Below are 144,179 nucleotides of genomic sequence, written 5' to 3' on the forward strand. Positions count from 1 at the left end.
TACCGTAGTATCATGAAATAAATATGAGTTAGAGATAATGTGTCATAGTAAATGGACACTAGATAGAGTATGTGTCCCAAAGAGTAGAGATTTAGAAATAACGGGGACAAAAAGAGGGACATAAAAAGATAGATGAAGAAATGTAGAGAGAAAGAATGACAATAAAGAGGGACATAAAGATGTAGAGATAGAAATGGGGATAGAAAAAGTAAAAAGAGTAAGAGGACTGGTATATCCCACAGAAAGAAAAGAAAGATTGAGCGAGTTTATCTTAGAATGAGCTAAAGAGTAAAGAAGTATACTAATGAGTACTAGAGTAGAGTGGTATTGCTTGAGAGCAGTGACCATGTAGAGAAGAAAGTTCATTGCTATTTAGGCAATGTATAAGTTGTGTAGAGTAAAGCTTGCACCATGTTGTTGATGTTATAGAGATAACACTGACCAAAGACATATATGTAGAGAATGAGATAGTGGTGCAACAAGTGTCATGATTGACACTTAAGGGAAAGAGAAAGATAGAGAGAATGTCCCAAGGTTGTTGGGTTAAAAACTAAGGAACATAAGAAGATGGGTCAAGACTTCTGAGGAAGTAAGAGATAGTGTACGCAGAGTAAGAGGACACTTTGTTAGTGTACCTATAAAGGAGAAATAAGAAGAGGTGTATCTCCTAACGTGAGAAAAGATGGACCCGTAAGAGTATGTATGTATATATATATATATATATATATATATATATATGTTATGTAACAGTTTACTTGTGAGTAACTGTTAGAAAAAAATGAAAGATTAAAATTATGTGTAATAAGGGGAAATTATAGAAATATTGTAAAGTTAGATAGAGAAGTGTGAAGATAGTGGAGTCATGATAAGAGTCTAAGGCTAGGTGTAGAAGCCCAATATAGAATGATATGACTAGGTGTCATCAAGAAATGAGAAGTTACAAACATTGGGAGTGTGTGACTTCCCAATGTAAGAAAAGAGTAAGTTAGTGAAAATACATCCTCTTAATGTATCAAGTGTAGAGTAAGTAAGAAGAAATGAGAAAGTCATAACAACTAGCTTACGAGCAACCGAGGACCAAGGAAAGTGAGTACCCAAGAAATTTCATGTTGAAAATTTGGGTTATGAGAAAAGAGATAGAATATATGCGAATCGGGTAATGAAGTGTGTTGGGTTTGATATTGTTGTGTCAAATGTATGTGCTAGTATAGTCTTATTTATACCGGTTTGGGCCTGTCCATTCACGGCTGTAGTTTCTAGGCTTAGCCTAGTTATATTGCATGCATGTATCAAATAGGGTTAAGGTTTTGGTCGCCCTACCTAGCTCTCACAGAGAAGTTCTTCTTTGAACTCTTCTAGAGATATTCAATCAAAGCATTCGACACTATTTTGATCTTTGTTCTTGTCATTTAATTCTCGTTATTTATTATAGAATCTATCGATCTTATTTATTGTTCTCACAATTGGTATCAGAGCAGGAGATAGTGTAATTAATTCGCTATTCTTCTGTCGAGTTTTTGCTAGGGTTTGTCGTTTCTCTTGGATATGTTCTTGGTGTCTTAATTGCCTCAAACGTTTGTAGGCTCCACATCTAGATCTCTATTTTATCCCTAGAACTCGATTCATGTTTTACACATCTGGTTTTATATTTGTTTTTTTGAGAATTCTTGATAAGACGAATCACGAAGATCCACACTCTCTTTCGTTCAACCTCTCCAGTTGTATTGGATCCACGACAAGGATTCCTATACTCTTTCCTCAAGATTATGAAGTGTGGGCATTACACTTTGAATATTATGTTCTCAGTGTTGAAGAACATGGTTCCATAATATGGCAAGCGATGATGCAGGAGACGTTCACGCACACGGAAACCAGGAGAGTAATCTAAACTCAGGCTAATTTCAATGCACTTATTGTTTGACATATTAATGTTCCTCAGGATGAAAAAGATAAGCTGATGTGCAACGTAAAGGCGATGAGAATTATAAGGTTTGCTCTTCCTCCAGACGCTTTTCGTCTTGTGAGTGCATGTGAAACTGCGAAGAAAATATGGGATAGATTGAAGGAGCTTTATTCAAGTGACGCTGATTTGGAACATTCTGTGCAAACATTGCTTTTATCAGAGTTTGGAGCTTTTGTACAAAAGTCAGATGAAAAAATAGATCAGACGTTTAATCGATTTAATCATCTTTCACGTTCATGAATGGACGGAGATCCGAATGGAAAGCTGTTGTGTCCACTGTGAAGGAACACAAACAGTTCAAAAGCTACTCATTGGCCATGCTTGTGGGAATTCTAAGATCCCATGAAGACGAAGTTACAAAGGATGTGAAGCTTGTTTCTAGTCTTGGTTCTTTGGCTTTAGTTGCGAAAGGCAAGAAAGCAGCAGAAGAAGATTCTGAATCAGATCTTCCGAAAAGCGGAATCTCAAAAGAAGCCAAAGCTCTTCTGGTGTCCAATCCCAAGAAGTTATATAAAAAGAATTTCTCCAGTAATAGAAACAAGTTCAGGCAGGGAAATTCTAGTTTAGAACAGACTAGAAATGATATTTATAAGAACTCTGGGAACGACGATGATATGAAGGAAAAGAAGCTGTTGGGTGATTCAGGTTATGATTGCAATTACTGTTATGGAAAGAATCACTTTGCCAAGGAATGCATGCTTAGGAGAATGAATGAGAAGAAAGAAACTAAGAAGGATAAAGCCTACTATCTTCAGAAGATAGAGGAACTCAGGAAAAGGAGTGCATCAACTGCAAAGACTACATTGATCGTTTAGGAAGGAAGTGATGAAGATGGAAGAGTTGAAGTGTGGTCAACAGACTCTGAAGATGATGAGGTCAGGAAACCCACACATGGTGGGTGCTTTGTGGTAAATTTAGAAAAGCAGGTTTATGAGAGCAGGTGCCTGATGGTTCAGAACAACATTTCAGAACAAAGAGGTTATGCTACTAATGGCGGCCGGGTTTCTGAAAACTATTTGCTGCGAAGCCTGTTTCAGAACAAGTAAAAGAATGTGAAAAGGTCATCGATAAGGTACACTCTATACTAAAATCTCTTAACATTCCTATGTCTCGTTATGATTCAGACGTAGACGATTTAAATTATACTATTTCTAATTTTAGTGATAGTTTAAAAAAAACTCGTCTTAGTAATTTTAATCTGAATGATCAACTCAATAGGGTAACGTTTAAAAGTGAAGTGAGGTGATTAAGGATAGAGAAGTTGGAAGTAGAGCTCACTAGATCTAAAGATGACATTATTTATCTTAAAAGAGACAGTCTTGCTTTGTTAAAACAGAGGAATATATTTTGTTTAATTGCTAAGCGTTTATGTTTCAATATTACTCAATTGCACTTGGATTGTGATATAGGAAAAGGATTGAACAAAATGATTGTGCCCTTTCTTGAATTGAAAGAGGATGAAATCGATGCAGATTGTTAGAAGTGCGAATCTATTGTTTCTTCTGATGAAGTTTCTGATTCATACATAATTGGACTTGAGAAAATAGAAGCATACATTAAGTCCAAAGAACACAAAACTATGATGAAAAAAATGTTAAATGATAAGGATAAAGAAAAAATCAAATCTAGTACTATGCAAAAATTTGACTCGTTATGCAAGAAAGTAAATTCAGAAAATACTTTTGATATCGAAACCATTTCTGAATTTTATGAAAGCGATATGAGTAAAAGTTATGTAGAGGACGAAATTGATTGCTTTGCTTTTGTTCAAAATGTTGATGATCCTAAGAAAAATTTGATTTCTGAAAATTCAATCGAATTCGTTTGTATTGCAGAAAATAAAGGTTCAGGTGTTTTAAATGTAAAAGCAATAGTTTTTTCGAAAGTACAAACGGCTCCGAACCAAGTTTTTGTAAAAACAAGACTAAACAAAAATGATACTTCAGAACTAGCGTCCCTCGTTGATAGTGATACTGCGAAAGGCTGCGAAGAATTCTTCTGGTCAAGACCAATCGACAATGCAAATGAAATAAAAGGTCTATCCGAAATGACCTCATGGAAAACAAGGGAAAATACGTTTCAGAACCATTGAATCGTGTTAACCTTTGTTACGATAAGGCTGGTCCTAGTGGCACTAAAGGTGTTCCAAGTGAAACCTCTTCAGAACAGACTGATAAGCCAATCCGAAAGGAAAAACCAAAGTCTAACATTCACAAATCATTGAAAAGAAAAGGTAGTTGAATGCTAGATATAGGAAGAATTTGAAAGAAAGGAAACTTTTTCGGAAAAATAAGAATTCTAATCAAAATTCTGTTAATTCAGAAAGATCTGCGACTCAAAATTCGAATTCTTCTCCGATTTCGCAACCAAAATCAAAATCCTTTTCAAAACCATAGGTCTCAAAATCACAAGTTTCAAAACCAATTGAAAACCCAAAATCTAATTGTTCTCCAAAAATACAGTTTTCAAAACCTGTCAACACATCAAAAGATGTTAAGGGCAAAAGTAAAGTTGTTTCGGAACCAGAGATTTCTCTCAAGGAATACGAAGAAAATTTGAAAAAGGAGGAAAATGCATTTGCGAAAAAGATGGCTCAGAAACATAAAGAATTTATTTAACGAAAAACGGTTCCTGTTGAAATAAATCTTTGTGATCACAAAATGGAAGTTTTCAAAATCGAAAAAGGGAAGAATCATGTTTTGAAAAGAAAATCTTTTTGGGTGGATAAAACTAAAATCTTTCCTGTTCAAAATAAATCCTCACAAGGACCCAAGATGGTTTGGGTTCCTAAATCTCACTAAATCTTGCAGGTGATGCGTGATGAACAGTATGATTCCGAATGGTATATCGACAGTGGCTGTTCTCGTCACTTGACTGGAAGGAGGGAAGAACTAAGAGAATTCAAATCGTTAAAGGATGGTGGTCGAGTGAAGTTTGGTAACAATGCTACTGGAGAAATAAAAGGCTATGGAATTATCAAAAATGGTGAATTCTCTATTCAGAAGGTAGCTTATGTAGAAGGCCTGCAACATAATCTAATAAGTGTTTTGCAATTGGTTGTAGGTACTGGGCTGAAGGTGTCATTTGATGACGAGGGTTCAAAAATTATTGAGAAGAAATCTAAATCAGTGCTTCTGAAGTCTAAAAGAAAAGGAGAAATGTATCCTATGAATTTGAAACCTATCAAAGGGAAGCCATTCATTTTCCTTCTTACGAAAGCATCTTCGGATGATAGTTACCTATGGAACCGAAGGCTCTCCCATATGAATTTCAAGGATATAAACAAACTCGTACTGGGTGATCTTGTACGTGGTCTACCTCTTTTGAAGTTCTAGAAGGAACATCTGTGTGTTGCTTGTGAGCTTGGAAAGAAAAGTAGGAAGAGTCACTCAACCATCATCAATACCAAAATAATCGAGCCACTGGAACTATTACACATTGATCTCTGTGGTCCATCTGCCATTGAAAGTATTGGTGGTAATAAATATATTTTGGTTGTTATTGCTAATTTTTCTATATTTACCTGGGTGTTCTTTCTTAGACAGAAATCAGATACCACTCCGAAGCTGAAAGATTTCATCAAGCATATTGAGCTTCAATAACGAAAGCTTGTTCGGAAAGTTCACAAGGACAACGGTTTAGAATTCAAAAACCAAGCGTTTGGAGAATTCATAACTGACAAAGGGACAACTCACAACTTCTCTGCTCCTTACACTCCACAGTAGAACAACGTCGTTGAAAGACGAAACAACTATCTTTGCAAGACAGCAAGGATGATGTTATCATTTGCAAATCTTCCACTCTACTTCCGAGCTGATGCTATCGCCACTGCTTGTTTTACACAAAACCGTTATTTAATAAACAAAAGATTTTTGATTACACCTTATGAGATTCTGAACAATAGGAAACCTAACGTAAAATTCTTTCATGTGTTTGTGTGACAACCCGAATCTTTTCCGTTATCCTTACTAAATTTCCGTTAATCAAATTTGGATTCTTATCTAATTCCGTCAAATTTGATAGTTTGGGAAGGACTTTACGTTTAAATAAATCATTTCAAATTTATTTCCGTTCACGTTAGTATAATTTTTGGTCTAACGGAATATTCTAAACTCAGTTCGATCGACTTTCATATTTGAAAATGAAGTTTTCTAAGTCGAAACATAGCATTCGGGCCAAATGACTCTTCAAAAGGAGTTTACGGCCGCAAACCCGGTTTACGACCGTAAACTCTGTTTACGGCCGTAAACGCTGTTTACGACCGTAAACCCTCCCCCCACCTCCTGACCGTAAACTCACCCCTATATAAGGGATGAGTGGCCTCCATTTCTCACTTTACACACTCCAGAAGGCTTTCTCTCTCTACTCTCTCTCTACAAACTTCGATTTTTCTCAAAGATCCTCAAGAATGTAAGTGATTCTTCACCTTGATTATGTTTCTATCTCATTTCTAGTGGCAAATCCATGTTCTTAGCTCATAAATCTCATCATTTTTCTAGATTTTCTCTCTCACCAAGAACACCAAGAACACACACTAGTGTTTTTGGGACTCTAACCACCCTTTCAAGCTTCTATTTCGTAAGTACTCTACCCTTAGCTTGTTGGATACAAGAATCACTTGTTAAACATCTAGAAATCATGACCAGAAGGGTGTTTACGGTCAAGGCAATCTCCCTTGACCGTAAACTATATTTAAGTGGCACAAAGTTGCCACAACACCCTCCTAAACATAGAAACTAAGCTTAGAACACTTCTAGAAGACTAGAAAGGGCCTTGAAACACCGAAAATCGCACTTCTCGTCGAAGTGTTTACGGCCGTAAACAATTGGACCGTAAACACCTTTTACGACCGTAAACACCTGGACCGTAAACCCAGGGAGCGTAAACACCTTTTGCGACCGTAAACCCCTTTTACGACCGTAAACTCATGGACCGTAAGCCCATGAACCGTAAACTCCTTTTTCGACCGTAAACTCCCCATTTTCAATCACATGTGATTCTAACACTTAGTTTTAAGTGTTTCCTAGTCCCTAAGGTGGTTTCCTTCCATAACGAATAGTGTTATGTCCTCACCTAATGTATATATATGAACTTCTTCATGCTAAATAGGATCCGTTTGTGTCCAAGGCTTTTATTGACACTCAAAAATTCCTAACAACTTACACTCGGATCCCACGTCAATCTGTGAGTTCATAGCCCCATACTTTTCCGAGTTTTTCATGTTTTCAGGGGGGAATACAAGCAAAAGTACAAGGAAAACTTTTGCTCAAATATATTATTTTGTTTAAAATAATTATATGTTCAGTATGCTTTTAACACAGAAAACCATTTTACCACTCGATTAAGAAATCAACTCGTAGAAACAGTTTTCAAATCTAAAGCAAGGAACTTATGAATCTTATCATAATATGTATTGTATCATAAAGGATTAATGCAAATCATAAACAGGATTTTCGTACTATTACTTGTAAATTCGTTATGCTAAGTTTGAGACATGTCCTTGGTAACACTCCCCCAGATTCGTGAGTGGAGGACTACGACTTATAACCAGAATCTCTTGGAAGGAGAGCGTGACTATTGTGTATAGATCTGTACGAGACTGACTATCCCGCACCCTCGCTACTAGCTATAGCGGAACCGTTAGGTTCAGGGGTGACAAAGTCTTAAAAAGATACTGGCCCCCGTTCGTGCCTTATTCAGTCGAAGTACGGTTATGGCACTCACAAATTAGGTAGCGAGAATTTACTTTTGTAATGAAGAACCAAGTGAACTAACCTCAAAGTAATAACCAATTTGATTACTAGAGGGTATTGATAATACCCTTAGGATCTAGTTCACTACCTATTTTATTAGTTTTATTTATGTAATAAGGCTAATACGTCTCTTAACGAGCAATCAAGGTTTTAGAAAGGAAACTACATCAAACGATACGAGTATTGTAGATACTTGTACATCTCATTCAGAATCGATAATCAAATGTCTTTCATAAGGAAAAATATAGGATTTTCCTGGGATAATTCAACCTTACATGAACAGGCTGTTAATCAAATAATAAATGGATAATCAAATACCTTTCATAAGAAAATATGGGATTTTTCTTGGTAAACACTTTTCAAAGGATCAAAGAAACATTTCCTTCATCAGAATTAAACGCTTATGAACTCACCAGCTTTATGCTGATATTTTAAAACTGCTTGTATTCTCAGGACATCGATAGACAGGTACTCTTGCCAACTTTTGGAGAAGACGGAACATCCTAAAGTCACATCTTTTACTTTTGCTATATATACTGATATGTATAAACCATGTTTTTGAACAATGTAAATATTCTTATTATAATGTAATGGTTGTGTTTACTATGCTTACTATGATACAACTGTTGTGATACTACGCATGACGTCCTCCGTCCCGTAACGTTTCCGCCATTGGTTTCGGGGTGTGACAGATTGGTATCAGAGCTATTGTTTATAGTGAACTAAGTATACCGAACCTTACATGGTATATAACTATAAACACAAAGGGGCTGAAGTGCTCTGAACTAAAAGTATACTTTCAAAAATATAAGTATTTTTATAACAAAGTATACAAGTATACCCGTATTCCAGAAACAGTATCCCGAGTAGAACAAAAACAAAAGTATTTTGGATGTTGAACACTGCTGTTAAACCTGGGCCGTTATGTAATCATGTCTAGGGTCAATATAGCCTGATCAACTATATTTATTTGAGACATGACCAACATGTGCTTGGGAGTGACTTTGGTGTTGCAATAGGCCTAAAACTTACTCATTATCTATACAACTTAAAATACTATAGGAGTATTTTAGTCAGAACCGAATACGTTGTAGAAATTCCTTCCTAGTGTTACTACCTATTTGTTTCTTAGCGATAACTTACTTACATTAGTAACCTTTCTTTGCTTGTCGTCTGGTAGAACACTTTATTATCAGGATGAGATATATTTTGTTTCATATATCTTGAGGACTTACCATCCTCTTCTTCCTGACTGTTTTTTAGAACAAGATGCCTCCTCGAAAAAGACCCATCAGAAGAAATGATGACGCTCCACCACCACCACCGCCCCCTCAGTTCGATCCAGTTATGTTCCAAGCAGCTGTTACTGCTGCTGTGGCAGCCGCGATGTCACAAATGAATCCTGGCGGATCTGGTGGACAGGGAGGTGGTACGCATCCCCAAAATCATGAAGGTGGTCAGGGACACCAGAAGGAGTGTTCCTATAAGGACTTCATGAACGCGAAACCCACATTTTTCGACGACAAAGGAGGTGTTATTGCCTTGACTCAATGGTTCGAAAAGATCGAGTCCATTTTCGAAATCTGTTCCTGTTCTGAGGTGAATAAAGTAAAATTCGTCGCTTGCACCTTCGCCAACAGGGCACTGACCTGGTGGAATGGTCGGGTCAAATCCCTAACCCTACCAGTGGCAAATGCTATGGGTTGGGACAGCTTAAAAGAACTTATGATAGCTGAATACTGCCCACAGGGCGAGATGCAGAAACTAGAGCACGAACTCTGGAACTTAAGGATGAAGGAATCCGACATTGATGCCTACACTTCTAGGTTTGAAGACCTAGCGCTTCTTTGTCCGGGAATGGTCACCCCGGAAAGAAAAAAGATTGAAAGATACGTATGGGGACTGACACAACCCACCAAAGGTAATGTCTTGGCTGCTAGGCCAAACACCTTTGACAACGCTAAGTGTCTGGCGCAAACTCTCATAGATCACGGAGTTGATCTTGATAAAGTGTCAACCGCTCCTGAGCCAGCTAAAGGGAGTGGTGAGAAAAGAAAGTTCTGGAAGCAGAGGAAGGGCCAGTCTTCACAGGAGCCCTCAAAGAAACAGCAAACGGTGGCAGTCCACGCTGCTACTACTCCTGCAACTCAAGCACCTACCAATAGATATACTGGCACTCTCCCTTGGTGCAGTAAATGCAGTTATCATCATCGCATCCCTGGACCATGTTGTGAAATGCTCTGCAACAACTGTGGCAAGAAGGGTCACCTGACTCGAGACTGCATAACACCAGTCCGATCAACCGATCAGGCCTCGGGAGCAAGCGTTGGTCAAGCCTGTTACGGCTGTGGAGAGGTCGGGCACTACAAGAGAAACTGCCCCAAGGCAGCAACAACTGGCAACACCGGGAGAGTTCTATCTATGGGTCAAGAAGAGGCAGTTGCAGACCCTACTGTTGTGACGGGTACGTTCCTCCTCGAAAATTCTTATGCATGCATTCTTTTCGATTCTGGTGCGGAGAGAAGTTTTGTTAGCCATGCATTCAAACATCTTCTTAGGCATAAACCTCAACCATTAACTGAAACATTTACCGTTGAGATGGCTAACGGTGAGAAAGAGAACGCTAATGAGATATGCGTAGGCTGTACTCTTACCTTAAACGATCATTCTTTTCCTATCGACCTTATGCCAGTTTCCATAAAAAGCTTCGATGTCATCATCGGCATGGATTGGTTGAGCCCCAATCATGCTGATATCCTTTGTTACGAAAAAGCTATCCGTATTAACCTTTTCTACGATGAAACTCTCGTAATTTACGACGATAAACTCAGTTCGAACCTTCGTATCATTTCGTGCATCCAAGCCCAGAAACTCCTGCGAAAGGAGTGTTATGCATTTCTAGCCCATGTCATTAACGAGAAGCAGGAAGTTAAAGACCTCGAGAGCATCCCCGAAGTCTGTGATTTTCCCGATGTTTTCCCCGAAGACCTCCCGGGAATCCCTCCCGAACGCCAAGTCGAGTTTTGCATCGACTAAGTCCCCTGAGCTACCCCCGTAGCTAAATCCCCATACTGATTAGCACCGGCAGAAATACAGGAGTTATCTAGTCAGCTCAATGAACTGCTCAACAAAGGATTCATCAGACCGAGTTCCTCACCCTGGGGAGCCCCGATCTTATTTGTGAAAAAGAAGGATGGATCCTTTCGGATGTGCATTGACTATCGAGAGCTGAACAAGCTCACAGTCAAAAACCGTTACCCTCTTCCTCGAATCGACGACCTCTTCGATCAACTTCAAGGAGCCAGTTACTTCTCCAAAATAGACCTAAGATCAGGGTACCATCAGCTGCGAGTCCATGAGAATGATGTTCCTAAGACAGCCTTTCGGACTCGATATGGTCACTACGAGTTCGCAGTGATGCCCTTCGGTCTAACCAACGCACCAGCAGTCTTCATGGACCTGATGAACCGGGTGTGCCGTCCTTTCCTGGACAAGTTCGTCATCGTGTTCATCGACGATATACTTGTCTATTCCAGAAGCGAGGAAGATCACAGACAACACTTGAAATCGGTGTTGGAAACCCTAAGGAAGGAGAAGTTGTATGCGAAATTCTCCAAATACGAATTTTGGATTCGAAAAGTAACCTTCTTAGGTCACATGGTAAGTGAGGAAGGCATACACGTGGACCCTCCCAAAATCAAAGCGATAGAGAATTGGTCAGTACCGAAGACGCCCACAGAAATCCGTCAATTCTTGGGTCTCGCTGGCTACTATCGCAGATTTATCCAGAATTTCTCCAAAATTGCCAAACCCTTAACCAATCTGACTCAGAAAGGCGTACCCTTTTGTTGGAGTGAAAAACAAGACACTGCATTCCAAACATTGAAGCAGGCCCTGTGCAACGCACCCATCTTGTCTCTGCCCGAAGGGACGGAAAACTTCGTTGTCTACTGCGATGCATCCAATCAGGGCTTAGGATGTGTGCTCATGCAGCGAGGAAAAGTTATTGCTTATGCCTCGAGACAACTGAAAGCACACGAAGTCAACTACACGACGCATGATCTGGAGTTGGGAGCAGTGGTCTTCGCACTAAAGATATGGAGACATTATCTCTACGGAACCAAGTGCACCATTTTCACTGATCATAAAAGTCTGTAGCATATTTTCGATCAGAAGGAGCTGAACATGAGACAACGACGATGGGTTGAGCTATTCAGGGATTACGAGTGCGAAATCCGCTACCATCCCGGCAAAGCCAATGTGGTAGCAGATTCCCTCAGCCAAAAGGAGTACTCAGGTCGTAGAGTGAAAGCACTGACCATGACTATCCATTCCCACTTATCCGCGCAAATCAGAGAGGCTCAGTTGGAAGCCTTAAAACCAGAGAACATGCCGGGTGAAGCCTTGAGAGGAATGGAAAAGAAACTAGAGATCAAGGGAGACGAAGTCTTTTATTTCATGGACCGGATCTGGACCCCAAAGTTCGGTGGGTACAGAGAGGTTGTAATGAATGAAGCTCACAAGACTAAATACTCAGTTCACCCAGGTTCGGACAAGATGTACCTCGATCTCAAGAAACTGTATTGGTGGCCGAACATGAAAGGAGAGATCGCTACCTTCGTGGGCAAGTGCCTGACTTGCGCCAAGGTGAAGGTCAAATATCAGAAACCCTCAGGTTTACTTCACCAGCCGGAGATACCTAAATGGAAGTGGGAGAGAATTACTATGGATTTTATCACCAAATTACCCAAGTCTCCGAGTGGGCACGACGCCATCTGGGTAATTGTCGACCGTCTGACTAAATCCGCCCACTTCCTACCGATCAAGGAAAGCTTCAAAATGGAGAGGCTCACGCGAATCTACATCCAAGAGATAGTTCGACTGCATGGTGTGCCTGTGTCCATTATCTCCGATTGAGATAGCAGGTTCACTTCGAGGTTCTGGCAGTCACTTTAGAAAGCTCTTGGAACTAAGCTGGATATGAGCACAACTTACCATCCTCAGACTGATGGACAGAGTGAGAGAACAATTCAGACATTGGAAGATATGTTGAGAGCCTGCGTCATCGATTTCGGCGCGTCATGGGACACTCGTCTTCCTTTGGTTGAATTTTCCTACAACAACAGCTACCATACCAGCATTAAGGATGCACCTTTCGAAGCCCTCTACGGTCGCAAGTGCAGATCCCCTCTGTGCTGGGCTGAGGTGGGCGACACGCAGCTAGCTAAGGGACTAGTCCCTGACAGCACTCTCACAGGTCCATAAATAATCCGTGAAACCACCGAAAAGATCGTGCAAATCCGAGAACGACTTAAGGCCTCACGAGATAGACAGAAGAGCTACGCCGAGAAACGACGAAAACCCTTGGAGTTCCAGGTTGGAGACCGTGTCCTACTAAAAGTCTCGCCCTGGAAAGGCATGATACGCTTCGGAAAGCGTGGAAAGCTAAACCCGAGGTACATAGGACCATTCGAGATCCTCGCTAGGATCGGTCCCGTAGCCTACAAACTTCGTTTACCGCATGAACTTAGCAACATTCATCATGTATTCCATGTTTCGAATCTTAAGAAATGCGTATCTGACGAAACCTTTACGATTCCTCTCGATGAGATTGAAATCAACGAGAACCTGAACTTCATGGAAGAACTAGTCGAAATCATGGATAGAGAGATCAAACGAACGAAACAAAGTCGCATCCCGATAGTGAAGGTTTGCTGGAATGCCAAGTGGGGACCTGAATTCACTTGGGAACGCGAAGATCAGATGAAACAGAAGTATCCACATCTCTTTTCAAATCCATGATTTGTATTCTATGTTCGAATTTCGGGACGAAATTCCCTTTAACGGGGGGATAATGTGACAACCCGAAACTTTTCCGTTATCCTTACTAAATTTCCGTTAATCAAATTTGGATTCTTATCTAATTCCGTCAAATTTGATAGTTTGGGAAGGACTTTACGTTTAAATAAATCATTTCAAATTTATTTCCGTTCACGTTAGTATAATTTTTGGTCTAACAGAATATTCTAAACTCAGTTCGATCGACTTCCATATTTGAAAACGAAGTTTTCTAAGTCGAAACATAGCATTCGGGCCAAATGACTCTTCAAAAGGAGTTTACGGCCGCAAACCCGGTTTACGACCGTAAACTCTGTTTACGGCCGTAAACGCTGTTTACGACCGTAAACCCTCCCCCCACCTCCTGACCGTAAACTCACCCCTATATAAGGGATGAGTGGCCTCCATTTCTCACTTTACACACTCCAGAAGGCTTTCTCTCTCTACTCTCTCTCTACAAACTTCGATTTTTCTCAAAGATCCTCAAGAATGTAAGTGATTCTTCACCTTGATTATGTTTCTATCTCATTTCTAGTGGCAAATCCATGTTCTTAGCTCACAAATCTCATCATTTTTCTAGATTTTCTCTCTCACCAAGAACACCAAGAACACACACTAGTGTTTTTGGGACTCTAACCACCCTTTCAAGCTTCTATTTCGTAAGTACTCTACCCTTAGCTTGTTGGATACAAGAATCACTTGTTCAACATCTAGAAATCATGACCAGAAGGGTGTTTACGGTCAAGGCAATCTCCCTTGACCGTAAACTATATTTAAGTGGCACAAAGTTGCCACAACACCCTCCTAAACATAGAAACTAAGCTTAGAACACTTCTAGAAGACTAGAAAGGGCCTTGAAACACCGAAAATCGCACTTCTCGTCGAAGTGTTTACGGCCGTAAACAATTGGACCGTAAACACCTTTTACGACCGTAAACACCTGGACCGTAAACCCAGGGACCGTAAACACCTTTTGCGACCGTAAACCCCTTTTACGACCGTAAACTCATGGACCGTAAGCCCATGAACCGTAAACTCCTTTTTCGACCGTAAACTCCCCATTTTCAATCACATGTGATTCTAACACTTAGTTTTAAGTGTTTCCTAGTCCCTAAGGTGGTTTCCTTCCTTAACAAATAGTGTTATGCCCTCACCTAATGTATATATATGAACTTCTTCATGCTAAATAGGATCCGTTTGTGTCCAAGGCTTTTATTGACACTCAAAAATTCCTAACAACTTACACTCGGATCCCACGTCAATCTGTGAGTTCATACCCCTATACTTTTCCTAGTTTTTAATGTTTTTCAGGGGGGGAATACAAGCAAAAGTACAAGGAAAACTTGTGCTCAAATATATTATTTTGTTTAAAATAATTATATGTTTAGTATGCTTTTAACACAGAAAACCGTTTTACCACTCGATTAAGAAATCAACTCGTAGAAACAGTTTTCAAATCTAAAGCAAGGAACTTGTGAATCTTATCATAATATGTATTGTCTCATAAAGGATTCATGCAAATCATAAACAGGATTTTCTTACTATTACTTGTAAATTCATTAGGCTAAGTTTGAGACATGTCCTTGGTAACACTCCCCCGGATTCGTGAGTGGAGGACTACGACTTATAACCAGAATCTCTTGGAAGGAGAGCGTGACTATTGTGTATAGATCTGTACGAGACTGACTATCCCGCACCCTCGCTACTAGCTATAGCGGAACCGTTAGGTTCAGGAGTGACAATGTCTTAAAAAGATACTGGCCCCCGTTCGTGCCTTATTCAGTCGAAGTACGGTTATGGCACTCACAAATTAGGTAGCGAGAATTTACTTTTGTAATGAAGAACCAAGTGAACTAACCTCAAAGTAATAACCGATTTGATTACTAGAGGGTATTGATAATACCCTTAGGATCTAGTTCACTACCTATTTTATTAGTTTTATTTATGTAATAAGACTAATACGTCTCTTAACGAGCAATCATGGTTTTAGAAAGGAAACTACATCAAACGATACGAGTATTGTAGATACTTGTACATCTCATTCAGAATCGATAATCAAATGTCTTTCATAAGGAAAAATATAGGATTTTCCTGGGATAATTCAACCTTACATGAACAGGCTGTTAATCAAATAACAAATGGATAATCAAATACCTTTCATAAGAAAATATGGGATTTTTCTTGGTAAACACTTTTCAAAGGATCAAAGAAACATTTCCTTCATCAGAATTAAACGCTTATGAACTCACCAGCTTTATGCTGATATTTTAAAACTGCTTGTATTCTCGGGACATCGATAGACAGGTACTCTTGCCAACTTTTGGAGAAGATGGAACATCCTGAAGTCACATCTTTTACTTTTGCTATCTATACTGATATGTATAAACCATGTTTTTGAACAATGTAAATATTCTTTTTATAATGTAATGGTTGTGTTTACTATGCTTACTATGATACAACTGTTGTGATACTACGCATGACGTCCTCCGCCCCGTAACGTTTCCGCCATTGGTTTCGGGGTGTGACAGTTTGGTTCCAGATGCTTTATATTCAATTCTAAAGAACAAAGGACCAAATTTGATGCGAAAGCTGATGATGGCTTTTTTTTGGGTTATTCGTTAACTTCGGAAGCATATAGAGTTCTGAACAAGAAATAAAAAAAGATTGAAGAAACCTATTATGTCACCTTTGATGATAACTATTTGAAGAAGTATCAGAAAGCAGATTGTCAGTATGAGGAAATATTTCCGTCAACGAATCCAATGACTATTCCTCTCTCTGATCTACTGTTAATTGGGGTTCAAAAATCTTTTGTATCCTTTGTATATTAAGTTTCTTCCGATTGGTTCCGAGCTTTGGAATTGTTCGGAAGTTACTGTTCATGATCTGAATTTATTTAACTTTAATTTTTTTTTCTTTTTTTTTCTGTTTTTTCATTTGTTTTCAGAAAACCAAAAATCACAAAAATATTTTTCTTTATTTATGATTTATCTTTTTCAATAAAAATCTAAAATACCAAAAACATTTTACTTTTCAGATATAATTGTTCTCTTCTCAGGTACATATTCTTCATTATCTCAATTCAGAACGATGGGGCAGGTATAATTCCGAATCTATGTACTAGCTAAGTGTCCCTAGAAGCATGCTGCTGCATGTTGTCCCAAGCCTCTGAGACTCTATGTTTGAAGCCTTAATGAAACTTTCATTCTGATCATTTCTTCCCAATCAGGCTGATAATTCACATAAATCATCGAGCTACCTTACTCTTCTCATATTGAGTTAAGAGTTGACTGCTTTGTCATTAATATTTAGCAGAGGTACACTTTTTCCTTCGGAACCACCCTCAAATTTCTCCATCAACTTCGCATTCATAAAACGTAACCCTTGAGACTCTCATCAATTACCACCGAGGTTTATGGTTACACAACATCTGTGTTGATGATCTTGAAATCGTTATCACCATGATTTTGAGTAAAACCTAATCTGAAACCCAATTTTGAATTGACGGTGAACAATTACATGTTCTAGATATTTTCACCAATGAATTGATGAATAATACCTTTTTTGGTTTGTAACATTATCGTGTGAAATCTCATTTTTCTAGTGATCTTAATGAAATGTTCTCGACCTAAGACGTTTCTTCCCAGAAGATCCAGATTTTTATTTTTCTTGAGATTTCCATAATATCCAGTCATTTAAAGAATATCCAAATCATACTTGTTCTTATGGCTACACTGGTCAAACAAGTACTTCTTCCAGATCTTTGGACTTATGTTGAGTTTAGAATTTGGTTGAAGCTTAAGCCACCCTTGCAGCCTACTTAAAAGAATCCTTTCACTATTTTTTAACAAATAGATGATCGTAATTCAACGGGATACCACACAAGCACTTCAAAGTCTCTCTTGACTCAGAAGGAAGAGATCGTTGCCCGAGATCCATCTGAGTTTCATGTCAATTTTATTTGACATCACAGAATCCCATATATATAATTTGATTTATTTCTTTTTCTTTGGCACACTCTTGCACAAAAATCTTTATGATTTTTCAAAGTCTGGTTCTAATTCCGATTGATTACTTTTAATTTAGAGAACAAGTCTTCATGGATTGGTTGTTAATTTCGAATGAATCGAAACTGAAATGACGGTTTATTGGAGATAAGGATTTAAATCAGGCGTGTCTTTTTCAAATCCCTGACATCACGCATGTCAATTACACGGCGTCTGACTTATGATGAGGTGTCATCCTATCCCAGACTACTTTGATAGGATATGGAACGTCAAATGGCGTTTTCTCTCACCACACATAACGTGACGTATATAAGGGTTTTCGACGGTTTGTGTTCTCTCACCGCTCACATAATTTTCAAAACCCTCCAAGCAAAAACCCTTTTTCTCTCTATTGTTCATCATCTTCCTCAAAGCTACAAAGACAGGATCATCTGAAACTACTTCATTCGCCGCTCAATCAACATCTGTCGTCATGCTGAACATCAAGCCAAGTCAAAATATCATACTCGATCTTGACTCTTATCGCTACCAAGAAGTCCCAAGGCCGATGATTGAATGCTTAAGATTCTCACCACTGGCTCAACCTCTAACCATGCCATAATCTATTCCTCTGGTCCATTTTTCCAAAGCGTATCCTTCTGCTACCTACATTCAAGCTGATGGAGTCATTACTTTCGAGGTAGCTTCACACAAGACCTCGATCACCATCGCCCGTTTCTGTAGAATTTTAAGGCTTGCTACATCTGAAGGACTCGTGGATCTAGAATCTATTTCCACTACTACACTCATCGAGATGTTTCACCAGATGGGATACATTGGTGATATATCCCTCTTGTTAAAGTTTAGGAATCCCTTTCTTCCTCCAATGTGGAATAGACTCTTACTCTCCTGTTCAAGAGCTTTTCAAAAAGAGTTGATGGGTCTGACAACGCGAGTAAGTTGTTCTACACTATTATCTATGGCCTCTACCATGGAGTAAATCTCGATTATGGATCAATTCTATGGACTCAACTTATTCAGAGTACCGCTTCCACCACTCGTAATATCGAGATCTCATGTGCTCGATTTTGGTCCTTAGTGGTCAAATGAGCCCTAAACCACTACAAGGTTCAACTGATGACTGATTCTATTGTAGCTGCCATTCCGATTCTTCAGACTTCAACCTTTATGATGTCTGACCCAAGCAAGTTTAGTTTTGTGGGTTCAATTCTGGGAGCAATGTTGGGAAAAGTTCCTTCTAATAATGCCATTGTGAACAAGTATCACAAGCAGCCTACATCTGGTGTTCGCCCCATGTGAAATGAACTACGAAAGGCTATCGAGCAAGGTAAAAAAGCAAAAAGGGGAGGAAAGAGAAAAGCGAAAGCTGCCTCTTCTGAAGTGGTGAAAACTCCTAAGAAGGTTAAAAAGCAGGAAAGGAATCCGAGATCACCATCTTCGGTTGTTCAGGAGGCTTCAGAATCCAGAACTCATACTGATATTCAAGAGGATGCTACTATTCAGAACGAGGTAGAAGACACATCGGCAATTTCAGAACCACTACCAACTGAATCAATTCCGAAAGTATCAACTCTACCTACTTTTTGTAGTCCCTTTTCAGATTTATTTCAGATGAACACTCCACCAACCTCTCTTATCACTACTACCATTCGGATCTCCATTCCTCCACTACCACCAAAGATTTTTGTGGGCTTTTCTCTTCCAAAGATCTCTGTCTTTCTTTCTATACCTATCTTTACCGATTCAACTGCTACAATAACTTCTACAGTCACCAGTACACCAGAAGTCACTGTAACCAAGTCCGTTTCGAGGTGGTACATACTTCAGGCATTCATGTCAACATATATGATACAGGGGAAGATTCCAACATTGGTGTGTCTCAGAAACAGGCTACATCTACAACTCCTCCCACCTTCGATTCCGGTCCTAATATTATCTTTGGGGATGATCAAGAATATTTCACAGATTTTGTTTTCAGTCCGTTCTGTTAGGGTCAAATATGTTGTAATGTGTCGAATTTATTTGAGTCAGTTTTGAAATTTATTTTATCTATTTACTAAGGCATATTAGTTTCGAAGTCTTGATGTTTAGCCCTTAGTATTTTTTGTATACTTTCTTATTCTCCTATAAATAAGTGTTGTACTCAGAGTTAGATAGAACTTTCCAAGACATTCTGTCTAGATTCTCTCTGTACACAAAAGTATAATTGAGCTATAAACCAGATCTTATTTACTCTTGTTGTTCAAACTGCTTTGTTTACTCTGATTACATTCATAATCGATTAAATCGCTACTACCTTTGGTATCAGAGCAGGAATCATACTGCAATGATCTGATTTTCATTCTGTATCAATCGTTTTTTGAGTCGCATCTTTGATTCAAAAACTTCTGCATCATTGATATTAAAAATCATCCTTGATCTTCAGTTGTGATTCGATTCTGCAACGAGTTTCTTTAATCGAGTGTTCTTCTTGTTCTTTCTGTTCAATTCATCCTTAAAGTCTCAAAGTTTCTGAAGTTTTTCTGAAAATTCATCCGTACATCCATGGCGAATTTTAACATGAACACAATGACATCGTATTCTCATCTCCTTAGATCGTCTACAAAGATTCCAATGCTGATTGTAGAGTATTACGATCAGTGGGCTGATCAGATGGAGGATTACTTGAATGACATAGATGAAGAGCTATGGAAATGCATTACTAATGATGTAATTCCACCTTCTTCTGTTGAAAGCTTGGGTACTTCTTCATCAACTCCAAGTGTAACTGAACAAAATGATAGGTTGAAGAATTATGAGAAGAGATGCATGAGAGAGCTTCGCGGTGCTCTTCCTCCTATGGTGTATAATCATGTTCGCACTTGCAAAACTTCAAAAGTGCTTTGGAATACGTTGAAGGAAAACTACCAGGGGAGCGAGAAGACCAAGATCAACTCTGTTAAACAATGTCTGATTGAATTAAGAGAATTCAAGCAGAAAGATGGAGAAACGATTGAAATGTATTACGATCGTCTGAATGAGCTCATCTACAAGTGCACAAGGTATGAAATCAAAAGGACTAACAATGAATACAACATTACTTTTGTTATGGGTCTTCGTAAAGAATGGAGGAGTGTAAGTTTGATGATTAAGAAGAGTCAAGGATCAGTCTGGGAGGTCTTTTAGCTCTAGTTTCGAAGGTCAGTGGTAGAGAAAGTGAGAAGGAAGTTGCTGAGAATGATGGTTCTGATGAAGAAGGTCTTATTGTCAACTCAGACGATGAAGTTGTTGCATTTTACTCCAACAACAAGGTGAAGAATTTCTACAAGAAGCCATTTAATGCAAAGATGAAGTCTGGTGAAACAAAGGGAAGTTATTCTAGGAAGGTTAATGAGGAGAAAAGGATTGAGAAGAAAGAGGTAAAGGCTGAGGATTCCAAACAAGAGAAGAAGCTAAAGGGTGATTCAAGGATAGATTGTCATTACTGTCATGGAGAAAACCACATTGCTAATGACTGTATGCTCAGAAAGAAAGAAGAAAAGAAGAATAAAGTGAAGGATGAGGCTTATTACTCTGAGAAGCTGGAGGAAGTCAAGAAAAAGACGAAAAATCTTTCACTTGTGGCTAGAGGAGAAGATGAAGATGATGGAAAGTATTAGATATGGTCATCGGGGTCTGATGACGAAGAAATGAGGAATCTGACCCATGGGGCCATGTATGCAAGGTATGAGGATGTCGAAGAGGAAAAAGTGAAAAGAAGATGCTTTGTTTCGAAGTCTGGAGATACTGCACCAATGACTGCAAAGGTACGTTCTCTACTTTAATCTTTTAGCATTCCTTCATCTGCATACGATTCTATATTAACTGATTTTGATGCTTCTGTTACTTATGTGAATAATCTTGTTATTTCTGCTTGCAATGAAGCTAAGAAAGCTAGTACCTAGTTACTAGAAACTCAAAGAATATTGGAAACAAAGAAGACTAAGATAGATTGTTTAGAGTTGCAGATAACAAATATTTTGATAGATAGAGATAATCTTAGCACTGATAATAAGATCATGTTGAAACAGAGGAACATATATTGTAATTATGCTAAGAGACTCTATGGAAAATTAACTGAAGTACATCATTCGTGTGAAATTAGTAAAGAACAACATAGGAAGCTTCTACCTTTTTTAGCTTTCGAAAGAGAGAAAGTAGATGAGAATTCTTATGATTGTGAGAAGAATATTTCCGATTTTGACAAAGTTCCAGATAATAAATATAAATATTGAATTGTGAAAATTGATGAATGTTTGAATTCTGATGAATTAGTTGACATTGTGAATGACACCTTAACCAAAAACGAACAATTTAAAATTTTGAAAAGAACTGAGAATTTGAAATCCGACAATCAAACTAATTTTGCTGATATTGAGGATAATTCTGATAATTTTATCGAAATTAGTGAAATTGAAGATGTCGATTGTTTTCAGTTGTCTGTCATTAATGTCACATCTTTTAGTAAAGGTAAAGAAAAATGTAATGATTCGTTTGTTAAGACTGATACTGATCACGCCTCCACTTCGAAATAGTGTGATTTTGAGAATGTGAGTGTTAGAGAAAGCGACACTGACAGTAGTGATGATGAGAAGGACTATGAAGAAATTTCGAAAAATAAAACCTCCAAAACTAATGATTCGAAAGAAAATAAAATCCCAAGAGTCGTTGTCAATCAAATGTATGGTGAAACAGAAAATTTCGACAAAGTGTTCAAAGAAAAGGGTGCTCATTATCTCGAAACAAATATGGTTGTTTATCCAAATTTCATGTGTTCTGATGACGTCATCTTTCCAAATCAAGTATTTGTTACTACTGGAAATGTTGATAACATCAAGTCTGAATTTAACAAAATGGTGGAAGAAGATAATAAGCAAACTTCGAAAGAAGGATTTTTCTCTAATCAAAGCACTATTGAAGATAATCTAACAAAGAATTGATATTCTTTTCAAAGAAAAAAATCTCAACGAATTTGGGTTGAAAAATCAAAAATTTCAAAAGAAGTTGAACCAGAAGTAGAAGTTGAATCACAAAGAGTGAAAATAAATTCAAAAGAATTCAAAGATCAAATTGACAATTTTTCGAAAGAAAATGGAATTTCAAAGAGACAAGCACAAAAGAAAATCTTTTGGCAAATTGTTGATTCACGAAAGAAACCAAATGATTTGAAAAAGAAAACAACTGAAAAGACAATGTCTGAAAAGGTTAAGACAAAGTCTTCAACAAGTTCAGTAAAAAAGAAAAATCCCGCTCTGTCTGAAAAGCATTTGTCTAAATCAACTTCAAACAAAGACTTTTCGAAAATCAAAAATCAAGATACAAAGTTTTTGTCACGAAATCATAGTAACACAACTAATAAAAAGCCATTTTTAAATTCGTCAAATTCACCATATTTGAAGAAGTCAAATTTTAATAATCAAACAAGGTTTTCAAATAATGGTTTTTCAAAATCATTCCCATCTAAAAGCAGTTCATCATCTTTTCAACATAGAAATTTTGCTCAACAAAGGTCTGAGTCAAAAGTTGAAAATCAAAAGTTTGCACAAGTTCATTCCCAACGAAATGTCAGGTTCACACCAAAAAAACCAAATTTTCCCAATCCACTAGCAAAACAAGCTTTCAAAGTTTCGTATGTCAAGGGCAGATCAAATGTGCAAAATATCGATCATTGGCTTGAAGGCAAAGGGAAGTCGTACCAAGCAGGAAAATACTCTCAACAACAAATTAAAACTGCTTATGAAAAGTATTTGAATGAAATGTCGAATGTCAGTTCATCATCGAAAGACTCAAAATCTTCAGTTAAGGCATGGCGCCCTGTTTCGAAAGAAAAAGCAACAGTAACACAATCTGAGAAGAAAAAGGCGAAAGTCAGTGAAAGTCCTAAACTTTCGAAAAGTTATATTTCTGAGCCTTTACCAAATGAAGTGGACTTAATTGATAGTGTAAAAACTAAAGTTCGTAATTGGATTTTAGGTTCTTCATTTCATAATGTGTTTCAAACTAATCACGAAGGACCCAAATAGCCTTGGGTACCTAAAATTTTCAACTGATTGCAGGTTTTATATGACGAGCAATATGATGAAAAATGGTATATCGATAGTGGTTGCTCGCGTCACATGATTGGAAGGAAAGAGAATTTGCGTGATTATCGAAGTTTGAAAAATGTTGGTGTTGTGAAGTTTGGGAGCAATCAAAAGTGTCAAGTCAAGGGATATGGTAAAGTCACAAATGGGAAATTTACTGTAAACCGTGTTTCTTATCTCGAAGGTCTTCAACATAATTTGATAAGTGTCTCGCAACTTGTTGTGGGCACTGGAAATCAAGTGGTGTTTAATGAAGAAGGAAGCATTATTTAGAATGTCAATACAAACGAAGTCTTGCTCAAATCAAAAAGAAAGGGAGATATGTTCATTCTCGACATAAAGCCAATTGTTGGAGTTCCCTCTGTATGTTTACTTTCGAAAGCTTCATCTGATGTTAGCTGGCTTTGGCATCGACGTCTATCTCACTTGAACTTTCGAAATATCAATAAATTGGTGGTAAATGATCTTGTTCGAGGCTTACCTATTTTAAAATTTGATAATGATACTTTATGTGTTGCGAACAAGGGAAACAATATCGTCAAGGACATCCAATTGTAATCGATTCAAAAATTATCGAACCATTGGAACTTCTTCATATTGATATTTGTGGACTATCAATTGTTGAAACTCTCAACAAGAAACGATACATTTTAGTCATTGTTGATGATTTTTCTCGATTTACTTGGGTTTATTTTCTCAGGTTAAAATCAGAAGTAACTCAAATAATGATTGATTTATCAAGAAGATGGAAACAAGTGTGAAGAAGAAAGTCGGAAAATCAAAAGTGACAATGGTGCTGAATTTAAGAACAATTTTCTTGATTTGTATTTGATAGAACAAGGCATTTCACATAATATTTCTTCACCCTATACCCCTCATCATAATGGGGTGGTTGAAAGGCGAAATCGTTCTCTTTGTGAAGCAGCAAGAACGATGCTCACATATATGAATCTTCCTCAATACCTTTGGGCAGAGGCAGTATCAACTGCATGTTTTACACAAAATAGATCGTTCATTCATCGACGATTCAACATTAATCCTTATGAAATAATCAATAACCGAAAGCCTAATGTCAATTTCTTTAATGTTTTTGGTTGCAGGTGTTTTATCATGAATCTCAAGGATAATCTTTCGAAATTTCAGTCCAAATCTGATGAAGGAATTTTCTTGGGTTATTCTCATAATTCGGTTGCATATCGAGTGTTGGATAGACGAACAAGGAAAATTGAAGAAACATTTAATCTTACGTTTGATGATTATTATATCAAACAAGTTGAAAAGTATTTCGAACAAAAACCAATCCTTAAAGAATCAACAGATGAATCTAAAAGTTTTAATTCGTCTGATTTTGATTATGATTTAATTTTTGGTGTTCCAGATAGGGCTGCTGATGCTGAAATCAATGCTCCGGATAATCAACTTCTGAAATCATCAAAGCATTCTGATTATTCGACACTTATTCAAGATGTTGTTGATGAAAACTCAACATCACCTTCTCCTAGAAATAGTGAAAGTATGACAAATGATCCAATGGAGGGGGATCACTTGGATTCGACTTCTCGTGTTGAGGGGGAGCATTCTTTCGAGGGGAAGAATAGGAGAATGAATGATGATGTTGAGGGGGAGCAACCAGAAAACGAAATTGTCGAGGGGGAGCAACCTGAAAATGAAATTGTTGAGGGGGAGCTGAATGTGTCGAATAATGAACAATATGATATCTTTCATGATTTAAATGATAATAATTCCGTTGCAGGTTCAGAATATGAAGAAATGTTCGAAGATGCGCCATTGGATTTTGATCCAGCATATCCACCATTGGAGAAATGGACAAGAGCTCAACTTCGTGCAAAGAATGAGGTACTTAATGCTCATCAGGAGTTTTGCATGTTTAATGTCTTTATTTCGAAAATTGAACTAAAATCAGTGAAGGCTGCAATGGAACACTCAGATTGGGTTGTTGCAATGCAATCTGAATTGTATGAATTCGAAAGAAACAGGGTTTGGAGATTAATTCCTAAACCAAAAGATGTTTCGATTGTTGGATTAAAATGGATTTTCAAAAATGAAACAGACAAAGATGGTAATATTGTTCGAAATAAGGTTAGGCTTGTAGTTAAAGGCTATTCGCAACAAGAAGGTATTGACTATGAGGAAACCTTTTCCCTTGTCGCAAGACTCGAGGCTGTTCGAATATTTTTGGCCTATGCAACACACAAAGATTTTGATGTCTATCAGATAGATGTCAAATGTGCTTTTCTCAATGGAGAACATGAAGAAACAGTTTAAGTTGAACAACCTCTAGGTTTTGTTAATGAAGAATTTCCTAATCATTGTTATATCTTAGATAAAGCTGTATATGGGTTAAAGCAAGCACCAAGAGCATGGTATGCAACTGTTACCTCTTTTTTAAAACAATCGAAATTTAAACAAGGATCAGTTGATCCCACACTCTTTCGAAAGAAAGTTGGAAATCATCTTATGCTTGTTCAAATATATGTCGATGATATAATATTTCGCTCGACTGACCCTGCTTTGTCTAGAGATTTCGAAAATCTGATGAAAAGTCAATTTGAGATGAGCATGATGGGAAAAATAAACAACTTTCTGGGATTGAATATTCGTCAAAGCGGAGAAGGAATCTTTATTAATCAAGAAAAATACACAAAAAATCTACTTGAAAATTTTGGTTTGACGAATAGCACGAAATTACGAGTACCAATGGCGGTTGGAACAAGGCTCTCACTTTCGTTAGATGAACCTGCTGTTGATATTACTTTATACAGAATCATGATAGGTTTGTTACTTTACCTTACGACAAGTTGACATGACATTATGTTTTCTGGCTATAATTGTGCTAGATATCAGTCGAATCCTAGAGAACCACATTTAACAGCTGTGAAGAACATTTTTCGATATCTCAAAGGCTCAATTTCGTTAGGATTATGGTATCCTTCAAAAATGGGATTTTTCAAACAAGCATTTTCAGATGCTGATTTAGGAGGTTGCAATCTTAAGAAAAAGCACAAGTGGCGGATGTCAATTACTGGATGGGAAGTTAGTAAGCTGGCAATCGAAAAAGCAAACATGTGTTTCGATTTCCACAACAGAAGCAGAGTATGTTGCTGCTGCAGCTTGCACTTCACAAATTATATGGATTCAAAGCCAACTGCGTGATTATGCAATCACCATGAAAAAATTCCATTGTATTGTGATTCACAAAGTGCCATATGCATTTCTCACAATCCTATGCAACATTCAAAAACCAAGCATATTGCTCTTCGCTATCACTTTATAAAAGATCATGTTGAGTATGGTAATATCGAAGTTCACTTTGTGAAAACCACTGATCAACTTGCGGATATTTTCACAAAGACATTCAATGAAAAATCATTCGTGAGAATCTTGGGAGGTCTAGGAATGATTGAAGGCAATTAAGTTCCCGGATTAATTTCGAAAGAATAACAAAAGACAGGTGCATGAGTGTCGATTCAGAGGTGTTGAATGGTCGTATAAAGAAAATAGCCTGACATTCAGAGGTTACTGTTCACGTTCAGCGCTTCGACACGCTTCGATTTCGATATTATGTGCACGCCGCTTAATCACAAATCTTCGTGAGTTTTGTACAAAATTTTATTGTTACTTTATTTTCGAAAAATCAAAAAGCACAAAAAGATTTTATGTTTGTTTTGTCTTTCCATTTTCGAAAAATCAAAAAGAACAAAAAGATTTTATGTTTGTTTTGTCTTTTCAATTTTCGAAAAATCAAAAAGATCAAAAAGATTTTACTTTTGTTTTATCTTTTCAATTTCGAAAAATCAAAAACTACAAAAAGATTTTCTTGTTTTTTGGTGTTTGTATTCAATTTTATAAATGCAGCTTTTGGCAAAGATCATCCATGGTTCATGCTTGCAATTCTAGGGTCAGGTATATTTTTCGAAAAACTTTGCACTAGTTAGGTTGTCCCTAGAAGCATGCTGCAGCATGTTGACCTAAGCCTCTTTTGATTCAATGTGTGTTTTCAAAGCCTTAATAAAGTTTTCATCATTGAAATTTCTTCCTAATCAGGCTATCTTCACATTAGTCCATGAGCTACCTTACTCTTCTCAAATGAGTAAAGAGTTTACTGCAAGGTCAAATCAATGCAGAGGCACACTTGTTTCTTTTAGCCAATCTTTTTCATCCCAAAATTGTTATACATTCACACACAATGACATATGTCCAAGACATTTCTGGTAAAAACCAATCAGGATCTAGACATATAAAAAATCTGTGTTTATGATCTAACATCATGAGACCGTGATGGATGTGAAACCCTAAATGTCGAAACATTTTAAAAGAATTGACGGGGAACTTTGTTCCAGAACTCATGAAACCTTTGTTTCAGTACCTTTATTCGATACTCAAAATCATATATTTTTCTTGAATAGTAATCTTGATCAAATGTTCGAAACCCACGATATTTGTTTCCCAACAAGATTTAGGTCTTATTTTGGTTTCAAGAATATGATTTCCGTTTGAGTATCTTTCTCAACCTTCGCTACTTAATAATTTTTTCACAGCTTGTCACTGACTACACTGGTCAAACAGGTAGTTTCGTTTACAACTTGTCATACTTATCTTGAGTATGCTTTGTAACGAAATGTTCAACCACGTTGGAAGCCTTAATAAAAGAAGCCCTTCGATACTTCTCCATAAGTATTCGATTGTAATTCACAGGAAACCACGCAAGCTGTGGATCATCTCTCTTGATCATTCGCGAAGCAATCTTTGCCCGAGATTTATCTGCTTTTATGTCGAAATTATATTTTTGACATCACAGATCCATATTTTTCTTACTTTGCTTCTAATCTTTTTCTCTGGCACACTGCACTCACAAAATCCTTCAGGTGCTGGGTATTACCAACTTAGGCTGATGATTTCGACAGTCTGGTACATGACTTCGTTTTTAAACCCAAAAACGAAAGAGCCTAACCTCTATTCCGAAGGTTTTGTGCTTATCCACAAGTACTCATGAAGAGACTTTTGATGTGACGGTTTGGTTACTATTCGTCTTTATCGAAGATCGTGTCCCATACTTTTTCTGACATGACGTATATGATGGCTACTGGTGGAACTTTCAAGGGCCACGTGTCACGATCATTAATGGTAACCGTTTGAAATTCAAAAAGGGGATACATATAAAAGGGGCAATTGGGTCGTCATTCCAAGTTTACGCGTACTAAAAATTCTCAACACGATCCGTGCTCTCTTTATCTCTTTGTTCTTCATCATTTTCAAACAAACCCTAATCATGGCCGCTCCTCAATCCAACACAACTGACGATGCATCTTCTCAACCCATCATGAAGATTCAAAGTAACAATTATCAAGTGGATGGTGATGTTACAGTGTACCCTGAAGAACTCAAGATGCTCACCGTTGCTTTGAAACATTCTATTTTATCGACTGCGATGTTCAGTGCATTTGAAATACTAATGTCTTGGTTGTCCATGGCTAGTTCTACTACTTCATACAGCAAGACGATGGATACTGTGACCTTCAATTTGATCAATGATAAGAAGTTTCGTCTTACCAAGAAGTTGTTTGTCAAGATCCTTGAAATCCCTAATTCTCCACCATTCTACAAGGTTACTAATGAACAAGTTATTCACATGTTCAATAAGATGGGTTATTAACCCTCTCTAACCAAGATAAGCGATTTCAAGAAGTCTGGTGTTCCAAGTTTGTGGAATTTTCTTTTTGGGATTTATCTTCGATGCCTCACAGGTCGAAGTGTTGATTTAGACAAAGGACGCATGGAGGTGTATGCTATGGTCGCGGGCATTTACTATGATATACCTGTTGACAACACGAATGCAATAGATGGGATTTCATGGGCAAGGTATTGGAGTCTAATTCTTTAATATGCTTATGAAAAAGTACGTATTTTGGTGCCTGCTGATGAGCCTAAAGCAGAATTCTTGAAGTATCATTATCCAAAGACGATTAAAGATGATATGAGTATTTTTCCTACAGTTGCTAGGATGCCTCATGTGATGCTCAAGAAGGTTGATCCTTCGAATCCAGTGTTGGAGGCTTATTTGCTCACTATGAACACAAATGATGGTATTGGTGTGCTGTTGGCAAAACGTGATGAAGGTTCTTCGAAGAAATCTCGGAAGCCAAAGAGTGTTGATGAATCCACTCCTGAGAAACATGTTCAAGAGAAAACTGTCTCTAAGTCACCAAAGAAAAAGCCTATCGAGGTTGCCAAAGTTTCGAAGAAGTTCGCACAACATAATGAGACTGAACAAATTGCTCCTTCCAAGCAGATTGTTCCTATGAAGTCTGGTGTGTTAAAGCGTCTCAAAAAGATGTCTCATCAATCAAGAAAATCTCCTGAGAGGTCATCCAGTTTCTCACCTTCAATGATTCGTAAGCCCCATGTATCTAGGAAAGGAGTTGTACTTCGTGAAATTCTTGTACCAGTTTCACCATCCTCGAAGAAGCGAAGGGCTGAGGATGTTGCAATGCATATATCAAAGAAGACGAAAAAGCGAAAGTTGATCCTTCAGGTAGATGAAGACGACGAAATAGTTTCGGATTCTCTAATAGGTGATGTTTCCCATTAGAAGAAATATCCTGTCAAGTCGAATACCGAGGAGATAGGGATTTCCAGTAGCTCTGTGAAAACTTCTATAGTGGACACATCTACTATTTTTGGTGAATCTATAAAAGTGTCGACTCCTGAGCAGATTCTGATCACAACACCTGAGGTTTCGTTAACTGAATCATCTTATGAGGAGGTTCGTACCTCATGCATTTCCACACACTTATCTAATACGGATGTGAATGTCAACATGGGTGAAGGAGTCTCAAACAATGAAACTCCAGTTTCTAATCCAGGTATTCTTGAAACTTCCATCATCATCACCATTACTTCGTTACCACCAATTGTTACCACTGTACTTACAACCACACATTCCCCAACTTTTGATTTAGTCATAAATCAACCCATTACTTCTCTCTTTTCGTCTCAATCTATTGACCCACCCAAACCAATTAATGATGATGATACTGATGATGGAGGGTTTAGTGGATCATTTGCTAATTTGAAATTTGATTCTGAAGAAGAAAACATTCCAGACCATATGCTTATGTCGGGGAAACAGTTCAAGATTCTCAACAGGAATCTTAACTCATTGTTTCAATCAGAAGCCGATGCAGGGGGTAGGAATTATGTTTCTGGTATGGAAGTTGATGTTATGGTCAAAGCACAAGAGCTTCGTCTTCTGAATAAATTGAATATGTTGATCCAAGATTCAGAATCTCGAATTCAAGAAAAGCTTGATGTTTTGGATAAAAATAATGCGTTGAGAGTGAAGTCTACGTCTTCGACTTTTAATGATGCGCTCAAAGAGTTGAAACGTGTTGACAAGGAACGTCATGTTCTTTTTGTGCAAGATGTGAAAACAGTTCGGGAAAATGTGAATCGAAAGCTTGAAGAGATGAAAGTTAGTGTGACCACCGAACTAAGTGAGTTGGATAAAAAGTATTCTTCTCTCCTTGAGAAAGTTGATATAATTGCTGCTGGTGTTACTACGTTTTTCCAAACACATCAATATTTTGTTCTAAAGTTTGATGTGAAAGCAACTGCTGATGTCACTAGTTTCGGTAAACTTAATACCATGCTTGTTGAATTGAAAGAGCTTATTTCGAAGTATGACTCTTCCTCTCTCTTAACTCCTGAGTTTATATATTAGAAGTTTCGCTCATTCGAGACTGCGATTTAAAATTTTGACAACCCGAAAATCTTTGCCTTGTAAGTTCAGCCATTCAATTCAACCGTGTGTCAGACTCGTTTCTGCTATCTTTTAGCCCTATTAAGGGTCTATTGGGGTGTTTTAAGCCTAGTACCCTAAATTCTAAAGTGTTAGGAAGTATCTGCTTGAGTTCACTGTACATCATTCAAGCCATAAACTCCATCTCAAGGAGTTTATGGCCGCAAACAAGTAGTTTACGGCCGTAAACTCTTGCCAGCCGTAAACTCATGCCCATAAGTGTCATATTCCCTCAATTTTCTTCATTTCTTACACTTTCACCTCAAGAACACTTGGATTCTCTCTTAAGTATCATCAAGAATTACTCCATTTCTCGTTCAAATCGTAAGTGATTCTTCCTTTTATTCCTTGATATCCTTCTCAATCTAGTACACCCCTATGATTTCATCCATAAAATCCTCTCTTTTGGTTAGATCTTCAAAATCATCAACTTTCACCAAGAACACCAAGAACACACACTTGTTCTTGGTGGCCGTGAACTCCATAAAGCCTCCCAAAAGGTGAGTATTCCTTCCATACACTTGCTATCTAGTAGAATCTCCTGATTTACATCCTTGAAATCAACGAATTTCCAAGATCAATGAGAGTTTACGGCAAGGAGCATCTCCCTTGGCCGTAAACCCTTGTTAAGGCTACTAGTTTGGCCATAAACTCTTCTTAAGGCTAGGAATTGGTCTAGAACACTTCCTTGATGCTTGAAAGACATTAAAAACACCCTTTGGCACAAGACCTCATGAGTTTACGGTCGTAAATACATAGGGCCGTAAACCCTATCGCCGTGAACTCATACCTTTGGCCGTAAACACCCCTTTTATGAATCACATGTAATTCTAACACCTGGTGCAAGTGTTTCCTAGTCCCTAAAGGTGTTTCCTTGTATGTGGTTGCTTCTAAACACTATATGCATGCCGATATATGTCATTTAGGACTTGTTTGTGTCTCGGGAGTTCATTCGTGGAACTTCTCATCCTTACGCGCATATTCGTTTGAATCACCCACATAAGGTGAGTTCATACCCCTATAATCAATCTTTTAAACTGTTTTAAATGCTTTTAAGGGGGGGGGGAATACAAGTTGAAAACAATGAAAATTGTGTAAATGTTTGTTATAAACATCTTTCAAAAGATTACTTATGTCTTTTATAAGTGATCAAAACATTTCAAAAACTCTTTTTAAGTTATGTTACTTTATAGTTTATAAAACTCCGTTTTGAAAGTACAATCATAACTTAGTAGACAAATGAGTCTTTTCAATAACAGTTCAAGTAAACATACTAGTAAACTATAGTAGGTATAGTTTAGGGGTTCAATTCATACTAGATGCTAGAACATACTATAAAGAGAAACAGGGAGGTAGATACAATACACGATAACATAGAGAACATTCTATAAAGAGAAACAGGGAGGAAGATACAATACAACAGAGAGACATAATATACACTATAACAAAGAGAACATACTAAGATACTATAATAGAACGAACATACTAAACTATAGCAGAAGAACACTACATGATCTAATTATACCAATAATCACTAACTCATTGTTCTAAACAAAAGGTGATAGTAAATTAGGTATACATGATCATATAACTTTAATGTGAATTTAGACGGCCTAGCAATTTGTTTGTGGAAGTTGCGTTTGGTCCCCAGAATCTCTTGCAGGGAGAGCGTATAATATGGGTACTACTCATCACATTATGACCTTAATAAAACAAACATGTTTTAAAGGTAATCAGTACTTCAGTGTGTCAATTCAAAAGACAACTGTGTACTTACATTTTCCCATTACTTTCAGATTGTGACAGTTCCACTTGAAAGTTAATGCAAACTATTTTCGAGTTAAGATAGTTATAAACTAGGGAAAACTTACATCTTTTCAAACTACAAACTGAACAGTAGAGTCTAGTACATTCTGTAGAATGGGGCCTATAATGCTAACTTTATGATTCCTTAGTTTATACATCAGGAATATATATTAATCGGATCCGACAGGTCGTAGGATGTGTGCTTTCCGCTTCATTTCCTGTTCCTTGTTTGGTTGTGGTCTTAGAGCAGATTCACCCAGCCTACTATCTATCCGATCTTAGATATATATATATGTTCCGTATATACAAAGAAATCATAAGGGTTACTAGGTATGGGCCAGGTCATATGACACTAATTCAATGCACCGTTTTCTAGTACAAAACATACTTTTCAAATAGAAAATTAGGTATTCAAAACTAGAAACTTATCAATAAAGGGTTTCATCCATTTTATTAACCAGTATAAACTTAAAGGACCTTAGGTGGTAAATTCTATAATCCCTTGGTTTATACATCAGAGTTATATATAATTAATACCCGACAGGTAGTTGGATGTGTGCTTTCCGCCTCATTTCCTGTTCCTTGTTTGGTTGTGGGCTTAGGGCAGATTCACACAATTAACTATCTGTTCTATATTAGATTATATATAGCTAGTATAAACTAAGTGATTATAGAAGGAACCACTATGGTTACCATTTTTACTAAAAGAAATAAGGGTTTTCTTAAAGAATCTTTTCATCAAATATAAAGGAACTATTACAGTTAACTCCGTAAGTACCAAGTGAATACGCCAGGGTTATATACAACAAGGATCTAACAACCAATGGGATGTGTGCCTTCCACCTCATTTCCAGTTCCTTGTTTCGTTGTGGGCTTTGGGCAGATACACACAACCGATTGTTTGTTTACTCTGGGTTTTATATAACTTGTATCCATTTAGTACTCATAGAAAGGATTGTAGAGTCATTTTTACTTATCTTTCATCAAAGCAGGAAATATAGGATTTTCTGGAGGAACATGCGAACTTTTCTAAAAACTTACAACTTACTTACAACTTACTACAACTTTCTTGCAACTTACATTACATCACTAAAATCTTATGAACTCACCAGCTTAAATGCTGATCTACGCTTTCAAAATAACTTGTATTCTCAGGAGACCAGTAGACAGGTACGCGCTCTGGGAATTCAGAAGATGGAGCAGTATAGCTTCAAGTCTTGTTTTGTTATTTACTTTGTATTGTATGTTATGTGAACCACATACTTTGTAAACACTTTCTTTCTAATGAAATGGTTGTTTATTACTTTGATTACTATGATGCCTCTCTTGTGATACTAAACATGACGTCCTCCACCCCAAAACGTTTCTGCCGTTCCGATTTTGGGGTGTGACAGATTGGTATCAGAGCATTGTTTATAGTGAACTAAGTATATCAACCGATAAAAGATATACAACTATAAATACAATGGGGCCGAAGTGCTCTGGATAATAATATATTTTATATATATAACGATACCTTATAAAAGTATACATACGTGCTTATACATATATACATACTAGAACAAGTATCACAAGAAGAACATAACATAAGTATTTAAAGGTTGAACACTGCGGTCAAACCTGGACAGTTATGTAATCATAGCTAGGATCAATATAGCCTGATCAACTATATTCATCCGAGATGTGACCGACATGTGTTTGGGAGTGATGTGGTGTTGCAACAGTCTTAAAACTTACCTAACTCTATTCAAGGGAATTCTAGATCAGAACATAAAGATAAGATACTATGAGAGTATTTTATGATACTATAACACGATAACAAGTTTAAAACATAGCAAGTACATTACATTAAAATACTATAGGAGTATTTTAGGCACTCTAAATAACTTATGTGATAATTTAAAAGACCCTTACGGATAGGTCTATAATCTTGCAATGTATACTCCCAAGGTTTTATATAATTGAGATTTTATAGACCTAGAATTTGTGATCTACGCTTCACTACCTGTTCCTTGTTTGGTTGTGGTTTTGGAGTAGGATCACTTATTCGAAGGTCTATTTAATCTTGAATTATATACAACTTGTATACATTGTGCAATTATAGGAGGACTCTGTAAGGATCACCCCATAATGTTTCACTTAATCTCATAGATTCTTTAGACACGTCCATTCTTGCACGACAAACCCAGATAGGTGTAACCACTTCCTCATAGCGGTCAACAGAAGAGTCAAAGAGGAACAAGAGCAAGTTCATGAGAAGCTTTCAAAGAAGGATCAACCGAAGTAACCAAAACGTCTTATGCTTCACACTAATAAATAATAATCTTGTATAACTTAATGAGTTAGTGGAGACACTGCTCACATTATGTGTTAGGATTATTTTCTTTCGTGCAACTGGTAACAATTATTCAGGTTACAGATATTCATTCGAGGATAGCCATTTCTAATTCATAAAGTTTATTAGGTATAGACTCTTTTATGAATTGTTTCCATAACCCTGTGAAAGTCAGGACCCGATACGCTCAGAACTAGGATAACCTTGTCTTTCAGCTTTCGGCTTATATCCACTGCTATAGACTTACTCCATCTCATCTTTGTATTCTTTTAGCAAAGATGCCTCCTCGCTGATCAAACAGACGCACTACTCCGATAACTCCAACTCCAACGCCACAATTTGATCCTGCTGCTCTCCAAGCAGCGATATCCTCCGCAGTGACATCTGCTCTAGCTCATTTCGGCGAAAGTGGTACCTTCGGATCTGGTAGCGGTACCCACTTAAAAAACCCCGGAGTTACTCACGGACACCCAAGGGAGTGTTTGTATAAGGACTTCATGAACTGCAAACCCAATTCCTTTAATGGAAATGGTGGAGTCATCGCTCTGATGAGATGGTTCGAGAAAACAGATTCGGTCTTTGAAATCTGTTCGTGCCCAGAAGGGAGCAAAGTAAAGTTTGCTACCTGCACCTTCTCAGACAGAGCCATGACATGGTGGAACAGCTATGTTAAGTCACTGACCCTACCAGTGGCTAACTCAATAGGTTGGGAAAACCTAAAAGAGTTAATGCTTGAAGAATACTGCCCGAGGGGCGAAGTTCAAAAGCTAGAACAAGAACTGTGGGAGCACACTATGGTCGGCTCAGACATAGTGGCTTACACTGAAAGGTTCAGCGACCTAGCAGTACTATGCCCCGAGATGGTTACCCCAGAGAGCAAGAAGATATAAAGATACATCTGGGGTCTATCTGCCCCGATTCAAGGAGATGTACTGTCTTCTAACCCAACCACATTCGATAGTGCCAAACGCCTGGCCCATCGACTCATTGACCAAGGAGTCCGCCATGGCATAGTAGTCCCCATTCCCGAGCCATCAAAGGGAGAGGACTATAAACGGAAGTCGTGGAACAAGAGGAAGAAGAAGCGAACAACACAAGAAACCCTGCAGGAGCAACAAACGAGTACTATGTACGCCGCCACAACACTTGCTACACCAGCACCTACCAGTCGATATGCTGGAACTCTCCCGAAGTGTGGAAAGTGCAACTATCACCACACCGGAGTATGTCGGGAAATGCAGTGCCTGAACTGCCACAGAAAGGGACACACAGTCCGTTTCTGCAGGGCACCGGTTCAACCGATCTCCCAAGTCCCTGGAGTTAAAGAAAACCAAGCCTGCTATGGTTGTGGTGAGACTGGACACTACCAGAGGGACTGCCCGATAACAAAGAACTCAGGAGCGGATGGACGAATTCTGATGATCACCGTAGGAGAATCAACACTGGAGTCGCCAGCGAGCAGCGGTACGTTTTCGAATTAAAATAGTAATTACTTTAAAAATTAATTTATATTTATATAAGATTAAAACTTGGGGAAACACTTAAAAGTAATTATAATAACTCACTTTTAGAAATAAGTCACAGTATTCAAAAGAACTAAAAAGATCCGTTCAGAGAAGCTATGATGGCTGAGTATGTACATCAGGGTTGTGAATAGCTGAGATTTTGCAGACCTAGAATGAGTGATTCCGCCCTAATTCCTGTTCCTTGTTTGGTTGTGGATTTGGGGCAGAGTTACTCAGTCGACCGTCTTATTCATCTTAACTATTCATAACTTGTATATGACAGGCGATCATAGTGATACCAAGGAGGATCGTAGTATAAAGTATCGATACTAGTTATCAAAGCACTTTCATAGTATGTACTGGCTCATCGTGGTACGATACGTAGAAGTGTTAACATCAAGGGGAAAACAGAAAGCACTAGAACGTTACAAAGAGTACATTTTCGAGCACACTAGGAGTACATCATCGTATAACATACGTTTCTTTCAAATTGGCCAAACTTTTGTTCAGTAAAGAGTCCGTTTCTATCATTGGTCATGAGTTGGTGTGGTCCCCACCATACTAAGTTCATATGTTTCTATCGCCTTGACCGTCAAATTCACGAAACCTTCGTCATTCGTAACGACAGTCCAACCTAGACCTCAGTTTTGTCCTTCGTATTAAACCCCGAAGTACTCATGTGAAGAGTACATTTCCCTACGAAGCCTTGCTGCCGTATGTTCAGCAGACCTTCCCAAAATACCACTCATCCAGCAGACCAAGTTCGAGCACAGAGGCTAAGGACGAATACAACCCACCTATCACTATTCAGTGCATACGCTAGGGTGGTATATGATCATGATTACGTAGATTTAGCATGTGTGCTTCCGCCATATCTCCTGTTCCTTGTTTGGTTGTGGACCTGGGGCAGAGTCGCACATCCGACCGTCTTACTAATCCAAATTATATACGACTTGTATACACGAGGTAATGATAGATAGACCAAGTATGAATCCAATCATGAACAGTAGGGCAAAGTTGCCAGGTCTACGAGTGGGTATTCTGCAAATCAGAGGAGCGAAACCCCAGTAGTACTGCTAAGAAAGCTAATTTCGGGACGAAATTCCATCTAACGGGGGGATGATGTGACAACCTGAAAATCTTTGCCTTGTAAGTTCAGCCATTCAATTCAACCGTGTGTCAGACTCGTTTCTGCTATCTTTTAGCCCTATTAAGGGTCTGTTGGGGTGTTTTAAGCCTAGTACCTTAAAGGATAAAGTGTTAGGAAGTATCTTCTTGACTTTACTGTACATCATTCACGCCATAAACTCCATCTCAAAGAGTTTACGGCCGCAAACAAGGAGTTTACGGCCGTAAACTCTTGCCAGCCATAAACTCATGCCCATAAGTGTCATATTCCCTCACTTTTCTTCATTTCTTACACTTTCACCTCAAGAACACTTGGATTCTCTCTCAAGTATCATCAAGAATTACTCCATTTCTCGTCCAAATCGTAAGTGATTCTTCCTTTTATTCCTTGATATCCTTCTCAATCTAGTACAATCCTATGATTTCATCCATAAAATCCTCTCTTTTGGTTAGATCTTCAAAATCATCAACTTTCACCAAGAACACCAAGAACACACACTTGTTCTTGGTGGCCGTGAACTCCATCAAGCCTCCCAAAAGGTGAGTATTCCTTCCATACACTTGCTATCTAGTAGAATCTCCTGATTTACATCCTTGAAATCAACCAATTTCCAAGATCAATGAGAGTTTACGGCCAGGAGAATCTCCCTTGGCCGTAAACCCTTGTTAAGGCTACTAGTTTGGCCATAAACTCTTCTTAAGGCTAGGAATGGGTTTAGAACACTTCCTTGATGCTTGAAAGACATTAAAAACACCCTTTGGCACAAGACCTCATGAGTTTACGGTCGTAAATACATAGGGCCGTAAACCCTATGGCCGTAAACACATAGGGCCGTGAACACCTTGGCCGTGAACTCAGCCCTTTGGCCGTAAACACCCCTTTGATGAATCACATGTGATTCTAACACTTGGTCCAAGTGTTTCCTAGTCCCTAAAGGTGTTTCCTTGCATGTGGTTGCTTCTAAACACTATATTCATGCCGATATATGTCATTTAGGACTCGTTTGTGTCTCGGGACTTCATTCATGGAACTTCTCATCCTTACGAGCATATTCGTTTGAATCACCCACATAAGGTGAGTTTATACCCCTATAATCAATCTTTTAAACTGTTTTAAATGCTTTTAAGGGGGCGGAATACAAGTTGAACACAATGAAAATTGTGTAAATGTTTGTTATAAACATCTTTCAAAAGCTTACTTATGTCTTTTATAAGTGATCAAAACATTTCAAAAACTATTTTTAAGTTATGTTACTTTATAGTTTATAAAACTCCGTTTTGAAAGTACAATTATAACTTAGTAGACAAATGAGTCTTTTCAATAACAGTTCAAGTAAACATACTAGTAAACTATAGTAGGTATAGTTTAGGGGTTCAATTCATACTAGATGCTAGAACATACTATAAAGAGAAACAGGGAGGTAGATACAATACACGATAACATAGAGAACATTCTATAAAGAGAAACAGGGAGGAAGATACAATACAACAGAGAGACATACTATACACTATAACAAAGAGAACATACTAAGATACTATAACAGAACGAACATACTAAATGCTATAGCAGAAGAACACTACAGGATCTAATTATACCAATATTCACTAACTCATTGTTCTAAACAAAAGCTGATAGTAAATTGGGTATACATGATCATATAACTTTAATGTGAATTTACACGTCCTAGCAATTTGTTTGCGGAAGTCACGTTTGGGCCCCAGAATCTCTTGCAGGGAGAGCGTATAATATGGGTACTACTCATCACATTATGACGTTAATAAAATAAACATGTTTTAAAGGTAATCAGTACTTCAGTGTGTCAATTCAAAAGACAACTGTGTACTTACATTTCCCCATTACTTTCAGATTGTGACAGTTCCACTTGAAAGTTAATGCAAACTATTTTCGAGTTAAGATAGTTATAAACTAGGGAAAACTTACATCTTTTCAAACTACAAACTGAACAGTAGAGTCTAGTACATTTCGTAGAAAGAGGCCTATAATGCTAACTTTATGATTCCTTAGTTTATACATCAGGAATATATATTAATCGGATCCGACAGGTAGTAGGATGTGTGCTTTCCACTTCATTTCCCGTTCCTTGTTTTGGTTGTGGTCTTAGAGCAGATTCACCCAACCTACTATCTATGCGATCTTAGCTATATATATGTTCCGTATATACAAAGAAATCATAAGGGGTACTAGGTATGGGCCAGGTCATAGGACACTAATTAAGTGCACCGTTTTCTAGTACAAAACATACTTTTCAAATAGAACATTAGGTATTCAAAACTAGAAACTTATCAGTAAAGGGTTTAATCCATTTTATTAAACCAGTATAAACTTAAAGGACCTTAGGTGGTAAATTCTATAATCCCTTAGTTTATACATCGGATTTATATATAATTAATACCCGGCAGGTAGTTGGATGTGTGCTTTCCGCCTCATTTCTTGTTCCTTGTTTGGTTGTGGGCTTAGGGCAGATTCACACAATTAACTATCTGTTCTATATTAGATTATATATAGCTAGTATAAACTAAGTTATTATAGAAGGAACCACTGTGGTTACCATTTTTACTAAAAGAAATAAGGGTTTTCTTAAAGAATATTTTCATCAAATATAAAGGAACTATTACAGTTAACTCCGTAAGTACCAAGTGAATACGCCAGGCTTATATACAACAAGGATCTAACAACCAATGGGATGTGTGCCTTCCGCCTCATTTCCTGTTCCTAGTTTGGTTGTGGGCTTAGGGCGGATACACACAACCGATTGTTTGTTTACTCTGGGTTTTATATAACTTGTATCCATTTAGTACTCATAGAAAGGATTGTAGAGTCATTTTTACTTATCTTTCATCAAAGCAGGAAATATAGGATTTTCTGGAGGAACAGTCGAACTTTTCTAAAAACTTACAACTTACTTAAAACTTACTACAATTTCTTACAACTTACATTATGTAATGCCCGTGTTTCTAGGCTAGGCATTAGTATTGATGTGATAGTCTAGGTTAACCTTTGTAACTCATTTTAAAGAAATGAAATGGAATTATGTGAATATTATGTGAATTATGTGTTTTATGCTTAATTACTAGGATTTAATTAATTAAGAATTAAAATAAGCGTCAAAAATAAATATTAGATAAAGCCGATATCTATTAAGAAAGTTGTAGTGGCCGTGACAAGGATTACAGATATATAAAGAATACCGAAATCCGAGTTATAACGAAGAAGTTATGACCTGTCAAAGTTTCGCGACAAAACCGGCACGGTGCCGAATGACGTAAAAAGTGAGTTTTTGATAAACTACTTTTTAGCCTTAGTGATCTAAACGAAAGTCGTAGTGTTCGTTAAACCGAGAGTATGTATAAAAAGAACGTCCAAATCTGACTTCGTATGAGGAAGTTATGATTTTTCTAAGTTTCAGCTTAGCAGTAGACAGCTAAAAACTCGAATTTTTGATCGAGTGATATTTAGCCGACACCACCTAAACGAGAATCGAAGGTCTCGTCAATAGTAGTACAACAGTAAAAAGACAGACGAAAACGGACGTCGGATGAAGAAGTTATGAATTTTTAACGGATTTCCTGTCCCGGTCTGTTAAAAATAATAATATAAAATTTAAATTTAAAATTAGCCGACGAAGTCTAAACGAAAGTTTTAGAGCGTAATTTTACCTACGCGTTCATAGAAAGAACGTAAAAAACGGAGCTCGTATGCGAAAGTTATGGATTTTAGAAGTTTTTGCAAAAAAATCGAGAAAATTCGCATAGTCATGCTTCAGGCACGTCACCTTCGCTCCATGCGTGCCACGTGTCCGAAATTTGCTGAGTCATCCAAAGTCATGGCGCATCCGAGGAGTGACGCGTGTGTAGCATCGTCCGAGCCTCGCACCACCTGCCGTGTGTCCGACCTTCGTACCACTTGTCTCCCTTCCCTCTTGCTTCGGATCCGAACCTCGAACCTCGCACGTGCGACCCATGTGACTCCTCTTTGGATCTGCTTCCACCTGGAAGCCTCTCAACCGTCTGATCAGAAGCCTCGCCCCTATAAATAGAAGGGTGCGAGACCTCCCGGGTATATTTTGGAAACTTGTCATTTTTGACCCCTCTTTCAATATTTATTTCATTCCAACTACCCCCAAAGCCCCGGTATCATACCAAACACCCGAAACACGTCCCGAAGTGCCCGAGAAGCCCGATAAATTTATCTTTTCGGTTTTGAAGCCCAACCCTCACAGAGCCCGGTTTCTCAATAAAACTCCCGGTTTTATTAGAAACGATCATTTTAGGAAACGAAGTGCTGCCCGATTATCAGTAAATCATGTGAGTGTGTAGTCACTTTCGTCTTACACCTAGATATGAAGTATTTTCTATAAAATACGTGCTATGTGTAATTATATTAATTGTTTAATTGAGGTGACTATTGAATAAATGTTTTATACAAGTTTTAAAATGTATATGTATTTTATCTACAAATATGTTGGGTAGAACATGGGTAGACGAAATAGTCGATGTGTGTTAAAATGGTGAGAGGCCTCGATGTTGTTGTTGTTGTTGTTGTTGTAGTCGTCTAGCGAAGTATAGATGACGACCAATGACCTTTCTATACAGTCCAGTGGAACACTAGCAGGTTCGCAACTTGTAGGTGTTGGTGAACTAAATGTTCATTGGCATACTCCATCCCCCTCATGGTTGCCTTTAGGACATGTATGGCTGAGGAGTCCCCCTAGCAGTAGTGTCCATCCCGATGATATTCCTTAGGCTAGGTCCCTTGTGATAGGTGTTTAGGGACGTAAACTGAGGATAACGGGAATGGGTAATCAGGGTTATTGTTGATTGGTGAGCTTAATAAGTTTATTATTATTGTGGGTTGAAAACCCTATATGCTCACCAGGCTCCCAAGCCTGACCCACTCAGCTTTTTATGTTACAGGTAGTGGACCCCGAGCATAGTCGGAGGATGATGAGAGATTTTTGGATTATAGGCCAGTAGTTGTAAATAACTGTTGAAAGGCTTATAATGTCTTGTTTATGCTTTTGATCTGTATCGGAACATGACATCCCGAGGTTTTGATATGAAATGTAATTATATATTTCTTAAAGAAAGGTTTTGACAAACTTTTATCATGTTTTGTTTTGGGGACCAATTCCGCAACATCTTTTAAAAGGATTTCTCCGACTTTATTTTAAAATGCATAAATTAAATCGGTCTGTTCTGGCCGAGAAATTAGGGGATGTCACAGTTGGTATCAGAGCATTAGTTTAAGCGAACTAAGAAATTTGTAGGATTTCTAGACTTAAACTTAGAATGCTAAGTGATGATTGTGAGATGAGTGGCTACCATATTTTAGACACGAGCAGTAGTTTATTTTAGGAAAGATGCCTAAAATGCTTTTATGTGCTAAATGTTATATGTTTGCCATATATGCCATTATTTGTTCGGATCTATGGTCTGTTGCCGACCGGATCTGGACACCTTATGTGTGTAGGATTCTAAGCGTACGATTACGAGATTAGAACTAACATGTAAACGTTTCGGAGTGATAAGGGAATTGAAATATCTATCAAGGATAAAGACCTAAATTCGCCTTATTCAATATATAGATTATAATGGCAAGAACTCGAAGTGGAGCGGGAAATGCAAACAGAAACCAACAACCTCAACCCCAAGTGGTGGAACAGGTGCCTATAGTAGGAGCTGCACCAGAACCCATCACCATGGCTGGAGTACAAACTATGATTCAGACCGTGATGGCTGAACAAAGGGAGGAATTGAGGCAAATGTTGCTCAACAACAGGGATGAACCTTCAGTTCCTGTTAAACAACCTGAATTAAATGACGATCAATCTGAAGAAGGAAACAACAGTAGATCTGTTGGTCATAGTGAACCGCTTGTGGTTGGGAGAAATAACCACGAAGACAGAGTGGAGAGAAATGGGTGCAAGTATAAGGACTTTATGAATTGCAAGCCATTGACCTTCACTGGAAAAGAAGATCCTGTCGGAGTAATGGATTGGATCTCGGAAATGGAATTGGCTTTCATGACTTGTGGTTGCCAAGGCAAGTTACAAACCACATTTGCAGTGCGTCAGTTCAGGGGTAGTGCTGCTCGTTGGTGGAACACTTTAGGGAAAACCCTAAGCCCTAATGAGCCACTGCAACCGACTTAGGCAAAGTTCTTGGTGCACTTCAAGCGCAAGTACTGCTCGGCCCAAAACGTGCTTGAGCTAGAAAACCAATTTCTAACGTTGAACAAGGGGAGTATGACCGTTGATGAATATACGAATAACTTCACACACAAAATGGAGTTTGCTTTGCGTATTGTCCCAGATGAGCTGGCAAAAATTGACAGGTACGCAAAGGGACTTCCATGGGAGTATGCGGTGCCAGTACGTCAGGCACTTACATTGGAGGCAGCTATCTGGGCTGCCAAGTCTGTTGAAGATATGATTAAGGGGAGAGCCGCCAACAAGGTTGAAGTTGGCGAAAAGAGAAAGTTTGAAGGAACTTTAGGTTCTAATAAAAAGAACAAGTTCTTGAAGACTGGTTCGAGAAAATTCGGAGGAGGAGCCGAAGCCAAGTGGTGTGACAAGTGTAAGAAGAAACATGCTGGGAAATGCAGCGTGGAAATCACTTGTTACAAACGTAGAAAGCCACGGCATTATGCCAATGAATGCACCTTCGATAAGAACGTCTGTTTTGGGTGCCATGAAGAAGGGCATATTTTGAGGGATTGCCCGAAGAAGAAGGATGCAGCAAAGCCAATCTTCCACCAAAACCGAAGGCGAGAGCCCTTCAGATGACACTTGAAGCTGCGAAAGAAGAAGCTGATGTCACTTCAGGTACCTTTCTTGTAACCGAATTGCCTGCCCAAATTTTGTTTGATTCTGGAGCCAATTACTCCTTTATTTCACATGGATTTTTAGAAAACTAGCTTTGCCTGTAGATAGACTAGTTAATGATATAATAGTCGAGATTGCTAGTGGCAAGTTTGTACCTGTTAGCCATCGTATGAAAAACATCCTCATTGACTTGAATGAGAATAAGCTCCACAAGGAATTATTACCTATCGAGTTAAATGGTTTCGACATAGTTTTAGGAATGGATTGGCTTAGCGCCAATGATGCCGAAATATTGTGTAGGAAGAAGATAGTAAAAGTAAACCCACCAGGGAAAGAGTCGTTTATGGTGTATGGAGACAAACGCAGAGTAAACTCTGGAATCATTTCGCTAATGAAAGCCAGGAAGTGTTTGGCCAAGGGATGTACATCGTACCTAACGTTCGTGATCGATTCTAAGAAGGAAAAGAAGGAGGTGCAGAATATTCCGGTGGTGTGTGACTATCCGGAAGTCTTTCCCGAAGATCTTCCCGGATTGCCCCCTGATCGACAAGTAGAATTTTGTATCGACTTGTTACCAGGAACGACGACGATAGCAAAAGTACCGTATCGATTAGCACCAACAGAGATGAAAGAACTTATGACACAACTTCAGGAGTTATTGGACAAAGGTTTTATTCGACCTAGTTCATCACCCTAGGGAGCCTCGGTGTTATTTGTAAAGAAGAAAGACGGGAGCATGAGAATGTGCATCGATTACAGGGAGCTGAACAAAGCGACAATAAAGAACAAGTACCCGTTGCCGAGGATCGATGACCTGTTCGATCAGTTGCAAGGTTCGAGCTATTTCTCGAAGATCGATCTTAGGTCAGGATATCATCAACTAAAGGTGAGAGAGCAGGATATCGAAAAGTCTGCGTTCAGAACAAGATATGGACACTATGAATTTTTGGTTATGTCGTTCAGACTAACCAATGCTCCAACAGCTTTCATGGATTTGATGAACAGGGTTTGTAAACCATACCTTGATAAATCCGTGATAGTATTCATAGATGATATCTTGATATATTCAAAAAGCAAGCAGGAGCATGACAAGCATCTGTGTGAAGTGCTAGAAATTTTGAAAAAGGAGAAGCTGTATGCAAAGTTCTCCAAATGTGAATTTTGAATTCAAGAAGTCCAATTTTTAGGTCATGTGGTTAACCAAGAAGGAATAATGGTTGACCCATCAAAGATTGAAGCTGTGATGAAGTGGGAACAACCAAAAAGTCCTACGGAGATTCGAAGCTTTTTAGGATTAGCCTGATATTATCGCCGATTTATCCAAGGCTTTTCTTCTATTGCTACTCCATTAACAGCTTTGACCCACAAATGAGCTACTTATACTTGGAATGAGAAGCATAAGGAAGCCTTTGAGAAGTTAAAGAAGAGATTGTGTGAAGCACCGATTCTTTCGTTACCTGAAGGAGTTGATGACTTCGCAGTTTACAGTGATGCCTCTGGAGTTGGGTTAGGTTGTGTTCTGTCCCAAAGGGATAAAGTGATCGCGTATGCATCGAGGAAATTGAAAGAGCATGAAAAGAACTACCCCACTCATGATCTGGAGTTGGCAGCGGTAGTATTCGCCTTAAAGATATGGAGGCACTATCTTTATGGTACTAAATGTAAACTTTTCACTGATCATAAGAGTCTTCAATATCTCTTTAATCAGAAGGAATTGAACATGAGGCAACGGCGCTGGCTAGAATTACTCAGGACTACGACCGTGAGATACTTTACCACCCTGGTAAAGCAAATGTTGTTGCTGATGCTCTCAGTCAGAAGGTAAATCTTGAAAAGAAAAGGCCAAGAGCGTTGAGAATTGAAGTTGTCTATACAATTGTGGAAAGTATAAAGAAAGCTCAAGAGGAAGCTTTAGAGAAAAATGACCGAAAGGAGGAACGTTTGGGTAAAACGTTGGTGTTTGATACAAACGGTCAAGGACTGAAGGTATTCAAAGATAGGATTTGGGTACCTAAGACGGAAAGGAGTAAGAGATCTTCTGGGAAGAAGCTCACAAGACCATGTACTCAATTCATCCCGGCAGTACAAAAATGTATAGGGATCTAAAACCCTATTACTGGTGGCCGAAGATGAAGCTCGATGTTGCTAAATATGTGGCCGAGTGTGTAACTTGTGCTAGGGTTAAGGCACAACATCAGAAACCGTATGGGAGTTTAGAACCTTTACCTGTACCCATGGGTAAATGGGAAGACATCACCATGGATTTCGTGACTAAACTGCCCAGAACAAGGAACGGTCACGACATGATTTGGGTGGTCGTTGATCGCTTCACTAAGAGTGCGTATTTCATAGCAGCCAACGAGAAATGGTCTATGGATAAACTTGCGAATTCTTACATGAAGGAAATTGTGAGGCTTCACGGTGTCCCGTTAACGATTGTATCCGATCGTGATAGCCGTTTTACCTCAAGATTTTGGAGGAGTCTACAAGAGGAATTGGGTACCAAGTTGTGTTTGAGTACAGCTTACCATCCGCAAACTGATGGTCAAAGCGAATGAACAATTCAAACATTGGAGGATATGCTGAGAGCATGTACCCTGGAATTCCAAGGTAACTGGGATGAACACTTACCTCTAGTAGAATTTTCCTATAATAATAGTTTCCACTCAAGCATCAAGATGGCACCTTATCACGCTTTGTATGGAGAAAAGTGTCGAACGCCGTCATGTTGGCTGGAAGCTGGGGAAAAGCAGTTTATGGGACCTGAAATAGTCCATCAGACTGCTGAAAAGTTGAAAGTGATTAGGGAAAGGATGTTAGCAGCTCAAGATCGACAAAAGAGCTATGCTGACAAGAAAAGACAACCGATATCATTCGAAGTTGGAGATTTGGTTTTACTTAAAGTCGTGGAAGGGACTTATAAGATTTGGTAAAAGGGGAAAATTTAGTCCAAGGTTTATTGGACCGTTTAAAGTTCTTCAGAGGATCGGGAATCAAGCTTACAAGCTAGAATTACAGGAAGAACTGGAGGGTATTCATAACACCTTTCATGTGTGTTATTTGAGAAAGTTCACGGGAGATGTGCCCGACATAATTCCCATTTCTGAATTAAGGTTGGATGAAAACAATAGGTTGATTGAAGAACCTGAGGCAATCGTTGAACGTAAGACTAAGAAGTTGCAACGCAAGATGGTCGATTTAGTGCTTGCGCGTTGGAAACATACGAATGGGCCAAATCTCACATGGGAAACGGAGAGTGACATGATGAGTCGCTACCCGTAGTTGTTTGTTGATGTGTGATTCCGGGGACGGAATCATCCTAAGGGGGAGAGAATTGTAATGCCCGTGTTTCTAGGCTAGGTATTAATATTGATGTGATAGTCTAGGTTAACCTTTGTAACTCATTTTAAAGAAACGAAAAGGAATTATGTGAATATTATGTGAATTATGTGTTTTATGCTTAATTACTAGGATTTAATTAATTAAGAATAAAAATAAGCGTCAAAAATAAATATTAGATAAAGTCGATATCTATTAAGAAAGTTGTAGTGGTCATGAGATGGATTACGGATATATAAAGAATATCGAAATCCGAGTTATAACGAAGAAGTTATGACCTGTCGAAGTTTCTCGACAAAACCGGCACGGTGCCGAATGACGTAAAAAGTGAGTTTTTTATAAACTACTTTTTAGCCTTAGTGATCTAAACGAAAGTCGTAGTGTTCGTTAAACCGAGAGTATATATAAAAAGAACGTCCAAATCTGACTTCGTATGAGGAAGTTATGATTTTTCTAAGTTTCAGCTTAGTAGTAGACAACTAAAAACTCGAATTTTAGATCGACTGATTTTTAGCCAACACAACCTAAACGAGAATCGAAGGTCTCGTCAATAGTAGCACAACGGTAAAAAGATAGACGAAAACGGACGTCAGATGAAGAAATTATGAATTTTTAACGGATTTCCTGTCCCGATCTGTTAAAAATAATAATATAAAATTTAAATTCAAAATTAGCCAACGAAGTCTAAACAAAAATTGTAGAGCGTAGTTTTACCTACGCGTGCATATAAAGAACGTAAAAAACGGAGCTCGTATGCGAAAGTTATGGATTTTAGAAGTTTTTGCACAAAAATCGAGAAAATTCGCATAGTCATGCTTCGGCCACATCACCTTCGCTCTATGCGTGCCACGTGTCCGAAATTTGCTGAGTCATCCGAAGCCGTGGCGCATACGAGGAGTGACGCGTGTTCAGCCTCGTCCTAGCCTCGCACCACCTGCCGCGTGTCCAACCTTCGCACCACCTGTCTCCCTTCCCTCTTGCTTCGGATCCGAACCTCGGACCTAGACTTCGGTCCAATCAGAAGCCTACAACAGGACCCTCGCACGTGCGACCCATGTGACTCCTCTTCGGATCTGCTGCCACCTGGAAGCCTCTCAGCAGTCCGATCAGAAGCCTCGCCCCTATAAATAGAAGGTTGCGAGACCTCCCGGGTATATTTTGGAAACTTGTCATTTTTAACCCCTCTTTCAATATATCTTTCATTCCAACTTCCCCCAAAGCCCCGGTATCATACCAAACACCCGAAACACGTCCCGAAGTGCCCGAGAAGCCCGAGAAATTTATCTTTTCGGTTTTGAAGCCCAGCCCTCACAGAGCCCGGTTTCTCAATAAAACTCCCGGTTTTATTAAAAGCGATCGTTTTAGGAAACGAAGTGCTGCCCGATTATCAGTAAATCATGTGAGTGTGTAGTCACTTTCGTCTTACACCTAGATATGAAGTATTTTCTATAAAATACATGCTATGTGTAATTATATTAATTGTTTAATTGAGGTGACTGTTGAATAAATGTTTTATACAAGTTTTAAAATGTATATGTATTTTATCTACAAATATGTTGGGTAGAACATGGGTATACGAAATAGTCGATGTGTGTTAAAATGGTGAGAGGCCTCGATGTTGTTGTTGTTGTTGTTGTTTTTGTAGTCGTCTAGCGGAGTATAGATGACGACCATGAACCTTTCTAGACAGTCTAGTGGAACACTAGCAGGTTCGCAACTTGTAGGTGTTGGTGAACTAAATGTTCATTGGCGTACTCCATCCCCCTCATGGTTGCCTTTAGGACATGTATGGCTGAGGAGTCCCCTTATCAGTAGTGTCCATCCCGATGATATTCCTTAGGCTAGGTCCCTTGTGATAGGTGTTTAGGGACGTAAAGTGAGGATAACGGGAATGGGTAATCAGGGTTATTGTTGATTGGTGAACTTAATAAGTTTATTATTATTGTGGGTTGAAAACCCTATATGCTCACCAGGCTCCCAAGCCTGACCCAATCAGCTTTTTATGTTACAGGTAGTGGACCCCGAGCATAGTTGGAGGATGATGAGAGATTTTTGGATTATAGGCCAGTAGTTGTAAATAACTGTTGAAAGGCTTATAATGTCTTGTTTATGCTTTTGATCTGTATCGGAACATGACATCCCGAGGTTTTGATATGAAATGTAATTATATATTTCTTAAAGAAAGGTTTTGACAAACTTTTATCATTTTATGTTTTGGGGACCAATTCCGCAACATTTTTTAAAAGGATTTCTCTGACTTTATTTTAAAAAGCATAAATTAAATCGGTCTTTTCTGGCCGAGAAATTAGGGGATGTCACACATTACATCACTAAAATATTATGAATTCACCAGCTTAAATGTTGATCTACGCTTTCAAAATAACTTGTATTCTCAGGAGACCAGTAGACAGGTACGCGCTCTGGGAATTCAGACGATGGAGCAATATAGCTTCAAGTCTTGTTTTGTTATTTAATTTGTATTCTATGTTATGTGAACCACATACTTTGTAAACACTTTCTTTCTAATGAAATGGTTGTTTATTACTTTGATTACTATGATGCATGTCTTGTGATACTAAACATGACGTCCTCCACCCTAGAACGTTTCCGCCATTCCGGTTTTGGGGTGTGACAAAAATGTGTTGGCCCCTTTGTCAAAGTTTGTCACTATTTTACCAACGAATGCCCCGCCTGTTGTCACAGGGGTGCAAGGGGGAGAAAAGAAAGGTGTTAGTAAAGGAGAAAATGTTTCTGAGAAAACGAATGAAGAAAAAAAGGTTGTTGGAAAAGTTTTCAAGACTCAAATTCCTACAACAAAACCAATATTTTCGAAGGCTGAACTAGTGATGGCAACTACAGTTACTACAAGGCCAATTGCTAAAGGCATTGTAATTGAGTCTACTGGTGGAGGGAGTTCTTTGAAACCCAAACAAAATGAAGCTGATAAAGGAAAAGGAAAAAGAGTTATTATAGAAAAGTCTAAGAAAGAAAGAAAAGCTGAAATTGAAGCAGAGATGGAGAAGCAGCTGTAAGTCCCTAATCTGCTTGTGTATCAATCAGATCCGTTTGATGGTGCGGAATCCCAATCAAACGAATGATGTCAGATCAAATAGAAGAGAAGGAGAAGAACAATAATATGAATATTGTATATATTGATATGAATGAAGATCCAGATACAAGATTCACACACACTAACACACACTCTCTTTTCTCTCTCTCTAGAACACCTTCAAAATACACACACTTAAGCTCATCTATTCTATGTGTTCATTACTCTACTCCTCACCCCTTACACCTATATTTATACATAAGAAACATGGGCTTGGTGAACATGGGCCGTAAATGGGTTTACGGCCGTAAACACAACCGTAAACACGTATACGACCGTAAACACCAAGCTGTTTACGGTCCAAGACACAAAAATACATTTTCCAAGAAAAGCAAAGTATAAACCATATTTTTGACCCAACAATCTCCCCCTTGGTTTATATCTTTCTTTTCTTTTCTTAAATGACCCAACAAGCTCCCCCTAAAAAGTAGCTGGCTTTTCTTGTTAATCTTCATTGGGAGCTTTGGCTTCAGCTTTAATCTTCGATATCTTCATGACTTCAAGATGAACATATGAATCTTCAATGAATGACTTCATCTTGAGAAGTTGGGCTTTTCTTCAGAATTTGACATTGAACGCACATTGGGTGAGGAGGCTTTTTGTACTGATTCTTGAAAGATAATGTTTTCAGTTTGAGAATCTTCAGAGAGAACATCAGAGAGAACAAATCTTCTGGATCACTTCAGCAGGTTCAAGATAGCAGCAAACTGATTGAGGAGGCTTCAATGCAATCCGTCACATAATCTTCAATTTCAGCTTCACCTTGCTTCTGGGGTTGAAAGATTGAATGTCGAAAGAATAATCTTCATTTCTTGCTCCTTCGAATGAGAATTCTTCAATGATCACGGATGAAGCCTTGGCTCAGAAATCTTCGACATAAACTCCATGAGTTTCATCTTCACCTGAAATCACTTTTCAAAACAAAACAAAACTAAAAGAAAATTTAGCACACAATATTTTTGGGTTTTTTCATATTTTCTAAAAAAGAAATAAAACAGAAATAACACTATTTTTGGATTTTTAATTTTCTGATTTTTGTTTGGTTTTTAAAATTTTTAATTCTCCCCTAATAATTAAATTAGAAGAAACTATGAACAAATTTAACAAAAATAAAATGATATCTAACTTTAAGAGTGATTTGGGATTAAAGTTTTTAAACAGCCTTTATCCGTTTATCAGTACTTCTCCCTTCATGAATAGATCTGGTCAATCGCCGGTATTGTGGTCCACTTAAACACGAGAGAATGTGACAAAATTAGGACATACTATAAGTGACAAGACAATGTGATCCTAAGTTCCTAGATAATATTCCTTAAGGACCATTCAGCTGACGACGACCAAAGATATTGTTGTCCACCTAAATTGAGCAGCGAGATCTACAGACAACCTAGTGATTGTTCAATTTTAAATGTACTAGAACATGTTTCCCGCTTCCTGACATACCCCAATAATCATTAACTTCCAAAGTACTCCTTACTTTAGGTGAGCAGACAATTATTATGAGAGAAGTCAGATTTAGAATGCATATGCTATACACCCAGGTCGGATCTCTTCCAATCTCGCAAAGGGTGAAACATATGACTAACTGAAGTTTTAGAGGGATTGACAAGAAGAATGGTGCATATATTGTGTACCAGGTCGGATGTATTTCAATCACACAAAGGAGACAACATATGGCTAACAGGCAGGAAGAATTGCATAGATAGAAGATGCATAGAAATAGAGTTGCATATGTTGCAGTCCAGGTCGGATGTATTTCAATCACGCAGAGGAGGCAACATATGACTAACAGAAAGAAAGTAAGAAAATAATTTTCTACAGACCTACTTTATCGGAATTCCTCAGTCGCCCCATCAATACCGGAATTAAGGACAAAGTCCGTACATCGAGGAAGAGTTAAACCACAGTTCTAGATACGTATTACTTTAATGTGACCGGTGGATTATCATGTATATCTCCCTGCTCAACCTATCCGAGCGTCGTATTGTCAGGCTAAATGGATCTATCTAGGTCAAGATTTTTCAAGTCTCTAGATTCCTTAAGTTCACCAAGCCTAGTCAAGTCCATTTTAATCTCTCGTGCCTACCAGCGCATCGAACACAGAGCCTAAACAATTTAGATTCAGTCCCTTACACAGATTCAGATTGCCTGTTATCACATGATTATATCACTTCCCAAAACATCTCCCTCAAGCACATTCGATAACCAACATATTTTTTTTGATTTTCTGATTTTCTAATGTTTTTGGATTTTTTTTTAAAATTTTAAAATTTTTGTTTTGTTTTTATTTCTCCCCCTAAATTTGTGCATAGGAGAGAAACGAAAGTAAATGCACAAATTTAAACTATCCTAAAACAAAAATTAGTCTTTAAAGCGAATTAGCTTAAGAAAAACTCAGGAGTATAGAGAAGAAAACTCAAACCGTAAGTCACCGATTGAATTTGCATCCAGAAGGTCTGAGAATTGCACGCGTAATCTCAGAACAGATCCAAAAATTCTTCACATCGTTAAGCACTAACCCCGTTTGTGATCTCTTCCTTTCTTCCTTTCCCGCAAAGGACACATACTCCCAAACAATGTTCTGAGTGTTGTACAGTTGAGAGATGTCTCCTATCATGTGCCAGGAACAGCCACTACCAACAAACCGAAGTTTGATGATATACCTCCATAGCTGCTCCGACACGAAGCAGGATCAGTTGGTCTTTGGAACCCAGTCCATTTTGAAACTGGGTCGACCTTTGTCATCCTTGCACGGTACTCTCTCCCATGACATATCCTGTTTATCACAAACAGAAGATGAAGAAATATTAGAGTCATTAGTTGATTTGGGAGAGTGAGCCTTTGGAACCCATTTGTAGTTGGGTTTAACCCATTTCTTTTTAGATCTGATGGGTGGCTCAGTACTTGCTTTTGATCTTGATGTCGGCCGTTGAGATGGCTTTGATTTTGGCTTCACGGGAGCATCTCGGATTTGGCTTTTTGGCCGACATTCCCTTCTTGCCCTTGGGAGTTGGATTCTTGGCCTTGTAGGTTTGATTCTTGGCCTTCTGCGTGTTCTAGTCACCATGGTCTGAACGTGACCTTGAGGGGTTTCTTTTGAAGTATCTCCCTCTTGGCGCGTTCTGCCAGCCTTGTGCATAGTACGGAACATATGCGCGATTAGGACAATTTCGGGCAATGTGTCCAGGTGTTCCATAGTGAAAACATGTCTTTTTCTTCACTGTGAAGTTTTTTCTTCCTGCCCCTGGTGGCGTATCTTTGCCTTGTTTCTTGCTTTTCCCACACACACAGTTTCAACAAGCCGTCGGTTGTTTCACTTGATTTGGTGGCCTGTATTTCTCAACAGCCGGTTGATCAGAAGCAACTGAGTTCGAAGCAACAGATTCAGAGTTCAAGGAGATGTTGGTTTGTTCAATGGTGTTCACCTTGTTCTCATCCTCTGCTACTTTACCTGCACATGAAGTAGAAGCATTAGAATTTTCAACCTGAATACCTCCTGAAACAAAACCAGCTGGTTTGCCATATTGAAGATGTGCCTCCCTGTCAATTTCTTCCTGTGTCGTAGGGATGGATGTGTAGTTATGATTGAAAGGTGGAGGAACACTATCATACCCTAGACCCTTGTTTTGATTATCTTTGAATTTTAATTGGGTTTCAAATAAGGACTCGACTGTCTTACTTGACGCAGTATAATTTTTGAAACTAACGTCTGTTTTTCCAACACTTAATTTTCAAAGCGTCAAGTTCTTCAGTTATAGCATCAAGTTGTCTCTTAATATAGTCATAATTTTCACACTTGTTGCTGAATTCTTCCTGAAGTCTCCTAAAATCCTTTATTTTTGTTTCTAACTGGGCCTTCAGGGGTTTCTGTCCTTTCCTGAGTTGATATCCTTCATATCTCAGGTCCTCAACTTCTCTTTTTAATAAATCATTATGTTCACGAAGAACTTTAATCGTAGCTTCACATGATTGAGAACATGAAACTTCACATGATTGAGAACATGAAACTTCATTGACCGGAAGGTTTGCGGAACTCATTGTTTTTCCATACTTCAAAGCGTCAATTTCTTCAATTATATCAGCAACACTAAGATGATTAAGATCTTTTGTCTTCTTGATGACAGCCACGTTCTTATCCCACGATTTCGGAAGTGAATTCAACAGCTTTTTGTTTATCTCAGATTTAGTCAAGAAAATCCCAACTATATTCATCTCAGTAGTAAGTGTAGTAAATCGCTGCAACTGAGCTTCCAGGGTTTCTCCAGGGATATAATCGAACATGTTGAAATTTTGTCTTAACATATCCTGATGACTCTCTTTCATGTCTTCAATTCCCTTGTAGACCTCAAAAACCATTAAAAGTCAAATTTAAAGAGTCAAGCTTAAAAATCAAACTTAAATTTAAAAATGTCCTTTGACTATAAACCTCAAAAGTCAACCTTAAAAGTCAAATTTAAAAAGTCAAACTCAAAAGTTAAACTTGAAAAGTCAAACTTAAAAGTCAAACCGAAAAGCTAAATTTGAAAATTTGAAAGTTAAACGAGAAAATCAAAGTTTAAAGTCAAACGTCAAACTTTAAAAGTCAAAGTCAAAATTTTAAGTAAAAAATCAAAAATAAAAGTCAAACTTTAAAACTAAAATTTATTATTATTATTATTATTATTATTATTATTATTATTATTATTATTATTATTGTTTTTTTATATATATTTTGAATGAAAAAGGAATTTAAAACTAAAATAAATTGAGTTTTTGGGTTAAAAGTGTCAAATTTCGAAAGATGGAACCGAGAAGGACGCCTTTTGAATTAAAAAACGAAGGGATGTATCAACAGGTAGCCTAGCTGAGTTGGTAAGGCGCTGAGCTGATGAATCAGAGGTCCCGTGTTCGATCCCCGGTGAACCCCCAAATCCGTTTCCCTTTTTATTGAAGCGCTGATGTGAAGCTGCTTGCGAAGATAGCTGCGAAGCGAGGACGAGGCGCGTGTGCGAAGCTGCTGTGCGAGGCGAAGAAGTGCGAGGCGAAGATTGCTGCTGTTGAGCCGGCTACCCTAGCCGTTCACCGAGCCGAATTCCGAGCCGAGGCCGCAAACTCCGGCGACCGTAAACACGTTTACGGCCGTAAACTCCGGACCGTAAACCGCCGACCGTAAACTCCGGCGACCGTAAACACGTTTACGGCCGTAAACTCCGGACCGTAAACCGCCGACCGTAAACTCCGGCGACCGTAAACACGTTTACGGTCGTAAACTCCGGACCGTAAACTGTTTCCGGCCGTAAACTCCGGGAAACCCTAGCCGCCGCCACCGCCGACCGTAAACCCTTCAAAGACTGTAAACTCTTCGCAGATTACGTGAAAAACAGCGTTTTTCACCTCTTTTTGCTGCAAAACTCGATCAAAAACTCGTTTTTATCAAAAACGCGAAGAACAAACCCCCCTAATTTTCAGAGATCTATCCAAAAACGCAGGAATTTTTCAAAAATAAGATCAAATATGCTCCAGATCTGACAAAAATGACTGATACAATCCAAGCTCTGATACCAATTGTAAGTCCCTAATCTGCTTGTGTATCAATCAGATCCGTTTGATGGTGCGGAATCCCAATCAAACGGATGATGTCAGATCAAATAGAAGAGAAGGAGAAGAAGAATAATATGAATCTTGTATATATTTATATGAATGAAGATCCAGATACAAGATTCACACACACTAACACACACTCTCTTTTCTCTCTCTCTAGAACACCTTCAAAATGCACACACTTAAGCTCATCTATTCTATGTGTTCATTACTCTACTCCTCACCCCTTACACCTATATTTATACATAAGAAACATGGGCTTGGTGAACATGGGCCGTAAATGGGTTTACGGCCGTAAACCTGTTTACGGCCGTAAACACAACCGTAAACACGTATACGACCGTAAACACCAAGATGTTTACGGTCCAAGACACAAAAATACATTTTCCAAGAAAAGCAAAGTATAAACCATATTTTTCACCCAACAGCAGCGTCAAATTCAGAGTATTTTGATGCTTCGTAAAAATGATCCTCCTGCAATGGACAAAGGTGATCTAACGAAGTTACACAGTTATGAAAATATTGAAGCAAGAGTGTCATATAATGAAATGTATGCATTTGAGAAGAAGCCAAGGAAGAGCTATGCGATAAAGAACACAAATATGAATCAACTTGATTTCCCAATCAATGAAATGATGTTCATCACAGCACAATACAAAATTATTGAGAAGTTCAAGAATAAAGATGACTTTCTTCATATGAAGCTGAGGTTTCATGATGTGTTGGGAAAGAATCAGGAAGAGGTTTGGTCCCTTATCAAGATTGTGCGTGTGATAAGTGTGACTAAGGATGTGTTGTTTGAAAACATGATTCAGAATTTTCGATTTCATGTTGTAAGGGCAAACAATGTGGTGTGTGATTTCTCAGTTGTTGACTTTCCAGTGATGAACTTGAATGATCTTATTCAAGTTGCATTGATTCTCAAAGATATGGACGCTTCGAAACTTCAAGGGACATGCAAATAGATTTTGAGGCTTGGTCTTGGTCACATCAAAATCTTTATAGATAATTACTATGATTGTCTAGCCTTAACTGATATTGAGCTGTGTACGGCAATGGGAAAGGAAATAAAAGTAGCTCAAGAAACTGCGAAGAGTTAAGAACAACTGAAGAAGTTTGCTGATGGGGAAATCTGTTTCAAGCCTATGGGATTGGTTTTTTCAGGAAAAGACAAGAAAGGAAAAACCAAGAGGTTCTTTTTCCAAGATTCAGAAGTGGAATGGTATACAACTGCTCAATATACAAACTTTATTGTTCGTATGAATAATTGCAAGAAAAACAACGAAGGAGATAAGGCTGAGCTGAAGAAGGTTATGAGCCGGTATACTGAGATTCGAAGATTGATGCATATGGTTGTTCAAATTCTCACAAACTGAGTTCGACACTGCTGCTCTGATCTCTATCCTTGGTTTAACTGAAGCTTGTAAAGCTAACACCGCTGCTGATCAGAAATGTTTCTCAGACATGATCAAGTGGTACCTTGTTGTCAGAAACACCCTTCTGAATTTGATGCCAAGATTATTCAAGGTGCAGAAAAGGAAACAATAAAGACACTCCTTCAGCATTTGACACAAAGGGGGATATTGTTGGGTTTGATATTGTTGTGTCAAATGTATGTGCTAGTTGATGGGTTTTGAGCAAAACAACAATCCTATGGTGCACATGCAAACCCTAAAGCTTTGGATCTAGTTTTTCTAATTGTACATGCAATAGTCATCCAAAGCTTGCAAACCCTAATCTATCATATAGAAATCGAAATTAACATAATGAAACAAGTAAGAATGTTCCCTTTCAATTGTAGCTTAAATATCCTCGCCTTTGAGAGCTTAGTATCACAAATGTAATACCTCTAATCGATCACAAACACCACAAGCAATTGGAGAATGTTGGAGAGAGAGAGAGAAGGCTCAAAATCGGCTCTAAGATCCTTCTAGGGTTTCTGGTAGCCAATTTGGGGTGCCCAATGGGTCCTTTATATGTGTGAGGAATTAGAGTTTTAGTCAAAGACCTAATCCGGTTGCTTAGGCTCTAAGCAACCTATAGGAATCTTCCAGAATACCTAGCCTTGGACGAAATTCTTATGGGCTTCCATAAGATTTCATCCACCTCTTATCCAAGAGATCCTCAACCCATTTTGAAATTATCTTGTAATTACAATATCAGTCCCCTTAATTCAATTAACCTCTTTGACCACAAAACTAATTCTAAATTAATTCTTGACCAATGTTAATTAAATAATATGATTTCTCTTTTAATATATTATTCACATAATATATTAATAAATCATCTAGTCAAGTTGCTTTGGTGAAGGCAAACCAAAAGGACCATGCTACTACCGGGTCAAGTACATACCAAATATAGTTATGGGCTTAGACACCTAATACAACAGTCTCCCACTTGGATAACTCTAATAACTATAACTGTAAGTACGACTTCAAAATCCGATTAGCAATCGTATCTCTCAAAAGTTGCTGTCGAACTCTGACACGTCCTATAGATAAGGGATCATGTAGTCCTCCGTTCTCAAGATATCATGCAGACAAATACATGGAACATAGTCATACTTATTGTCCATTAGTTTGTTTCCCGATTTTTGATTTGTCTGACATAGAACTTAACTGAACACATCAACTTAGTCCTGACCGGGCCCGACACATAAGTCAAAACAAAATCATCGAGGGGCCCAATATATCGCTTTTAACCTCGTAGGATAAAAGGACCAGATAAACTTTGACTTATATGCTTGTACTATTTACTTATTAAATCGTACACAGTAATACGTTTTATAACATCAAGTTACCAATGCGTTTACGCATTATCAATGTACAACCAACTTGTAAACAACAACTCATATATCTCGGTTCAAAGACTATACAATATTATCGTCTGACAATCACTCGTGATTAATTCCATGAAGTGATTCATGTGAGCGCGGGTTTAATCCAATACTCAAATCTTATTTCAGGAGCACTCATGAACGTTGCAACAAACTTTTTCTATCTCTAAACGCTTAGATAATCTACAATCCAATTCATGATAGTCTTGATTCATACTTACTTCCAACATATGATCAACTGTGGATAGTTTAAATAATCTTATTATTTAGGAAGTCAAAACATGCAAAGTGAAACAATAGTAAATAAATAACACAAGACAGTAACATTACTTATAAATAATACCCCTTTATTTAATCATCAAATGCTCATTACAATTTATCTATTACAAGTTTCTAAAAGCTATCTAATCACTAAAACTAATATCGTCCTTCAGCCTAATGCTCCTAGCATGCTGCAAGTGTCTAACCCTACTCAGTCCCTTCGTAAGGGGATCTGTTGGGTTATCTTCTGACGATACCCTCTTCATTACGAGGAGTCCCTCTTCTACCCGATGTCTAATGAAATGATATTTACTATCGATGCGCATGGATCTGCCATGATCCCTCGGTTCCTTGGTTAAGGCAACCGCACCTTCGTTATCGCAGAAAATCTTCATAAGCTCCTATATGGAAGGTACAACTCCAAGGTCTCCAATGAAGTTCTTTAGCCATATTGCCTCCTTCGGCGCTTCGCTTGCTGCTATGTACTATGATTCGCACGATCAGCTACGGTCTCCGGCTTGGAACTCTTCCAGGTTACTGCTCCTCCATTTAGGGTAAAGACCCAGCCCGACTGAGAGCGGAAATTATCTCGGTCGGTCTGAAAACTGGCGTCACTATACACTATCACTCTCAAGTCACCACTCCCACCGAGGATAAGAAACCAGTCATTAGTCCTTCGCAGGTACTTGAGAATGTTCTATACCGCAGTCCAGTGAGCTCTACCAGGGTTCCCTTGATATCTTCTGACCATGCTCAAAGGGAAGGCCACATCAGGGTGAGTACACGTCATAGCTTACATGATTAAGCCAACTGCGGAAGCATAAGGTACTCGACTCATCTCTACTATCTCAACATCGGCACTCGGACTCTAAATCTTACTCAGTTTGGTATTGCTTTGGATTGGTAACTCGCCTTTCTTGGAATTCTCCATTCTAAAACGTTTTAACACTTTATCCAAGTAAGTACTTTGACAAAGTCCTATTAGTCTCTTACTCGTGTTTCTCAATATCCTTATCCCTAGGATATAGACAGCTTCTCCGAGGTCCTACATGGCGAAGAACTTCCCAAGCTAGGACTTAACCTCCTGCAAGGTTGGGACGTCGTTCCCTATGAGTAGTATGTCATCCACATATAAAACGAGAAAGCTAACTATACACCCAATAGCTTTGAAATATACACAGGACTCATCCTCGCTTCTTGAAAAACCAAACTCTTTGACTTTCTCATCGAAACAAAGATTTCATCTGCGAGACGCTTCTTTTAATCCATAGATGGATTTGTCAAGCTTACACACTCTATTAGGGTGTTTCACATCAACAAAACCCTCTGGCTGACTCATGTAAACATCTTCAACCAATTTCCCATTTAGGAAAGCGGTTTTGACATCCATCTGCCACATTTCATAATCATGAGAAGGTATCGTCATAGTCAACTCCAGAAGTTTGAGTAAAGCCCTTCGCAACCAATCGCGCCTTGTATGTGTGCACCTTCCCATCCATGTCGGTCTTCTTCTTGAAGATCCATTTGCACCAAACCGTCTTACGACCTGGTACATTATCAACCAAGTTCCAAACTTGATTTTCATACATGGACTGAATCTCGTTGTCCGTAGCCTCTTTCCATTTCGCAGACTCCGGGCCCACCATGGCTTCCTTGTAGTTGTTAGGTTCATCCAAATTTATTAGTGTACTATCACTAATAAACGTATCACCTTCAGTTGTTATATGGAAACCATATAACACAGGTGGAATACTAACCCTACTGGAACGTCTAAGAGGTAAGGAATCGTCAATGGGTTCAACAAGAGTTTCCTCCTCGAGTTGATCGCTAGTGTTAGAGGTTCCTTCATAATTTGATTCTTGAAGCTCTTCAAAATCAATTTTCCTCCCACTGTCCTCTTCGTATATGAGTTCTCTCTCGCAAAAGACCCCTCTCCTCATAACGAAGACAACATTGTCACTCGATATATAGAAGAGATACCCAAAGGAATTATGTGGGTAACCGATGAAAATACACCACTCACTACGAGGTTCGAGCTTGTCGTGAGTCTCTCGTCTTACGAAATCCTCGCAACCCCAAACCTTGATATGTGCCAACGAGAGAATTTTCCCTGTCCACATCTCGTGAGGTATTTTGGCAACCTTCTTAGTTGGGACTAGATTAAGGATATGGGCGACAGTCTCTAAGGCATACCCCCAGAATGAGATAGGTAACGAAGCACGACTCATCATGGAACGAACCATGTCCAACAAGGTTCGATTGCGCCTCTCAGCCACACCATTCAACTGTGGTGTCCTGGGCGGCGTCAATTGTGAAACAATTCCACATTCCTTAAGATAACCGTGGAACTCGATACTAAGATACTCACCACCTCGATCAGATCGGAGCATCTTTATCTTCCTGCCCACCTGATTCTCCACTTCTTTTTTAAACTCCTTGAACTTTTCAAAGGTTTTTCACTTGTGCTTGATTAAGTAGATATACCCATATATGCTATAATCATCGTTAAAAGTCACATAGAAGCGGTCCGCATCCCTTATGGTAGATCTAAAGGGTCCACATACATCCGTATGTATGAGATCCAATAAACCCTCACCCCTTTCACAAGTACCAGTGAAGGGTGACTTGGTCATCTTTCCAAGTAAACAAGATTCGCACATGTCATACGACTTGAGGTTGAATGACTCCAACACTCCATCCTTTTGGAGTTGGGCTATGCGCTTCTTGTTGACATGTCCAAGATGACAATGACTCAAGCATGCTTTGTCCAAACCATTGGACGAATCGATGTGCAACAAATTATTTCCTAAGTTATCTACAACATTCATAGTTTCATATACTCCATTACAAGCAAATGCTTCAAAATAGAAAGTACCATTCAATAAAGCATTAATATAACCAATTTCATTATTAAAAGAAAATCTAAAACCTTTTCTGTACAAACCATGAAAAGAAATAATGTTTCTCGCCATTTCTGAAAAGTAGCAACAATCATTTAAATCTAAACCTAACCTACTACTAAGCACTAAAGAGTAAACTCCAATCTTGGTGACAGACGACACTTTCCTATTCCCTATGATCAGGTTCATCTTCCCATGCTCCACATCCCTACTTCTTCTTAGACCCTACAAATCATAACAAATGTGAAAACCACATCCTGTATCAAGGACCCAAGAAATAGCATGTGATGAGTTGTTAGATTGAATAGTATAAATACCTACGAAGGAGGGCTTTATCTTCCCATCCTTGATGTCCTGCAGATACTTCAGGCAGCTTCGTTTCTAATGCCCTTTGTCGTGACAGTAGAAGCACTCTACTTCTTTTGGATTGGAAGAAGGAGTAGCAGTACCAAATTTGGTCCCGCTAGAAGAGGATCCATCATGGGGTTTACCCTTGTGGCTCTTAGAAGGAGCCTTCCTCTTCTTCCCTTTCCCTTGTCCAATTGCCAAGACAGGGGAAGCAGTAGTAGTAGTAGATGCATGAGATTTGCCTTTCAGACTACTCTCAGCAGTCCTTAGTAGGCCCTGAAGCTTGCTTAGAGTGACCTCCTCCTTGTTCATATGATAGGTCATACGAAACTGGTTGTAACAAGGAGGCAGAGAGTATAGAATGATAACTATGGCCAACTCCTCATCGAAGTTCACATTCAACTTTAGCAAGTGGTCCACAAACCTTTGCATTTGCTGTAAGTGGGCCGTGATGGACTCTCCATCCTTCATTTTGGTAGTGATCATTGAGGCGATCATCTCATACCTCTCCTGCCTAGCACTTTGATGGTACCTTTCCATCAAATCTTGGCGCATCTCGTATGGATAGTAGTCCTCGTAGGACTTTTGGAGTTCAGCAGTCATTGTAGAGAGCATGATGCAATGCACCTTTGCCGTGTCTCTTTCATGAGTTTCGTACACAACAATTTCCTCGGGAGTAGCAGTGTTCGCGTTAACCTCCTTCAGCTCTTTATCGAGAATATACTCTTTGTCCTCGTAGCGGGTGACCATGCAAATGTTGCGGATCCAATCATTAAAATTGGTTCCATCAAATATCACCCTCCCACACAAGTTCATGAGTGATAATGAACCAGAAGGGGTCGAGGCAGAAGCGTTGTTGTTTTGAGTAGACATCTGAAAAAGAAGAGAAAGAAAGTTTAGATTAGATAAGAATCCCCAATTAAACACCCAAATGAGAAATTAGGGCTAGGACCCAACATAATTATTTACAATTCAGAAGAGGGATGTCGTAATCTATTTGCAAATAATATGAAGGTAGGTAAATGACGATTTACCAATTTCTACCATGAAAAACGAAAAGGATTTTAAGTTTTAAATGAATTGAAATTCCTAGATTCTTTTGAGATTCATTGAACTTTTCAATTCCATGAACATGTGCTTGGTACTCTCGATGTCATTTATCACCTAATCAATGTGCCGGTTAGCCATACATGTGTTGGGTTTTGGTATAATACAACATCCTATGGTGCACATACAACCCTAAATACCTTGGATCTATGTTTTCACTAATTATACATGCAAATGGTTTCCAAGGTATTAAACCTATAGCTAGCATGCAATTGTCATACAAACTACATAAAATACTAGATAGAGTAACATACCTTTTGTGTGGCTGGAAGTCTTGATGTATTTGGCCTTAAGAACTTAGCCCCAATAGTATGGAAGCCTCAAATGAAGTCACAACACATCAAGGACAAAGGTAGGACTTGAGAGAAAATCTCCATGGACTCTAAAACCTTCATGAACACCAAGAACATGCACACACACTAGTGGTTCGGTTTTTAGGTCATAACATATGTATTTATATGTGTTGAATTCTAAGAGTCATGGGTATAACCCAAACCCATACCCATGGGTTTTATGATCCATGCTTCATGTGGTCTAACTCTTTATGTATCCATACATAAACTTGGTCCAACATGGATCATAAGCCCAACACATATAAATATAACTAATTACCATAATTAGTCCCCATAGTTTTAATTAGTCTCTTTTGATCACTAAATTAATTCCAAATTAATTCTTGACCAATACTAATTAAAACATATGATTTCATATTAATATATTAGAACTTATAATATATTAATAAATCATATATATACTCTTCTCTCAAAAGTCCATCCTAACAAATTGTCCTGATGATATGCAACCCAAATGGACCATGCTACTCTCGGGTCGAATACATACCAATAATAGTTATGGGCTTAGACACCTAATCCAACAGTCTCCCACTTGGATAAGTCTAAAACTATTATTGCGTATGACTCCAAAACCCGACTAGCAATCGTAGCTCTTAAAGCCGCTGTCGAACTCTGAACAAATCAATGACGCGTACATTAGATAAGAGATCATATATTCCTCCATTCTAGATATCATATGGACTGATACATGGATTATAATCATTCTCTCTGTCCACCTGTTGTTTCCCGATTTCCGATTTATGACGACTGACTAATTGAGCAAATCAAATCAGTCCAGGCCCGGCCGAGCACTTACGTTTGTCATTAGTAAATCATCGAGGGGCCCACAAATATCGCTTTTATCCCTCTAAGGGTAAAAGGAATGGATAAACTTCGACTCATATGCTTGTACTAACTACTTGTTGAATCATACACAAAGGCACGTTTTATAACATCAAGTTACTGATGCGTTTTCGTACAATCAATGTACAACCAACTCATAGTCAACAACTCATATCTCTAGGTTTGAAGAATATAAGATATTATCGTCTCACGTTCACTCGCGATAAAATCCATGAAGTGATACAAGTGAGCATGGGTTTAATCCAATACTTGAATCTCATTCCAGGAGCACTCATGAATGTTGCAACAACTTTTGCTATGTCCAGCACCTTAGACATCTACAAACCCAATTCATGACAGTCTTGCCTTAATACCTACTTCCAACGTATTATCGACTGTGGATGGTTTGAATAACTTAGTCATTCGGGAAGAATAACCTAGCTATTCTGGAAGTCAGAACATGCAAAGTGAAACACAAGAATAATCGAATCCAATATGGTCTCAGAACTTATGAATATAAATAAAACACCTTTTATTTCTCACCATATTGATTACACATTATTCATTGCATAATGTTTCAAATAATCAACTTTATACTTGAATTAAAACAATAGTCATGCCATGCTCCAAGCATGCACACTATGTTTATCCAAACATTAGTTATGCCATACACCAAGTATGCACACTAAGTTTGTCTATGATCTTTTACTTTGTGAAATAGATCGATTGATCATAATTCCAATGATTCTCATTTCACAATCCCAAATCCTTATTGTAAATGTAAGAATTCCAAATTCCTGCCATTTACCGAAATCTGTTAGATTCTAAACTTATATGCATTGATCCTCTCGTAATGATTATGCACAAAGTCACAAAGACTTGTCAACAGACATTACAAAGTATTCCACTGGAGATCAATTCCATGGAAACAAAGTCTAAAATTCAAAGTACATTACTTTGAACATCCTTCTTGCATTAAGCTTTCTAATCTTACACAGATTTGAAGAACAACTTCCACCTATGGAAACCTTTCCAGATTCCCATTTTGTTGGATTAGGTGTCTAAGCCCATAACTATAATTGGTATGTACTTGAATTGATAGCAGCACAGTCCTTTTTGGGTTGCCCTCAACCTAGCAACTGGACAAGGAATTTATGAAAGGAGAGATATTAATTTATAAGATTAATAAATTAATATATATATAAATGATTTATTAATATGTTAATGGATTAATATATTAATTAGAAATCATTATGTTTAATTAATTGTTAGCCAGAAATTAATCAGAATTGATTTTGGGGTTAAAAGAATTAATTATAAGGTGCAGGGACTAGTTTGCAATTATCTAATAGTTGAGTGGAAGGCTCTAGAACCCCCTTGGAAGAGGGTGGACGAAATCTTTAGGGGAAACCCTAATAATTTCGTCCATAGGGGCTTGGATAAGGCCCTTGGGTTTGCTTAGGCCCTAAGCAAAGGATAACTAGGGTTTCCCTTAAACCCTAGATCCCTCAGCTATATAAGGAGCCTCCTGGTTCATGTTTTTGGTCACTCTTTCTTTTGAAGAAACCATAAGGCCGAGATTTTGCATACTCCCTCTCCCCTCTCTTTTCTTCTACTTTCCTTCTTGCTAGTTTGGGTGTGATTCCATTAGAGGCATTACACTTGTGGTGCTAAAGCTTCCAAGAAGATCAAGATCAAGATCAAGGGAATATCAATTGTTTGCTATAACAATTGAAAGGTATGTAAACCCTAAACCCTAGTTTACTATTTTCGAAAATAGCCTCTCTCCTCTAGGGTTCTTGTTTTGCAATTCAAAGATTATATGTTCAATAGTTAAAACATAGATCCAAAGTAGGTTGCATGTGAACTTAGGAATTGTTTTTCTAGTTTATTTGTTTTACCTAAAACCCATCAGTGGTATCAGAGCCATTGTTGTTTTAAATTGAATTGCTACAATTGTTGAATTGCAAATTAGGGTTTATAGCTATTAAACCCTAAAGGCCAATTTTTCGATTTCTAGGGTTTTGGATCAAAGGGTTTTTTCGAAAACCCTAGCCTCCAAAGAACCCTAATCGAAATTAGGGTTAGGGTTTTGAAAACCCTAGCCTCCTCCCTTGTAAATTTCGAAATTTGCTTAGAAGTTTTAGGGTTTCTTGTTTTTGGATAATTGTTACTTAATTAGATTAATTGGATAATTATCCTTACCCTATTTTTCGAAATTAGAGGGATAAGGATTAGGATTAAATTAATTGATTAATTTAATTAGATAATCCTTACAAGATTTAATAATTTGATTAATAGTTAATTAAAAGATAAATATTAAATCTAGTTAATTGGTTTATTTAAATTTGAATTTAATAGCTTAAATTTCGAAATTTATATAAACCCTTGAAGTTTTAAAAGGTTTTAAAACACACCTTATATATATTATAATTAAAGGTTTAATATTATATGTATAAGAATATGGTCAGTCAAATCGCTAGTATGCCTCATTCACGAAGCTAATCTATAAGGGGGGTATAAGGAAACTGCCTATAAAATGGTAGTTGAATGGGTGTCCACTCTCACCCACCGCTTCCTTGATTAGTGGAGGGTCGTTAGCAGAACGGATTTGATAGGACAACTACTTCTCATTAAAAGTATAATGATATTAAAGGTACTAGAACATTATTTTCAAAAATCCCAACTCTAGTTACTTTAGGAAAAATGTGAAAAGTATGCTAATCCATGAAATTGCACATTATGCTTTATTGGTCGTTAGTGGAGCGTGTGTGGTTAACCAGCACACTAAAAGGCACTAATAAAGAGTAGTAATGGGTATCTCATAATTTTCATTTTGATGGAGCGTGTGTGGTTTACCAGCACATCAATAGTTAATGATAAAGACAATGAGGTTACCAAGCACATTTGCATGGTTATTCACATCTTGTTTGTGATCCTCGGCATCCCAGTCACAAATAGAAGAGCATAATCTGAGATTAAAACATGCCATTGAATAGTTTCAATGTATCTCAAAAGAATTAGGAATTTCACTTCGTTTGTATCGTCTAAATGGTGGAATTGGTGAATCGTCATTCACCTACCTTTATGAAATTTGCACTTGGATCTCGGCATCCCATTTCTGAGTTGTGAATCTTCATAGTTGGATCCTAACCTTGATATTATATCTTTGGGTTATTTTATTAAGGTATCTTGAAATCTAACTAAAACTTTCTTTCTTTTCAGATGTCTACTCCTGGAAACACTTCTGCTTCGTCCTCCTCCAACCAAAACTTCTCTTTGCTCAATATTTGCTCCAAAGTCGTTATGGATGGCTCAAACTATAACGATTGGATGCGCAACATCAAGATGGCTCTTCGTTTCGAGAACAAAGAATATGTTCTTGAAAAGGAGCTCAAAGAGCTTGATGAGAATGAAGCTACTCCTGAAGATCTTGCTGCCTACAAGAAACATTACGATGATGCTACCAAAGTGGCATGCATCATGGTGGCAACTATGTCCCCAGAACTGCAGAGGTACTATGAGGACTACTGGCCTTTCGAGATGAACAAGGACCTTATGGAAAAGTACCATAAGCGAGCTCGTCAAGAAAAGTTCGAAGTAGTCAAGTCACTCATGGCTTGCAAGATGAAAGATGGGGAGTCAGTTGTGTCACATGTGCAAAGAATGCAACGCTACATAGAGCGTTTGGTCAAGCTCAATATTCACTTTGATGAGGAATTGGCCATTGACATGGTCTTGAACTCACTTCCTGAATTTTATGGTCAGTTTATTCTAACTTACCATTTGAACAATACTGAGCAGACCTTGGCCCAATTGCACAACTTGTTGCAGACAGCTGAGGCAGGGATGAAGGGTAAAAGTATACCCTCCACACCTACGAGTGCCCCTGTTTTGGCTATTGGACAGGGAAAGGGGAAAAAGAGGAAAGGTCCTCCCAAGCAAAACTGGAAGAGCAAGGCTCAAGCTGGGTCATCTAGTAATGGCCCAAAGGCTAAGCCCAATGGTTCCACTCCCCATGTTTCTGATCCAAAAGAGGCAGTTTGCTTTTACTGCAACCAAAAGGGGCATTGGAAGAGATCTTGCCCACAATATCTGCAAGATATCAAGGATGGCAAAGTGAAGCCATCTTTGGCAGGTATTTACACTATTTCTGCTAATAACTCATTATCTTCTCGTTCATGGGTCCTTGACACAGGATGTGGTTTTCATATCTGTTCTGATTTGCAGGGTCTAAAGGAAAGTGAGGAGATAGAGCGAGGAAGGATAAACCTGATCATGGGAAACAGAAAGTCTTCACCAGTAACCAAGATCGGAGTTTATCAGCTTCTGCTTAGTAATGATGTTAGATTAGATTTAATAAATTGTTGCTATTCGTCTGAGATGACAAGAAACATTATTTCATTTCATGCATTGTTCAGACAAGGTTTTACATATTCTTTTAATGATTTGAATGGTTTAATTTCTGTTTATAAGAATGGTGTTTTTATGTTTGAAGCTTTGCCTTGTAATGGTGTGTATGAAACAGTGACTTGTGTTGATAGCCTAGGAAATAGTGTACTTAATATTGACTTGTCTAATAGTGTAGACAAGGCATGCTTGTGGCATTATCGTCTTGGACACATTAACAAGAAACGCATAGCCCAACTCCAAAAGGATGGAGTGTTGGAATCATTTGACCTAAAGTCAGATGATATGTGTGAATCTTGTCTTTTGGGAAAGATGACAAAATCACCATTCACAGGGTCTTGTGAAAGAGGTGAAGGTCTGTTAGATCTCATACACACAGATGTGTGTGGGCTCTTCAGATCAACTGCAAGAGATGCTAATCGATTCTATGTGACTTTCACTGACGATTATAGCAGATATGGATATATCTACTTGATCAAGCATAAGTCAGAAACTTTTGAAAAGTTCAAAGAGTTTAAACATGAAGTCGAAAATCAATTGGGCAGAAAGATAAAGATACTTAGATCCGATAGAGGCGGGGAGTATCTTAGTATCGAGTTTAACGACTATCTGAAAGAATGTGGGATAGTCTCACAATTGACTCCTCCTAGGACACCACAGTTAAATGGTGTAGCTGAGAGGCGCAATCGAACCTTGTTAGACATGGTTCGTTCTATGATGAGTCGGGCTTCGCTTCCTATTCACTTCTGGGGGTATGCCTTAGAGACAGCCGCCCACATCCTCAATCTTGTCCCTACAAAGAAGGTTGCCAAAACACCTCACGAAATGTGGACAGGGAAAGTTCCCTCGTTAGCACATATTAAAGTCTGGGGTTGTGAAGCTTTCGTAAGACGAGAGACTCACGACAAGCTAGCAGCTAGAAGTGAGAAATGTGTTTTCATTGGTTACCCAAAGCAGTCTTTTGGATATTTGTTCTACATGCCTAGTGAGAACGTGGTCTTTGTAGCACGAAGAGGAGTCTTTCTTGAAAGAGAGCTCATATTCAAAGAGGACAGTGGGAGCACTATTGACCTTGAAGAAATTCAAGAGTCAGCCAATGAAGGAACCTTAGATGACACTAGCACTCAACCAGAGGAAACAGTTCCTGTTGATAACTCATTACCTCTTAGAAGATCCACTAGGGTGAGTGTGCCACCTGAGTTGTATGGTTTTCATATTACTTCAGATGGTGACACATTCATAAGTGACAGAACACTGGTAAACTTAGATGAACCAGTCACTTATAAGGAAGCAATGGCAGGCCCGGAGGCTTCCAAGTGGAAATAGGCAATGGACAGCGAGATTAAGTCCATGTATGACAACCAAGTTTGGAATTTGGTTGATAGTGCACCAGGTCGCAAGACAGTTGGGTGCAAATGGATCTTCAAGAAGAAGACAGACATGGATGGGAATGTGCACACATTCAAAGCTCGACTGGTTGCAAAAGGTTTCACTCAAACCCCAGGGGTTGACTATGATGAGACTTTTTCACCAGTGGCTAAGATTAAATCTATTAGGATATTGCTCGCCATAGCTGCCTTTCATGATTATGACATCTGGCAGATGGATGTCAAAACTGCTTTCCTTAATGGGAAGTTGGCTGAAGATGTTTACATGAGTCAGCCAGAGGGTTTTGTTGATGCAAAGTTCCCCAATAGAGTGTGCAAGCTTGAGAAATCCATTTATGGATTGAAACAAGCATCTCGCAGTTGGAATCTTTGCTTCCATGAGAAAATCAAAGAGTTTGGTTTCTCTAGAAGTGAAGATGAGTTTTGTGTGTATATCAAGGCTAGTGGGAGTATAGTAACTTTTCTGGTGTTATATGTCGATGACATATTACTCATTGGTAACGACGTTCCAACCTTGAAAGAGGTTAAGTCTTGGCTTGGAAAGTGTTTTGCAATGAAAGACCTTGGAGAAGCTGCCTATATTCTTGGGATTAGAATATTGAGAGATAGAAAGAAGAGACTAATTGGACTTAGTCAGAGCACATACTTGGATAAGGTACTAAAGAGGTTTAGTATGGAAAATTCCAAGAAGGGAGAGCTACCTATCCAGAGCAATACCAAATTGAGTAAGACTCAATGCCCGAGTACAGATGTTGAAATAGATGACATGAGTCGTGTACCTTATGCTTCCGCTGTCGGATCGATCATGTACGCTATGACATGTACTCGCCCTGATGTGGCATTTGCTTTGAGCATGGTCAGTCGCTATCAGGGAAACCCAGGTAGAGCTCATTGGATAGCAGTTAAGAATATACTCAAGTATTTGCGAAGGACAAAGGACTGGGTTCTTGTGCTTGGTGGCAGTGATACTTTGAGAGTAGATGGTTACAGTGATGCCAGCTTTCAGACGGATAGAGATAACTTCCGTTCTCAGTCAGGTTGGGTGTTTTTAGTGAATGGAGGAGCAGTTACTTGGAAGAGTTCCAAGCAAAATACGGTGGCTGATTCTACTTGTGAATCAGAGTACATAGCAGCAAGTGAAGCGTCGAAAGAAGCAGCTTGGTTGAGGAACTTCATCGGGGATCTCGGAGTTGTTCCAACCATCAAGGAGCCTATGGAACAGTTCTGCGATAATGAAGGAGCGGTTGCCTTGACAAAGGAACCGAGAGATCATGGTAAGACCAGACATATCGACAGAAAGTACCATTTCATCAGACATAGAGTAGAAGAAGGCCATCTTATAGTAAAGAGGGTGTCATCTGAAGATAACCCAGCAGATCCCCTCACAAAGGGTCTGAGTAGGGCTAAGCATATTCAGCATGCTCGGAGCATAGGACTGAAAGATGATATTAGTTTTAGTAGTTAGATTAGTTTTTGAAACTTGTAACAAAGTAAATGTAATTGACTTTTGGTGATTAAATAATAAAGTATTATTTATAAGTTTGGCTACTACCTTTTGTCAATTGTTTATTATTGTGTTTCATATTTTGCATGTTTTACTTCCTGAATAATGAGATTATTCAAACTCCACAGTCGCTCGTACTCTTGGAAGTAAGTAGTGAATTAAGACTGTCATGAATTGGATTGCAGATTGTCTAAGGATAGACATGGCAATAGAATTGCTGCAATGTTCGTGAGTACTCAGAAATTGAGATTTGAGTATTGGATAAACCCACGCTCAGAGTATTACTTCATGGAATTCATCACGAGTAATACTGAGACGATAATATCTTATAATCTTGAAACGAAGATATATGAGTTGTAATTTACAAGTCGGTTGTGCATTGGTGATACGAAAACGCATCAGTAACTTGGTGTTATAAAACGTATTGTCATGCATAATTTGATGAGTAAAAGATACAAGCATATGAGTCAACGTTTATTCGTTCCTTTTGCCCTAACAGGAAAAGCGATATCTGTGGGCCCCTCGATGATTTGGTGTTGACTTATGTGCTGGGCCCAGCCAGGACTAAATTGATGTGTTCGATTAGAAGTCCTACATCATCACAAATCAGGAATCGGGAAACATAGATTCTGGACAAACAGATTGATTACATTCCATGTCTTTTGTCTGGGGATATCAAGCAGAACGAAGGGTTATATGATCACTTATCTTAGGACACGTAACTGACTGGGTCAGAGTTCGGCAGCAGCTTTTTGGAAGCTACAATTTGCTGGTCAAATTTAGAAGGCATACTAGCAATTATAGTTACAGACTTATCCAAGTGGGAGACTGTTGGATTAGGTGTCTAAGCCCATAACTATAATTGGTATGTACTTGAATTGATAGCAGCACAGTCCTTTTTGGGTTGCCCTCAACCTAGCAACTGGACAAGGAATTTATGAAAGGAGAGATATTAATTTATAAGATTAATAAATTAATATATATATATATATATATATATATATATATATATATATATATAAATGATTTATTAATATGTTAATGGATTAATATATTAATTAGAAATCATTATGTTTAATTAATTGTTAGCCAGAAATTAATCAGAATTGATTTTGGGGTTAAAAGAATTAATTATAAGGTGCAGGGACTAGTTTGCAATTATCTAATAGTTGAGTGGAAGGCTCTAGAACCCCCTTGGAAGAGGGTGGACGAAATCTTTAGGGGAAACCCTAATAATTTCGTCCATAGGGGCTTGGATAAGGCCCTTGGGTTTGCTTAGGCCCTAAGCAAAGGATAACTAGGGTTTCCCTTAAACCCTAGATCCCTCAGCTATATAAGGAGCCTCCTGGTTCATGTTTTTGGTCACTCTTTCTTTTGAAGAAACCATAAGGCCGAGATTTTGCATACTCCCTCTCCCCTCTCTTTTCTTCTACTTTCCTTCTTGCTAGTTTGGGTGTGATTCCATTAGAGGCATTACACTTGTGGTGCTAAAGCTTCCAAGAAGATCAAGATCAAGATCAAGGGAATATCAATTGTTTTCTATAACAATTGAAAGGTATGTAAACCCTAAACCCTAGTTTACTATTTTCGAAAATAGCCTCTCTCCACTAGGGTTCTTGTTTTGCAATTCAAAGATTATATGTTCAATAGTTAAAACATAGATCCAAAGTAGGTTGCATGTGAACTTAGGAATTGTTTTTCTAGTTTATTTGTTTTACCTAAAACCCATCAATTTTGACTATCACTTCTGAACAAGAGTTGCCTCTTTTCAGAATATGTTAATATGGTCCTACCAAAATTAACAATATACTTCCAACTGTCCATGAGCAACCAATCTTTGGTAACCCTTAGACGTCCTCGACAATTGTTTAATTATTTTAGTCATATCCAATTCTAGACTTTTCCCTTCTTAATGCCCTGAACATTTTGAAAATTTAGAAAGGATGAATATTATAGCACATGCAATCGATCCTATATCCGAAGCATATGGGACACGATTCATGATGTGTCACATAAAGACATGATAATAGACCAGTCTTTTTTGCTATAATATTTCTATTTCTATTTGCCATGTTCTCATAATTCAGATTATGAAAAGAGATGCCGTAATCATAATCGAATTTTAGAACGCAAATAATGTAATCATGACTAAATTCGATCAAAATCTCACAATCTAAGCTATTTACAATTTGAAATGAAGTATAATTTCCTCTCCCTTAATTATAGCAAAACAACCTTTTCAACCCATGCAACTTCACGAATAGAAACTTTTGTTTTCTATAATTAACATTGCTAACTTGCAACACTTATCATAATTATCATGCTCCCACTAACAGGATGATTATTAGCATAACACTCATGCTCCCACTAGCTTTGACATGTATCCAGAAATCAGTTGGACTTCTAGAAATCAATACTTTATTGACTTTCTTACCAAAGTTCAGACTTCTGATACAAAATGCTTTGATAAAACTTTATCAAAATCATACACCTTTCCTTAGATAGCACACATGTGTATCTAAACAATTTCAGAACTATGAAAAGGGATGCCGTAATCATAGTCTCAATTGTTTAGACCTTTGCCATTTCTCACAAGTCCATGTTAGTGTGCCGGTTAACCACACGCGCTCCACTAACGAATTTGAGAATGCAAATATCATAATTTCTATCTACTTAAAATCTACTTAGTGAAAGCATTTCCTCACCATCATTTTCATGAATCGGAGAGAAACCTTATGACACTTAGATTTTATGGTGTATGTGTTCCTATCCATGTGAATTTGTCAAACCATAATCACAAGACAAGGTTAGTGACAAATCCAAAATCATATAGACCGAACTTGTGCAATCTTAACTTCTTTCCACTTGGCAGCACAAGGGCCTACCATGTCTTCCAAGTTGTTATGCAACCAATGCAAAACCAACTTTAACTGGAATGGGCACAGAAATAGGAATATGTCAACACGATAGGTTATAAACCTCAAGTCGTGTGCTAGTGATAAACTACAAGTTTTATTCTTGATTAGATCTTGAAACTCTTTCAGGATCTTTTAGACTCCCACTGTCCTCTTGACATATAAGACTCTCTTGCCAAGAACCATTCATTGACAAACAAAAATTCAAGGGATAGTGCAGATTCTTATCAAGACAAACACTTCACACAATTGGCCTTAGTTGGTCTTTGTTTTATCCAAAACATCACAACTTACCAATTTCAAATGTACAAGAGTAGGACACCTTTTACTCTTACATTTGACTAGTGTTAATAAACCTTTTTTAAGATGTGTCACTCAAGTTACAATCTTGGAGTATGACTCTAAGACTTGTTTAGGAACAAAGTATGACTCATATTCTTGATTTAACCATTTCAACAATTCATGATTCCTCTCCTTAGCCATAGGAATGCACTAAGATGTCCTTAGAGGACCAATTGTGATATGGTTTCTTAATCAGTAAGATGATCACAAAACATGATACTAAAGTACTCTCCTATCTTTTTAGATTGAGAAACTTTTATCTTTCTGCCTAATTTGATTCTTCTCATTCGTTCTGCCATACATTGAAACTTTTGCAATGTTTCATAATTATACTTAAACTTGTAAGTATAACCATATTTACTAAACCTTAGTAAATCATGACGAATAGTCTTATCGATCTTTGTGGTGGACTTGACCGGTGCACAAGTATGTGTACTCGATCCCTTAGTCCTTCACTTGACTCACATATACATGTAAACAAGGAATTAGTCTTAATTTTCCAAAGATGAAAATTCTCATTCATCATACAACTTGCATGATTCCAAGTTTCTACCCAACTGAAACTTGGGTGATGAGAATCTTTCCTTATTTGGTAAATTATGACACTACCACAGACGAAAGAATCAAATCCATTTTCCAATATTGCTATCAATGGAAACATATAAACAACAATTTCTTACAAATGACACTGTAAGGATATTTTAAAATAAATAAAATCAAAAACTTTTCTTTTATTTTAAAACTTTGCGGAAAAACTTATACTTACAATGCAAATGCATGTGAAAAACTATGTTGTTATGTATTCCTAAGCAATCTATCACAACTCTTTAAGTAACAGCTCAAAATTCTGATCACCGAACCATGCGACCGAAATCCATCTTCGAGATCAGAATCATCATATTCTTCCTTTAAGCTTCCTCTTCACTTTGATTCTTAAAACATCAAAATGTGATCTAGTCACATCATGTAATAAGAATCTCCAAATAGGAACTTAATAGAGTTAGATAGTGGACTTTACCTGAAGTAGAGTCAAAACTTTTGACTTTATCAACCTTCTGATCTTTCAGGCAGCTTCGCAACCAATGCGCCTACCTTTGCCAACAGAAACATATGGATTCTTTGGGAATGGTACACGGGACTATCTCAGACTTAGCCTTTCTCTTTACCATTTGGTCAACCAAGTTGACTATGGCCGATCCCTTTCCATTAGGAAGAGAAAGCTTTTCTGGATTTCCAATGGTACCATTATCAATGTCCTTGGAAGTTTGGTAAGTCGATCTTCCAATCAAATTTGCTTTACTAACGCTCCAAATTATTGCTGATTCAGCAGCACCAAGCAAATAGGTAAGATCATTAAGGGCCATGTCATGGTCTGTCATATAGTAGCTCTAAAGGAACTCACTATGTGACTTAGAGAGTGATTGAAGAACCGAGTCAACAATCAACTTCGTCAAGACATTGACACCCAACTCTCCCGGCTTGTCAATATGTGACTTCATCTTCAAGATGTGGGCACACATAGACTTTGCTTTCCAATAAGGCTTGAGTGACCTTAAACTTGTGGGTTAGAGAGAATAATTGGAGGAGGTGGAGGAAACATATTTGGGAATATCATAGTTGTCTGAACCAGACATCTAAAATGGAAGATATTCAAGTTAGTTGATTTAAGTCCTTAATATAACACCCAATATGAAATATTAAGGCTAGGATCCAACACAATATTTTGGAACTTGGAAGAGGGATGCCGTAATCCAAGATATAAAATATTTGAAGGTAGGCGAATGACGATTCACTAATTTCCACCATGAAAAACGAAATAAATTATTAGGTTTTATTTGGTTTTGAAACTCCTAGATCTTTTGAGATTCATTGAACTTTTCAATGGCATGTTTCAATCTCGATTGTGCCCTCTCAAATTTTGTGACTGGGATGCCAAGGATTACAAAACAAGGTGTGAATAACCATGCAAATTCACTTGGTACCCTTAATATTATCACCTAATCGATGTGCCGGTTAACCACACACGCTCCACCGATCTATGATAAACATTAAGTTACCCTTCGCCACTCTTACTAGTCAATGTTAGTGTGACGGTTAACCACACATGTTCCGCTAATGACTTGGTAAGGTACAAAGTGTAAATTTCATGGGTTAGCACCAAATTCACATTTTCCTAAGTAACTAAGATTGGGAATTTATAAGTGTTTAGTTACTTAGTATTTATCATTAATACTTTTAATGAAGGGAGAATTATAGTCCTGTTAAACCCGTTCGGCTAACGACCCTCCACCAGTCAAGGAAGCGGTGGGTGAGAGTGGACACCCATTAAACTGCCGTTTTATAGGCAGTAACCTTATACCCCCCCTTATAGACCAGCTTCATGAATGAGCCCTACTAACGGTAAGACTGACTTTGTTCTTATACATATATATAACTATTAACTATTAATATTATAATAGTATAAGGGTTGGATTTTAACTTTTAAAACTCTAAGGGCTTAACTTGGAATTAAAGTATTCATGGGGGGAAACTTTACATATTCCAAAACTTGAGGGCAAGTTTAGAACAATTCAAAAACTTTTTCAATTCCATAACTTATGAATTTAAAGTAGTTTTAATGAAAACTCTTCAAGTTCCATAACTTGAGGACAAGTTATGGAAGACTTTAAAATCATTTAAGAAAACAAGACTCTTCATTTTTCCTAACTTATGGAAATCTTATGAGTTTTAAAAATCATAAATGTGACCTTTCATATAACTTGAGGACAAGTTACAAAAACACATTTTATGAACAGCTTTAAGATTAATTTGGATTGAAAACAAATTATCACATAACTTTTATATTAATCTAAACTAACTCATAAGAACAAGATAATTCAAGTCAAACAATTTTCATGTAATTAGACTAACCACTAAACTAATACAAAAAGTGAATTTATTGACAATTATCTTTTGAATTGGATTAGCATGAACATTACCACATAAAAAACAGGTTTACCAGTTCAAAAACAGCTTAGGGTAATGTTTCTAGTCCAACTCCAGCCTTAAAAGTCGAATATATGCTGTCAGGGGGTCCAACTCGTCGAGTGCATGAACCAACTCGACGAGTTGGATGAATTTATTCATGGACTCGACGAGTCCATCAGTGGACTCGGCGAGTCCAGTGCCCAGACAGCCAAATTTTTTGATTTTTCAGCCATTTCAGCAAGTATAACATGAAAACAAGCCTTGGCTCTGATACCACTGTTGGGTTTTGGTATAATACACCATCCTATGGTGCACATACAACCCTAAATACTTTGGATCTATGTTTTCACTAATTATACATGCAAATGGTTTCCATGGTATTGAACCTACAGCTAGCATGCAATTGTCATACAAACTATATAAAATACTAGATAGAGTAACATACCTTTTGTGTGGCTGGAAGTCTTGATGTATTTGGCCTTAAGAACTTAGCCCCAATAGTGTGCAGGCCTCAAATGAAGTCACAACACATCAAGGACAAAGGTAGGACTTGAGAGAGAATCTCCATGCACTCTAAAACCTTCATGAACTCCAAGAACATGCACACACACTAGTGGTTCGGTTTTTAGGTCATAACATATGTATTTATATCTGTTGAATTCTAAGAGTCATGGGTATAACCCAAACCCATACCCATGGGTTTTATGATCCATGGTTCATGTGGTCCAACTCTTTATGTATCCATACATAAACTTGGTCCAACATGGATCATAAGCCCAACACATATAAATATAACTAATTACCATAATTAGTCCACATAGTTTTAATTAGTCTCTTTTGATCACTAATTTAATTCCAAATTAATTCTTGACCAATACTAATTAAAACATATGATTTCATATTAATATATTAGAACTTATAATATATTAATAAATCATATATATACTCTTCTCTCAAAAGTCCATCCTGGGAAATTGTCCTGATGATATGCAACCCAAATGGACCATGCTACTCTCGGGTCGAATACATACCAATAATAGTTATGGGCTTAGACACCTAATCCAACAACATGCTCCATCAATCTATGATAAACATCGAGCCACCCTTTTCCACCTTTGCTAGTCCCAAATTAGTGTGCCGGTTAACCACACACACTCCACTAACGACTTGGCAATGTGCAAAGTGCAATTTCATGGAATAGCATACATTTTTACATTTTTCCTAAAGTAAATAAAATTGGAAATTTATAAAAACATTTAGTTACTTTATATAATCATTATACTTATTAATGAGGAATTAGTTGTCCTATCCTACCCATTCGGCTAACGACCCTCCACCAATCAAGAAAGAGGTGGGTGAGAGTGGACACCCATTAAACCACCATTTTATAGACAATAACCTTATACCCCCTTATAGATCGAGTTCGTGAATGAGGCCTACTAACGGTAACACTGACTTATCTTATACATATATATAATTATTAATCTTTTAATATTATAATAGTATAAGGGTTGAATTTTAAACTTTTAAAACTCTAGGGTTTAGAATTTAAATATTTCAAAATTAAAACTTTTTAATCAAAATTTAAATTCCAAAACTTGAGGGCAAGTTTTGAAACTTTTCAAAACATTATTAGATCAAATTAAAAAAAATTTAATTAATCAAATAATTTGTCATTATCTAGATTTGACCTAATCCAATTTAAGGCAAGATAATTCACATAAAATAATACAAATAATTATTTTTAATCATATAAAATAATAATTATCTCATAGTTTGACAATTATCTTCTAATTTAATGAGGATAATCATTACCATATAATAATAATTGAATTTTATCAGTCAAAAACGTTTTTGGTAATTATCCCAATTCAATTTTGGTCAAAATCCCGAAAAATCTGCCACCTGACAAGCCGACTCGTCGAGTCACACCTTGGGACTCATCGAGTACCCCTGACTCGTCGAGTTCATCATGGGAATCGACGAGTTCATCAGACAGATTCAAAATTTTGACTTTTTCAGCTAAGAACAATTATCCAATGCATCAAATACAATAGAAAAGCAACCTAGGCTTTGATACCATTGATGGATTTTGAGCAAAACAACAATCCTATGGCGCACATGCAAACCCTAAAGCTTTGGATCTAGTTTTTCTAATTGTACAGCAATAATCATCCAAAGCTTGCAAACCCTAATATATCATATAGAAATCGAAATTAACATAATGAAACAAGTAAGAATGTTACCTTTCAATTGTAGCTTGAAGATCCTTGCCTTTGAGAGCTTAGTATGACAAATGTAATACCTCTAATCGATCACAAACACCACAAGCAATTAAAGAATGTTGGAGAGAGAGGGAAGGCTCAAAATCGGCTCTAAGATCCTTCTAGGGTTTCTGGTAGCCGATTTGGGGTGCCCAAGGGTCCTTTATATAGGGAAGGAATTAGGGTTTTAGTCAAAGACCTAATCCGGTTGCTTAGGCTCTAAGCAGCCCATAGGAATCTTCCAGAATACCTAGCCTTGGATGAAATCCTTATGGGCTTCCATAAGACTTCGTCCACCTCTTATCCAAGAGATCTTCAACCCATTTTGCAATTATCTTGTAATTACAATATCAGTCCCCTTAATTCAATTAACCTCTTTTGACCACAAAATTAATTCTACATTAATTCTTGTCCAATGTTAATTAAATAATATGATTTCTCTTTTAATATATTATTCACATAATATATTAATAAATCATAATTAACCTCTTTCTCCATAATTCATCCAGTCAAGTTGCTTTGGTGAAGGCAACCCAAAAGGACCATGCTACTACCAGTCAAGTACATACCAAATATAGTTATGGGCTTAGACACCTAATCCAACACTAGTATAGTCTTATTTATACTCGTGTGGGCCTGTCCATTCACGGTTTTACTTTCTAGGGTTAGCCTATTTATAGTGCATGCATGTATCAATTAGGTTTAAGGTTTTGGTCGCCCTACCTAGCTCTCACAGAGAAGTTCTTCCTTGAACTCTTCTAGAGCTATTCAATCAAAGCATTCGACACTATTTTGATCTTTGTTCTTGTCATTTAATTCTCGTTATTTATTATTGAATCTATCGATCTTATTTATTGTTCTCACAAAGTGGAAATATTGGAACTAGATAAGTATGGTGTATATAGAGTGTATGGGCGCTGCAGACACAAGGTACTTATTGCAGTCTAATGCAACCACCAAATTGCCTGAGGATTAAGTGGGTAAGATATGAGAGGTGATGTCTTGGTAGATTTAGAAGATTTTACCTTGTAAGAAAAGAGAGTTGTGAAACATGAAATGAAATGGTAAAATTAAATCTAGATAAGTATAGTGTGCATGCAGTGTATGGGCGTTGTAGGCACATAGTGCTTATGGCGATTCAATGGAATCATTTAGCTACCTAGGGATTAAGTGTTGAGATAAGAAAAGATATAGAAAAGCTGTGAATGGTGAGGTTGAATCTATATAAGTATAGTGTGCATGCAGATGTATGGGCTTTGCATACACATTGCACTTATTATGGTTCAATAAAATCACTAAGCTACCTAAGAATCAAGTGGTGGAACAAGAAAGATAAAATGGTGTATGAGAAGAAGATGCTATGCTTATAGTAAGACTTGAATGTCTCGGGAAGATTAGAGAGAAACATGTTAAAGTTAGTGCACGAGCACTAATAGATTTATGAGAAAAGACTTGTAGTTAGATACAACACTTTAGAAAGAAAGTGAAGTGATTAAGTGTAATACTTCACTAAGAGGTAGAAAAGAGGTAGAAAAGTGGTGGGTAGTCACTTGTGTAGAGTGAGAATGGTGTAGTAGAAATGCATGAGAAATGGAAACTTACCTAATAGTAGATGATTAAGAAGCATATTAGTACACTTAAGAGAAAAAGAATGAAAGGGGTAAGTTTATGCACAAGGTAGTGAAAAGTGGGACAAAAAGATGAGAAATGGTTCTAAGTATGCAATGTGATTGTATAAGAGTAGATAGAGCAGTAGATGTCCCTTAAAAACCATTTAGAGTAAATAATGGAACAAAGATAGGCCATTGCATTGAAAATGAAAATAATTAGAAAGTAGATTGCTATTTCGGGTTAAGAGGTTAAACAAGAAAATAACCTTAAAAATGGGACATTAAGTGAAAAATGACTAAGAGAGTAAGAAAAGATTATGAAGACAAAATCTCTTTAAGGGGTAGATTGTAAGTGTAACACCCCGATTCCTAGGTATAAGTTTTAAAACCTTATATACATGTTTATGGACCAACTCGACGAGTTGGTTTCCCCAACTCGTCGTGTAGAGGCGGGTTAGCCCGCGTGGATTATTGGACCTACTCGGCGAGTCGGAGGACTCTGACTCGATGAGTAGGAGCTGGAAAATGAAACCCTAATTTCCAGGGTTTTGCACCCTATTTAAACGGTCATTAGCCTCCCTTACCGTCCCCCTTGAGTCCAGAAAACCCTAATCTCAAATACCCTCCTTTTGTGTGTGTGAAGAAGCTTGGAAAGTGGTTTTTGTGAAGAAGGCTTGAAGTCTAAGGAGCTTGGAGCAAAGAAAAGCTTGTGGATCTGACTCTACTTCATCTTGGCATCATTTTGAAGGTAACAAGTCGTTACCTTGACTTCCCTCTAGCTATATATCTCCATGCTTAAGTTTAGGGCCATTTTAGCATATATGTGAACCATTTCGGGTATTGGTCATGATCTGAAGTTGTAACTTCAGATCTCGATTTCTCTAAGTCCCTGTAGCGATAAAGTTATCAGATTTAGCAAGCTTGGGCCCTCCTTTTGGTTTAAACATTTCCCTTAGCTTGGTTTTGGCATTTAGGACCATGCATGTACGTAAAGTTTGCAACTTTACATGGAAACTATGCCCTGGGAGGTTAGATCTACAATTTGGAGCTTTAGGGTAGCTTAAAAACGTCTGAATAAGAAATGGACTGAAGGGACTTGACGAGTCACATGGCCGAGTCAACAAGTCCGATGAAGATTAGCCGCTGTTGGTTTCTGCATGAACTCGGTGAGTCAGTAAGAAGAGTGGACGAGTCAGTTAGGGTTTTCCCGACATTTGGACACGCATGGAATCGACGAATTGGTTGGAAACTTAGCGAGTCAATAAGGGGTTTGATGATTCCTGAGTTCTTAAGGAACTCGACGAGTTGCTAGCTGCACTCGACGAGTCGGGTCAACATGGACTGTTGACTTTGATCGTTGAGTTTGACTTTGACCAAGGATTGACCAGTTGGACTTTTGAGGGTATTTTAGTAAATTGGGAATTTATGGGAGTGGTCCTATGATGAATATAGGTGGTGGAGTTTGTGGCTGTGATTCCAGAGTTTGATCTTATCACTACAGTTCGACAGTTGTGAGGTGAGTTTTCCTCACTTTACTCAAGGATCTAAGGCACCAAGGCCGACCCTTTTTGGATTGTTATCCTGATATGTTATGCTAGTATGATCTGTTAGATCAGTATCCTGGTAGATAGGATGATGTTATGCTAGTATGATCTATTAGATCGGTATCCTGGTAGAGAGGATGTTATTATGATGTTATGATCTACTAGATCGGTTTGCCTGTCTATAGACTGTTATGTGATTATCTGATATATGTGCACATGTTTGATTGGTGGTTGAGGCTTATATGCTTGGTGCGAAAGCCAACAGACCTGGGCATTCCAACCCCATGGTTGTGGTATTCCATCCCGAGGATGATTGGGCTCGTAGTATGTGGGCATTCCAACCCGATGGTTGTGGGCCGAGGGTATACCATCCCAAGGATGACTGGACCCGTAGTATGATGTATTTCCAACCCGATGGTTGAGGGCTTGGGGTATTCCAAACCGATGGTTTATTGGACCCATAGCGATAAAGTTTTGGGGGAACTCACTAAGCTTCGGGCTTATAGTTTCAGTTTTGGTTTCAGGTACTACGGATGATCGTGGGAAGGCGAAGGCGTGATCGTACAACTCCTTATATTTTATGATTCTGATTTCTGGCATACTCTGACATGAACTATTTTGAAAACACTTTGTAATACCTAATGGTTTTTAATTGGTTGAAAAAGTTTTAAATTGGCTTGAATTTTATGGATGTTACAAGTTGGTATCAGAGCCTTGGTTTGGGTGAATTGGAGGAACACTCGTGTGAATCCAGTCTCAAACCAAGGAAAATATTTTCAAATGGTTTTCAAAAGGTTTTCAAAATAATTAAAGGAGGATACAGAGTATACAATCTGTCGGAGCCAGTAAGTAGACCCCAATACCGTACTGTTAATTGATTTATGTGATATCTTAGAACAACATGCTAGTACTAGGCTAGGGATCTTCAGGAATTGCATGATAGAATTGCTTGATTATATGATGCCTGATAGCCTTGGGTTTCTCCTTATATGAAATTGACATCATTACCGTAGTTGCTTAGTGTATGCATCACGATCGTACATAATTAAGATCGTATAGCCTGAGAATGTTTAGTTTGGCCTTATTTCCTTTTCTTGTTTGATGAAGGTCTTAGGGTAGGATCAGGTATTCAAAAGTCTATAGGGTCCATCGTTATGTATGGCTAGCATACACGAGTGCTGCAGGGTTGGTGGAAGTTTCTGTTGGATTAGTGTCTAAGCCCGTAACTATATTTGGTAAGTACTTGACCCAGTTGTGCATGGTCCTTTTGGGTTGCCTTCACCAAAAGCAACTTGACAGGGTAATTTATGAATAAAGAGGTTAATATGGTTTATTAATATATTATATGAATAATATATTAAAAGAGAAATCATATAATTAAATTAATATTAGACAAGAATTAATTAAGAAATTAATTCTGTGGCTAAAAGGCATTAATTTAATATCAGGGACTTAAACTGTTAAATATGTGATAGTGGAGTATTGGGCTGAGGAGCCTCTTGGACTAGGCATGGACGAAATTAGGATGTGTCCATCCATAATTTCGGCCATAAGGCCCTATTCCAGAAGCTTCCTTGGATAGCTTAAAGCCTAAGCTATCCATTAGGGTTTAGGCTGAAACCCTAGCAGCTCCAGTATAAATAAGACCCTAAGGCTTCCAAATTTCGGTAACTTGATACCCTAGAAAGATCATAGCCGAAATTGTGCCTCTCCATTCTCTCCATAATCATCCTCTAGCTTCTTTGGTGTTTGTAAGCCATTAGAGGAGTGACACTTGTGACTCTAAGCTCCAAGACAAGAAGATTCAAGCTATTGTTCAAGAGGTAATTATCTAGATCTGTTTTCTTATGTCAACTTCGAATCATGTATGTGTAACGCCCGTAGATCCGGGCTAGTCAATTTAGACGTAATAGGGGTCGAAAACGAATTTTCGACAAAAGAGTATTTAGAATAAATAATCTTAACCAAGTTGTAGAATATGTTTCAAGGGTTCCGTACATATAAAGAACGCCGAAATCTGAGTTATAACGAAGAAGTTATGGGCCGTCGAAGTTTCGCGACAAAACCGGCACGACACCGGGAAATGTAAAAAGTGAATTTACGATAGAGGAATTTTTGGCCTTAGTAATCTAAACGAAAGTCGTAGAATCTGTTAAACCGAGAGCGTCCATAAAAAGATCGCCCAAATCTGACTTCGTATGAGGAAGTTATGAATTTTCTAAGATTTGGCATAGCAGTGCACGACCCGAAACTCGAATTTTAGTTTGAGAGATTTTTGGCCTATGCGACCTAAATGAGAGTTGAAGATCTCATTAATAGGAACTCAACGGTAAAAAGACAAATGAAAACGAAGTCCGTATGAAGGAGTTACGAATTCTTCGCGGTCATTTAACAGTCTAATCTCCTCCTACTGTTAAATTTAAGATCGGTCAAGATCCAGCCGACATAGTCAAAATAAAAGTTGTAGATCTTATTTTTACCTACGCGTGGATATAAATAATGTCGAAAACGGAGCTCGTATGAGAAAGTTATGAATTTTTGAAAATCGGCTGATTTCCACCCTGTGTGTGATGCCACGTGTCAGCACCAGGCTGTGTCTGGCTGTAGCCAGCTGGCTCACGACGTGAATATCAAGAAATTCAGGACGTGAATCTTCCTTCAGCCCCCTATAAACAGAGGTGTTGGTTTCCATTCATTCTCACACCTTCCCATCTTCTCCTTCTCTCTCTAGAGTCTCTCTCTAAGCCCCCTAACCCCTCCCTAAGCCTAGGTAAACCCCCTAACACCTGAAGGAAGCCCCGAGGCTCCCGAAGTCCCGAGAAAAAGGGCCTTTTGGCTCGGGAACGCTGCTCCAACGAAGCCCGGTTTTCGAGAAAACCCACTGTTTCGTCGGAGGAAAATAGAATCGTTAGAAGCGAGCGCTGCCCGAGTTTGGAATCATCACTTTATCAAGTGAGTGCATAGTCCCTTTCATCTTACACATAGATATGAAGTATTTAATATAAATTACGTGCTATGTGTGCATATTGTCTGTATACTCGCCGTCTGTGCTGGGTGAAAGATATTTATACATGTTTTAAATGATTTAAACTGTATATGTATTTTATATCTACAAAATGTGTTGGGTAAATGTAACGCCCGTGTGTCTACGATAGGCATTAATGATGATGTGATATTCTAGGTCAACCTTTGTAACTCATTTTGAAGAAATAAACAGGAATTATGTGATTATTATGTGAATTATGGGTTTTATGCTTAATTATTAGGATTTAATTAATTAAGAATAAAAATAAGCGTCGAAAATAAATATTAGATAAATCCGATATCTATTAAGAAATTTGTATTGGTTGAAATAAGGATTCCGGAGATATAAAGAATACCGAAATCCGAGTTATAACGAAGAAGTTATGACCTGTCGAAGTTTCACGCCAAAACCGGCACGGCGCCGAATGACGTAAAAAGTGATTTTTTGCTAAAATACTTTTTAGCCTTTGTGATCTAAATTAAAGTTGTAGTGTTCGTTAAACCGAGAGTGTGTATAAAAAGAACGCCCAAATCTGACTTCGTATGAGGAAGTTATGATTTTTCTAAGTTTCAGCTTAGCAGTAGCCAGCTAAAAACTCGAATTTTAGATCGAGTGATATTTATCCGACACAACCTAAACGAGAATTGAAGGTCTTATCAGTAGTAGTACAATGGTAAAAAGACAGACGAAAACGGACATCGGATGAAGAAGTTATGAATTTTTAACGGATTTTCCTGTCCCGGTCTATTAAAAATAATAATATGAAAAATAAATTCAAAATTAGCTGACGAAGTCTTAACGAAAGATGTAGAATATATTCTCTCCTACGCGTGCATATAAAGAACGTCAAAAACGGAGCCCGTATGCGAAAGTTATGGATTTTAGAAGTCCGGGGCACAATTTTCGAGAAATCTCGCATAGATAAGGTCCGATCTCGGTGAGTCACTCGCTGTGTCCGACGCGTGTCGCCTGCTGATTTGACCGAAGATGTGTTCCAATGGCCTTCCGACGCGCTTCGCATCTGACTCCGCCCCGTGTCCGAAGCGCTGGACCAATCCGGTTCCGACGCGTGCCAGATCTGAGCCTCGTTGTCCTCCTTCCCTTCGTGTGTCCGAGCCTTGCACGAGCCACCTGCCCTTCCTCGCATGCGCGCCATCTGGCGCCCCTCGCTGCTGCCGTGTGTCCACCTTCGGCCGAAGTCTCCCCTATAAATAGAAGAGCCGCGAGCCTTGCCGAGTAATTTTGGGATTTTGCCCTTTTCACCCCTAAACTCATTTTTTTCACTATTTCGACTTCCCCGAAGCCCCGAGATCATTTCCAACACCCGAAATACGCTCCGAAGTGCCCGAAGACCCGAAAAAAATTTATCTTTTCGGCTTTGAAGCCCCACCCTCCTAGGGCCCGGTTTTTCATTAAAGCCCCCGGTTTTATTGGAAACGATCGTTTTAAGAAACGAAGTGCTGCCCGATTATCGTCTTATCAAGTGAGTGTATAGTCACTTTCACCTTACACATAGATATGAATTATTTTATATAAAATACATGCTATGTGTATATATGTTGTTTGTTTATTTGAGATAGATGTTGAATGATTGTTTTATACAGGTTTTAAACTGTATATGTATTTTATATCTACAAATATGTTGGGTATAACATGGGTAGGTGAAATAAGTTGATGTGTGATAAAATGATGAGATAAATGATGAGCGATGAAAGATGAGCGATGATATATGAGTGGTAAAATATGGTGAGAAGCGATGAGCCAAGCGATGGCCCCGTCATTCAGCATAGTATGGATGACAACCATGGACTATTCTAGACGGTCCATGGAACACTAGCAGGCTCGCAAGCTATAGGTGTGTGAACTATATGTTCATCAGATATACTCTATAAACCATGACAATTATGGACTTAGTGCCTGTTGTATAAACCCTGGCGACGATGTGACTTCGTGCCTATTCCTTAGGAGGAATCCTTAGGAATGAGTGATAGATGATTCGTAGGGTAAATCCTTAAAAAATAAAGAAGATAATGGGGTTGGGTAACTGGGTTGATTGTTTGATGTTTAAACATAATAAATTCATTTTTTGTGGGTTGAAAACCCGATATGCTCACCAGGCTCCCAAGCCCGACCCACTCAGTTTATTTGTATCACAGGTATCGATACGAAGTTGCTTTACACTGAGAGATTAAAAGAGAAGTAGATCACTAGTGTAAATGAATGTAAGTTCTGTTTATGTTTTTGGTCTATATTGACGATGACATCCCAAATGTTTTAAAATGAATAAAAATACATTTATTCGGAAATGCTTTGATAACATATTTATCATATTTTTCTGGGAACAAATTCCGCAACATCTTTTGGAAAATTACTCTAATTTTATTTAAAAGTATAAACAAAATCGGTCTTTTCTGGCCGTGAAATTTGGGGATGTCATAGTTGGTATCAGAGCATTAGTTTAAGCGAACTAGGAATTCGGTGTATTGATCAAAAATGGCAAGCACACGAAGTGGAGTTGGAAACGCAAACAGAAACAGGAATCAACAGCCGCAACCCCCAGTACTTAAGCAAGTACCTGTTGCAAGAGCTGCACCTGAACCAATGACGATGGCTGGGGTACAAGCAATGATGCAGATGATGTTGGATCGCCAAATAGAAGAGACAAGGCGATTACTACAACATAATAGGGAAGAAACTACGATACCTGTTGAGCAGCCCGAATTGAATGAAGGGAAATTAGAAGGAGGGAACTACAGTGGGACTGTTGGTCAAGCCAACCCACCGATAGTTAGACGAAACAACCAGGATTGAGGAGGTGATGGACGTGGATGAAAATACAAAGATGTCATGCCATCCAAGCCACCGTGTCTTTCTGGAAGCCCGACACTGGTGGAAGTTACGAATTGGATCTCCGAAATGGAGACAACGTTTGAGAGTTACGAATGCAGCAACAGACAGAAGACCGCTCTCGTGATCCCTCTGTTAAAATCTGGAGTACTGAGCTAGTGGAAGCTACTGGCTGATTCAATGCTCAAGGGTCTGGAGAGGATAAAGGTTGGTGAGAAAAGAAAGTTTGAAGGAACTTCAGGTTCCAACAAGGAAAGCAAATTTTCAAAGTTTGGAGGAGGAGGAGGAAGTGAAACAAGGTGGTGCGATAAGTGCAAGAAGAAACACTTGGGAAAATGTGGCGAAGAGCTGATATGCTTCAAGTGTGGGAAGTCTGGGCATTACGCCAATGAGTGCACATTCAACAAGAAGGTGTGTTTTGGATGTAACAAAGAGGGGCATATTTCTAAAGATTGCCCAAATAAAAACAAATCAGCAATGTCAAATGCACCACCAAAGCCAAGGGCATTCCACATGATCCTCGACGAAGCAAATAACAACGCGAGGAATCAAGGATGAGGACTTCATACCCGAAGATCAAGTTATGAAGTAGCAATGTGAATAATAACATGTGGTGTAACCTATTAGGGGCATAGTATAGGGTAAACTTGAACCTCTGTGTAATCGTTTCAAGAAATAATATAAACCCTGGTTTTGTTATCTGATGTATTTAATGACTATGTGAAATTCTTGTATGGTGACTTGGAAACTGCGAGACAATACTTGGGACGAGTATGAGTAGGTGTGAATAGTAGTAGGGGCCTATACTAATGGAAACACAGGACTCGCACTTGGATCAGGGAAAGTCACAAGGTTACCAAGAAGCTAGTAATTGATTTCGTTTTTGTTTAAGTATATGGTTACCATCGTTTCGGTAATAACTAAGAATATGATTGATGTTTCGACCCTAATGGTCATATCGAGACGAGTCCGACTAAGATAAGTCTGTTACGTGGTTCGGGGAAAGTTGAGTCCAAGGTTTATTGGACCGTTTAAAGTTCTTCAGAGGATTGGGAACCAAGCTTACAAGCTAGAACTACCAGAAGAACTAGATGGTATTCATAACACTTTCCATATGTGTTATTTGAGGAAGTTCACGGGAGAAGTTCCCGAAATAATTCCAATTTCTGAATAAAGAGGATGATATAATATTCTAGGTCAACCTTTGTAACTCATTTTGAAGAAATAAAGAGGAATTATGTGATTATTATGTGAATTATGTGTTTTATGCTTAATTATTAGGATTTAATTAATTAAGAATAAAAATAAGCGTCGAAAATAAATATTAGATAAAGCCGATATCTATTAAGAAGTTGTGGTGGTTGAAATAAGGATTCCGAAGATATAAAGAATACCGAAATCCGATTTATAACGAAGAAGTTATGACCTGTCGAAGTTTCGCGACAAAACCGGCACAACGCCGAATGACGTAAAAAGTGAGTTTTTGATAAACTACTTTTTAGCCTTGGTGATCTAAATGAAAGTTGTAGTGTTCGTTAAACCGAGAGTGTGCATAAAAAGAACGCCCAAATCTGACTTCGTATGCGGAAGTTATGATTTTTCTAAGTTTCAGCTTAGTAGTAGACAGCTAAAAACTCGAATTTTAGATAGATTGATTTTTAGCCGACACAACCTAAACGAGAATTGAAGGTCTAGTCAATAGTAGTACAACGGTAAAAAGACAGACGAAAACGGACATCGGATGAAGAAGTTATGAATTTTTAACGGATTTTCCTGTCCTGGTCTGTTAAAAATAATGTCAAAATTAGCCGACAAAGTCTTAACGAAAGTTGTAGAATATATTCTCGCCTACGTGAGCATATAAAGAACGTCAAAAACGGAGCCCGTATGCGAAAGTTATGTATTTTAGAAGTTCGGGGCACAATTTTCGAGAAATCTCGCATGGATAAGGTCGGGGGAATCCTTAGGAATGAGTGATAAATGATTCGTAGGGTAAATCCTTATGAAATAAAGAAGATAATGGGGTTGGGTAACTAGGTTGATTGTTTGATGTTTAAACATAATAAATTTATTTATTGTGGGTTGAAAACCCTATATGCTCACCAGGCTCCCAAGCCGGACCCACTCAGTTTATTTGTATCACAGGTATCGATACGAAGTTACTTTACACTGAGAGATTAAAAGAGAAGTAGATCACTAGTGTAAATGAATGTAAGTTCTGTTCATGCTTTTGGTCTATATTGAAGATGACATCCCAAATGTTTTAAAATGAATAAAAATACATTTCTTCAGAAATGCTTTGATAACGTATTTATCATATTTTTCTGGGAACAAATTCCACAACATCTTTTGGAAAATTACTCTGATTTTATTTTAAATGTAACGACCCAAAAATCAGGGGTAAAAATTTCATTTTTAATATAACCTAAAAATAGATATCATTTATTCCAAACATTTCAAATCATCATTAAGTAAAACATTTATCAGAGTTCATCCCAAATTATTCATTGCGGAAATCATAGGTGTGTGCACTGCGATCAATCCGAGCCCTTCCTTTCCAAAACGATGATACCTGAAACAATAAACAAAAACCTGTAAGCACGAAGCTTAGTGAGTTTCCCAGAGCATACCATACACACAATCCACATAACACATATCCTGTTAGCTATAAAAGCTACCTGTATCACATAAGCCATGCATACATAAAACCTAGGAAAGCCATGGGATACCCCACATGGTCTTACTTCCAATGCCATGGGCTACCCCACATGGTCTTTACCTAGGACTGCCATGGGCTACCCCACATGGTCTTACATCCAATGCCATGGGCTACCCCCCACATGGTCCTTACCTAGGACTGCCATGGGCTACCCCACATGGTCTTACATCCAATGTCACGGGCTCCCCCCGGGGTCTTCCATGCAAGTATCACAAAGACAACTAGCATAAAACGTATCATATAATCACTAGCATATCACTTAGCATAAAGCTAACTACCATACCACATATCTCTACTACAGCTAGTGTACCACATAACGTAAAATGGGCTGGTCTTGGTGCCTTAGACCCATTGGTATGGTGAGAAGACTCACCTCGAATGCACAAGCTTCCTGAAGAAATCCTTAGCTGCTGCCCCGCCAGCTTCCCGAGCTGCCACTACCAATCAATATACCCAAGTTAACAATTGGGCCCCATACCATAATCCTTAATCCACACATGGGGTAGAATGACCATTTTACCCCTGGCCCAATATGACCCACAACTAAGGTCCGAACCCAAAACAAAAGCTCAACATTATAATGTCCATAAAACCGTCAATGGCCCAATTTTCCAAATTGGGCCCAAACCTTTCGAATGGACCTTATACTAAAGCTCAATATTCTCCTTAGTCAATAATACTGACCAAATTGGCCCACGAAAGCCCACAACAACCTATTCCAAGAATTGGCCCAAACCGAGGCCCACAAATGTGAAGTCCATTTCTATATTGGGCCACAAGGCCCAATAGGCCCAACTATTCCATTATTGACCCAAAGATGCATACAGGCCCAACTATCAGCAAATCCAGCCCCAAAACCATTAGGGCCCCAAGGTCCGAAGTCCTCAAAGGCCCAAGTCCTCCTGAGAGCGTACGCCCAGCGTACTGAGCAAATGGACTGTACGCGCAACGTACTACGTAGTACGCCCAACATACAAGTAGCTCATGCACAACATCCATTAAGTGCTTAATACTTGATCCAACAAGTCCAAATTACAGATCTGAGCTATACTTAACATCTAAACCCATAAAGTCACTGACTTGTTGACTTTGCATGCCCCAAACAAACCCAAACTCCAAAAATGGCATTATACTTCCATAAAAGTGACCCTAACTCAAGCATGAACCCATTAAGACCATCAAGATGACAAATTTCTGCCTTAGGGACTCAAATAGCATCAAGGGTGGCAACCCCAAGCCCAAAAACGGATTTGGAACCATAAAGCCCCATTCTTTGGACCAAAACGATCCAAAAACTCAACATAATAGATCTAAGCATTCAATGGTCAAGTTCAGAGCTTTATACCTTCATTAAGCTGAGAATGAGTCCTAAAAGCCAGATCCATAAGCTCCTCCTTGATTCCCATCCTTGCATCAAACTCCAACTTCTTGGAAATGGGTTAAACACCCCAAAAATGGACTCCATAAGCTCAAAATGCCACCATGGATGATATATGTCGATTTCTAATGTTTAGAGGGGTGGAGGCTGAAGATGTTAGGGTTTGGTTATGAGATAAGGGGTTTAAATAGGGTCCAAGACCCTAAAATAGGGTTCTGATCTGACGGGATTACGCCCAGCGTAATTATGGTACGCCCAGCGTACTCCAGAGAACCTTCGCGACCACTCCTGGTCATTACGCCCAGCGTAACCCAAGGTACGCCCGACGTACTCCCTTTTTCCCTAGTACGCCCAACGTACTCCTTGTGTACGCCCAGCGTACTCGGCAAAGCCTGAAGCTACTAAACTTCCGAGAGCCATAACTTCTTCGTTATAAATCCGTTTTCAACGATCCTTATATCCACGGAAAGGTAACGAGAAGCTCTACACATCTATCAAATCATATATCACTTTAGACCTTCCGAACAAAAATCCATTATCCACAAAAGCCCAAACTGACATATCACCGAAATACCCCTAAGCTTCAAAACACAACCCGAACACCCGAAACACTTCTAATACATCACCCGCACCCAAATGGACCTAGATCTTACCTTATCTAGAGCCATACTCCTTATGAAGACCAACCTTCGGCCCACAGCCTCATACTAGAAGTCAATTCGGAACAGAGCGTTACAACTCTCCCCCACTTAAATTAGATTTCGTCCTCGAAATCAAGCATCACCGTCCCCGACACACTAGACAACCTGAGCAACACCGCCACAAACCCTTTAATACCACAACCTACTCAAGGCAACTAAAACCAATCCTCATAAGGTTCTAGAACACTGAGATGAACAAATTCCTTGCAACCCGATCACACCTGCCCCACCTGAAATCTGAAGTTTTGAGATGATCCGTCTCCCTGACATACTGCCCACACCGAATCATCATAGAACTGATTCTATAAGAAAACCAGTCAAAAATAGAATACTTTCCACCCGTAAAATCTTGAGGCTTCCAATAAGGACAAAAATGACCGGTCAACTACGGCTACCGAATAACAAGCAATTCCACACACGGATCTCGTATCACTGAAGCCGTTCCGACTCCTGTTCCTGCCACATGGCTACTTTCCTAAAGACGGTCGGGACCTTCCTGATCCCAACTTGCCTGCCAACTATCCGGAACACCGGACACCTTCCCGATTGCTGAGCCAGAGACACACGCTCCACAGTCCCGCATGAACTCTGAAGGACACCTAGACTGACAATAATCGCCCTGGCGATACCGCTTCTCTCGACTCCTTCAACCCTTTGATCCATCCGATCATGACAGGCTGACAACCCGTCGCCACTGAACCCGACGCAAAATGAATGCCACAAGAACAACTGTGGTCTTACATTGTACCCAACCTCGCTTGACCTGACTTTTCCTGGTTCAACACGTCATGGTCCCATTACTGATAGAACCAACTCGAGTCACATTGTGATGGCTTGAGCTACCATCGAACCAAACCCATACATTACCCTGGCATCCTGCATTTGATGCCCTTGGCATCTTACGCTCCCAAATCTCATCTTACTGAAACAAAATCCTGTACTGAACATGCACGAACCCCGATTCGGAATCTTTTCCGAAACGAGTTGATACCTCGCTACTATCTCGAGATTCATAATACACCATAACTTCTGACTTTCCCTTCCTGACCGGTAAATAGATACCCTTATTCGATCCCCGAGACTACCAGTCTCGCACCTGGTCCAACCACCTAGTTCCCAAGAAGTCACTATCAAGACTACCCAACCGTAGCCCGACTATGCTACGTACCACTTATCCACCAGATCCTGCAACGCAAGATCCAAACCTTGACTCAGCAGTCTCTACCAGTTCCATTCTGCATTCCCATAACCATCCGGGCTCGCCCACGGATAGTCGATCGAATAATCCATCCGATCCCGACTCTACCTAATTTGTGGCTTTCCCACAACCTTGCGAACTGGTCTACTCTAGCCTCAATCACTCGAAGAAATCATGAATGCTACGGCTACCCCGTAGTCTTACAACACTTCCCATGCCATCCGATCATTAGTGAGTGCTACGGCTCCCCCGTAGTCTTACAACACTTCCACAGTGAATGCTACGGCTCCCCCGTAGTCTTACAACACTTCCACAGTGAATGCTACGGCTCCCCCGTAGTCTTACAACACCTTTACCTTAACAGTCCATTAGTGAATGCTACAGCTCCCCCGTAGCCTTACAACACTTACATACTACATGATCGATACCCATGGCCCTACTGCTCACCTATCAATCCGAACACATCTCAATATTGAGCACCCACACAGCCTATCCTCCCAAACTGAACTCAATTACTGACTGGAACTCTACATGGTTCCTTTCCCCGAAGCCTGTAATATGACGTCAGAAGGACGCGATCCAAATGTCGGGGAGTTTCCCGAACCCCCATCCCACGATATCCGATACTCAGTCGGCCCCTAAGGCCGCCTTTCCTCCCAAAAAGGGGAATGTGAGACGCATCCTCGTTTCACACTCGCTTTTATCCTAGATATCCGAATGATTCTCCCCCACTTAGATTCGACTAAGTCCGTTTGGCACATGAAAATTGAAGGACTCCCAAATCCTCTCTCGTTCTAATGATCAATCTGCTGACGGGCGGTGCCTAACAAAGCTAGAACACCATGAATAACCCTTCCCAAAACAACACAACTTCCGAAAACCCGCTAGCATCTCTGAACCCTAACCATATCAATGGATTCAGATGCTTAAAATAAAGTCATACTCGGTTCTTGCTGACCAAAGAACAGATGGTCTAACCAAATCTTCAGCAACAATTCTCTCATCCCTTGACAACCTCGGAAGCCTTTCCAAACATGATAGCTAAGGTTACTGGAACCTAGTCATAATTCCCTCGTACAAGCCCTTGAACCAATCCCGCCCATACCCCAAAATGACACGCGCGCACTGAAAACTCCGAGATAACTGGAGTCGGTGCCCTCACTGCTCTTCCCTGATCGTCCAGAAGTTGACTTCCTTGTCCCCCATCTGCCCCCAACGACAATATGAAGGACTTGCCCCCTATGGGCATTCCCTGCTGACGTGGCCGAACCCGCTACACCCGTAGCATCCTAGGTCACTGAACAGATTCCGATAACGACTCAGAGCAATCACGGTACATGCGGAATCCGATCCGCAAGACACCTCCGTCTGAAGATCTCTCAAAGATTCCTCGGCATGCTGACCGACACCTGATACTCTTGCTAATTCAAATAATAGCAGAAAACCGACCCGAGATCTAACTTATCACACTTCCCACGTGATGCAAATTTCCGATACTCACCGAAACTGGCCGAAGATAGCATATTTGTAACATATGGAGGAACCCTGACCACCTTCACCTGGGTTACCTCGAACACCCTGAGAACATGATGCAACACTTCATCCCGATCTCAAAGACATTCCAATCCCTTGTAACGAAACTCCATCATGCAGTCTCCGCAAGTGTTGCACCGAATTCGGCCCTACTGGCCTCTCACAAGCTGATCCAAACTCCTGGATCCCCTCTCGAGATCCTCCACTATAGGCACCCAATCTGGTCCCCTCTTCCCAAGGTGACCCTAATCAATCCCTGCTCTCGAACTCTAGAAGTCATATCATTCAGGGTCTCGCACCCTGACACACTCACCAGCTCAATCATCCACGGCCGATCTGCAATAGATGGAGCAACCTACGCTCTCAACCAGCTATAAACTACCCCCAAGGCAAGTCTCTAACTCCGAAAGTGCAATAGATCGCACCATCGATCCTTGCCGACTGACGCAAGAGATCCAATGCGATCTCCAAACCCTGGCAGTCCTTCCGCTAACTGGCTCACCACCGGAGCCGGGACCAAACCCTGGTCCTTGCCCTTGCGTGCTCATCCCCATTCAGCACAACAGCTATTCCCATGATCAAGGCATAACCAAGAATTCTCCTTCCCATAAGCTTCTCAGATTCTCCAAGAATCTCACCGATTCGAGTATGGATCCTGTGCTTTTAGTAGTACAGGCCCAATACTACCTTCCACACCTATCCATACTTTCCTCAGCAATCCTCTTGAATCCTCTAAGTCGCTTACTCTACCGGTACACTACATGTCTGCTAAACAACAAGACAATCCCTACCGTAGCACCTCCTAGGCTCCTCCTAGGTTCCCAACTTCACCGAACTGCCCTACTAAGCTCACTAGAGCATATCCTAAGCTTTCCTAGGTTCCCAACCTCACCCCGCCATCAGCTGCTGAGGAACTCCCCATGATGCCAACCATCCACCTCTTGGATATCGTCATATCCGCTTAGTAGCTGACTCCCATCATTCAACAGTTCCACAAAGCACAAAGCAAGCAACATTCGTGCAGTAGCACTCCGATCCAAAGAACTATCATAGAACTTTCCGTCCACATGTCGCGACTTGTGCTGTCCACATCCATCCATCCTCACTGACGGCTGCCTTATGCATGCAAATTATACACAAAACAGGATCTAATAGACTGTCGAATAATCGACTCTACCCTAGGACCACAACCAGACGAGGAACAGGAAATAAGGCCAAATCAATTATTCTAAGGCTATAAGATCCTAACCGTATATAATTTTCAAAACATACACATTGCAGTTACAATTACCAATTATCATTCTCATTCCAACATGACATCCAATATCCTCATGGCTACAAGCACCACATATCAGGCCAACCTATTGCTGACTACTCAGTACTAGCATGCAAATCTAAAAGCTCATACAGCATATAAAGGCATCTCTCCTAGGCCTAACTAGCATGCGATATCCAGATTCATAATCAAATCATAACAAATAACAGATGTGGGTATTCTGGGGAAACTTACTTGAGCTCGGCTGATTGCATGCACCACACCCTTTCGTTTCTTAGAAAACTTTTCCTTGAAAACATTTTTCCTTTAAAACCTTATAGATCCTCAGTTTGAGTTCAGACACACCCGAACGTGTGTCCGAATCCCTCAAACCAAGGCTCTGATACCAACTTGTAACGACCCAAAAATCAGGGGTAAAAATTTCATTTTTAATATAACCTAAAAATAGATATCATTTATTCCAACACATTTCAAATCATCATTAAGTAAAACATTTATCAGAGTTCATCCCAAAATCATTCATTACGGAAATCATAGGTGTGTGCACTGCGATCAATCCGAGCCCTTCCTTTCCAAAACGATGATACCTGAAACAATAAACAAAAACATGTAAGCACGAATCTTAGTGAGTTTCCCAGAGCATACCATACACACAATCCACATAACACATATCCTGTTAGCTATAAAAGCTACCTGTATCACATAAGCCATACATACATAAAACCTAGGAAAGCCATGGGCTACCCCACATGGTCTTACTTCCAATGCCATGGGCTACCCCACATGGTCTTTACCTAGGACTGCCATGGGCTACCCCACATGGTCTTACATCCAATGCCATGGGCTACCCCCCACATGGTCCTTACCTAGGACTGCCATGGGTTACCCCACATGGTCTTACATCCAATGCCACGGGCTCCCCCCGGGGTCTTCCATGCAAGTATCACAAAGACAACTAGCATAAAACGTATCATATAATCACTAGCATATCACTTAGCATAAAGCTAACTACCATACCACATATCTCTACTACAGCTAGTGTATCACATAACGTAAAATGGACCGGTCTTGGTGCCTTAGACCCATTGGTATGGTGAGAAGACTCACCTTGAATGCAGAAGCTTCCTGAAGAAATCCTTAGCTGCTGCCCTGCCAGCTTCCCGAGCTGCCACTACCAATCAATATACCCAAGTTAACAATTGGGCCCCATACCATAATCCTTAATCCACACATGGGTAGAATGACCATTTTACCCCTGGCCCAATATGACCCACAACTAAGTTCCGAACCCAAAACAAAAGCTCAACATTATAATGTCCATAAAACCGTCAATGGCCCAATTTTCCAAATTGGGCCCAAACCTTTCTAATGGACCTTATACTAAAGCTTAATATTCTCCTTAGTCAATAATACTGACCAAATTGGCCCACGAAAGCCCACAACAACCTATTCCAAGAATTGGCCCAAACCGAGGCCCATAAATATGAAGTCCATTTCTATATTAGGCCACAAGGCCCAATAGGCCCAACTATTCCATTATTGACCCAAAGATGCATACAGGCCCAACTATCAGCAAATCCAGCCCCAAAACCATTAGGGCCCAAAGGTCCGACGTCCTCAAAGGCCCAAGTCCTCCTGAGAGCGTACGCCCAACGTACCTCTTCTGTACGCTTAGCGTACTGAGCAAATGGACTGTATGCGCAGCGTACTACGTAGTACGCCCAGCGTACAAGTAGCTCATGCACAACATCCATTAAGTGCTTAATACTTAATCCAACAAGTCCAAATTACAGATCTGAGCTATACTTAACATCTAAACCCATAAACTCACTGACTTGGTGACTTTGCATGCCCCAAACAAACCCAAACTCCAAAAATGGCATTATACTTCCATAAAAGTGACCCTAACTCAAGCATGAACCCATTAAGACCATCAAGATGACAACTTTCTGCCTTAGGGACTCAAATAGCATCAAGGGTGGCAACCCCAAGCCCAAAAACGGATTTGGAACCATAAAGCCCCATTCTTGGGACCAAAAAGATCCAAAAACTCAACATAATAGATCTAAGCATTCAATGGTCAAGTTCAGAGCTTTATACCTTCATTAAGCTGAGAATGAGTCCTAAAAGCCAGATCCATAAGCTCCTCCTTGATTCCCATCCTTGCATCAAACTCCAACTTCTTGGAAATGGGTTAAACACCCCAAAAATGGACTCCATAAGATCAAAATGCCACCATGGATGATATATGTCGATTTCTAATGTTTAGAGGGGTGGAGGCTGAAGATGTTAGGGTTTGGTTATGAGATAAGGGGTTTAAATATGGTCCAAGACCCTAAAATAGGGTTCTGATCTGACGGGATTACGCCCAGCATAATTATGGTACGCCCAGCGTACTCCAGAGAACCTTCGCGACCACTCCTGGTCATTACGCCCAGCGTAACCCAAGGTACGCCCAACGTACTCCCTTTTTCCCTAGTACGCCCAGCGTACACCTTGTGTACGCCCAGCGTACTCGGCTAAGCCTGAAACTACTAAACTTCCGAGAGCCATAACTTCTTCGTTATAAATCCGTTTTCAACGATCCTTATATCCACGGAAAGGTAACAAGAAGCTCTACACATCTATCAAATCATATATCACTTTAGACCTTCCAAACAAAAATCCATTATCCACAAAAGCCCGAACTGACACATCACCGAAATACCCCTAAGCTTCAAAACACAACCCGAACACCCGAAACACTTCTAATACATCACCCGCACCCAAATGGACCTAGATCTTACCTTATCTAGAGCCATACTCCTTATAAAGACCAACCTTCGGCCCACAGCCTCAGACTAGAAGTCAATTCGGAACAGAGCGTTACATTAAAAGCATAAACAAAATCGGTCTTTTCTGGCCGTGAAATTTGGGGATATCACAGTAAAACATGGGTAGATGAAATAGTTGATGTGTGACAAAAAACAAAATGATGAGAGGTGATATAGACCATGGGATAAGGGTGAGAGGTTAACCATGAGAGAAGCCTTTTACCCAAGTGTTGGCCCCGTCATCTAGCAGAGTATGGATGATAACCACGAACTATTCTAGACAGTCCAGTGGAACACTAGTAGGCTCGCAACATGTAGGTGTTATTAGAACTGTGTATTCACCAGCTGTACTCTATTCACCCATTGACATGTATTACGAGTGGATTCTCGGAAACGATATTGTCGATAAACGAGATAAAAACCCATTGACATGTACTGCGAGTGGATTCTCAGAAACGATACTGTCGATAAACGAGATAACCCTGGAATCTATGGATTTAGTGCCTGATGAGCAAACCCTGACAACTATGGATTTAGTGCCTGTTGAGTAAACCCTGGAAACGATAAATTCCGTGCCTATTCCTTTGGATAATCCTTAGGAATAAATGAACGAGAAATAGCTGATTCTTAGGGTAGATCGTTAAGAGTAAAGAAGATAATGGGGATGGGTAATTGGGTTGATTGTTTGATGTTTAAACATAATAATTATATTATTGTGGGTTGAAAACCCTATGTACTCACCAAGTTTCCCAACCTGACCCACTCAAGCTTATTTGTATCACAGGTGTCGATACGAAGCTACTTTACACTGAGAGATTTAAAAGAGATATATAGCATTAGTGTAAATGAATGTAAGTTCTGTTTATGCTTATGTTTCTGTATTGACGATGACATCCCAAATTTTTTGAAATGAATAAAAATACATTTCTTCAGAAATGCTTTGATAACATATTTATCATGTTTTTTTTTTCTGGGAACAAATTCCGCAACATTTTTTTTAAAAGAGATACTCTGATTTTTATTAAGAATAAACAAAATCGGTCTTTTCTGGCCGTGAAAATGGGGATGTCACAGTATGCTAGATCTAGGGTTATAAAGTCTTGGATGAATTACATGTACAATAGAGAAACCTGGATCCAAGCTTTAGGGTTTGCATGAGCACATAGGATGTTCTTTTAGCTAATATCCATCAGTGGTATCAAAGCCTTGATCGGTTTCTATTGTATTGATGCTTTGTGTTTTCATTCATTCTTGAGAAATTCGTTTTTTGGCCTTCTGACTGAAGAACTCGACGAGTTCCAATGAGAAATCGACGAGTTGGTTGAACTCGACGAGTTCACATAGGGAACTCGACGAGTTTAGCTGTCAGGAGAGGATATCTCGGGATTTCTTGCTGTTTTGCTGTATGATAATTACCAAAATTGTTTTTTACTAATAAAATCCGATTATTATTATTATTATGAGATTATCCTTACCAAATCAAAAGATAATTACCATTTAATTGAATAATAAATTCCTTATGTGATAATATTTGATTATTTGATTTATTTGATGAATTATCTTGTGATTAAAATATAATAGATCAAATCTAGATAATCATTTAATTAAATGTTTAATTTATATTATTTGCTATTTGATCCTATGTATTTTGAAAAGTTCAAAACTTGCCCTCAAGTTTTGAAATTTAAATTTTTGATTAAAAGTTTAATTTGAACTATTTAAATTTCAAACCCTGGAATTTTACAAGTTTAAAATTCAACCTTATACTTTATAACATTATAAGATTAATATATATGTATAACTTAAATGCTAGTCTTACTGTTAGTAGGCCTCATTCACGAAGCCGATCTATAAGGGGGAGGGGGATAAGGTTATGACCTATAAAATGGCCGTTTAATGGGTGTCCACTCTCACCCACCGCTTCCTTGATTGGTGGAGGGTCATTAGCCGAACGGGTAGGATAGGGCAAACCTTTCCTCATTAAAAGTATAATGAATTTATAAAGTAACTAAATGTTTTTTCAAAAATTTCCACTCTTAGTTACTTTAGGAAAAAGTGAATTGATGCAATTCCATGAAATTACACATTGTACCCTTGCTAAGACATTAATGGAGCGTGTGTGGTTAACCGGCACACTAATTGGGTTCTAAGCAAAGGTGGCAAAGGGTGGCTCATTGTTTGTCATATTCGATGGAGCGTGTGTGGTTAACCGGCACATCGAATAGGTGAATGTAACAAAGAGGGCACCATGTACATTTGCATGGTTATTCACACCCGTTTTGTGATCCTCGACATCCCAGTCACAAACTTGAGGGGCATATCGAGATTTAAACATGCCATTGAAACGTTCAATGAATCTCAAAAGATCTAGGAGTTTTCAATACATTTAAAACTTAGCTTTAATTTCTTTTCATGTTGGAAAATTAGTGAATCGTCATTCACTTACCTTCAAATTATATACTTGTTAGATTACGAAATCCCTCTTCTAATTTGTAAATAATGTTGTTGGATCCTATCCCTAATTTCTCATTTGGGTGTTTAATTGGGGATTCATTTCTAATCAAACTTTGTTATTTTTCCTTTTCAGATGTCGAACGTCAACAACAACGCTTCTGGTTCAACTTCCTCTGGCTCGTTCTCACTCATGAACTTGTGTGGGAGAGTGATATTTAACGGGTCCAATTTCAATGATTGGATCTGCAACATTCGAATGGTCATTCGTTACGAGGACAAAGAGTATGTCCTCGATGAGAAGCTAAAGGAAATCAACATCAACACTGCCACTGCTGAAGAGATCGCGACCTTTGTGGCCCATGAGTGTGATGCCACGAAAGTCCATTGCATCATGCTAGCGACTATGACTGCAGAACTCCAGAAGTTCTATGAGGACATGTACCCCTATGAGATGCATCAAGATCTGCTGGACCGGTACCACCAAATAGCTAGTCAAGAAAGGTACGAGATCATCACTTCGATGATCACTACCAAAATGGGTAATGGAGAGTCCCTTACCGCTCATCTGCAAAAGATGTAGAGATATGTCAATCGCCTGCTAAAGTTGGATGTGAACTTTGATGAAGAGCTGGCAATTGACATCATCCTTCATTCCTTGCCTCCCTGCTATAGCCAGTTCTGCATGACCTACCACATGAACAAGGAGGAGGTCACCTTGAGCAAGCTTCAAGGATTGTTGAGGATAGTTGAGAGCAACCTCAAAGATAAATTTGTTGCATCATCTCCAACTCCTATTGTTGCCCCAGTCTTGGCAATTGGGCAAGGGAAGGGTAAGAAGAGGAAGGCTCCCTCAAAGAGCCACCATAAGGGAAAGTCCCAAAATGGTTCCTCTTCTAGTGGAACCAAGGTTGGTCCTGCTAAACCCAACTCCAATCCCAAGGAGGCAGAGTGCCACCACTGCCATGAAATAGGGCATTGGAAACGAAGCTGCCCGAAATATCTGCAAGATATCAAGGATGGAAAGATCAAGCCGTCCTATGCAGGTATTTACACTATTAAATCTGATGATTCATCACATGCTATTTCTTGGGTTCTTCATACAGGATGTGGTTTTCACATTTGTTCTGATTTGCAGGGCCTAAGAAGAAATAGGGATGTGGAGCATGGGAAGATAAATTTGATCATTGGGAACAAAAGATCATCGCCTGTCACCAAGATTAGAGTTAACTCTTTAATGCTCAATAGTGGATTAAGATTAGATTTAAATAATTGTTGCTATTAGCCAGATATGGAAAGAAACATCATTTCATTTCATGGTTTGTATAGACAAGGTTTTAGATATTCATTTGATAATGAAATGGGTTCTATTAATGCTTATCTTAATAGTGTTTTCTATTTTGAAGCATTGCCTTGTAATGGAATATATGAAACTGTGATGGTTGTATACAATTTAGGAAATGATGTGTTGTGTATTGATTCTTCCAATGATTTGGATAAAGCATGCTTGTGGCATTGTCGTCTTGGACATGTCAACAAGAAACGCATAGCCCAACTCCAAAAGGATGGAGTATTGGAGTCATTCAACCTTAGGGACGATGACGTGTGCGAGTCTTGTTTACTTGGAAAGATAACCAAGCCACCCTTCAATGGCACTTGTGTGAGGGGTGAGGGTTTATTGGATCTCATACATACAGATGTATGTGGACCCTTAAGATCCACCACAAGGGATGCGTGCCGCTTCTACGTGACTTTTACCGACGATTATAGCAAATATGGCTATATCTACTTAATCAGTCATAAGTCAGAAACCTTTGAAAAGTTCAAAGAGTTCAAACAAGAAGTGGAGAATTAGTTGGGCAGGAAAATCAAGATGCTTCAATCTGATCGAGGTGGAGAGTACCTAAGTCTTGAATTCTACGACTACCTCAAGTAATGCAAAATTGTTTCGCAATTAACGCCACCTAGGATATACAGTTGAATGGTGTGGCTGAGAGGCGTAATCGAACCTTGCTAGACATGGTTCGTTCCATGATGAGTCGTGCTTCACTACATATCTCATTCTGGGGGTATGCCTTAGAGACTGTCACACCCCCAAACCAGACGGCGGAAACGTCCGGGGGTGGAGCACTTCAATTGTAGTATCACAACACATGCATCATAGTAATCAAAGTACAAACAACCATTGTATTTAAAAAAAGTATAAGTATTTACATGTGTTCAATCATTGTATATTGAACCAAAATAGTTATACAAAAGAAGATAGACTCAACATAGCTCCATTTTCTCAAAAAGCTCGGGGAGTACCTGTGTATTATTTCCCTAAGAATACAAGTAATTTGAAAAGAGAGTATCAACATAAAGTTGAGTGAGTGCATAAGTGTTTATGTTTGAAAGAGTATCTCTGTATCTTGTATATGTAAACTGTTCCAGAAAATCCTATATTTTCTGTTGTATATGAAAAGTAGTTTTATTCCCATAAAACCGTTCTCTTTGTATCAATGTTTTGTATTTGTAATCCTTTATGAAAACTTGTAACTGAGAGTGTGCCTGGCTCCACCAGCTGTTATTGAAAACTGTATTGAACCATTGTAGTTTGTATTCTGTAAACTGGTACTTTGAAGGTGTACTTTCGTTTAGTTGTTTATACATTAACGTATTGTTAATATCTTTTTAATGAGTTATTATAACCATACTATGACGGATGGCCTGAAACAAGCGCTTGGTGAGCGTTTAAACTGTTGATAACAATTGCCACTCAGTGGCGTGTATGCCTAACTGTAGCTAGCAGCCTGAGTGCGGGGTTGTCAATCCCGATATAGATCTACACACAACTTGTTTCGATCCCCGGGCTGGAGATTCTGGTTATAATGTCAGGATTTTACCTTGGTTGTCTAAAATGAATTAAACAACCTGAATTGAATGTCTCATAAAAAGCATATAAACGTTACATGTATATTAGTCATGAAAACCCAATCATTCTGAAATAAATGATTGACAGTATGCTCTTGAATTAGTATTCCGAACATGTATTTGACAAGTGTAAACCCTTGATTTGTTCTGAATCAAAACCCTAGTTTCTTGTATAACAGTGTATTCTAGTATGCTTGAATTATGAATTATTGTTCTATGTATCATAACTTATACCTATTATAATTTATATGTACTTTCTGAATCGGTATTTAACTGTTTTTAACATGTAACCCCTTGCTCAAGATGTTACAAAGGTATTTGAACTGATGAAATAACTTTTATATTTATATACATACACAATTTTATATATAAGTAAAATTTAAACGACACTGGGATAAATAACCGGTACTATAAGCCCACATCCAAACAAGGCAATGGACCCAGAATGAGTTATCAGTCCTAAGCCTTTTAAATCTTATATATATATATATATATATATATATATATATATATATATATATATATATATATATATACTCAAATATGAACTTTGGGGAAAAATATAAGTTTATAAAAGAGTTTAATGTTTTGAGTATTTTTAATGATTTAATGTCGTTTTATCATGATTTGAAATCATGATTTTATAACATAAAGTTCTTGTGTTATTCTTGTATTCCCCCCCCCCCCCTTAAAACAGTAGAAATTATGAAAATACGGGGGTATGAACTCACTTGATAGGTGGTGATTTGGGCAGCGTTTCATTTCCCGGAAAGGAGTTTATTTGACGAGAAACCGGCTCAAATCGGGCAGAGTTTCGACTGGAGAGAGGTTAACTTCTCGAGAATCTTGGGGCTTTGAGGCTTGCTTAGGGTTTGAGACTTGATACCGGGGATTTAGGGGTTGTATATAAGTTTGTGGAAGTGAAAAATATGAAAATGTGTGAAATTTGGGGTGAAAAGTGTAAGTTTTTCGGAAGCCCTCGCATGCCTTATATAAGCCGGAGCCTCGGATCCGAGGCTATGCGAGACTGACGCGTGTTCGGACAGGTGGCGAAGGAGGGAGGCTGCTTCGGACAGGTGGCTCGCAGGTGGTAGCTTCGGACTGGACCCAACTTCGGTCCAATGGGAAGGCGCCACGAAGGTCCGAGGGGTGTCCGGGGGTGTCTCATGCGAGGTTGTCGGCTGCTTAGTGGACCTCGGCTGCGGTTCAATCAGAATGCGACACGGTGAACTGCAGTCCAACCAGAAGATGACACGTGGAGGCTCGCATGCGAGGGTGACGTGTCCGAAGGTCACCCATGCGAAATTGCCCGCTTTTCAATATTTCTTGGTTTTTGTGCCAAAAACTTGCGAAAATCATAACTTTCCCATACGAGCTCCGTTTTCGACGTTCTTTATATGCACGCGTAGGTAAAATTATACTCTACGACTTTCATTTAGACTTCATCAGCTGATTTTGAATTTATTTTTAATATTATTATTTTTAACAGACCGGGACATGAAATCCGTTAAAAATTCATAACTTCTTCATCCGACGTCCGTTTTTGTCTGTCTTTTTACCGTTGTACTACTATTGACGAGACCTTCAATTCTCGTTTAGGTTGTGTCGGTTAAAAATCACTCGATCTTTATTTCGAGTTTTTAGCTGTACACTGCTATACTGAAACTTAGAAAAATCGTAATTTCCTCATACGAAGTCAGATTTTTCCGTTCTTTTTATGAAAGTTCTTGGTTTAACATAAAATACAACTTTCATTTAGATTGTTAAGGCTAAAAAGCCTTTTATTGAAAATTCAGTTTTTACACTGAACAGTGTTTTGCCGGTTTTGTCGCGGATTTTCGATTGGTCATAACTTCTTCGTTATAACTCGGATTTTAGTGTTCTTTATGTTTTTGGAAACCTTGTTACAATCTCTATAACTTGGTTCATCCCAATCGAGATTGTTTAATAATTTATTTTTGATGGTCAATTATGTAAATATGCACATTATGCTAAAATTTCTCTTTATTATTTTAAAAAGAAATACAAATTGACCTACATTATTACATAGGTTTGAAATAACGGTTTGTTACATTATCCCCCTGTTAGAGAGAATTTCGTCCCAAAATTAGCATTACAGATAGACTAGGGAAAAAGATGTAGATATTTATGTTGCATTTGATCCTCCCGTTCCCAAGTGAATTCAGGTCCCTGTTTTGCATTCCAGCGAACCTTCACTATCGGGATACAACTTTGTTTGGTTTTTTTAACTTCCCTGTCTAGAATCTCTACGGGTTCTTCCACAAAGTTGAGGCTCTCGTTTAACTCGATTTCCTCGAGTGGGATTACAAGAGTCTCGTCGGATAGACACTTTTTCAAGTTCGAAACGTGGAAGGTAGGATGAATGTTATTTAGTTCTTGGGGTAGTCGAAGTTTGTAAGCTACAGGACCAATTATAGCAAGAATTTCGAAGGGTCCTATGTACCTTGGATTCAATTTGTCACGCCTTCCAAAGCGTATCATGCCCTTCCAGGGTGAGACCTTTAAGAAGACGCGGTCACCAACCTGGAATTCCAAGGGTTTTCTCCTTTTGTCAGCGTAGCTTTTCTGTCTATCTCTGGAAGCTTTAAGTCGCTCCCGAATTTGTACGATTTTCTCGGTGGTTTCTCGAATAAAGTCTGGACCAGTGAGAGCACTGTCAGGAGTTTGACCTCTAGCTAGCTGCGTGTCACCCACTTCAGCCCAACACAGAGGGGATCTGCACTTACGGCCATAGAGGGCTTCGAATGGAGCAACCTTTATGCTAGTGTGATAACTATTGTTATAAGAGAATTCAACATGGGGTAAATGAACATCCCATGCCTTCCCAAAGTCTATCACGCAAGCTCGCAACATGTCTTCTAATGTTTGAATCGTCCTCTCACTTTGTCCGTCGGTTTGTGGATGGTAGGCTGTACTCATGTCCAGCCTAGTTCCCAAAGAGTTTTGTAAACACTGCCAGAAACGAGAGGTGAATCTACTATCTCGGTCCGAAATAATAGATATTGGTACACCATGCAGTCTAACAATATCCCTGAGGTAAGTTCTGGTTAGTTTCTCCATCTTGTCGGTTTCTTTTATTGGCAAGAAGTGTGCGGATTTGGTTAATCTGTCGACGATTACCCAAATAGTATCATAACCACCCGAAGTCTTGGGTAATTTGGTTATGAAATCCATTGTAATCCGCTCCCACTTCCATTCAGGGATTTCAGGTTGTTGTAATAAACCTGAAGATTTTTGGTACTCTACCTTGACTTTGGCACAAGTAAGGCACTTGCCCACAAAGGTAGCGATTTCGGCCTTCATGTTAGGCCACCAATATAGTTTCTTAAGGTCCAGATACATCTTGTCTGAACCTGGATGAATGGAATATCGGGTTTTGTGTGCTTCATTCATCCCTGACTTCGAAGTTTTTATCCATTCCTCTCAGGGTTTCACCTGTCACGTTTTCGGGTTTCAAGGCTTCAAGTTAAGCTTCTTTGATCCGTGTGGACAGATGTGAATGGATTGTCATGGTCAACGACTTTACTCGGCGTCCCGAGTATTCTTTTCTGCTAAGGGCGTCAGCTACTACATTTGCTTTACCAGGGTGATAAAGAATTTCACATTCGTAGTCGTTCAGTAGCTCCACCCACCGTCGTTGTCTCATGTTCAGCTCTTTCTGATCGATGATGTGCTGGAGACTTTTATGGTCCATGAATATTGTGCATTTCGTGCCATATAAGTAGTGTCTCCAGATCTTCAGAGCAAACACCAACGCTCCTAGTTCAAGGTCATGTGTTGTATAGTAGACTTCATGCGTCTTAAGTTGTCTTGAGGCGTAGGAGATAACCTTTCTTCTTTGCATAAGTACACACCCAAGCCCTTGATTTGAAGCATCACAGTACACTAAAAAGTCTTCTGTCCCTTCGGGTGGAGACAAGATCGGTGCACTGCACAAGGCTTATTTGAGCGTTTGGAACGTTGTTTCTTGCTTCTCTTCCCAACTAAAAGTTACACCATTTTGCGTCAGGGTGGTAAGCGGTTTAGCGATTCGGGAGAAATTTTGGATGAATCTGCGATAGTAGCCAGCAAGACCTAAGAATTGACCGATTTCTGTAGGTGTTTTGGGTGCTGGCCAGTTTTCAATTGCTTTGATTTTTGAAGGGTCCACGTGTATTCCTTCTGAACTGACCACGTGACCTAGGAATTCAACCTTCCTAATCCAAAACTCGCACTTTGAAAACTTCGCATAGAGTTTTTCTGTCCTAAGGGTTTGTAATATTTGACGAAGATGTAGGCCATGTTCTTCTTTGCTTCTTGAGTAGATAAGGATGTCGTCGATGAAGACTATGACGAATTTGTCCAGCAATGGACGACACACTCTGCTCATTAGATCCATGAACACAGCAGGTGCATTCGTCAATCCGAATGGCATCACTATAAACTCGAAATGACCATAACGAGTTCTAAACGTGGTCTTGGGAATGTCTTCCTCCAAAATCCGTAACTGGTGATACCCGGATCTTAAGTCTATTTTCGAGAAGTAGTTTGCACCTTGAAGTTGGTCGAACAGATCGTCAATGCGAGGCAAAGGATATCGATTTTTAATGGTAAGTTTATTCAGCTCGCGGTAGTCTATGCACACGCGGAATGATCCATCCTTCTTCTTTACGAACAAAACCGGTGCTCCCCATGGTGAGAAGCTTGGTCTTATGAAATCTTTGCTAAGGAGTTCGTTAAGCTGGCTAGATAATTCTTGCATTTCAGAAGTTGCAAGACGATAGGGGGATTTGGCTACAGGGGTAGCTCCAGGGATTAAGTCGATTCAGAATTCGACTTGACGTTCGGGAGGTACTCCTGGAAGATCATCGGGAAAAATATCGGGAAAGTTGCAGACCTCTGGAATGCTCGCGATATCTTTCATTTCTTGCTTTTTGTCTACGATGTGAGCTAAGAAAGCACAGTACTCTTTGCGAAGGTACTTATGTGCCTTGATGCAAGAAATGATCCGAAGTTTCATTCCGGGTTTGTCGCCATAGATAATAAGAGTTTCATTAGTTGGCAAGTTCAAACGAATAGCTCTTTCATAACATAGGATGTCGGCATGGTTGGGGCACAACCAATCCATACCTATTATGATGTCAAAACTTTTGATAGAGACCGGCATAAGGTCTATTGGGAAAGACAAGTCATTTAAGGTAAGGATACATCCTATGTATAGATCGTTGGTGCATTCAGATTTCCCGTTAGCCATTTCTACTGTGAAAGTTTCATTTAGTGGTCAGGAGTTTTGATTTAGTAGATGTTTAAAATTATGGCTCACGAAGCTCCTCTCAGCACCACAATCAAATAGAATGCATGCATAAGTATTGTTGAGAAGGAACGTACCCGTGACCATTGCAGGGTCTGACACCGCTTCTTCATGACCCAGTGCTAAAATCCTCCCAACTCCACCGACATTTCTAGCTTTTGGACAATCTTTCTTGAAATGCCCTACATCACCGCATTGGTAGCATGCTCGGCCTACTCCAGCGGCAGGTACTTGGTTAAGTGGTTGGGGTGGTATTCTACAGAATTGGGCAGTATGCCCTTTCCTGTTGCAGTTACGGCACTACATTTCTCGGCAATTTCCGTTGTGGTGAAAATTGCACTTGTTGCATTTAGGGAGGGTACCAGCATAGGGCTTAGTTGGTGCAAGGTTATTAGGGACAACAACAGGTACAGTAGCAGGTATGGTAGCAGGTACAGTAGTAACATGGACTGCTACTACTTGTTGCTTCTTTTCAGGTTCCAGAGGAGATTTGCCCTTCCTCTTGTTCCAACCCTTCTTCTTGCTGTTGTTGTTGTTCTCCTTGGGTTGTTCTGGAGCAGAAACCACAGAGTTTTGACGGGCTCCATGGTCGATAAGAGATTGTGCCAGCTCTTTGGCACTGTCTAAAGTAATAGGCTTTAAAGCTAAAACACTTGACTGAATTTGGGGCGACATACCCCAAATATATCTCTCAATCTTTTTGCTCTCCATAGGAACCATATCCGGACAAAGAATTGCCAGATCACAGAACCTACTGGTATAGGTTGATATGTCAGGACCAACCATTGTAAGACCCCATAGTTCTTGCTCCAGTTTCTGTATTTCCCCTCGCGGACAGTATTCCCGCATTAACATGGCTTTTAGGCTCTCCCAGCTGATAGAGTTAGCCACTACCAGAGTAAGTGACTTAATGTGGCCATTCCACCACGTTAGGGCCCTATCTGAAAAAGTACAAGAAACAAATTTAACTTTGCTACCCTCCGGACAGGAGCAAATTTCGAAAATTGCTTCTGTCTTCTCTATCCATTTCCTTAGTGCCATAACTCCCCCAGTCCCATTAAAGGTCCAGGGTTTGGCATTAGAAAAATCCTTATAAGTGCACTCTCGCGAATGCCCATGACTTTCGCCATGGTTAGAAGGATGTGCACCAACTCCCGACCCACTAACACCAGGAGTATGGATATGAGACATGGCAGCCGCTACAGCCGCCGTGACCGCCGCTTGAAACATAGCGGGGTCGAATTGAGGAGGTGGTGGTGGCGTCGATGCTTTATTGACATGTCTTATATTTCTACAAGGAGGCATCTCTTTCTATAAAAGTCAATAGATTAAAGGATACTGAGATATCAAGAATGAATATGAATTTGATATCTCTGAACTAAACACTTAATTCACCATGAATTTCGTAAAGAATTGGAAATAGAAATCCACTACAAGTACAACTTGCAACAGGATAATATGAAATTGAATGGTTATTTTCCAAAGAGTATGAATGTACATGTCGACTGTATTGGTATATTAAGTGTATGTAATCTGGAACACTTGACCTTAAAGCAGGTCTATAATATACCATAATACTGAGGAAGTGTCGACATCAAACCGACCTACCGAAAATAAAATTTCCGCGGTCGTATTGAAAGCATGAAAAATAACACTGGAACATTTATGTGATCCAAAACTTTGGAATAGGATGTTTATGAGAATTGTACTAACTCTTGTTGAAGTAAAGTGCTTATTGTTTTATTGATACTCGGTTTTGTACATATCGTGAAAAGTGGTAAATACATTCGATATAGAAAGTAGAAAGTAGAAGTAGTGCGAAGACTACTTGCGGCGGTTGCTACGACGGTTTCTGGGTTCCGCTTCGTCTTGTGCTTTCCAGCGCCTTTCTTGGGCAGCTTGATGCTCCCTCAATTCCCTTATATCTGATTCAGCAGCATTAAGTTGCCTTTGAAGGGTTTCAGTATGGTGTTGGGTGTCATCCTGCATTTCGTCAAGACGAAGGATATTTGCAGTGTTCGCCTGCGCAACCGTATTCACTTCTAGGATTCGATTAATCGACATCCTTGATTGATCGAATTGCCGGGCTATTCGGTTTACTATAACTGGAAGAGCTCTATCGGCTGTTCCTCCTCTCGAGACATTATAGAAACCTCGTGCCATTCCGTAGGGAGGGCTTTGACCGTCTTGTCGACTCCAATAGTTTATGTATTGGCCCCACTTGGGTATGGGTTCTGTTGGGTTTTAGTATATTACAACATCCTATGGTGCACATACAACCCTAAATACCTTGGATCTATGTTTTCTCTATTATACATGCAAATATGAAGTTTTCAAGATATTACCCTATACTAGCATACAAATATCATATACTTGGGTAATAAAATAGATAGAATACATACCTTTTTTTTATGTAACTTGTCTTCATGAAGCTTGAGTGCCTAGTGCCCCAAGTGTGACACCTCAAATGGTTCACACAACACCATGAACACTTGGAATAACCTTGAGAATAAGGATACTTTGGTTCTCTCTAGTGAAATCGGCCTTGCCCTTTTGTGTACACACACTAGTGCCCATTTCACCAACCAAGGACATCTTTATATAGTGTGGAGATTAGGGTTAAACCCTAATACCCATGACCTTTCATTTTATATGATCCATGGGTTAAACACTCCATGGACTATCCATAAAAGCCTAGCCCAACCTAAATGAACTTGGCCCATCACACACATATATCTTAGAGTCCATATTTAATTAGTTCCTTTTGATCACTTAATTAATTATAAATTAATTCTTGATCAATACTAATTAAATAATATGATTATATATTAATATATTAGAACTTATAATATATTAATATAAATCACTAGTATCCTTTTTCCTCATCTTGTCTATCCAATTGTCCCGATGCCATGCAACCCAAATGGACCATGCCGGGTCGGGTCAAGTCTTACCAATTATAGTTATGGACTTAGACATTAATCCAACAGTCTCCCACTTGGATAAGTCTAAAACTATTATTGAGTATGACTTCAAAAACTAACTGGCAATCATAGCTCTCAAAAGCTTCTGTCGAACTCTGACCTTGCCGATGAACTCTAACCTTTGTCAATGACTTGTCAATTAGATAAGGAATCATATATTCCTCCATTCTAGATATCATATGGACTGAGACATGGATTATCAATCATTCTCTCTGTCCATTTGCTGTTTCCCGATTTCCGATTTATGATGACTGACTGATTGAACAAATCAAATCAGTCCTGGCTTGGCCAAGCACTCACATGTGTCATCGCTAAATTATCGAGGGGCCCACAGATATCGCTTTTATCCCGAAGGTAAAAGGAATGGATAAACTTCGACTCATATGGCTTGTTCTACTACTTGTTGAATCATACACAAAGGCACGTTTTATAACATCGAGTTACGAATGCGTTTTCGTGCAATCAATGTATAACCAACTCATAGTAACAACTCATATCTCTAGGTTTTAAGAATATAAGATATTATCGTCTCATGATCACTCGTGATAAAATCCATGAAGTGATTCAAATGAGCGTGGGTTGAATCCAATACTCAGAACTTATGAGCACTCATGAGTGTTATAGCACCGCTTTGTCCAACATCTTAGACCTCTACAACCCAACCCATGACAGTCTTGATTCATATCTACTTCCAACATATGACCGACTGTGGATAGTTTGAATAACTTAGTCATTCAGGAAGAATGACCTAGTTTATTCTGGAAGTCAAAACATGCAAAATGAAACACAAGAATAAATGAATCAAATATGGTATCAAACCCTATGAATATAAAAAGACCACTTTTATTTATCACCATACTGATTACTCATTATTTCATTGTTTCGGTTTTATCAACTTTATACCTGAATTAAAAACACTAGTTGTCCCATGCTCCAAGCATGTACACTATGTTTTTCTAAACAATAGCTTTGTCATACACCAAGTATGCACTCTATGTTTGTCTATGATCCTTACTTTGTGAAATAAACCAATTGAACATAATTTCAATGATTCTAATTTCACACTCCCAAATCCTTATCGAAAAATGTGAGAATTTCAAATTCCTATCATTTATCGAAATCTGTTTAGATTTTAAACTGATATGCACTGACCCTCCTGTAATGAATATGTACAAAGTCACAAAGACTTGTCAACAGTCATTATAAGGTATTCCAATGGAGATCAACTCCATGGAAACTAAGTCTCATATTCAAAGTACATTGCTTTGGACATGCTTCTTGCATTAAGTTTTCTAATCTTACACAGATAACTTCCACCTATGGAGACAACTCCATATTTTCATTTTGACTATCACTTCTGAACAAGAGATGCCTCTTTTTAGAATATATCAATATGGTCCTTCCAAAATTAGCACTATACTTCCAACTGTCCCTGAGCAACCAATCTTTGGTAAACCTCAGATTGTCCTCGACAATTGCTTAATCATTTTAGTCATATCCAATTCTAGACCTTTTCCCTTCTTAATGCCTCTGGGCATTTGGAAAAATTTAGAAATGACAAATATTATAGCACATGAAATCGATCCTGTACCCAAGGCAAATGGTACACGATTCATGATGTCTCACATAAAGACATGATTCTAGACCAGTCTTTTGCTACAATATTTTTATTTGCCATGTTTTTAAAATTTGACTATGAAGAGGGATGCCGTAACCATAATCGAATTTTGAGAACGCAATATATAGAATTTCCTTAAGTTGAACCAATCCAACATGAAATTCATATATATATATATATATATATATATATATATATATATATATATATATATATATATATATATATATTCTTGACTAAAGATGATTAAGGTCTCAATCTAAGCCTTTAGAACTGAAATGAAGTATATCCTCTCCCTTAATTATAGCAAAACAACTTTTTCAATCCCTACAGCCTCACGAATTGAAACTTTTGTTTTCTATAATTAACATTGCTAACTTGCAACACTAACAATAATTATCATGCTCCCACTTACATGATGATTATTAGCATAACACTTATGCTCCCACTAGCTTTGACATGTACTCAGAAATCAGTTGGACTTTTAGAAATCAATACTTTATTGACTTTCTTACCAAAGTTCAGATTTCTGATACGAGATGCTTTGATAAAACTTTATCAAAATCATACACCTTTCCTTAGATAGCATGCATGTGTGTCTAAACAATTTCAGAACTATGAAAAGGGATGTCTTAATCATAGTCTCAATTGTTTAGACCTTTTGCCATCTGCTTCAAATCTACTTGGTGGAAGTGTTTCCTCACCATCATTTTCATGAATCGGAGAGAAACCTTATGACCCTTAGATTTTATGGTGTATGTGTTCTTATCCATGTGAATCGTCAAAACCATAGTCACAAGACAAGGATAATGACAAATCCAAACACATATGGACTGAACTTATGCAATCTTAACTTCTTGCCACCTGGCAGTATAGGGCCTGCCATTGCTTCCAAGTTGTTATGCAACCAATTGAAAACTTTCAGAACTCCTATGCAAAGCCAACTTTCAAGACCTTTAAGACTCCCACTGTCCTCTTGACATATAAGACTCTCTTGTCAAATATTCAAGGGATAGTGCGGATTCTTTATCAAGACAAACACTTCACACAATTGGCCTTAGTTGGTTTTTGTTTAATCCAAAACATCACAACTTACCAACTTCAAATGTACAAGAGTAGGACACTTTTACTCTTACATTTGACAAGTGTTATAAACATTTCTTTAAGATATGTCACTCAACTTATAGTCTTGGAGTATGACTCTAAGACTTTTTTTGAAACGGAGTATGACTCATCTTCTTGATTTAACCATTTCAACAATTCATGACTCCTCTTCTTAGTCATAAGAATGCACTAAGATGTCCTTAGAAGACCAATTGTGATGTGGTTCTTTAATCATTAAGATGATCACAAAACATGATACCAAAGTACTCTCCCATCTTTTCAGATTTGAGAAACTTTTATCTTTCTGCCTAATTTGATTCTTCTCATTCGTTCTGCCATACATTGAGACTTTTCCAATGTTTCAGAATTATACTTAAACTTGTAAGTATAACCATATTTACTAAGCTTTAGTAAATCATGACGAATAGTCTTAACGAGCTTTGTGGTGGACATGACCAGTGCACAAGAATGTGTACTCGATCCCTTTAGTCCTTCACTTGATTCACACATCCATGTGAACAAGTCTTAATTTTCCAATGCTTGAAAGTTCTCATTCATCATACTATTCAACTTGCATGATTCCAAGTTTCTATCCAACTGAAGCCTTGGGAATGAGAATCTTTCCTTATTTGGTAAACTATGACACTACCACAAACGAAAGAATCAAGTCCATTTTTTTTCCAAATATTGCTATCAATGGAATCATATAAACAACCATTTTTCACAAATGCCACTTGTAAGGATATTAAAAATAAATATAAAATTAAAACCTTTTATTTTATTTCATAACTTTGCGGAAAAAACTTATCCTTACTGTGCAAATGCATATGAAAAACTTGTTGTTATCTATTCCTAAGCAATATATCATAACTCCTAAGTAACAACTTCAAAAATTCTGATCACCAAACCATGCGATCGAAATCCATCTTCATGATCAGAATCAGCATGTACTTCCTTTAAGTTTCTTCACTTTTCTTTGATTCTTAAAGCATCAACATGTGACCTAGTCACATCATGTAATGAGAATCTCATAATAGAAACTTAACAGAGCTAGATAATGGACTTTTACCTGAAGAAGAGTCAAACTTCTTGACTTGATCAACCTTATGATCTTTCAGGTAAATAGGCAGCTTCGCAATCAATGCCCCTTCCTTTGGAAAGAGAAACATATGGACTCTTTGGGAATGGTGTACTGGACTATCACAGACTTGACTTTCTCTTTACCATTTGGTCAACCAAGTTGACTATGGCCAATCCCTTTCCATTGGGAAGCGAAAGATTTTCTGGATATCCAATGTTACCATTTTCAAAGTCCATGGAAGTTTGGGTAGTTGATCTTCTAATCAAATTTGCGTTACTGGTCCTCCAAATCATTGCTGATTTAGTAGCACCAAGCAAATAGATATGATCATTAAGGTTCATGTCATAGTCTGTTTCATAGTAGTCCCAAAGGAACTCACTATGTGACTTAGAAAGTGATTGAACATCCAACTTTCTCAAGACTTTGACACCCAACTCTCCCGGCTTGTCAATATGTGACTTCGTCTCCAAGATGTGATCACACATAGACCTTGCTTGCCATTAGGGCTTGAGTGACCTTGAACTTGTGGGTTAGGGAGAATAATTGGAGGAGGTGGAGGAAGTAAAGTTCCAAGAGATTTGGGAAGATCATAGATGTCTGAACTAGACATCTTTTGGGAGATATTCAAGATAGTTGATCTAAAGTCCTTAATATAACACCCAATATGAAATATTAATGCTAGGATCCAACAACCTATTTATAACTGGAAGAGGGATACCGTAATCCGAGTTATAAAATAGTTGAAGGTAGGTAAATGACGATTTACCAATTTTCACCATGAAAAAAGAAATAATTTAATTAGGTTTTTACTTGGATTTGAAACTCCTAGATCTTTTGAGATTCATTGAACTTTTCAATGGCATGTTTCAATCTCGAGTGTGCCCTTCAGGTTTTGTGACTGGGATGCCGAGGATCACAAAACAAGGTGTGAAGTAACCATGCAAATATACTTGGTACCCTTAATATTTACCCTTCAATCGATGTGCCGGTTAACCACACGAGCTCCACCGATACTATGATAAATATTAAGTTACCCTTTGCCTACTTTGTTAAATCCAGGTTAGTGTGCCGGTTAACCACACACGCTCCACTAACGGTTTAAAAAAAGTGCAAAGTGTAATTTCATGGATTAGCACCTTATTCACATTTTCCTAAGTAACTAAGATTGGGAATTAATAAAAGTTTTAGTTACTTAGTATTTATCATTAATACTTTTAATGAAGGGAGAATTATAGTCCTTGTCCTACCTGTTCGGCTAACGACCCTCCACCAGTCAAGGAAGCGGTGGGTGAGAGTGAATGAGGCCTACTAATGGTAAGACTGACTTGCTCTTATAAACATATATATATTATTAACTTATAATATTATAAAGTATAAGCGTTGAATTTTAACTTTTAAAATTCTAAGGGCTTAACTTGGAATTAAAGTATTCATTAGAGAAAACTTTTCAAATTCCAAAACTTGAGGGCAAGTTTTGAAACTATTCAAAACTCTTGGATTTTCATAACTTATGAGTTTTAAGTAAAGCTTTAAAACTTTTAATGAAGAGACTCTTGGACATCCATAACTTGAGGACAAGTTATGGAGCCATAAAAACTATTTATAAGAAAAGACTCTTCATTTTTTTTGTAACCTAAGGCATATTTATGAGTTTTTAAGATTCATAAATGTGACTTTTCATATAACTTGAGGACAAGTTACAAAAAAACACATTTTATGAACAACTTTTAGATTAATTAGGATTGAAAACAACTAAAACACAATTTTTTTTTCCATTAATCTAAACTAACTCATAAATCAAGGAAACATAGAAGTTTTGGTAATCCATAACTTATGGAGTTAAATGCTTGTTTTATGATGAAACTTTTCATGTTCCATAAATTAAGAATAAGTTATGGAATTCTTTAAAACATTAACACCAAATTTTGTAACTCCGTAAAAACTTTGAATCAAATTTTTTTTAAAACCTTTTCATATTCATAACTTATGGGGGTTTCAAAACACATAAGATCACAACTTTTAAAAGAAAACTTTTTGTCCAAAATTTTATGACAAAATTTGTAACTCCTTAAAACATTTAGATCAAACTTTTAAAACTAATAAAATAATCATATCATTTTATCTTTTACTAAATTTGACCTAATTCAACTCATATAGCAAATGATTCAAATTTTACAAATAATTAGTTTTTCACAAAACAAGTAAATATCTTAAAATTTGACAAACTTCATGTTTTTTTTCTTTTTTTTCAACTTTGAAAAATCAAACATTTGCATGAATATAACAGAAAACAACCCATGGCTCTGATACCACTGTTGGGTTTTAGTATATTACAACATCCTATGGTGCACATACAACCCTAAATACCTTGGATCTATGTTTTCTCTATTATGCATGCAAATATGAAGTTTCCAAGATATTACCCTATACTAGCATACAAATATCATATACTTGGGTAATAAAATAGATAGAATACATACCTTTTTTTGATGTAACTTGTCTTCATGAAGCTTGAGTGCCTAGTGCCCCAAGTGTGACACCTCAAATGGTTCACACAACACCATGAACACTTGGAATAACCTTGAGAATAAGGATACTTTGGTTCTCTCTAGTGAAATCGGCCTTGCCCTTTTGTATACACACACTAGTGCTCATTTCACCAACCAAGGACATCTTTATATAGTGTGGAGATTAGGGTTAAACCCTAATACCCATGACCTTTCATTTTATATGATCCATGGGTTAAACACTCCATGGACTATCCATGAAAGCTTAGCCCAACCTAAATGAACTTGGCCCATCACACACATATATCTTAGAGTCCATATTTAATTAGTTCCTTTTGATCACTTAATTAATTATAAATTAATTCTTGATCAATACTAATTAAATAATATGATTATATATTAATATATTAGAACTTATAATATATTAATATAAATCACTATTATCCTTTTTCCTCATCTTGTCTATCCAATTGTCCCGATGCCATGCAACCCAAATGGACCATGACGGGTCGGGTCAAGTCTTACCAATTATAGTTATGGACTTAGACATTAATCCAACAGGTTCTGCTTCCTCTTGCCTCAGGGGACGCTCTCCAGGGTTGCAGACTTGTGGCTCTGTATCCGTACCACTTGATTCGCTGTCCTCAAAGGGTTCTTCATCTGAGTCTGTGATCCAGCCTGCATTTTGTGGATTCTAGGGGTCTCCCGGTAAATTGTGTTCAGCCATAGGTTCTGTATTAGAAGTAAGGTTAGTAAAATACTCTCCGTAGAATTTTAATCTTTGTGTTCTGCTCTATAGTCCTTCTAAATATGTATGGTAAGTTTTAGACATGTCGCAACACCACTATCACTCCCAAACACATGTTGGTCATATCTCAAATCAATATAGTTGATCAGGCTATATTAATTCCAGATATGATTACATAACTGTCCAGGTTTGACTATAGTGTTCAACATCCAAATACTTTTAAGTTCTTATGATTGTGATACTGTACTTGTAGGTATGAGTGTTTGTATACTTCTTGTAAAAATACTTAAATCTTTATTAAGTATACTTGTAGTCAGAGCTCGTAGCCCCGATGTATTTATAATTTGTATATCCTTTATGGATTGATATACTGAGTTCACTATAAACAATGCTCTGATACCAATCTGTCACACCCCCAAACCAGACGGCGGAAACGTCCGGGGGTGGAGGACTTCAATTGTAGTATCATAACACATGCATCATAGTAATCAAAGTACAAACAACCATTGTATTTAAAAAAAGTATAAGTATTTACATGTGTTCAATCATTGTATATTGAACCAAAATAGTATACAAAAGAAAATATGACTCAACATAGCTCCATCTTCTCAAAAAGCTCGGGGAGTACCTATGTATTATTTCCCTAAGAATACAAGTAATTTGAAAAGGGAGTATCAACATAAAGTTGAGTGAGTGCATAAGTGTTTATGTTTGAAAGAGTATCTCTATATCTTGTATATGTAAACTGTTCCAGAAAATCCTATATTTTCTGTTGTATATGAAAAGTAGTTTTATTCCCATAAAACCGTTCTCTTTGTATCAATGTTTTGTATTTGTAATCCTTTATGAAAAATTGTAACTGAGAGTGTGCCTGGCTCCACCAGCTGTTATTGAAAACTGTATTGAACCATTGTAGTTTGTATTCTGTAAACTGGTACCTTGAAGGTGTACTTTCGTTTAGTTGTTTATACATTAACGTATTGTTAATATCTTTTCAATGAGTTATTATAACCATACTATGACGGATGGCCTGAAACAAACGCTTGGTGGGCGTTTAAACTGTTGACAACAATTGCCACTCCTTGGCGTGTATGCCTGAATGTAGCTAGCAGCCTGAGTGCGGGGTTATCAATCCCGATATAGATCTACACCCAACTTGTTTTGATCCCCGGGCTGGAGATTCTGGTTATAATGTCAGGATTTTACCTTGGTTGTATAAAATGAATTAAACAACCTGAACTGAATGTCTCATAAAAAGCATATAAACGTTACATGTATATTAGTCATGAAAACCCAATCATTCTGAAATAAAAGATTGACAGTATGTTCTTGAATTAGAATTCCGAACATATATTTGACAAGTGTAAACCCTTGATTTGTTCTGAATCAAAACCCTTGTTTCTTGTAAAACAGTGTATTCTAGTATGCTTGAATCATGAATTATTGTTCTATGTATCATAAATTATACCTATTATAATTTATATCTACTTTCTGAATCGGTATTTAACTGTTTGTAGCATGTAACCTCATGCTCAACATGTTACAAAGGTATTTGAACTGATGAAATAACTTTTATATTTATATACATACACAATTTTATATATAAGTAAAATTTAAACGAGACTGGGACAAATATACGGTGCTATAAGCCCACATCCAAACAAGGAAAAAGACCCAGAATGAGTTATCAGTCCTAAGCCTTTTAAATCTTATATATATATATATATATATATATATATATATATACAAATATGAATTTTGGGGAAAAATATAAGTTTATAAAAGAGTTTAATGTTTTGAGTATTTTTAATGATTTAATGTCGTTTTATCATGATTTGAAATCATGATTTTATAACACAAAGTTCTTGTGTTATGCTTGTATTCCCCCCTTAAAACAGTAGAAATTATGAAAATACGGGGGTATGAACTCACTTGATAGGTGCTTATTTGGGCAGCGTTTCGTTTCCCGGAAAGGAGTTTATTTGACGAGAAACCAGCTCAAATCGGGCAGAGTTTCGACTGGAGAGAGGTTAACTTCTCGGGAATCTCGGGGCTTCGAGGCTTGCTTACGGTTTGAGAATTGATATCGGGGCTTTAGGGGTTGTATATAAGTTTGTGGAAGTGAAAAATATGAAAATGTGTGAAATTTGGGGTGAAATTTGGGGTGAAAAGTGTAAGTTTTTCGGAAGCCCTCGCATGCCTTATATAGGCCGGAGCCTCGGATCCGAGGCTATGCGAGACTGACGCGTGTTCGGACAGGTGGCGAAGGAAGGAGGCTGCTTCGGACAGGTGGCTCACAGGTGGTAGCTTCGGACTGGACCCAACTTCGGTCTAATGGGAAGGCGCCACGAAGGTCCGAGGGGTGTCCGGGGGTGTCTCATGCGAGGGTGTCGGCTGCTTAGTGGACCTCGGCTGCGGTCCAATCAGAATGCGACACGGTGAACTGCGGTCCAACCAGAAGATGACACGTGGAGGCTCGCATGCGAGGGTGACGCGTCCGAAGGTCACCCATGCGAAATTGCCCGGTTTTCAATATTTCTTGGTTTTTGTGCCAAAAACTTGCAAAAATCATAACTTTCGCATACGAGCTCCGTTTTTGACGTTCTTTACTTGCACGCGTAGTAAAATTATACTCTACGACTTTCGTTTAGACTTCGTCGGCTGATTTTGAATTTATTTTTAATATTATTATTTTTAACAGATCGGGACAGGAAATCCGTTAAAAATTCATAACTTCTTCATCCGACGTCCGTTTTTGTATGTCTTTTTACCGTTGTACTACTATTGACGAGACCTTCAATTCTCGTTTACGTTGTGTCGGCTAAAAATTACTCGATCTTTATTTCGAGTTTTTAGCTATACACTGCTATACTGAAACTTAGAAAAATCGTAACTTCCTCATACGAAGTCAGATTTTGCCGTTCTTTTTATGAAAGTTCTCGGTTTAACATAAACTACAACTTTCATTTAGATTGTTAAGGCTAAAAAGCCTTTTATTGAAAATTCAGTTTTTACACTGAATAATGTTTTGCCAGTTTTGTCGCGGATCTTCGATTGGTCATAACTTCTTCGTTATAACTCGGATTTTAGTGTTCTTTATGTTTTTGGAAACCTTGTTACAATCTCTATCACTTGGTTCATCCCAATCGAGATTGTTTAATAATTTATTTTTGAGGGTCAATTATGTAAATATGCAAAGTATGCTAAAATTTCTCTTTATTATTTTAAAAAGAAATACAAATTGACCTACATTATTATATAGGTTTGAAATAACGGTTTGTTACAGAGACTGCCGCCCATATTCTTAACTTAGTCCCTACGAAGAAGGTTGCCAAAACACCTCATGAAATGTGGATAGGGAAAGCTCCCTCGTTGGCACACATCAAGGTTTGGGGTCGTAAGTCTTTCGTAAGACGAGAGACTCACCACAAGCTCGAACGTCGTAGTGAGCGATGTATTTTTATCGGCTACCCGCAAAAGTCCTTTGGATATCTCTTTTATAGATTGAGTGACAATGTTGTCTTCGTTGCGAGGAGAGGGGTTTTCCGAGAGAGAGAGAGAGAGAACTCATAAGCCAAGGGGACAGTGGGAGGCAAATCGATATTGAAGAGCTTCAAGAATCGAGCGATGAAGGAACCTCTAACATTGGCACTCAACCCGTGGAGGAAACTCCGGTTGAACCGATTGACGAGTCCTTACCTATTAGACGTTCCAGTAGAGTTAGTGTTCCGCCCGTGTTGTATGGTTTTCATATAACGAGTGAGGGTGATACGTTTATTAGTGACAGTAAACTAGTAAATTTGGACGAACCTAACAGCTACAAGGAAGCCATGGCCGGCCCGGAGTCTGCGAAATGGAAAGAGGCTATGGACAGCGAGATTCAGTCCATATATGACAACCAGGTTTGGAATTTGGTTGACAATGTGTCAGGTCGTAAGACGGTTGGGTGCAAGTGGATCTTCAAGAAGAAGACGGACATGGATGGGAATGCGAACACTTATAAGGCGCGGTTGGTTACGAAGGGTTTCACTCAGACTCCCGGAGTTGACTATGATGAGACCTTCTCACCAGTTGCGAAGATAAAGTCTATCAGGGTAATGCTAGCCATTGCTGCATTTCATGACTATGAGATATGGAAGATGGATGTCAAAACCGCTTTCCTTAACGGAAAGTTGGCTGAGGATGTTTACATGGCTTAGCCAGAGGGTTTTGTCGATGCAAAGCATCCCAATAGAGTGTGTAAGCTTGAGAAGTCCATTTATGGACTAAAACAAGCATCTCACAGATGGAATCTTTGTTTCAATAAGAAAGTCAAAGAGTTTGGTTTTCTGCGAAGCGAGGAGGAATCACGTGTATATGTCAAAGCCAGTGGGAGTATAGTAAGCTTCATCGTATTGTATGTCGATGACATACTACTCATAGGAAACAACATCCCAACCCTGAAGGAAGTTAAATTGGCTTGGGAAGTGCTTCGCTATGAAGGACCTCGCAAAGGCTGCCTATATTTTGGGAATAAAGATAGTGAGAAACAGAAGTAAGAGACTAATACGACCTTGTACTCGCCCTGATGTGGCCTTCGCTTTGAGCATGGTCAGTAGATATCAAGGGAACCCTGGCAAAGCACATTAGACCGCAGTCAAGAATATTCTTAAGTACCTTCGGAGGACCAAGGAATGATTTCTAGTCCTCGGTGGGAGTGATGACTTAAGGGTGCGAGGGTATAGTGACACCAGTTTTCAAACCGACAGGGACAACTACCGTTCGCAGTCGGGATGGGTCTTTACCCTAAATGGAGGAGCAGTGACTTGGAAAAGTTCCAAAAAGGAGACCGTAGCTGATTCAACGTGCGAATCAGAGTATATAGCGGCGAGCGAAGCGTCAAAGGAGGCGATATGGTTGAAAAACTTCATCGGAGACCTTGGAGTTGTGCCAGCCATAAAGGAGCCTATGGAATTTTCTATGATAATGAAGGAGCGGTTGCCTTGACCAAGGAACCGAGGGATCATGGTAGATCTCGACATATCTACAGAAAATATCACTTTATTCGACATCAGGTGGAAGAAGGACTCCACGTAGTGAAGAGGGTAACGTCGAAGGATAACCCAGCAGATCCCCTTACGAAGGGACTGAGTAGGGTTAAGCATTTGCAGCACGCTAGGAGCATCGGGCTGAAGGACGATATTAGTTTAGATTAGATAGTTTAGAAACGTGTAATAGATAAATGTAATTGACATTTTATGATTAAATAAAATAGTATTATTTATAAGTAATGTTATTGTCTTATGTTGATTATTTACGTATTGTTTCATTTTGCATGTTTTGACTTCCTGAATAATAAGATTATTCGAAAGTTCCACAATCCCTCATACTTTGGGAGTAGGTATGAAAGAAGATTGTCATGAATTGGTGTGTAGATTGTCTGAAATGTATTAGACATAACAAAGGTTTGCTACAACGTTCATGAGAGCTTATGAGTTCGATTTGAGCATTAGATCAGACCCGCGCTTGCTGGTATCACTTCATGGAATTTATCACGAGTGATAGCAAGACGATAATATCATATGGTCTTAAAACCTAGATATACGGTTTATTGTTTGCAAGTTGGTTGTGCATTGATAATGCGTAAACGCATCAGTAACTTGGTGTTATAAAACGCATTGTTGTGTATGATTTGGTTTGTGAATGGTAAATGCATATAAGTCGAAGTTTATCTGTTCCTTTTATCCTAATAGGGTAAAAGTGATATCAGGGCCCCTCGATACTTTTGTTTTGACTTATGTGTCGGGCCCGGTCAGGACTGAATTGATGTATTCAATTAAGTTCTATGTCAAAAGAATCAGAGATCGAGAAACAACTGCTGGAACGGAGGACTATACGATCCTTTATCTATAGGATAGGTTACTGATAAGATCAGAGTTCGACCTCGTCTTTGAGAGCTACGATTGCTAATCATATTGTATTTATATTTGTAGTTACTAGACTTATCCAAGTGGGAGACTGTTTGATTAGTGTCTAAGCCCGTAACTATATTTGGTAAGTACTTGACCCGATTGTGTATGGTCCTTTTGGGTTGTCTTCACCAAAAGCAACTTGACAGGGTAATTTATGAATAGAGAGGTTAATATGGTTTATTAATATATTATATGAATAATATATTAAAAGAGAAATCATATAATTAAATTAATATTAGACAAGAATTAATTAAGCAAATTAATTATGTGGCTAAAAGGCATTAATTTAATATCAGGGACTTCAACTGTCAAATGTGTGATAGTGGAGTATTGGGCTGAGGAGCCTCTTGGACTAGGCATGGACGAAATTAGGATGTGTCCATCCATAATTTCGGCCATAAGTCCCTATTCCAGAAGCTTCCTTGGATAGGTTGAAAGAACCCCTTTCTATACTTTCATATTTCTGAAAGACCCAAAATTTCATACTTGACAATATAGTTACTCCATAACATGCTACATGCATATTCATAAAATAATATTTTTACATTGATAAAGTCATTACAAAAGATTGGATACAAACCGACTATGTTTTAAGATTTTACATTACTACCCAGGATATTGTAAATCTATACAAACCTAAACCAAAATACAAAAAAAATAATATTACAACTATTCTAAGTCTTCCAACTATACTGGGTGCTTATTGCCTGCATTATGTTAAAACATTGGGAGGGGTAAGCGATAACGCTTAGTGAGTTCAATAATAGATACAATATAACGTTATGCCATATATATACCAATATGGCAGAAGCAAATAGGAGCAAGGAACAACAAAGGCATAATGTGATAAGCTTTCCCTAACAATCATTGATTTTATTCAAAGATATACAATCATTGAGACATAACAATTTCCATACTTGATATACATCAATAACGCTTTGGCCCAAATGGCACAGAAGACATACAACTTCAGATTAACATTTTGGTAGATTTCAGGTTTTCACGCCCTGTCTAACCTTCTGCCAATGCCATAGAATAGAGTTATTCACTTACTGGGGGACATGCTCTACATGGCCAGAGGCTACATACCAGTACCACTGTGAATCTGAGTTCTTAAACTGATCACATGGTCAAAGGTATAGCTTTGCTATCATAAATAGTAGAAATAAAAATAACACGGGAAAATACTCAGGAATATAATTCTACCGAAGCCAAAGTGATGCCTATGTCATACACTTCATGGTCAACGGTTCATACCAATACCCAAGTGATGCCTATGTCATACACTTCAAGTCAGAGGTACAACCTTGCTATAAAAATAGCGAATACAACAACTCGAGAGGATAACATGGAAAAGCACATAGCACATATAACACATAACATACAATTGTTTCTACATATTAAACTCACCTTGAATTAACCGGGGGTCAAAATAATAATTTGGGCAGCACATCGGCTCTAAATATGACTTTCGTCGTTGAAAACCGGGAGTTTTCTTGAAAACGGGGCTCTGCGAAGGTAGAGCTTCGAAACCGAAAAGATAAATTTTTCGGGCTTCTCGGGGCGCGTTTCGGGTGCTAAAAATGATATCGGGGCTTCGGGGGATGTCGAGATAGTAAAAATATCAAAAAGGGGGGTGAAAGTGGCAAATTTCTCAAAATACCCGGGAAGGCTCGCATGGGTCTTATTTATAGGGGAGGAGGTCCGAAGGCTCGGATCCGAGGCTAGGAGAAGCGAGCACGTGGCTCGCATGCGAGGAGGTAGCTGGTGCGAAGGCCACGCGGCAGAAGGGCGAGGTTCGGACTTGGCAGCTGGCTTGCTTCGGATGGACACCTGCGAGCTTCAGATTGGTCGGATGACGCGGTACTCCTCGGTTCGGGCCAGCACTTCGGACCAATCAGCGGGTGACACGCGGACCGCAGTCCAATCAGCAGCGAGCACATGTACGACACGTGGAAGCCTCGCATGCGAGGGTGACGTGTCCAAAGATGACTCTTCCGAAATTTCTCGAAAATTGTGCCAAATCTTGTAAAATCCATAACTTTCTCATACGGGCTCCGTTTTTTACGTTCTTTATATGCACGCGTAGAGAAAATTATGCTCTACAACTTTCGTTTAGACTTTGTCGGAAAATTTTGAATTTATTTTTATATTATTATTTTTAACAGACCGGGACTGGAAAATCCGTTAAAAATTCATAACTTCTTCATCCGATGTCCGTTTTCGTCAGACTTTTTACTGTTGTACTGCTAATGATGAGACCTTCGATTATCGTTTAGGTTGTGTCGGCTAAAAATCACTCGATCTAAAATTCGAGTTTTTAGTTGTCTACTGCTAAGCTGAAACGTAGAAAAATCATAACTTCCTCATACGAAGTCAAATTTTGGCATCCTTTTTATCGAACTTCTCGGTTTAACGAATACTACGACTTTCATTTAGATAACTAAGGCTAAAAAGTAGTTTATCAAAAACTCACTTTTTACGTCATTCGGCACCATGCCGATTTTGTCGCAGATCTTCGATTGGTCATAATATCTTCGTTATAACTCGGATTTCGACGAGGTTTTCGCCTACATGTTTCTAACGAGATTATGTACAAATTTCAATAATAAAATTTTACTTATTTCAAATTTTATATTTTCGCTAAATTTCACTATTTGGCTTTTTAATTGGAATCTCATAAGACTTCCAATATTTTATGAGTGATTCTAAACATAGTTTTACTTCATTTCTAGTAAAAACTATATGTTAGAACTCAACACTCAATTTCTCATAATATTTCATAATATTATAAACTCCTCAAACTACATAACACGATTTCAAAACGTGTATGTTACATAGGTTAAAGCCTAAGCTATCCATTAGGGTTTAGGCTGAAACCCTAGCAACTCCAGTATAAATAAGACCCTATGGCTTCCAAATTTCGGTAACTTGATACCCTAGAAATATCATAGCCGAAATTGTGCCTCTACATGTTGGATTAGTGTCTAAGCCCGTAACCATATTTGGTAAGTACTTGACCCGGTTGTGCATGGTCCTTTTGGGTTGCCTTCACCAAAGCAACTTGACTGGAGAAATAATAGAGAAAGATGTTATTATAGTTTATTAATATATTATATGAATAATATATTAAAAGAGAAATAATATTTATTTAGTTAACATTGGTCGAGAATTAAATAAAACCTAATTTTGTGATCAAAAGAAGTTAATTGAACTAGGGGGACTGAACTGTAATTATGTGATAGTTGCAAAGTAGGGAAAAGGATGCCCTATATGATAGGGTGGACGAATTCAAGGGGATAAGGCCTTAGAATTCGTCCATGATAAGGTTTCTAGGGTTATCCTTTGGGCTGGTTGGTGGCTAAGCAACCAGATAAGGATAAGGACTGAAACCCTAATTCCTACACCTATATAAAGACCCCTTGGCATAAGAAATTCGGCGTCTTGATAACTAGGGTTCCTAGAGCCGAATTTCATACCTCCCCTCTCTCTCTCTCTCTCTCTCTCTCGCCTCTCTATTTGCTTTTGGTGTTTGTGAGCCAGTAGAGGTACTACACTTGTGGTACTTGCTTTCAAAGACAAGAAGATTCAAGATACAAGTTGTTATTACAACATAACAACAAGAGGTATGTATTCAATTCTCCTTTATGATTTTCGAAATTACCTAGGAGCATGTTAGGTTTCTTTTATGTTCATAATGTTGTATAACTAATAGTGAAAACATAGATTCGTATCTAGGGTTGCATGCACACATAGGATTGTTTGTATAAAACCCATCAGTGGTATCAGAGCTTTTTGGTTTTGTTTTCAATTAGATTTTATACAAAAGTATGATTTTGACATATTAGGGTTTATAGCAAATAAACCCTAAGGGCTTGATTTTCGAAATTAGGGTTCCTAAACCCTAGATTTTGAAATTTTGATAGGGTTTCCCAAACCCTTTCCTTAGCCTCCAATATTTCGAATTTTAGGGTTATCCAACCCTAGGGTCTTCGAAATTGCCTCCTCCCCAAGATAAGATTCCTAAATTTTAGGGATTTGGATAATGTCATATCTTGTAATTATCCCTTAGTTGTATAAATTTGGTAATTAAAGATTTTGTATTATCCCATCCCAATTTTCGAATTTTAGGGGATTTAAGGGGTTAGGTTAAATTAATTGTTAATTTAATAGATAATCCTTCAAGATTTGATAATTCAAATTAATTGTTTAATTTTGGGATAATTATTAAATCAAAGTTTTAAATATTTAAAATTTTAAATTAAAAGTTTTAATTTTCAGAAATTTTAAATTTGATTAAAACCCTAATGATTTGAAATGTTTCAAAACTTGCCCTCAAGTTTTGGAATTAAAATTTTAATTAAAATTTTAATTTTAAAATGTTAAATTCTAAAACCCTAATTTTTGAAAAGTTCAAATTGCACCCTTATGGTTTTATTAAATTAATTAAGTGTATAATTAAAAGAGAGTTAATAAATCCATAATGATATTGTTTACATTTAATTAAATTAAAAGAATAATTTGTTAAATTAGACCACATAGTATTTTAAAAGTGTAAAATACACCCTTATACTATATATAAAATTAAAAGTCTAATATTATATATGTATAACTTAAATGTCAGTCTTACCGTTAGTAGGCCTCATTCACAAAGCTGGTCTATAAGGGGTGCTTAAGGAAGCGGCCTGTAAAATGACCACCATTGGGTATCCACTCTTACCCACCGCACTCTTGACTAGTGGAGTGTCGTTAGCCGAACGGGTAGGATAGGGCAAACCCTTTCCATTAAAAGAATAATGAATTATAAAGTAACTAAATGTTTTATAAAATTCCCAAATCTTAGTTACTTTAGGCAAAAGTGAATTTGATGCAATTCCATGAAATTAAACTTTGTACCCTTGCTAAGACGTTAGTGGAGCGTGTGTAGTTAACCGGCACACTAAATTGGTTCTAAGCAAAGGTAGCGAAGGGTGACTCGATGTTTTTCATAGTTCGGTGGAGCATGTGTGGTTAACCGACACATCGAATAGGTGACTGTAACATTGGGGCACCATGTATATTTGCATGGTTATTCACACCCTGTTTTGTGATCCTCGGCATCCCAGTCACAAATCGAGGGGAATATCGAGATTTAAACATGCCATTGAAAATTTCAATGAATCTCAAAGGATCTAGGAGTTTTCAATACATTTAAAACTTAATCTATTTTTCGTTTTTCATGGTGGAAAATTAGTGAATCGTCATTCACTTACCTTCAAATGTTCTGCAATTTGGGTTACGACATCCCTCTCCCAAGTTGTAGAGTATTGTGTTGGGTCCTACCCTTAATATCTCATTTGGGTGTTTTATTAAGGAATCAATCAATCAACTGACTTGAATTTTCTCCCGTTTTGTAGATGTCTGATTCTAACTATGGTCTTCCCAAATCCCTTGGAACAAGCTTTCCACATGAAGATGATATTCCACGATTCGATCAAGGAACAAGAGATCATGCTTCACTTCCTCCACCTCCTCCTATTATTCTCCCTAACCCACAAGTTCAAAGGCTTGAAAAGTTCAAGCTCACTCAAGCCCTTTTAGCAAGTAAACATGAAGAAGGAAAGTCAGTGTGTGCACACGTCTTAGAGATGAAGTCACACATTGATAGGTTAAGAATGTTGGGAGTCGTTGTCTGTGAGAAGCTAGCTGTTGACTGGGTTCTTCAATCGCTTCCTGACTCATATAGTGAGTTCGTAAGAGAGTACTATATGATGGACCACGACGTGACCCTCATCGATCTCACCTATTTGCTTGTTGCTGCTGAATCAGCAATGATTTGGCGCACTGGAGAAACAAAGTTGATTGGTGGATCTGCCTTCCAAACCTCCATGGGCATAGGCAATGGCAACGAAAGGCATGCCATGGTCGAAAAGTTTGATCATAAGAGAAAGGCAAAGTCTGAGGTAGTTCCGTGTGCTGTTCTAAAAGAGTCAATTTGCTTTTATTGCCAAGAGAAGGGGCATTGGAGACAAAGTTTCCTTGTCTACCTCTATAAAGGACTCTCCCATTATGTGATAAGATTACATTTTTGATGTTTTGTAGAATTGAAGAAAAGAAAGGAAGCTTAAAGGAAGAAGCGAGCTGACTCTGATCGCGAAGAAATGGATTTCGATCACATGGATTCGAAGATCGGATTTTTTAGCTGCTACTTTTAGAGTTATGATAGATTACTTAGGAATATGTAATAGTGTAGTTTTTCATTTGAATTGCATTGTAAGGACAAGTTTTTCTGCATCTTTTATAAATAAAATAAATTTTGGTTTTGTCTTATTTATATATTTCCTTACAATGGCATGTATGAAAAATTGACGCTTGTATATTTCTAGTTTTAGAAATGTTGAAATGGATATGATTCTTAGTTATATTAGTTATGGTAATGTCGAGAATTTACCAAATAAGGAAAGATTCTTGTCACCCGAGTTTCAATTGGACAAAAACTTGGAATCGTACAACCTGTATTGTATGATGAATGAGAACCTTCATATTTGGAAAATTAAGACTAATTCATTGACAAAGAGTCAAGTGAAGGACTAGGAGAACTAGTACACAATGTTGTGAACTAGTCAAATCCACCACAAAGAACAATAACATTATTCGTCCTGATTTACTAAAAGTCTAGTAAAGGTGATTATACTTACAAGATTAAGTGTAATTCTGAATCATTGAAAAATTTCAATGTATGGCAGAACGAATAAGAAGAATCAATTAGGCAGAAAGATAAAATGTTTCTCCAATCTAAGAAGAAGGGAGAGTACTTTTGTATCGTGTTTTATGATCGTCTTGCTAATCATAGGAACGATATTACAATTCATCCTCTAAGGACACCTTAGTGCACTAGTTTGGCTAAGAAGAGGAATCAAGAATTGTTGTAGTGGTTAAGTCAGTAAGATGTATCGTACTTCGTTCCAAAATCAAGTCTTAGAGTTATACTCCAAGATTGTGACTTGAGTGACATAATCTTAAGTAGGAATATTCTTACACTTGCACATTTTGGTAAGTTGTGATGTCTTGAATAAGACAAAGGCCAACTAGTACCAGATTGCGTGTAGGTTTTGTTTTGATATAGACACACACTAACTCTTGAATATTTGTTTTGTCAAGAAATGTTTCTTGATAAGAGAATCTAATATGTCAAGAGGTCAGTGGGAGTCTAAAGATCTTGAAAAGTTTCAAGAACTAATCAAAGGTAAACCTATTGTTAAACACTAGCACACGACTCGAGGTTTGTAACCTATCGTGTTGACATATTCTTGTTTCTGTGCCATTCTAGTTTGGTCAACTATGCATATGAGTTCTACGAGTTCTCAATAGACTGCATAAAGGCAAGCACCCTGATCAATGAAAAGTACATTGATAGGTAGGGGTGAGCTGCTAAATAACTTGGAAGCAATGGTGGGACCCTTGATGGCAAGAAATTAAGAATGAACAAGTTCTGTCCATAAGAGTTTGGATTTGTCACAAACATTATCTTATAATTATGGTTATGACAAATTCACATGGATAGGAACACATACACCATAAAATCTAAGCGTCATAAGGTTTCTCTCCTTCATGAAAATGATTGTGAGGAAACGCTTTCACTAAGAGAGATTTTAAGGAGATAGCGATTGTGTAAATTACATTCTCAAATTCGATTATGATTATGGCATCCCTCTTCATAGTTCGAATTGTGAGATTTGGCGATTAGTCTAAACATTTAGGACTTAGTAATATAAGTTCTGAATTAGTTTAGACACACATGTGAGCTATCTAAGGAAAGATGCATGAGTTTGTGAAGCTTAGATAAAGGCTTATCGAAGCATATCGTATTAGAAAAGATGAACTTTGGAAGTCAATAAGTATTGTTTTCTAGAAGTTTAACTGATTTCTGAATACGTGTCAAAGCTAGTGGGAGCATAAATTTTATGCTGGAATGGATAAAATCATCATGTTAGTGGGAGCATGATTATTATTTTAAGTGTTGCAGGTTGGCAATATTAATTATAGAAAACAAAAGTTTCACTTTGCAAAGTTGCAGGGGTTGAAAAGTTGTTTTGCTATAATTAAAGGAGAGAATGTTATACTTCGTTTCAAATCTAAAAGCTTAGATCGAGAAATTTTAATCAAATTTAGTCAAGGATATATTAACTGCATTCTCAAAATTCGATTATGATTACGGCATCCCTCTTCATTGTTCGAATTGTGAGAACGTGGAAAATAGAAATATTATGGCAAATGGTTGATAAAGTATCATGCTTTTATGTAAGACATTATGAATCGTGTCCCATACGCTTCTCGTATAGGATTGATTGCATATGCTGTAATATTTGACCGTTCTAAAATTTCCAAATGTCTAGGGCATTAAGAGGGAAAAAGGGACTAGAACCGGATTTGACTAAAAATAATTAAACAACTGTCAATGATAATCTAAGGTTCGCCAAGGATTAGTCGCTTGCGAACAATTGGAAGTATAGTCATAGATAGACCATATTGGCATTATTATGAATAGATAAGATTCTATTTAGAATGAGTTGTCATATGACAAATATGGAAATGTTCCCTTATTGGGAGTTGGACGTTAAGAATCTATGTCTAGATTAGAAACTTCTATGCAAGAAGGATGTTCAAAGGAATGTACTTTGAATGTGAGACTTCATGACTATGGAATTGTCTTGTAACAATCTCCAATAGAGCACTTTGTAATTTCATTGGCAAAGTCTTGGTGACTTTGGCGCTGTGATATTACGAAAGGACCGTTGCATAAAATGTTAGAATCTAACATATTCTAGTAGTGGCGAGAATTTGTATTCTTACACTAATTGATTAGGATTAGGAGTTGTGAAATGAGTATCATTGGAAATGTGTTCAAATGATCTATTTCACAAAGTATGGACCATAGGTAAACATAGTGTGCATGCTTGGAGCATGGAACAACTGTTGTTATAATTCAATTAATAAGTTGATTACCCGAAACATTATACAATGAATAATGTGTAATCAATATGGTGACTAGATAAAAAGAGTTTTATTTATACTCAAAAGTTTGGGGCCATATTGGATTCGATTATTCTTGTGTTTCACTTTGCAGGTTTTGACTTCCCGAATAATAAGATTATTCAAACCATCCACACTCGATCATACTTTGGAAGTAGGTATGAAAGAAGACTATCATGAATCTGTCTGTAGATTGACTAAAGCGTTTAGACATAGCACAAGTTTGCTGCAGAGTTCATGAGTGCTGCTATAAGATTAGAGTATTCGATTAAACCCACACTCACTTGGATCGCTTCATGGATTTTATCACGAGTGATTGGTGAGACGGTAATATCTTATATTCTTGAAACCGAGATGTGTGAGTTGTATTCTGCAAGCTGGTTGCACATTGATAATATGTAAACGCACCAGTAACTTGGTGTTATAAAACGTATTGTTGTGTGTGATTCGTTGAGTGACTACAAGCGTGCATTGAGTCGAAGTTTATCCGTTCCTTTTGCCCAAAGTGGGATAAAAGCGATATCTGTGGGCCCCTCGATGATTTAGTGATGACACCCAAAGCGCTTGGCCAAGCCGGGACTAAGTTGATGTGTTCAACTATAGTCTGTTGTCAATCGTCATAAATCGGAATTCGGGAAACAACACGTGAACAGAGAGTATGATTAAAATCCATGTCTCAGTTCATACGATATCTAGAATGGAGGAATATATGATCCCTTATCTAAAGGATAGGTTACTGATAAGATCAGAGTTCGACAGCGTCTTTGAGAGCTACGATTGCTAATCGGATTGTACTTGCATTTATAGTTACTAGACTTATCCAAGTGGGAGACTGTTGGATTAGTGTCTAAGCCCGTAACCATATTTGGTAAGTACTTGACCCGGTTGTGCATGGTCCTTTTAAGTTGCCTTCACCAAAGCAACTTGACTGGAGAAATAATAGAGAAATATGTTATTATGGTTTATTAATATATTATATGAATAATATATTAAAAGAGAAATAATATTTATTTAGTTAACATTGGTCGAGAATTAACTAAAAATTAATTGTGTGATCAAAAGAAGTTAATTGAACTAGGGGGACTGAACTGTAATTATGTGATAGTTGCAAAGTAGGGCAAAGGATGCCCTATATGATAGGGTGGACGAATTCAAGGGGATAAGGCCTTAGAATTCGTCCATGATAGGGTTTCTAGGATTATCCTTTGGGCTGGTTGGTGGCTAAGCAACCAGATAAGGATAAGGACTGAAACCCTAATTCCTACACCTATATAAAGACCCCTTGGCATAAGAAATTCGGCGACTTGATACCTAGGGTTCCTAGATCCGAATTTCATACCTCCCCTCTCTCTCTCTCTCTTGCCTCTCCATTTGCTCTTGGTGTTTGTGAGCCATTTGAGGTACTACACTTGTGGTACTTGCTTTCAAAGACAAGAAGATTCAAGATACAAGTTGTTATTACAACATAACAACAAGAGGTATGTATTCCATTCTCCTTTATGATTTTCGAAATTACCTAGGAGCATGTTAGGTTTCTTTTGTGTTCATAATGTTGTATAACTAATAGTGAAAAAATAGATCCGTATCTAGGGTTGCATGCACACATATGATTGTTTGTATAAAACCCATCACTACATTCTCTCCGTAATCATCCTCTAGCTTCTTTGGTGTTTGTAAGCCGTTAGAGGAGTGACACTTGTGAATCTAAGCTCCAAGACAAGAAGATTCAAGCTATTGTTCAAGAGGTAATTATCTAGATCTGTTTTCTTATGTCAATTTCGAGTCATGTATGCTAGATCTAGGGTTAGAAAGTCTTGGATGAATTGCATGTACAATAGAGAAACCTAGATCCAAGCTTTAGGGTTTGCATGAGCACATAGGATGTTCTTTTAGCTAATATCCATCAGTTTCTTCACATGTTCATGTCCTACTAACCAGAAGGTTAGATGTGCCCTGAACTTGCTGAGGTCTAGGGCAAAATACTGGTGGAGGTTGATGACAGGGTCGTATTCAGATGATCAGAGAGTTGCGGTTACTTGAGAGCAGTTCAAGGATATGTCCCGCGCCCGCTACATTCCATGGTTCGATCGGGAACGGTTGGCTTAGGAGTTCTTGGAGTTGAGATTGGATGGTGAGATGGTGATGGAGATCACCCGTATGTTCACGGAGAGGTCGATGTTCTGCCCGGAGTTTGCTTCTGAGTAGGCTCAGATGACACGTTATCTGAGCATGCTCAAGACTGACATGCGCCAGTTTGTTGCTACCCAGCGATGTGATACTTTGCTAGATTTATAGGAGGCCGCTAGGCGGCGTGATCTAGAGATTGAGCTGCAGTTGAGGAAGCAGCGGCATGCCCCGACACAGTCACAGCCGGCACTAAAGCGGTCTAAGACCGCTGATTCCAGGTCTGGAAGCCAGCATGGCCGCACTTGTTGTAAGTGCATGAAGGCTTATTCAGGGGTTTGCAGATCTGGTAGTGGGTGCTACAAGTGTGGCAAGTAGGGCCACATTGCTAGGGATTGTAGGCAACAGACTCAAGCTTGTAGGGTTATACTATGTTACCATTGTGAGCAGGTGGGCCATATGAAGGCCCAATGTCCCCTACTACCCGCCAAGCCGGCGCAGGCTCCCACACCTGCTGCAATGAGGATTACTGATGGGAGTCAGGGTAGAGCAGCGCCCCCGAGGGCTCAAGGACGCGTCTTCCAGCTTACAGCAAAGGGGGCCAGGGTAGCACTGTAACGACCCGAAAAACCTTCCAGTAACGATGTTAGCTTTCTGATACCCGAAAAGTAATTGTTGTAAAGATATTTCGATTATAAGGGTATAGAATGAAATAATCTAAACAACAAGGGTGACAATAAATACCTAAATTAATTAATTGACATATTTAACGGGTATATAATTTAATTAATTGATTTATGTAGAAAATAAGGTATATATATAATTCATTAAAACGTATAAATGACATAGAGGGGTTAAAATGCTTGATTTATTAAAGAAATTGTTAAAAGGGTTAAAAGAATTATTTTGAAATAAATTGAATGACTTAAAATGTAACATCTCGTTTGTGAATTCAATTTAACCGACGGTTACGTATGAGCTTATTTTCTTCCGTTTTCTTCGACTATAGTAATTACGTATAACCCCAAGGGAAGCTTGATTGTTTTCTAGTGAGCCCGTAAGAGTAGAAAAGGAGATTGGGCGTCCTTGGTTTTCTCGCCGCAATAGAAAACAAGAGAGATAGAGTGGTTTCGATTCTTTATGGTGGCAACATATAGATCGTATCTCTCCTTTGGGTTAGAGAGTTGCCGACTGTGGTTGTATTATGCTGCAAGAAAGGAAACAAGGGAGGGACTCAAATATGGCAGGTCATGATGGGGAGAGGAACGGGGCCTCCTTGTGCGAAGGTGATAGGCATGGCTGAGGCTTCAACTGGTTGCACCCAGTTTCCGACAAGGTTCAGATTTGGGTTTCGGTATGAGGGTTTGATATGCATGCTGAAGACATGACCAAATATTTTGATATAATGAAGTGTGTGTTTTTTTGTGGTCGTGCAAGGATTCTACGACTGCATGGGGGGTTATGCATAGCATCTTGGCAGGACTTGGTTACAGTGAAGGTACACCTCTTTTTATTGTTAGCCTTCAGTAGGTGTATTTTACTGTCATGGTTTAGTTTCCATCTGTTAGTCCTTTTAGGTTTAAAATTTTGATGACAATGTATTACATGCTTGAACTAATCACAAAAGGCATAAAACTTATGCTAATTTTAACCTATGGTACACGTACGTATTAATTATGAGAATTGGCTTTTGCATTTAATTAATCATTGAAATCACTATATATCAAGTTGCAATCTGTATGGAGATTTAGGCTTTATGTAAATATTATGAGATCATATAAACAAAGATATAACCGTGAATATGTTTTCTTTACGTGAGGAAATATTAGGAAGTTTTAATATAATTTATTTTGCTCGGTTAATATATTATTGGAAGCTACATGATTTTATATTAACTAATGTAAAATTATATCCTTTCAACTCGATATGTTTGGAAAGCGTAATATTATATGGTAGTAATTACTAGGAATTATCTAGTTTTATTTTGTGAATGAACTACGTGATGGGATTAATGGATTCAATTATCAGTGATTTCGATAATTGATCAAAGGGTAGAAATGACATCATTCGAGACGTCATATTTATATGTGTTTGGTCTCGTAGGATGTTTTAACGAACAAGGATGAAGTCTTGAACGCTACATTTTTATGACATAACGACTTTATGAGGGCTTCATGTTGACGGTTCTATCGACATCAAGGTGAGTCAACTTTGTGGTTTTAAAAGTACATTGTTAGGAGTATCCCATATCTTAGATGGATTGGGATGAACCTAGTTATCTAGGATGCATGTGCCATTTTGATGATTGATTGTTATGCCATTATTGTTGAAATGTTTTTAATATCTAGGGTGTTGCATGCTAGACTCTTCTTTGTTTGATGTAAGATGTGAGTTAGGAATCATGCTAGAATTAAAAAATACTTGTGGTAATTGCTCCCAAAATATGTTGTTTGCATCTTGTGTATGGTTATGCCTTAGCATCGGTTGATATATGCATGTTATGTGTTAGTTGTAATTGAGTACGGTTATAGTGTTTAATGAATTGGTAGTCATATGATATAGTATGGTGATAATAGGATGAATTTTTATTACATGTGTATGGCACGTTGAAGTTGTATGAGTAATGTAACACCTCGATTATCTGGTATTGATTTATATAAGAATTTCTTTGATTTCTAGGTCTACTCGACGAGTTGGTTGCCCTACTTGTCGAGTAGCAGCGGGTTGGTCCATGTGTTTTAGTGACCTACTCGCCGAGTCCAAGAAGGGACTCGACGAGTAGGAGCTGGCAGATGAAACCCTAAATCCCGAGGTATTGCACCCTATTTAAAGGATCATTGGCCTTCCCCAGCCTCCCCTTTACAGCTACTTGACACCCTTAAACCCTAATTCGTGTGAGTGTACTCCATTTGTGTTCTTAAGCTTGGGAAGAGGATTTTTGGTAGGAAGAAGCTTGGAGATCAAGTGACTTGGAGCAAGGAACGTGTGGAACCAGAAATCTACCTTAGTTGGCATCCTTTTTGGAAGGTATTAAGCCATTATCCTAACCCCCTCTTCATTCTAGATCTATTTTGGGTGGATTTTAAGGCTTTTCTAGCTTATTAGGAAGCCTTTCTTGTGTTTGAGCTCATATCTGAGGGCGCAACCTCAGATCCGAACTCTCTTGGGTCTCTTAGTCTATAAAGTTTCCAGCTCTTGCAAGAATGAGACTCTCCTAAGGTGTAAAGCTCAATTAGAAGCTTAGATTGGTCATTTAGAGTCTCTAGGGCCTTGCATGCACGTAAAGTTTGCAACTTTACGTGATAAACATGCCTTAGAAGCTTGGATCTGCAAGATGGAGCCATTGCATGGCTTAAAAAGTACCTGTATGGATGAAGGTCTGAAGGGACAAGGCGAGTTGCATAGTCAACTCGGCGAGCCGCATGAAGATGGTCCTGTACTCGACAAGTTGGATGAACAACTCGGCGAGTCCGATGAAGATTGCCTGGGGCTCGGCGAGTCAGTCGAATGACTCGGCGAGTCGGCTAGGGTTTGTCCCAACCTTTGGACACGTATGAACTCGACGAGTTATAGGGGAACTCGACGAGTCAACCAAGGATTTCACGACTTCTCGAGTTCAGGAAGGACTCGACGATTCGGTGAACTACACTCGACGAGTCGGGTCAACATGGACTGTTGACTTTGACTGTGGACTTTGACTTTGATCAAGGGTTGACCAGTTGCCCTTTGGGGGCATTTTGATAATTTGGAAATTTATGGAAAAAGGGTTTTATGGTAACTATAGGTGGTGGAGTTCGTGTTGGTGATTCGAGAGTTGAGCCTATCATTTGCAGTGCGACATTGTAAGGTGAGTTTTCCTCATTATACTCAAGGGTCTAAGGCATCAAGGCCGGCCCTTTGGATTATTATCTGGTTATGCTATGCTAGCATGATCTATTAGATCAGTATCCTAGAGGGTAGGATAATATTATATGATATGTGGGATGATCTGTTAGATCGGTATCCTGGTAGATAGGATGGTATTATGTGCTATGTAGTATGATCCGTTAGATCAAGTATTGTCTATAGACTGTTATGTGATTATCTGTTATATATGCACATGTTTGTTTGGCGGTTGAGTCCTATCTGCTTTGTGCGCAAGCCAATAGACCTGGGCATTCCAACCTGTTGGTTGTGGGTCGTGAGT

This window comes from Lactuca virosa, chromosome 6 (genome assembly GCF_052849685.1).
Source record: "Lactuca virosa cultivar CGN04683 chromosome 6, Lactuca_virosa_CGN04683_v6, whole genome shotgun sequence".
Classification (NCBI taxonomy): Eukaryota; Viridiplantae; Streptophyta; class Magnoliopsida; order Asterales; family Asteraceae; genus Lactuca; species Lactuca virosa.